This window comes from Archocentrus centrarchus, chromosome 1 (genome assembly GCF_007364275.1).
Source record: "Archocentrus centrarchus isolate MPI-CPG fArcCen1 chromosome 1, fArcCen1, whole genome shotgun sequence".
Lineage (NCBI taxonomy): Eukaryota > Metazoa > Chordata > Actinopteri > Cichliformes > Cichlidae > Archocentrus > Archocentrus centrarchus.
In genome coordinates, this window is record NC_044346.1 from 19,541,072 (window position 1) to 19,655,223 (window position 114,152).

Here is a 114,152-nt window from a genome sequence, read left to right on the forward strand (position 1 = left end):
GCACTACAGGGTGATTTACAGTAAGCATTTTCTTACTCATGAAATATACTAAAAGATGCATTAAATCATATAAGTGATCAACTATGATTACATCCATCTGAGGAGAGTGAATACTTTTCAGAATCTTTAAATGCATTTTAGAGGGTGTGGCTCACAGCTGAAGTGAAAAGTGACTGATTTGGATCAATGAACAGCATAATAATTATTCCAGAATTCCAAACAAGTAATAGCAATAAGAAGAATAAAAATCTATACAGGCTCTCAATCCTCTGCCTTACTTTTTTCTATCCTGTGACAAAGGGCTTCTGGGAATGGTTCTACACAGAAATCACTTTAGTGTGACTCACCACATGCATCGAGCTGTTTTCCTCTGGATTCCTGCGTTTTATGGAGGTGGACAGCAATGCGCAGAAAGAGCTTTCCCATCAATAACTTCTGACCGCTTAGTGGTTTGATTCTTGGCTGTTCAGCACTTGATTGGAGGGGCTGTAATCTATACATCAATGGACTTAGGAGACTAATAAACAGATTTATGACAGGGTAGTCTGCTTCCATGGTGATCAGCGATATTTCTAATCAGCAAAGTTTAAACATTTGAAGCCATTTGAAGTGACTATTCATTTTTTTTTGTTTATCAAGAGATTATACAAAGCTGTTCACATTATATGCATTTTGCATAACTTACATAACTTCTCTGACTTTTTTTTTTTATTTTAAATATAAAACACCATACAAACAGAAAAACAGAAAGAGAGAAATAATAAAATAAATAAGTAAAAAGAAAACAAAAAGAAAATAAATAAAAAAAAAAACAAAAGTAATGGGGGGCTAAAAGTAATGGGTATTTTAACTATCCTTTTAACTTAGTGACATGGTGGGTTAATTACATTATTCTACACATTGAGAAGGTAAAGATTTTAGGTACTCCACAAAGGATGTCCACTTACGAGTGAATTTTGCTGAACTACCCTTCGCTGTTAATAGAATTTTTTTTCATCCTCAGATATGTTCTTACAGTGTTAAGCCTTTGTGATGTAGATGGAGGTATAGGCGATTTCCAGAAAAGTAAAATACAGCTTCTAGCAAGAAGAGAACAGAAAGCCAAAATCTCATTTTGCAAGGTTCAGCGTAGTCACTGGAACTCCAAAAATGGCAATTAGTGGATCACTTTGGATCTGGGTTCTAAAAACCCCTGAGAGTACAGAAAAGAAATGATATGCACTATATTGCCAAAAAATATTCACTCGTCTGCCTTCACGCGCATAAATTTGAGTAACATCCCATTCTTAATCCATAGGGTTTAATATGATGTCGGTCCACCCTTTACAGCTATAATAAGTTCAAATCTTCTGGGAAGGCTTTCCACAAGATTCAGGAGTGTGTTTATGGGAATTTTTGACCATTCTTTCAGAAGTGCCTTTGTGAGGTCAGACACTGATGTTGGATGAGGCCTGGCTCACAGTCTCTGCTCTAATTCATCCCAAAGGTGTTCTGTCAGGTTGAGGTCAGGACTCTGTGCAGACCAGCCAAGTTTTTCCACACCAAACTTGCTCATCCATGTGTTTATGGAACTTGCTTTATGCACTGCTGTGCAGTCATGTTGGAACAGGAAGGGGCCATCAAACTGTTCCCACAAAATTTGGGGCATGAAAGTGTCCAAAATGTCTAGGTATGCTGAAGCATTAAGAGTTCCTTTCACTGGAACTAAGGGGCTGAAAAACTACCCCACTTGGCACAGTTCAGTCAGACAAGTACCGTTCTCCTGGCAACCGCCAAACCCAGACTTGTCGATCAGATTGCTAGATGGAGAAATGTGCTTCATCACTCCAGAGAACACATCTCCACTGCTCTAGAGTCCAGTGGCGGCATGCTTTACACCACTGCATCCTGCACTGTGTATTCCGCTTGGTGACGTAAGGCTCGGATGCAGCTGCTCAGCCATGGAAACCCATTCCATGAAGCTCTCTACGCACTGTTCTTGAGCTAATCTGAAGGCCACATGAAGATTGGAGGTCTGTAGTGATTGATTCTGCAGAAAGTTGTGACCTCTGTGCATTACAGCACTGTAGCTGAGGAGGTAGTGCTGGTCACCTACTACCTACTAGGGTTTAATATTTTTCCCGAAAATGACATGAATCAAATCCCGGGAAATGACGAGCCATTTCCCGGGAATCCCGGGAAAAAGTTTTTTTTTTTTCTTTATTTTAATTAGGCCTTCTGTAGCCTGTGTCGGCCTTAACCTATTGTGATATTGTAGAGGTAGCTTTCCAGCTATGTCCTGTTATGCCCAGTAGGGGGTAACGTCGGCTTGATTAACGCAATAAAACCTACATCTCAGCATTTGAGTGCTCGAGCTATGCGGTGTTGTGTCGTTCCTCAACACTCCCTTAACAAATATAATACGAATATTCCTCCATTGTACATGGAATTATACCAAGCTATTCTACAACTGCTGGTGCAAAACAATACGGTTCATCTCCACAGCATTGATAAAGGCTCAGCCACGCTGTCGTGGCGACATCTGTTGCGCTATATCTCCACCAGTGGAACGCTGTAATAGTCATTGAAAAGTTAACTACTGTACTACACTATAATATGGCATAACACAGGGCCTTGAGTAATGCACTACGACTTGGTCATTGCCATTCTGGCAACAACAAATTTATAACACCGTGTCTGAGGGTTAAAGTAGGTTCGCTGTGAATCGTCTATTGAAAAACTGGCCAATCCTTATAGCCTAAAAAATATACATTTTCCTCAACTCCATTTTAAAAGCGAAATATGTTAAAGCAATCTATTTCATGATAATTTCTTCACACATTAGGCCCGTATCCTAATTCATGATTGTTAGTAAGCGGCTGCAAACGAGGAAAAGAAACACTCGAAGTTAAACAGATATTTCTTTATTGTTCAGGGCAGGCATATTTTATAGGCTATATAATGCAATATAACAATATATAATAATATAGAATTATATAATACAAAATACCTTAGGGTAAACACATTGCCTACGATTTCAACAAATTAAAGAGGAAAAAAGTACAACTGTTTAATACCTCTATTAAAACGCTTGAGATGAAGGCTGAAGCCTTAAACGGAGGCTGAACGTGCCTGAAATGAAGAGTAATGCTTTTCGCATTAAACGAACCCTTCTCTCAATATTTCCTTAAATTTAACTTTCTGAAGCTTTCTAAATCGACGCGCGCGACTTTTTTCCCGGTTTCCCGTCTAACGTTTCCCGGGAAACGGGAAATGGTTCTGATCGCATTTCCCGGGAATCCCGGATCCCGGGATTAAACCCTACTACCTACGGCAGGTTGGTAACTTGATCCCTGGCTGCTCTAGTCTGCATGGCAAAGTATCCGTGGGCAAGATATTGAAAGTTGCGCTCCGATGCGTTTATTGTGAGTGTGAACATGAATGTTAGAATGTTGCATGTTAGATAGAAAGCACTTAGGCGTAGAAAAAAGTGCTTGTATAAATGGGTGTGAATGGGTGAATGAGGCATGTTGTATAAAGTTCTCTGAGCAGAGCAGAAAAGCACTTTATAAGAACCAGTCCATTTACCACTTACTATGCACCTCAGCATCCACTGAGTTGCTGTTGTTCCCAACCACTTCCTCTTTGTTATGATACCACTAACAGTTGACTGTGGAATATTTAGTAGCGAGGAAATTTCACGACTCCATTTGTCGCACAGCTGGCATCCTATCATGGAACCACAGTGGAATTCACTGAGCTCCAGAGAGCGACCCATTCTTTCATAAATGTATGCTTAGGTGCTTGGTTTTATACACCTGTGGCCATGAAAGTGAATGGAACACCTGAATTCAATGATTTGGATGGGTGAGTGAATATTTTTGGCAATATAGTGTAGATACAATATACAGTAGATACCAGCAGGTGATTGATTTATTTCGCTGACTGACCACCAAATTGGTAATGCTGAATGATGTTATAGGCAGCATAATGCTTTCGCCTCTGGTGGACCTGCCAATTCTGGTATTTTATGGAAAATGCCAGTTGCGTTCCATGGTGCCAGGCAGTAAGTACGGGGCCCACTGGAAAATGTCAGGCCCTCATGGAGTCTGTTCCTGATTCTTTGGTCAGAGACATTCACACCAGTGGCCTGCTGGAGGTCATTTTGTATAGTTCTGGGAGTGCTCACCCTGTTCCTCCGTGCACAAAGAAGCCAGCACCTTCTAGGGCCCTGTCCAGCTCTGCTGCCTGTCTCCTGGAGTCTCCTCCATGCTCTTGACACTGTTCTGGGAGACACAGCAAACCTTCTGGCAATGGCACATATTGATGTATCATTCTGGAGGAGCTGGATGAAACTGATTGACAACCTCCTCTGATACTTAACGGACCAGAGCAATATCCCAGAAATTTAACTGACGTGATGCTTTATTCTGTTTAAAGTGTTCCTTTTCTTGAGCACTGTCTCTGCAGCAGACTGACACTGTCTTGGGAGTTACAGCTGAAACGTAATCTATTCTAAGAGATTTGCTGCCCTCTGGTGATCAAAGTTAGACACCACAGGTGATTGCTCAGCACAAATGTACCCTTTTGCTGATGTTTTGCTTGTTTTATTACATCCATCCATCCATTCGGCACCTTTTCGGGGTCACAGGGACACAAGACAAAGGATTAAAACTGTATAATGTGTGTTTACCTTCATAAAACTCTAATAGAAGATTCATGAAGATTAGCACTTGAAGGAATTTGTCATTTTATTTGTACTTTGGGAACAAACTCAATTTTCCTATACACTAAATTCAAGATTTCATACCTAATACCAGGAGACTTTAAGATTTGGGAACATGAACAATTGATAGTGTTAAACCTGTTTGTAGATTACTTCAAACTAATTACTATTCCATAGTACAGAATTTGGACTTAATAATGATAATACCTTTCAGATTATCAGTGGGACATTACCAAATACTGTATCCTAAATATTTCCCATGCTACCAGCTATTGATGGCACCAATTTACAACCACACCCAATCAATGAAAATAAATGAAAAATTTAAAAGTGATCATCTTCATTTGCTGCTTCTGGCTCATTTGAACTGAGTGATTAATTTGACAATCACAGAAATTGTGTGTCTGAATAGTTTAATAACATTTGGCTGAGTCCCATGTTTGTACAGATGGGATTCAAAAACAACACAAAACAATAAATAGAATTTAAAAAAATGATAATAAAATAACACTGTTGTGTTATTTTAGTATAAAATTTATTATGTCACAAACATGATGAACAGTTTTTGTATCATAACATAGTTAGCCACCTGCTTAAAATGTACACTCAGCCACTCGAAATGCAGCTGTAATTTATCACACGTGTTAAACCATTCATGTTAATTAGAGAGCAATAAAAAGGAAAACTAAAATATGTAAGGAAAAAACTGGCAAAGCCATCTTATTAATAACAAAACACAAACCCAAATGAACATATTACATCTATTACGGGCCAAACTTTACATTTTCATACACTCCTTCTAAAAAATAAACATTACGAAACATGTTTTGCACAAACTGTGTAAAATTTCTGTACAAAGTCAGTTGTTATCCTCTTAAATGGATGTCCCTGCAGTGTGATGCTGGAAATGTTTAGAGTTAAGATTGGAGAAGTGGTTTTAGAAATCTGACACTGTCAAGCTGAAGTCCCACGAGTCTGCAAGCAAACAAAGAAACAAATAAAACACTGTGATCATCTGTCATAACCAAAACCGATAACAGTGATTAGCTTATTAACTTGTTTTTTAAGTATATAAATAGATATTTTCAGTTTAAAGTGTATTTCTTTACTCTGTTTCAATAGTCTGTATTTACTTCTTAGCTAGAATGAAACAGGTTACAGAGCATCATTAGATTGTTTTTTTTGGGTTTTTTTTCCTTTCAGGATTACAAGAAATTTTTCAGCTCACCATGGGCTTCATCTCACGCCCATCTCCATCCCCCGGCTTTTTCCAGCCCATTTTCTTACTGTTTTCAACAAATTCCTGGAAAGGGGAACACAGAGTTATACAAAATATATTTAAGTCTTAGTTCAAACTAGTTCAAGTCTTCTTGTGAGGTTAAAAGACAAATGGTAGAAAATTAGAAAACACTGGGACTTCATACCAAAATTATCTATCTATCTATCTATACACACACAGACACACACACACACACACACACACACACACACACACACACACACACACACACACACACACACACACACACACACACACACACACACACACACACACACACACCTGTGGCCAATTTAGAATCACCAAATAAGCTAACATGTCTCTCCAGAGTACCTGGAGAGAACCCTTCCAAGCACAGAGGATGCAATCCAAGAAATAATTTTTCTCAAAAGAAGTCATTTTCATTTTCTCTAATAACATAAAAATGGCCTTAGATAAAGGACAATGTCTTGTCTCACCATCAATGCCTTGTCCATGTAATACTCTCGACCAGGGCTGCCATCATTATACTTTGTGTCCACAGCGAAGCACAGGAAGAGGACGTCAACCACATTTTCAAACACAGAAAGGAAGCAATGGGCCACCAGGAAGGCAAAGAGACAGACGATGAGAAGAGGCAGCACCCACACTGTGTAGTCCCTCTGATAGTTCAGAGCCAGAACGCCAGCAAAAGCTGTACAGGAGACTACAAGAATCTAAGAATGAAGACATGCAGCTGGTTAGAAAACTGAGTCCTCTACAAGTATCAATGTGGACCAAAGAGAATGTTTTAGCAATGTACAAGGAACAAAAGCAAGCTGAAAAAAAAACAAAAACCCAAAAACATTTTGACATATCACAGTGATACTGTCAGCTGTCAAATGCAGTCATTCGAACACGTTTGATACCTTTCCCAAGAAGAGGACAAAGTCGCCAAAAGTGTTAATGGCGGCAACTCTGAGCGCGTTTTCCACCAGGATAAGAAAAGCTTCACGGGCTGAGGTGCAGAAACTAGTGCTGTTGATGGCTGTGGCGGTATAAGCATTCTGAAATTATTGAAAGATACACTGTAAATGCTTCAGATAGTTTATATACTGCACACAGTTCACCAGCATGAGAATACTTACTTGATTCAAGTACGCTAAACACTTCTCAAGGCACCACAAACAGCAGACACAGGCTTTCAACATGCAACGAGCACAGGCGTTTTCCTATTCAAAAACCAAAAGGAAAATAAGAAATGGACAAAAAATTCATAATTCAGCTTACTGGCTCTAGTTAAGTGTTGAAGTTTCTTTCTTTGGAAGCTCACCTTTCCTTTGAGTTGCGTGTGGATGTATGTTAGGATTAGCCGAGGGATCTTAACAAGCGTGATGATAAAGGAGCCTTTGGCCAAAGTCCCCAGATGGTAGCGGATGGTACGTACCATAGAGGAAATGATCGGTGTTGCTGGCATCTGGGACTTATTCCTTAAGTTAAACACATACAGGAAAACTCAAAACCTACAATCCTACAACAGCAAGTATGGCATCAAGCCTCCCGTGAGATAAAATCCAAACTATTGTCTGTTACTTCTTTTGTACCTTGTGAAATAGTAAGTGACCACGGCTCCAGCAATGGTCATCTGCTGGAAGGCAAGAATGAACTCGCTGATCCAGATGAGACCCACAACGTGATACCACACCAGGAACTGAAGAGGTCCTTGCATTTCGTACGCGACCACACCTGTAGAGTTGTTTTTCACTGGCGTTCCTGGGAGGAAAAACCGGCATGATTTTCAGTAAACGCAGCAGCTTTCTGAACCAGATGAATCTGAATGCTTACATTTCATTCGCTTTGACTGCTGGGCCAATCACAACAGTTTATCTAATACTGGGTAGGTTTGATAGGATGATAAAAATGCTAGTCCTTAAAACAGAAAGTGAAGAGACGCAGTGACATCATGAATGCAACAGTCTGCTTTATTGTAAAAGACAGTTGAAGATGTTGGATTTGGATGTGTTTATGCTTTATTATGTTTCCATCTGAAAGTCTCTTGAATTTGTACTCAGGATATACACAGAATGTTTTGTGTTTATTTATTTGTGGTGTTGTTTCCCAAGAATTTATAACAAATTCTAATCTATACTGTACAAAACATTTTGTTTGTTTTCCTTTGTAACACTTTTGACAGGTCAGAATTAAGATATATATATATATATATATATATATATATATATATATACCTAAATTAGAGCCAGCATGCTGGACTTCTCTGAGAAGTCACAAATTAATGAAGCATAACATTCAACTACTAAAACTAATTTTTCATTTCAGAAATGCAAGTAAATAACTATTATTAAATTACTGCTATTTGGCGTCTAATGAAAAAATAATGATGTGCGTTGCTTTTTGTTTCTTCTTTTTTGCAAAACAGTAAATTTGAAAATTCATATATAACAACAATAATTATAGCATTAAACGCATCGTTTTGACTAAAGAGCTTGCAGATACTTTTGGATTAACCAGTGCAGAAATGATTTTGGTGATTACCAGCACTGCTAATGCTGAGCAGCTGTGACATAAGCCTTACACTGGGCGGTGGTCTAATTAATTTGTTAAGCACTTTATTGATGTCCGCTGATATGAAAAAAATTATTGTGATTTTTATCCATATCACCCAACCCTAGTTCAGAGTCACATATCCCATCTGCTCCTTTACACTTTAACACCGGACAGGTGGCTCTTCATGATGCAACCCTTCCAGAGATTTTTGTCTTACTGATCTCAAACTGGGGATCTTTCACATGTGAGGCATGTGTGTTAACCACTACACTTTGGAGCCACTCCACCTGGATCTATGTGTCTTTAAAAGAGCTAATGAAGAAAATATCTCAGAGCAGTTCAAGACTTACTTTAATGTTATCACAGTCTTACTCAACTTGCCAACAAGTTACATCTTTCTTTTCCTAAATTTCTCACTTCCAGAGGTTGATTTTCCATAAAGGTCCTAAATTATGAAGCGGTTTTCCCCGTCTGTTAAAAACATGTTCTGCTATAAAATGTTTCACGAGATGTTTAAAGTACTGTTTACTTACTGCATCGTAACCACTTTTAATACATCAGTCATAAAGACGTGTATCATTTCTACTGCACAGCCATGAACTCAGGCGTACCAGCTAAAATTTGATTTATTTATTAATTTATTTATTATTATTATTAAGTAGGCAGCACGGTGGCGTAGTGGTTAGCACTGCTGCCTCACAGTTAGAATACCATCTGGAAGGCCTGGGTTCGATTCCACCTTGGCCCAGGCCTCTCCCTCTCTCTGTGTGGAGTTTGCATGTTCTCCCCGTGCTTGCATGGGTTTCCTCCGGGTACTCCGGTTTCCTCCCACAGTCCAAAGACATGCACTTACTGGGGTTAGGTTAATTGGCTAATCTAAATTGCCCATAGGTGTGAATGAGAGCATGAATGTGAGTGTGAAAGGTCGTCTGTCCCTCTGAGTTGGCCCTGCAACAGGCTGGCGACTTGTACAGGGTGTACCCTGCCTCTCGCCCTATGACAGCTGGGATAGGCTCGAGCCCCCCCGTGACCCTTAACAGGATGTGCGGAAGCGAATGGATGGATGGATGGATGGATGGATTATTATTAAGTGTACGTTAATTGTTATTAACATACACTTGAATAAAAACACTCACTGTATTTTGTTTGTACTTTGATATGATTATTACTGCTATACATTTTTTTAAAAAGTTTGTATTCCTAGTTTGCCATTACTTTTATAAAACCATATTATTTATTGTATGCTAGTTTTTTTGTATAGGGTTGTGAAATCTTACATAAAAACTAGGGGTGGGACTCGATTAAAAAAAATTCATCGAATTAATTACAAGCTTTGTAATTAATTAATCGAAATTAATCGCATTTTAATCGCATTTCAATATTTAACATGATAAATATTAATTTAAGTTTAGTTGATGAATAAATCAATATACATAAGCTTAAACTTCAAAATTTTGTTTATTTTCCCACCAGTCTACTACACAGACCAACGAAGGGTGGAAGTGCTCCTGTGATAAGCAAACTCCTGAAATTAAAGTTAAGCATCATAACTGGATAGTTTTATTCTACATTAATGTCTCACTTGTTATAGTTGGAAATTAATCATTAGCTCAGCTGTATTCCTTGATGTTGAAATGTGTTATGCTTGTTTTAACAGCTTATTTTGAATTAAAGACTTAAAATTAAACCACAAAAAGGAGAAAAAGTTCGTTCTCCGTTTAACAGCTGCTTTTACACAGCTGGGCTTCGCACTCACGGTTGCTAGGCGACATGAGCTACGCAGAGGTGACGGCAGCTGATATGAAGGCTAGCCGCTCACTTCCGGCCTTTGTGGTGTTCGTGGGCTGCGAAAGACGTGGGCCGAGTCCTTCGCAGGATGCGGCCCCTAATTTGGACATTGTGCGTCGATATAATCTGTATGCCGGGAACTCGTGCACTGAGAAACGTTCCACAGTGCAAAGTGCGATTAAAACGCGTTAAAAATTTTAACGCGTTAATTTCCCTGTAATGAATTAATCGAAATTAACGCGTTAAAGTCCCACCCCTAATAAAAACATTTCATAATATAATCTTATATAATAAATCTTATATAAAATCTTATATAATAATATCTTAATATTAAAAGAGGATGAAGCATCAAGGTAAATCCACTGGATCTTTTGCTTCTGCCAGCACAGCATGTTATTTGTTATCTTTGTCTTCTTTGTGTGTACTCTTAAATTGTGCAAATCAATAAATTGAATTGAACTGAACTGCTGCTCTTATGCTGACTTTTTGTTTAAATACTTTTTAAAAAAAACAACTGTAGAAAAGAGAAGTGGGAGGAGAAGAAAGAAGTGCTTCTTAGACTCCATTCTCCCACGTCACAAGACTGGCACAAGACTGCAGATGTGGGCGTGCAGTCACGCCACAAACCAAAGACAAAAGGTCACAAAGCGACAATATTCTACTCGCGTGAGAACTACAACACATCTGAGAACATAGTTAGTATGTCGCAATGACAGTAAGCAAGCTGAAGTAAATAAAAAACTCAATGAATTAAGCTTGTCTCCTAACCTGTTGTTCCGAGGAAGAGAAGCACGGCAATCCAGTAGACCCAGAAGAGTATGAGGCAGAGGAAGGTCCAGAAGGGCTGCAGGACCAGCAGGGGAAGATGGATAAACACCTTACCCGCCACATTGAACAGGGAGATGGTGAAAGTCACACGCTTCCTCATAAAGAACAACACCAGCAGGAGAACAACCTGGAAGGTTTAACAGTGGAGGTGTTCAGTTTGATGACTGAATAGTTTTTTCTTTAACACCAGCAGAAACTTGTTACAAATGTTACAACAATATATTTTTTCATGTCTCGGAATCACTGCATTTTTTTTTTTTTTAAATAACTTGAGAAACTGTAATTACATAGAACAGAAACTCCTTTCTTGTCTTAAGTTACGCATACATACCGTGAAAACTGTAGCACCAATGGAATACACAAGCAAAGCCTTAACATTGTCCGAGGCCACTTCTTTCCCGAAAACCGATGTGGTGTTACTCTTGAGAGCATTCCTGTGGTCTACATAGAACCACCACAGAACGGCTGTTCCACCTGTAAAACATTATTATTATTATTATTATTATTATTTTTACATATAAACTGAATCCAAAACCGAAACGTTCTGTTATGTTGTTTCACTGTGATGAGATTCGGAGTGTCGGATTAAAACATGTTACCTATGGAGCCGACGATTACCAGAATTGTTAGAATCCACACCAGCACTCTGGAGATGTAACGAATGACAACCATCATGATCAAGGAGAGAACTGCAGCAGAGAAAAGAAAACACACAGGGGATCACGTGAGTATAGAAAACAATGTTAACAAGGGAAATGTCACTTCAAGTTGATTTATGCAATTTTTTTTATGGCTAAATGAAACATTATTCATTAAAGTATCTGCAGCCTAAATAAAACAGAAATGCAACTTGCTTTAACTTTTGACTGTCAGTTGTTTGGGATATTGCCGGCCACTTTTCTGAGACATGACACATCTGAAGGTACTGTTAGGAGGGAGCTTTGTTGCCATGTTATTACCAACTTCCAAAACCAGAACTACATCTCTGCAAAAATCAGTGTAGCACACAAAGAGGATGCTGAAGAGCATCAAAGGGATGAGGGAGAAGTGATATCCACACAACAGAGCAACGGTTATTAGAGTGAAGAGAATAAACTACAGACTAAAACCAAGTGTGAGAAAACATTTTAATTAAGTCAAATAAAAAAGGGCATTTCAAATGTACTGTAGTATTACTACAGTACATTTTAAAGCCCGTGGTGGCAACTAAGTGAAACTAAATTTAAAACTATATAAAGATAAGGTTTCCCTTCCATCATCATGGACAATGAGAGATCACTGGGCAATGAGACGGATGAGCTAAAGGCCACAGTGAGGAATAAAGGAGAATTCTGTGAGAGCGCTTTGTTGTACTAAAGATGATTACAGGGAAATCCTCAACATCACAGGCAAACAGAAACAAATCTAAAAGGAAAGTTGTAGATAGCGTGATGCTTTTATCCATGACTGGTGACACCCTGCTCACACTACCACCAAAACCCCCCCCCCAAAAAACGAGAAACAGTTGCAGCCCATGTACACACTGCGCTAATGTCTTCAGCTACCCCTGATTTCTTTACACCTTGCTAGGAAAATGGGACATAAGTAGAGAGATGAGTTGAAACATAAATGGAAATACAGCCTATAAGGCAAAAACAGAGTTTATACAATTCTAACAAGCTTGAAAGTTAATATTTGGAATGACCACCTTCACTCATTTTTTTATAAATTCAGCTAAAAAATTGGACCAAATTATGTGTTTTTGTGACAGGCTGCTAGGTAGATGTGACTGTGGCTCAGGTGGCAGAGTGGGTCATCCACTAATCACAAGCTCAGTGGGTCTAAACATAGAGTGTATAAGCTGTATTTTACAAGTTTTGAATATTTGTGTAACTGTTACAAAACAATCTCTGTTAAGGAATTATTATCGTTATTATTATTATTATTATTATAGAGAAAGTCGCTCTGAATCACAAGAAGAAGAAGACTGTCCTATAGCGCTGAAAATCAAAACCCCAAAAAACAGGGAGATCAAATAACTGAGATGAAAGACGTCTGAGGCTGACATGGGATCAGCTCTGTCTCCCAGGGATGAGTTAAAGCAGACCTTAAATTAATGCTTGCAGGCAGAACTTGAGTGGATACGACGACTGTAACCACTCAAACATTTCCTGTTTTCTTTGGACAAAAATAGCTCCCGTTCTGATGGTTTCCTTCCTACAGAACCCTCATGAGAAATTCAAGCTGTGCAGAGGGGCAGCAGAAAATATAAAAGCAAATCACTGTTGAAAGCTAGATTTATACCTAGAGCCAGCACGCAAAGTCCCATGATGATCTCTTTGCTGGCCATCACCCCAGAGATGACACGCCGCAGCACAGTGTTGTCGCTCACAAATGCTATAAAAGCTTCTGCAAACTGAGTATAGCAGCTGATATCCACAGGAATACAGCGCCGGAACAACGGGACAGGCTTACTGCAAACATTAGAAAGACACAGAACACAGATTATTACTCATTTCAAGTAAACCAGTCCTTCAAGAAATAAACTACAGAGTGTGGAACACTGTTTATATCTACTGGTCCTGGAATGTGTGTGACTGAGTTGATAAGGGTAAAGTGCAATTTATGTTTAAAACAAATGAACGCATGGCTGAGGAAAGAAATTAAATGTAATATGATGTATAACTAATTAGAGAACAGAAAGAGAACCTTGGTGGAACTGGGAGTTTTGGACACTTGGTGAATCTTTCTGAATGGCTTGTGTATCTTGTAGGAGAAATGTCGTAGGAGCAAAGATCAGAGCCTAGAATAGAAAAATTAGACGACACGTTCAGGTTAGTAAAATGTTTCAGCATGCAACTATAATGACGCTGGTGTAAGCAAAATGAAACGCCCAGTTACATGGTAAGCAATCTTTTCTCTAAAATACTTCCACTTCTGCATTTTTCTCACCATTACTCAGAGCAAACCCCTTTAAATCAGAGTATGTCTTCAGCTCAGTGGATGGACACCGGGAAACACACAAGGCGATGGACTTGAGCTTCCTGTTAATTATGTCAAGTTTACAGGGATCTAGAAAGAAGACGAACCTATAAAGGAAGAAAAAATTGATTTATTACGAATTCAATATAAAATACTGCCTGCCCTTCACGTCAAAATAAGAAACATGTTTGGTTATTACTATGCCGGTTTGGGAGTTTTCCATCTGGTCAGAAAATGAAAGATGGTGACATTTGCAACCCCGTCAGACAGATCCTTCTTTGTAGCAGAAACGCCTTTTATTCAAAGCCTTCATGGGCAATCAGCCCATCAATAAAGCATGACCCATTGTTTCAGTAAAACTTGGCCTACAGGCTGCATGCTGATGCAAAGCTACACCCCAAAAGGAGGAATATCTAATATCTAATATCTAAGACTTCAAAGACAAATGATTAAAAAAAAAAAAATCCCATTCACTTAGACTATCTTTAGACGAATTATATAAAAAGGATATATGCTAATAAATGATGCTATTCATCAAAGAATATCGAGAGCTTAATCAGGAGATTGTTGCAACAATGGATCTACGTTGCTGAAAATGATGAATACGGTATAAACATAAACTAATATGCTGCATTTGTAACAAATCAGACTCACTTGTTTTCCGTCATGTCCCGACCACTGAGGGGCACTCCCTCGATCTTGGTGTTATTCTTCCCACAGGTGTTGCCGTAACTATCATATCCTAAAGCAAGCCTGGAGGCACCTCCTGTGGCAATGGGATAGCCACAAATACAGGCCTGCAGATGACACGCATCAAAGAATATCATAAGATTATCGTAGAATAAAACATATCAATAAGCACGGGGGCACCATGCAGTCAGCTTCTTTGTGGTGAAATACAGAAACATTCAAAAACTGACATGTTTCTAACCTCTGCTTTTCTGGTACCCCTACATTAAATATAACTAATGTAATAGAGATACGTCTTAATGAGAGTTTTTGCCAGTGTTTTGAATTTACAATATAGTTTGTTACACTCTGATCTGAACGTGTCAACAAGGTTTATATCAGTGAGCATTGACCAAATGTTAAAAATCTCTCCTAGGGTGCTTCAGCAGCACCATGGATCTCAGCCTCAAAAGCCACCACCCTCTCACTGAATCTAAAGCTCAAGAGTTTTCACCAAACTGGTTTTACAGCAGGACTGTTACGCAAAGGTTAGCAGCTACTTCATGAAAGATGCCACTTCACAGCTCTTAAACTCAGCAACGGGCAGTATAAGAAAGAAGAGGCAGGAGTTAATGCGCTCAGTCGTTAAATGTATCAGACCTGCAATGAGCCACTGCACTCATGAAGTTTCTTACTGAGGCTGCCTTTAGAGGAGTTTCACTTTGTGCCGCTGACCTGTGTAGCTGGGAGAACACACCTATGTTCTCATTCACCTGAAGACTTACCATGCCGATGCAAAACAGTATAAATATGATGAGCCATGGGATATCCGTGCAGCTGCGCTCCTCCAGCGGTTTCCAGTCACGTTTACTCTGCCAAGGCATAAATAAAAGTTATCTTTAACTCCGGTTCTGTGGAGAGCGCTCTGAAGTAGCTGCCCCGCTGCCCCCAAAAATATCTGCAAACTGGCGACTGCGTTGTGAGACGGTACCAAAAACAAAGAGCTGTTTCTGCTGCCCAAGAAGTGACGCTGGCGCTGCACACGAGCTGTAAATAAGCCTCACTATTCGGCTTTTCAAACTACAAGCAGCCATCGCGGCCGTAGATTTAGCTTCACTTACCTCTGCGCTCCCGCAACATCCCATCGTGAACTTCCAGTATGCAACTTCAACACAAACTTTAAGTGCCTTTGATTTAGGAAACTTTCTAGCTCCTTCGGCTCATCTTCCGTTTTCCTTAATATGCAATTTTGCTCTAATCAGCGCAATTCCACAAATACACACATTTATTTGAATAATTTTCCTTTCTTTGGCTAACGCCCAATTACGCCCTTGCAGTTGCAGGTAAACACGGAAGAAGACAACATTTTTATGCGACTTTCAGGGACAATCGGAAATATCGCGGAAACTTTTGAGCTTTTGCAACTCATTGTAGTTGCCGCTTCAGTAACACTGCATTGCACCTAAACTTGGCCAGTTCCAAATATTTTTCTTTTTGTTTGTCTCAGAGTTCTTACAGTTTTGTCTTTTGTAATCAGCTTTTATTTTTTATCTATTTTTGACTTTTTGTTTTTAAGTCACTTTAGTTTCAGTTAGTTCCTAGACCAAGTTTGCTCCTTACAGTTTAGTTTTCATTGTTTGAAAATGCTTAGTTTTTATTAGTTTCAGTGTTAGTTTTAGTCTTTTTAAATTATTATTGTATGGAGGGCATATGTCAGAGGCAAGATTTAGAAAAATCAGTAAAGGGCAAGTTGTGATATATACATATAATCAAACTAAGAAAAACAAAAATTTCTTCTATGTATTTTTTTTATTATTATTTTTCCGAATTCACAAAATCGTTTCAGTTAATTTAATTTTTCTTCAAGAGTTTAGTTCTTATTTTCATTTTAGTGAATTAGAATGTTTTTTCATATCTAGTTTTAGTTTCTAGTTTAATTTTAGTTGAAGTGTTCCTGGATAACTAGTAAGAGGTGTTCTCTCAAGAAACCGTGCTTGATCATTCATTTTTCACGATTGTGGATGTTTGGCCAAATAAGGTAATTATCGTTAAGGCAGAATAGACCTTCTTAGGTTCCTCACAAAAACATAGGAGTAACATACTGATCAATTTTGAGTATAGTAAAAAAAAAAAATACATGAAAATAGATTCGCTGTAACTCTTGATTTATTTTTGTGATTTTATTTATAAATTATCATGCAGGCATGAGTACAGTTACTCCCATGGTGGAAATGAAAAGGCACATGGTGCCTGAATGCAGCACCTGAAGCTTGCACGCCAGTGGTTTGTGCGGAATTTGGCGTCGCTTGCTGGAGAAAAGACGTAACTGCTGGTTGTGAATAATAGTGGGTGAAAAATACTTAATAGTTGCAATCACGCGTGCCTCTTAGTGGCAGGAAAATATATCTTTGAAATGGCAGCTGAGGCTTAGTGAACGGGGAAAAATGAAGCTTGTGCAGATGGACTGCCGGTCTGATAAGTGTGCCACTGCTACGGTTGGCATTTAGCCTCCAAAGGTGAGCAGCGTTCAGTAGATTGACTGATTAAAGCTGTTCTTTGACTATTCACGTACAAACATTGCGCTTGGAGACAGCCGGCCCGAGGCATAGGCGACATATTCGGCTGCATAGGGCCCCCTGACCACCAGGGGGCCCCCAAGCTCACCCACATTTGTCACGAAACTTTTTTGTTTTGTTTTATTTTTTTATGCCAATGTCCTAAAAGAAAGAAGAGACTATTCTAACTGTCCAGATTTGTACACTTCTAACAACACTAATTTACTGAGTTGGCTACACTCTGATATTTCTGTCTCAGACTAATGCTGTAAAGCTAATTCATGCATTTATTACTTCTAGTCTGGACTATTGTAATTTGTTATTATCAGGCTGTCCTAAAAGCTCTCTTAAAAGCCTTCAGCTGATCCAAAATGCTGCAGCTAGAGTACCGTGTCATCCCAATAGAGCACTTTGCTCTCAGGCTGCTGGCTTACTTGTGGTTCGTAGGATACTTACGAGTAGAATGGGAGGCAGAGCCTTCAGGATGACTGTTGGGTTTTCTCTGTAATTATTGTAGGGTCTTTACCTTACAGTATAAAGTGCCTTGAGGCGACTGTTTGCTATGAGTTGGCGCTGTATAAATAAAATGGAATTGAATTGAAAAATTGAACTGAAAAGGCTGAAACAGTAATGCATCCTAAAAAAATTAATAATCAACCTTAACCCTTCAGTATTAATAGCGATTAGGTTCAGGGGACAATGAAATGGTATGAAGGGGGCCCCAAATCAAATCTTGCTCTGCTTGGAGAGCTTGGGTAACACTTGAAACGTTTACTTATTGCCGGTGTTGCAGGCACAGTTTCACACTGACAGGGAAGGGAGGGAGTGGCTGGCTCTACAGCTCATCTCTTCAGCTCGGTAATTTAGCTCACTTTGTGCTCTGAATCTAACAGCATGTTGAAGTGTAATCTAATAGCATACTGGGAAAATGCAAAGGTCAACACATTAAGCTCATCGAATTGTAATTAACTGGTTAATTACAGGCAAACACCTGCAGCCCTTCTGTTTGAATACTTCAGTGCTTCATCTTACTCTCAGCTCAAAGGTGAGGATGAGGCTTTTGTAGACCATTTAGCTCATGGCTTCTCTGCTCATATTGCATCACTGTACAGCCTAACTCATAGGAGCTGCAGCTATTTCGTGTTCTTTGAACTTGCTGCTTATTAAAAATCTTGCCACTGATGACCAAAGTTTACAATGTTTACAATAACTGATTTTAATGTATGTGTTACCCAAAAGGGTTCTTCTCCTCATGAGATTCAGACTGACATGACTCCCAAGCAACTGAAGAAGTGCCTTGCTTCTTATTTTGCGATAAACACATTGCACATTGACTGTAAGGAAAGGTAATTGTGGGTAGCAGTAGTCATTGTTCCATGACAAATGCAGCATTCCTGCAAACTTAAATCTTGCACGTAAGAAGGACTCTGACCAAAATAACATCACTGATGGACTAGGTCTCCCATCCCATGCATGAAACTGTTGCTGAGCTGGAGAGCTCCTTCAGTGACAGACTGCTGCATCCTAAATGCACAAAGGAGCATTACCGTAGATCCTTCCTCCCAGCAGCTGTAAGACTTTATAACCATCACTGCTCCCAACAAAAACCACAATAACCTACACAATGTAGGATAATATATAATATACTGTAAATAGTCCGGCCTGTTAAGGTTCAACACACAGGCACATCATGTACATTGTATATAGTGTTATTATTATTATTAGTATTAAGGTTAATATTGTTTGTTGATTTTATATATATTCTTTTCTTAATAGTGTGAATTATTATATCTTTATTTATATTTATAATAACTGCGGCTGCTGTTACACCCAAATTTCCCCTCTGTGGGACAATAAAGGCTGTTTCTTCTTCTTCTTCTTCTTAAAGAGATGTTAATAACTCTGTATTCAACATGAACACACAGGTAAAATTTCCTTTTGTACTCGATAATAACTCTCGGTTATAAATCAGCAAAAATAAAAGTAAGTTAATGCAGACCCTTCAGAGCACATGATACGCCGTTTCAAATGTATGTAAGAGCAGCGGCGCAGATGCTGGGAGGTTTCGTTTGGAACCGAACACGGAGCAGAAACTGTTTCAGAGGTCTCGCTCATCATAATGATGAAACGGCTCCTGGCCCTTCAGTTTCTGACTCTTGGTCTCAAGCATTTCCTGCTGATGCTGCTGTGGCAACAGTGACCAACGACAACACGTTTTTCTGGATCTCAGCTGGATGAATTAATGCCAGTGCCGCACATGTTTGACAGAATTCTGGGTGGGAGGATGTAGTATGTCACTAACTTGGCCTGCACAGGGTCTGGTCCAGCCTGTAGAGTAATTCCTCATGAACAACAAGACTACAGGGTAAATATTGAGCTTCTCAGTTCTCAGACTCTGGCGAGCTTTGGATTGTGTGAGGAATCCCACAAGGTGAAAATACTTTGGAGCCTCTACATTATACAAACTGATAAATTGCTTACATGAGCCCCTGAAGTCTAATTCTGTCACATATTTATGTGTTGGTTAAATAAGCACTCCTCACCTATGGTCACGAGCTTTGGGTAGTGACCGAAAGAATAAGATCGCGAATACAAGCGGCAGAAATGAGTTTCCTTCGAAGGGTGGCTGGCCTCTCCCTTAGAGATAAGGTGAGGAGTGCGGCCATCCGGGAGGGGCTCAGAGTAGAGCCGCTGCTCCTCCACATCGAAAGGAGCCAGTTGAGGTGGCTCGGGCATCTGATTAGGATGCCTCCTGGCCGCCTCCTGGGTGAGGTGTTCCGGGCATGTCCCACCGGGAAGAGGCCCCGTGGTAGACCCAGGACACGCTGGAGAGATTATGTATCTCGGCTGGCCTGGGAACGCCTTGGGGTCCCTCCGGATGAGCTGGAGGAGGTGGCTGGGGAGAGGGAAGCTTGGGCTTCTCTGCTTAGGCTTCTGCCCCCGCGACCCGGCCCTGGATAAGCGGAAGAAAATGGATGGATGGATGGATTAAATAAGCACAATTCGAGAACAAATTTGGTAAACTTTAATGATTCTACAACGTGTTTGTAGTACCGTATATGCTTGTGTACATGTAGGGGTTATGCATGTTTGAAGGTATGCCTGTGCACCTTTCTGTACACTATTTTAAGGCTACAGAGGTGTAGATGGTTTTAGGCTTATGGGGTTTGTGTTTGAGCCAGAGTGTACAAATCAAATCCAGCCGTTGTTGCCACCTTACCAGACTTTGAGCCTTACAGTCTGTTTGAGATGTAGTAAAATTTTCAACATAATCAACCCAGGTGGTTCCAAACTTTTTGGGCTTAGTGACTTTATTAAGGCGAGAGAAATTTACATGACCCCTCCCATCCTAACACCAGTTTAGCTGGTCAGTAATCATGTTCAGCCCATGCTTGCGTGGGTAATCTCCGGGCGCTCTGGCTTCCTCCTATAATCCACAGCATGTTATCTTTATCTTTAATTGGCAATTCTAAATTGCATTTAGGTGTGATTGTGAGCATGAGTGGTTGTCTGTTGACCTGTCCAGGTGTCCAGCATATCCAGGGCGTACCCTGCTTCTTGCCCTATGGCAGCTGGGATGGACAGCACCCCAACTACAGAGACACTACTTGCGCAGTGTCTCTGTAGTTCTAAGATATGTCATAAAAAATTGTAGCTTTTTTTTCCTTCCTTAGATGAAAAAGTTATTGCCCAAACACGGCAGCAGAGACAGTAGAGAAAAGCTGTTTTTAGGAGTATCAAGCCAGTCTCATGTCGCCACAATAAGGGCCCATTTACACGAGAACGATCCAGTGGAAAACGGTAGCATTTTTCCATTTATGGGAAACACAAGAGACATTGAATATGCAGTAGTTCCCGTGCTAGGCCACAGGTTGGCGGTTGGCGGTGTGTGTATAGGAGTCGCAAACATAGTGTGCACGTGCCAGTACCCCACCACCACATTTAGCATTTCGCATTTTTGCAGTTTACAAGGTTTTCTAAGCTGGAATGTTTAGAAAACGCTCCACTCTGGAACCCCTTTTCAGGGACTGGAAATGCCATTCTCGTGTAAATAGGAGGCCAAAATGCATCAAAACATAACCGTTTTCACCTGAAAACATTCTCGTGTAAATGGGGCCTAAGAAATAACCATTTCAAAAAGCTGCCGGTAGAGCTTACAACACCTCCCTGAAGTCCTTTATTTGGATAAGAAGGACTTCCACTCATAAAGTTAAAAAATGAAATAACCTTCTTGGTTGCTGTTTTTGTTTACAGCATGCTTGCTTGTCCAGAATGAGGTCACCATTGAAAGTCTGCTGTTTTTTGTCAAAGGGGAGTTAGCTGCATGTCTCACTTTTGTTTGGAATTCTGATGTCAGTGCTCAGGCAGGTGGCTCGAACACAGTATTTCCAGGAAGTTTCGGACTCTCCCTATGCTCTGAATCAATTTCATTTCTCTTCTATTTAGTTAACATACATTTCACTCTGAAACAGCAGCACTTTTGGGTTTAATGAAAAGCTGGAACAAAACCAGTCCTGATAATCCCGGCCCACATGGTGTGAGCTCTACTGTAACATGATCGCAAGCACCAAAAGTGAAATCAGTTTCTGATTTGACTGATGTACCCTGCAAATTGTACCCTGATCATATACTACATCATGTGATGAAACCAGATACTGGTGTACGTGGCATTAATATACAAAATATAGACAAAACAAGCAGTAACAGAAAACGAGTGTCCCTGACCAGTTAATTGTGCTAGAGATTTGACATTATTATATTTGTTGATGTAAAGTTGAGTTGGCCAGAAGCTATTCAGTATAAATCGAGTGACTGTGCATGAGACTTCTGAAATGGCAGTGCAACAGTGTTGACTATCCAAGCCCTTTAACCATGCAGGAGACCAAAAAAACAAAGACCAGATGGTCCTCAGTGAACACTAGTGGGACTTTCTGAGTGTGTGAGAAAGTATTTTCCACTGTCGTCATGAAGATTAAGGCCCAAATGACACAAATCTATCATTTGATTTGAAAAACCAACCATCCAAACCAGTTAGACTAGTACAGTCGATATGTCCACCCTGTATATATAAGCATGCACGCACAATTATAATTGCCCTTCAGTTGTATCATTTACACACATCCACACGGACCCTCTCCCCAGGAAGATTAGATTATTTTAGCCTATTATGGCCTGTATTCTTAATAAGTTGTACTTCCTGTTCCCACGGTTGGAGTCACACTATGACCCATGATCTGGGGGGGTGGGGTTGTTTTCTCCCACAACATTGTCTTTGAGGTTAGACCCACACAAACAAAGCAAGTCAAAATCAACAAATGAATAAAGGCAGTTTTTACTGGCTCTCTTCTGTTGCATCATGTTCACTGATATATTTCATTCAAGAATATTGTGACTGCTCAAGTTCCCACCCAGGCCTCAAACACAGTTATTTAGCATGACTGTAGGCTTTTGAGAAAAAAAAAAAAAAGGTTGTTAACCACAGGGCATAGCAAGTAACAGGAAAGGATTGCAAAGATTTTTGGTGTGGTTTGCAGATGTTATTTTTAGATCATCAGATGAGAAGCTTTGTTTAGTTGTATTTTCAGTGTTAATGGACCTAAGATCCATTTCCACAACTTCTTATAACTACCAGGCAAATACAGTTAAAAAAAAATAAAGCTATTTAAAGAACCCCTAAAAAAGGAGCAAGAAGATCTACTCAAAGCAGTCTTTGTATATGAAAGAACAGAAAATGACTCAGTTATGGGAGGGACAGTATTTTATTTTTTTTCTCTGCAGACGTCACCTACATTTTCCTACATGGGCAAACACTGTGTGTTCTTCAATGCCCATGATTTAGACTGGCTTATTTTTCCAGTAATAAACTATATCAGTGAGGAATGTGAGGTTGTTTCCTCTGGGCTCTCACGGCTCCACTTAAGAATCTGACGGGTTGAACAGTGGGGGATTATAGGGTGAATCATGAATGGTCCTTTCTTAGCCATCTATGTGACTTATCCAAACTTGTGACCCACAATGTTGCACGCCTATAAAAATGGTCATGCTCGTCCTTTCTTGTATGGGACCTGGAGTTTAGCTTCGCATAGAAAAGATGACTTACGGCATGACTTAATGGATGGCAGTGTTACTCAATCCTGTCTAGCTACAGGTATTAGTAAAGCCAGACTGAAATATGTCAGAAACCTTTGGATTGGTAATATTTTCTTCTGCCCATATCAGCAAAGAAAGTCCTAATTAAAAAAAAGATAAAATTTCACATCCTGTGAAACATCTTGGTGGATGTTTTTAATTTCTAATTCTTGCTAAAGATAAATTGAAACAAGGTTGCACAGAAATTATATATGGTTCCAAAATGATGTATCCACAATCCTGTGTCTTTTTCTCTTGAATCAATTAAGGTTTTTTTTTTTTTAGGTTTTTTTTTATTTTAATACTAAATAAGCTTTGTGATTTACTACCAAATATCTACATAATGCCCTTAAAAGTTTGAAGAAACTGGACAAAAGGAGAACAAAATTAGTGGTAGGTCTAACAAACTAACAAACATGGGACCTGAGAGATGCATCTGGCCCTTCAGTTGAGCCATCTGCTGTTCACTGAAGCCTCATGGTCTCAGTGGACTGGTGGCTGTCAAGAAGCCATTCTTAAGGAAGGGAGAAAAGGCTATGGTATGCCAAATTCCACAGGAACTGGACTGAAAATCAGTGGCAACAGGTCTTATGGAGTGATGAATGCAAACTTGAAAATTTTTCTTCGAATTGTGTCAGTATGTATGGAGGAGGTCAGGAAAGAGGTACAACAATGAGTGTCTATAACTATCTATAAAACATGGTGGAGGCTCTGTCATGGTTTTTGATGTTGCATTTCAGTCAAAAGTGTTGGAGATCTTGTCATAACTGACAGATTTATGAATGCAGAAATGCCATTTTTGATCCACTATGTAATACCATCTGGAAAGTCAGAATGACGACAATGATCCCAAACATTCTGCCAATGCAGTAAACGCACATCTGGATAGAGGAACACTATCAGGCCTCCTTGGAGCCCACACATCAACGTTACTGAGGCAGTGTGGGATCATCCTGGCAGAGAACAGAACAAAAGGCAGCCAACATCCAAAGAAGAGCTTTGAATGTCCAAGAAGTCTGGAGAACTAGTCCTGAAAACTTCTTAAAGAAATTACTAATGAGCTCGCCTAACAGAGTTCAGGCTGTATTGAAGAATAAAGGTGGTCATACCAAATATTGACTTTTAAGATGTTAGAATTGTAGAAAACTCATTTCTTTTCTTATATCTGCATTTCCATATGTGTTTTGTGCAGTACTATATTTAAATCAGCCTTACTTGTATTTGAAGTATTAATTGATGGTATCCTATCAAGCATTCTTTCCTAACAGTTTTCCCAGTTAAACATCAGCATATTGTTATATCATGACTGGTGTGTTTACATGCTTTTATTTAGTACTTTGCAGAATTGCTACAGTGCTTGTAGATTTTTATTCCCATTCAAGTTACATTTTACTTTAATTTTCCAAGTTTAGTGCTTCACTGCTCTTGGATTTCACACATAACTGCACGCACAGAAACATTGCTGATGGGCATCTTGTCTCACACATGTTACTGTCTAAATATGTGTGTTTCACAGTGTCACTGGTGTAGCAGATTGTGACGTACACCAGTTGCCCTGTGGCTGAGCAAGATGGTGTGATTGGCAGGGGAAGGCATAGCCTTTTAAATTATAGGGCAGTATTGGATGTCCACAGGAGATAATGAGTGGATAGCCTGAGTCATGCTCTGCGTCGGTCTCTGCACTTCAATCGTCAACCATATCCACATGGAAGCTACTGCAACCAAAAAAAAAATATCTGCATTTCATTACATGGCACTCGGTGTAAGTGCAGAGTGCATCATGTGACATGCAGAGTCTTGTTGTACTTGGATTGCTTGTCCTTGAGTATGACCAGCTGTGTCCCTGGAGAGGCAACATTTATGGCAGTGCACAGTTTCCCAGTGCAGCCCCTAAGAAAAGACTCATCCAAAGCTTCAGCTCACATCTGGATGACCCAGAGGTCAGAGGCTGGGGTTATAGAGATAGTTGAAGGGGGCTTCATTCCAGTTTTCTCTTGTGCTTGGTCTGTCCCTGTTGGTTTGAAATAGTGCTGTTTTTATGCAGGTGATCCAACTGAAAAAACATACAAAAAAGGGTCATTATAAATCTCATCATAGCCTGATTTTTAATGAAATTGTGAAACATTTCATTTCGAGGATGTCCTAAATTCCTAAGGCTCATTTTTTGGTAGTGTAACTTCAGAGACTGGAAACATTGTGGCGTTTTCTTAGGTCCAGGCTCTCTAAATGAAATATTCAGCTTGCTTTATGAGCCCAATTTCAATTTCATGTGTAAAAACAAATAATGTCATTTGGTCTTTGTGAAACGAAGAGCAGTCATTGCCCTTCCTTTCTGCAAAGTGCTTCAGAGGAATTACTATATTAGGAAATGAATTGCTGGTATTTTGGTCCTAAATGTTTTTTCTTCCCCCTTAATCCCCTTTAAAAGAAAGTCATCAGGTTGATAGCACTTTTAAGGCCGCCCCCTTCATTATACATGTTTTAATGCTCAAATATGATTTACCTTTAAAGAGTATTTTTAAATGCGACTTCAGATTATCTAAAAAGAGAATTTTCCTTGTATTTTTTATTTTTTTTGTTCATTAATGCCAGTATGTTTGGTTAAGAATACCTGTAGTTACAAGATGACAAATTTGCCTCAGATATAACTGCCAAAACATTAGCGCAATCTCAGTTGGCTCACCGCCTGAAGTCTTACAAGCCAGCCTGTCTGTTTCTAATCAAAACCAACTGCTCTTACCCAGCTTCATTCTTAAAGAAGAATGAAGAAAATGTCTTGCGAAAAGAGAAACAATGTTTCTGACATAGCGGGAAGCAACTGTACAGTAGAAGAGGGTGGAGTGTATAAATGTGTATAGTGTGCTTCAAGAGTTGTGAGACGGGGGATGGGGCTCCAAAGATGTGACTCAGACTCACTGTCAAAACCAGCGGGGAGGGGATCTGATGAGAAAAAAAGGATAGAACGGAGGAGTGCAGGGAGGGCTGAGGGAAAGAAAACCCAGCCCCTCTTACACCACCCCGACTCTTCAGCATTCAGCGTCAGCAAAAACCTTAATGTGATCAAGATGGAAGTTGTCCATGTACTTTTCACTGCTTCCCGGCTTTCTGACGTCCTCTGGGGGCTTCATCGCCTGCCCAGCAGTTTTACAGCGAAGATTCTGACTCGAGTCTAGAAAATGGCTTGCAGAAGCTTACAGTAAGGACTTCTTGCCTGGAAAGAGTGAATTTATATTTCCCAAACGTGGACAGATTTCTTTATAATGTATGAATGAAAAGTCAGCTTGAGAAACATCTCTGGGCAAACTGTACTACGAGAAAATAATTGATCTGCAGTCTTTGTGTTGGATTATATATTTCATTTGTGGATTTCTACAAAAGCTAACTGTGTCATCACTGGAGTAAACATCAGTGTGCCTCTACCATAAAATGTGGAGTTCAGTTGTCAGCTGTTGGTTCGCGTGCAAGCAAAAGGAGCAACTGCTTTTGGACCTTTCCCTTACTTTACAAATAATCAGGTACAGGTTCATGCCAAAGGGCGCAAATGGCAGTTAGAAACATCATCTGTCTTAAAATGAATTTACAAAAGTGGGAAAAAAAAAACACTCCACAAACAGGTCTTGAATTTTTAATATACTTTACACTCTAAAAAAAATCAGATTTTTTTTTTTTGTCAGAATATTTAATATACAAACAGCAGTACTAAAATTGTTTTGAAACGCTGCGATATTTCTGTTTACGTAGTACAGAAAGCAAAGTACAGAAAGATTCTCTGTCATTGAAATCTTTAATTTTTCTATCTTGAAGCATAGCAGATTCACAGAGTAGTCTCTGTGTTACTTTATATCGATATACTGAGATCAAAAACAAAAAGAGAAAAAATATAGAGCACAGTGTAATATACTACATCTTAGTTTGAATTATCTGATATGACACTCGCCGTGTTCTATGATAGTGTTGGATTCTGTTCCAGTTTCCTTCAGTTGTGCCTCTCTCATTTTTGTAGGTGTATGCATGCAGGATGACTGTTAACCAACACCAAAGATTTTTCAGACTTTTTTTTTTTTTTCTAAGTTAAAATGATGCAAGTCTGACAAACTGCTTTGGTTACAGTTTCCTGTTTGTGATAAGATAAACAATCGGAGAGATGTCCGCGTTAATCATGATGATTTAAAGTTTCTCACTCGTAATGAAAAAAAAAAACCAACTGTTAGAGATCAAAGTAGTTTACTTGTAGTTGCCAAGCTGAAATATGGAAAAACTCAGCTTCAAAAGAAATTGGTTTCCTGGCTGAATTAATACAGCCTGGTTGCTAAATTGAAAGATGGAGCGTTATTTGTACATTCTCAGTTTCTCAAAAGTCACAGTTTTGGAACACTGTCTTTTTCTTATCTCCTTTTCTCCTCTTGTTGCACCAGATCTGGTTCTTTAATTTAACCTGGCATCAAAAGCAGCTCTATGGGATAGCACTGGTTGCCCAACATGCCGGTAGCCATACGTAAACGAAGCTGGGAGGAGCATGTGACTCACCCATCAGGATTACAGTACAGCTATGATGATCTGGATCTAGTTTGCTGTCATGGGGTTGAAGGTGATGGGCTATGGATGGGTTCTGGGTCTTCCAGACAAGGTAGACGGGCAAGGTGTGCCTCCATGCCCGAGGGCTGCCACCAGCTGCCTATGAATGACCTTGCTCGGCTTTGTGAGGGGACAGCTTCTATTATGAATAATGATACTGAACCAGAACACTTAAAACTAATGGAAAACAATGGAAAGGATTTGCAGGAGTTAGTGCATGGGTCTTGTGAGTTGGTGAGTGCTGGCAAACTTCCAAGGACCTCTGATTCAGAGCATCTCCAAGCCACAAACACTGGGAATTTTGGAGAGCTTCATAATTCAAACAGTGGTATGTCTAGTGCAAATATTTCTTGTGCAACTCACAGCAGTGATAAAGCTATCAAAAATAAAAGTGATTTTGGCACAGGAAGTTGCCAGAATCACAGCATGTGCGATGACAGTGTCTTTAAAAGTGCAGATATCGCTCAGCAACAATGCATCTCTATCTCTTCCAACAATGGGGCTCCATTGTCTGAATGTGCTGGTGAGCAACCTGGCAGATGTCCAAACCATCAGGACACAAAAGAGAGCCATACAGAGGGTTACAGCAGACCTCCTGAAATCTCTGGGGCCACAGTAAACTGGTGCTCTGCTGGTGAACTTAAACCTCAAGCTGACCTCCCAGATGTTGAGGAAGGCAAGACTGTCACCTCTGACCAGGCTGGTGTGAGTGTTAGTGTGCTGCAAACCTCAGCTAATATGGAGGGTGGTGAAGCATTCTTGCAGATTAACAAAACTGTGGAATCATTAGTAGCAGATGAAGAATGCGGCAAAGGAATATCTGAGAGCTGGAATGCACGTTCTGCTGACAAGCTGGATGGATTGAATGATCTAGAAACTCTAAATGAAAACACAGGACTTAACCATAAAGAGTCAAGAGTAATTCAAGGAGAAGAGCAGGATCACAAAGATTGTGCTGGACCGTTGGACAAGGATCGTGGTTGGGAAATATCCTACCAGACATCGCTGGAAAAGCACAATGTTGAAATGACGGCACAGAACTGGCTCCTTGGAAAGGAAAGTACACAAGCCGAAAGCAGCAAGGAAGCAGGACGCGTCAGGCCTATTGAATCACCTGATGTCATAAAGCAGGACTGCTCTTCAGTGGTGGAGGGTAATGTGCCATCCGGTAAAATGAATGCTGGACATGCAGGAGATGCCACTGGAGCAAACACTATACAATGTGCAGATGAGGATGTGAAAAGTTCTGCAAGTGATCCAGTTGAAAATACTGATCAAAGTTTATTGCCTGTTAGTGAGGATCTCAGTATTCCTCATCAAGCAGAATATAGTTGTTCAAAACTGGACACTATACCAGAGATTGGCACTGTGGAGGCCAATGACAGCTCTCTATTTGATGCCCAAAAGAATAATAATGTTAATATTACCCCAAATCCAGCTGCTGACCACTGCTGTTTGGATGACAAACATGAGGTTACTGAACAACACATGCCAAACCTGCCACCAGGCTCTACAGAGGTCAACGAGGGACTCCATGGTAACCAAGCCTCAGGTCCTCACTTCAGTGAGTCACCTGCCTCTGAGGTAGCAGATGGTCACAGGGAACACCACCGGCCAGGAGCCACACTTTCCAAAATGGAGGAGTCAAATGAAGACATACGCTCAGTTATCTACAGCGACACACAAGACGCCAGTTCACCTATTGATGGAACATATGAGTGTGCAGATCAGAAAGAGGACAAGGTGGTCAAAGTGCGGCTGAAAAAGGTAAGACTAAGCATGATATAGAAGTGGAAGGGATGTACAATTACTAGTTTATTACAGTTATGCTAATTTAAATCAAATTTGGAATTTCTGTCTTTGTAATTCTGTAACTTGAATACTTGGACACATACTGGTCACACATAATTTTGGTCCCACACTCTGGCAAATGTTTTGGAAAACACTGACTTCACTCTCACATGCTTACAGATCTGTGAGGGGGTTGTGTGGAGGGGGTGGGGGTGTTCTGTGAAATGTTGTACTTTTTCTTAACCACTCATTGCAAAACAAGGTCCTATAAGGGCATGGAGACCATGAATGCAGAGGGGGCTGGAAGCTCAAAGTAATCTCTAGGGTGAACTGCTAGCAACTAGCAAATACTGCATCTTGTGCTATTTTCACACCCTTAGCCAGCATGCTCGTTTTGGACAATAATATAGCAAAAACCTTATATGCAATTAGTGAGATTGGGATCAGTGCAGCAAAGCAATGATCAGAGAACTAAAACTGTATTCACAGTTAGTAGCCATACTGTGTGACATTCTAGTTTAAATCATTCACCCTCTTATAAATGGTGACTCTAGTTTAATATGAAAATTCATGCTTGAGTTTTCTTTAATGTAATAATTATAAAAACTTGTGGTAATTCACCTGTTTTGCATTCATTGGAAGTGTAAACATTTATATATAAATAGCTGATAACGCTAATGATATTGCAAAGAGCTGCATGGACCTGATTGTTTAAGACTGATACCAATATTGCGATTTAAATATCTGATATATCAGCTGATATTTTTTTCGTAAGACATATGAAACATAAACCGATCTCTCTAACACTTGGTATGTGTAGTTACTGATGAGTCCTTACTAAGAGAATATGACAATAATCGTTTTATCATCATGGATTACTCATTTACACTCCTGACTCTGCTCGGATCAGCTGGTTATTATGTTTGTGGTGTTCCAAACACATGTTGCCAACAGTGTAGTTGTGGACTAAGTATGTAACATCATACATGGCTGGCATGGTTTCATCTTTACTTTTTTAATTTGCATTTATTGTCTGCCATAAATTGTGATTCCGATGTATCAGCAAATATCTAATATGGAGCAATAATATCGGTACGGTCAATATGTAGGTTGGGCTCTATTTTCTAATATCCCATGTTATCAGGGATTATAACCTCCCCTATGAAGACACAAGCTATCTTATTACAACCCATTCATTATTTGTTTAAACAAAGGCATCCTTGTACTATCAGAGTTGTAATTGTGTTCCAAAAAGTGTTAAAAACTCGTGACTGTAGAGGGGGACAGAGAAGTCCAAAAAAAAAAATATTAAAATTTATATTTCTTCATACAGCCAATTTAGTATTATTTATGTTAATTATTAACTACTACAATTTTTTTCCACTGTATATGACTGAAAAATGAACAACATTATCAATATGAAGTGTATCATGAACTATGTAGCGTATACTTAACTATAGCTTGTCAATAACTATTTATATAATGTGGCAATACTTTACGATAGTGATTACTTGTTTTGATGTTTGGTTTTATTCAGTTGTATGCTGTTTATTCATGCACCTATTGATGTGAGCTGCAGTGTTCCTAATAATCAACCACAACCCTTTCCTAATAGTAGAAAAAAATGCAGGCATATAATAAAAATATTTGCCTCGTAGTCTTGAATGGAAAACCTAAAATCATCTGGTGCTGATGCTTTATGTGTCATATACTGACGCTTTGGCTGTAGCTGTATTCCTGAAAAACCTATGAGTTGTGTAATCCTAAAGATTATCAAAGCATTATTTCCCCATAAATTTTCTAGAAACTTTGGAGCCACTTTTAGTTATGACTAATGGTGAAGTCAGTCCACCAGTTGCCAAAAACAATAGGTCATACTCCAACAGAGAGACATGGAAAACCAGTGCCACATTTTCCCTTGGCTCTAATTTCAATCTTAGAATGACTTTAAATACCCTCAAAAAAAAGAAAGATTTTGGAGCATGAAAAGAGGAGTTAACCCAGATGAAGGAGCCAAGACAATTCATTTACCACATGGTAATGGCTTGCCTCATCTTTGACAGCAACATGCTTTATGCATTCAGTTTTGTGCAGAAAATGTGCTGTACAGAAGGCCATACTGATAAAATATCAATTAGAAATATGTACCTTCATCACAGGGGAGGTGAAAAATGAGAGAAAAGTCTTTTAAATATTACAGAGCTTTAGAGCGTTAGTTTCTTTTAGTGAATAGTGACAGAAGCGACCTGGAATGATCTCTGACAAGATGTAACTGATGATTGCATTCCCCAGTAGACCCAAGTTTTTCTTACAGATTCAGCTTGTAAAATGAACTCATCTGGTTTGCATAATGGCTTGAGATTAAGCTGATATTGGGCTTTGTTACTGTGTTTATTTGTTTTAGCAACAAGGCCTCATCCTGACCCCAAGGGCATACTGGCTCAACAGTCAGCAGACGACTTGGCAACATCACCCTCAGTGCTCTTTCTCGTTTCCTTTTTGGCCTCTTTGTCTGTATTAATTAAGAGACCCCGCTCAGTGCAGAGGTCTGAGAAATAGGATGCATACTGGCTGTGTGTGTGTGTGTGTGTGTGTGTGTCTGTGTTTGTGTTTGTGTTGGGGGGGGGGCTTGAAAAAAGCGCAAGGAAAGAGGAAGGATGGATCTAAGAGTTCAAACAGTGTGGGAAACATCTCCCATCTCAAAAAACAGGAAGTTGAGTGGAATGTAACAGAAACCTCAAAAATGGGAAAGACAGAAAAGAAACCTTCTGAGAACACCCAAACCACCAGAATGCCCCTTAAAAACTTTGCCTCTGAGACGACTGAAGTTGCACTGCACTTGTTTTTCACTCTGCCGTTTTGTGGTTGCTTTTGCCATCCCGAGCCAGATGCTTTTGTTCATTCAGCGAGGCCTCGTAAAGATGTCATTGTTTTACCACGGTACAATGTTTCATTGTGATACTTTGCCAAGAAGACGAGCCGTAGCAATGTGTGCTGCCACAAGCTAGAAATGCCAGTGAATGCATCAGTGTGAGACGCATTTCCCCGACACACATGGCATCTCTATTTGCGCTCTCTGCAAACCCGATAGGATCTGATTTTGACAGGCAAATTGGGCACTAACTGGAAAATAAATGTAGCAGCAGTCGTAAGACATTATTAGGGTTGGAGCTGGAAGCCAGGCGCAGGGATGAGGCTATAGTATGCTGAATCTATCTAGGATCCATAAGTCTGTCAGCCTCTCATATATTAGCATTCCTTGCATTTCATCACAGTAAGCTGTGCTGACCACTTTGACAGATACAGTTTTAATGTGTAAAAAATGTTTTCTTTATCCCATATAACCTAATAAGCTTTCTCTTCAAAGTATCACACTTAGAAACAGACAACACGTGAGAACCAGCCTCACATCCCCATGTTTTTGAAGCTTTACACAAACATACAATTACAGTGGCTGTGTGTCCCATGAGCTCACCTTCATTAAGAGTTTAACAGCATCTGTTAGCGGGGATTGTAACAAGGTTTGTTTGCAGCTAATGGGCCAGCCGTGAAATTTCTCGGGGTTCTTCTCAAGGGTGAAGCTCAGACAGGGAGCCACACCCGGTGCCAAGATAAGACAGGCAAAGGGAAATGAAAACATACTGACTTAAGCGCTGAAGAAAGGAATATTACACGTTTTACTCCGGCTCAAATTGCATGAAAACAAAATAGGGCTTAAGGTTAACAGAGGACAGAGTGGTAGGTGGAGTGTGATGCGAGGCTGGACTGTTTGTCATTGAGCTTGTCTTACATGAGTCAAACCACCTGAGGTCAGTGTGAGACTGTGTGTTATCACAGCCCTAAGACAGATAAATGAATGCTGCAGATGAAAGGCAAATAAATGAAGTCTGACAAGTAATGACAGAGATGACATGAAAGAGACAGAACTTAAACGGCCACCTTCTACTTTAGGTGCTTAAACAGTAAGGGACACAGAGTGGATGCTTCAGCAGCAGTTGAAAAGAAAGCTGAAAGAGCAGTAAGGATGTTACAATTAGATTTAAAAGTTGGGAGCCTTTTTCATAGAAAGCCATTCACACATTAAATACTTCTCATCTTACAGTGTACTGATTATTGGTAACAGATGACAATGTGTGTGTGTGTGTGTGTGTGTGTGTGTGGGGGGGGGGGGGTTCCTTAGAGGAGAGGGATGTATGTAATACTGCAGTAGTTGGTCTTCATAATTTTGTCAGCTTGTTTTGCAGTGACTGTTTTTCTCCATTGATCTGTCTCAGCGTGGGCATGCTCGTCTGGACTCGATGGTGCTGCTGCTGATGAAGCTGGACCAGCTAGATCAGGAAATTGAAAATGCCCTCATTGCTACTTCCTCTATGGACAGCGCCGCCACCTTCCATCGACGGCATCACACGGTACACACATAACTGTTTTATCTTGCTGGATGTGATTGCAGTATCTTCTATATTTGAAACAGCTATTTATTTAAAATGTGCTGCGATTCAGCGTTCTCAGTGCCTATGTTGTTTGCTTTTTTTTAACCTGTGCAGGAGTTGGATTCAGATGCATCTACAGCAGCGTCACAAGTACCCACACATACACATGCTGCTGCTGGTGCTGCTTTGACCTCAGGATCTGCACAAGCCCTTGGAGCAAAACCTAAGAGTGGGGTAAGTAAGGAGCCTAATGTCAGACCAGTGTATATAAAAATCATAACAGGGCTCCAGAATGCAACTGATTGATAACATTTTGGGACAAAATATATGGTGTTTAGGGAAAAAATGCCATGACTGTTCACTTATAATCATCATCATCACTTATAAGCATCACTTATAATCTACTGTACTTTGCAAATTACTAAAAAGACAAAAATAAATCGACATTAACATGAAAACTTAAAAATCAGGAACAGTAAAACACTGTGTTTTTTAAGGCAAAAGATCAAATAAAAGTCAATGAAATATAAAGAACATGATCTAAAAATCCGCCCTGCAACAGGCTGGCGACCTGTTCAGGGTGTACCCTGCCTCTCGCCCTATGACAGCTGGGATAGGCTCCAGCCCCCCCGCGACCCTTAACAGGATGTGCGGAAGCGAATGGATGGATGGATGGATCTAAAAATCCCCCATATTTCTAGCATAAGATATTTTTTTCTTTTACAGTAATGTCAAAAAAACTGGAACAAGAAAGAGTCTGCACTTTTAACTTTAGTGTTCCAACAAATCACTTTACAATATTCATCACCCTTTCACACGCCAGTTGCAATGGAGCTGCCATGCAAGGCGCTCTGCCTGCGCTTGATAAACTTACAGTCTGGTGACCTGCTTGGCTACATTTGAGGAGCCAGGGGTTGGAGTGCCCACCATTCAGTAAGTGGATAACCTGCTGTGTCTCCACAGCCACCAGTGGTGCCAAATCAGGCAGTGGTCTTCTGAGACACTGGTTAAAATGGTGCCATTGATGGCAAATTTTAGTCATGAGCCCTATTTAGCGAGACATGAGCTGGCACAGGTGTTTTATTCTAAAAGCTCAAGGGCACAAACATACCTACAGTATGAAAAAGTGGTATAGTGGTTAGGTGACTCAGTGGTCCCAGAATAGATGAGACAGCTGCTAAAAATCTTCTCCAGACATGTTTCAGACCACATAAATCAAGACATAAAAATCAGCGTTGATTAACATTCTCCATCGCATCTCTCCACACGTTAATGTGAGGACAGATGCAAGTGTGAAATTGAAACCCAGGCTCATTTAACTAATTCAAAACATCAATTAATGAGCAATATATTCAAAATGATATTTACAATAGAATTTTTTTCTTTTGCTTGCATGGTGGAGAAACACCCTGTTCAAGTATTTGGCAGAGGATGTGGCAAAAGGCAAAAGGGAAAAAAAGAGAAATCTTTGTTTCCCCTTTTGCCTTTTTTTGGGATAAAATAGGAAAACTTGGAAAGAGAGAGCAGGGATAATATGCAGTAAATGGCCCCAGGGCAGATTTGAACTCAGGCCTTTGCAATAGCCTTACAGCATGTGGGTCACCTGCTTAACCTGGTGAACTACTGGCACCCAAGAAGGCACTAAGTTTTAATATTTAGAAAAAAATTAAAGACTACCAAACTGAACACACTCACCATCTTTCCTAATCATCTGGCTTGAGGGTGACTGAGGAATACCTTCCTTACAACCCTACAGACAACACTGTTGCAGCCTAGTTTTTGAGAATCACTGAGTCGGACACTCAGTTCCCAGTTCATGCACACTCCCAGTGTACAGCTTCTTTCTTCTGAGCATATAAATGCCATTTAATATCTATAGACTGTCCGCAAAATCCTTAAGAAAGAACTGCACTGAAACTAGACCTGTACCACAATCTCAATGTTTCACTTCAGAAGTCGTCTTCTAGGATGTTTTTCCATAAACAGTTAAAAACTCGTCTTTTTAGACTTGCGTTTGGTTAACTCTTTTTTCTTTTTCTGTTATGCTCAGCTTTTTTGTTGTGTTGTGCTATAGAAATTTTTTAAAATTACTTTCTTTACTATAAAAATAAATTCAATAGTTTTGTGATGAACAGTGGCAAAAAAAGAATCGTGTTTTCTTTATTCTGGAGCTCTTACCAGCTTTCTTTCACTTGTTTCCTGTTTTTCTGCCACCATAATGATGTAACTGTGATCTCCACACCAAATTGGTCCACAATATGACTGAGTAAACAGATTTAGGTCCCCACAACACTAGTAATATCTGGACCACACACACATGCTGAATCTTCCAATTGTAGGGATGACCCTCAGCTCTTAGGGCTTAGCCAAGCAGACGTTAAAACTCTATAATTAGCTGGTTCCAAAGATCTAGATCCCTTCACCCCATCAAAAAGGTCAGAAGGGGGGGTCTGGGAGGTGAAAAGCCAGGGCAAGGGGGAGCAGTGGGGGACACACTTCAAGTGAGACGTGTGTCTTAAACCCTTGCTTGCTCACGTAATGATATTGTCAGCCTTGCCTAGCCATTGCCTACGTTCAAGCAAGCCTTTCTGTGGCAAAACTGGTTACACTGACATAGAACAAAACATTTCAAAAGCATCTGAATTACTTTAAAAATAATTTCTTACATTTCTGATTTATCTGTTGTAGTGCCACAGTTGACATTGCTGCATCCTGTTGAATGTCATATCTTTTCTGCCGTCAAAAAGCAAACAAAAAAACCCCACAAGAATAGTTCTTGGTTCATTTAAAGGGTACAGATCAACATCCTCTATGACGTGTGATGTATTATGTCTATATCCAAGAGTTTCCACAACCTCCATTCCTGCTGTAACCCAAGGTAACTCACTAGGCTTGGGTAAACACAGCTTTCACTGTGCCTAATAGGAGGCCTTTTACAGTGGTGGCCCCGCAGAGTGATTGATTGAGACCAAAGAGATGATGACTCGGTGAAGGAGATCTCAGTAGTTCATAGCTGAAGGGGTCCTTTCAGACATAAAATGTTGTGACACCCACTTAATCTTTTTACCTACACAATACAAATCCACTGCCCTTTTCTAAGTAACAGGAAAGACAACCTGGGAACCCATTGGCTATTGCTGAATAGTTTAGCATCTGGAGTGGCCAGTATTTTGGCACTTCCAATATAGCCAGTGCATATTTGGACCAAGACTGTTTCATTATTTTAATTTAGTTTGAAAGTTTGAAAGTCAGAACCGCCACTCCTCATCACATCCGTTTTTTTCAACCAAGATGGCGACGGCGGAAACGCTCATCATGAGGCTTCAGAATGGGACTTCACAACCAATGGGTGACATCACGGTAGCTACAGCTGTCTTTTAGACTGTCTATGGTGAGGTCCAACAACAATACAGATACTTAACACATAGTCAGGTAGACATCTCAGGTGAATAAACAGATGCACCAAAGCCCCAAATGCACTTTGACCCCCACCCCTTCTCCCGTCACAAATCCAAAACAGACGAGTGTTGGTATCCACTCAGCGGTGATCTGGTTTTATTTATATTTAAACAAAACTAGTTTTAGTTTTAAGTTTAGCTTTAGTCAAGTATAATAACCTTTGTTATATATACTTATGGTTTTGATGTTGCATTTTAGCAAAATGTTACTTTTTCACTCTTAACCGGGACTATGTACCTACATGAAACCAGTGTCTGCTCCAATGTGAACGGTCAGTCATACTCAGACTGTAAAAAGGCTACAAAACGAAACCACCTTCCAATACCAAAAATCCTGTCATTTGCCTGTAGATATGAAGACGCATGCAACTCTAGAGATTACAGGAAAGGTAGCATGAGGCATCTCCTTTATTAACTTTTATTCTGTGCTGACAGCTTTTATAGATTGTACATGTGTTGACTGATTTGCCAGAACTCCTTACAGTACAACAAATGCACCATCACAAAAGGCATCTAAATTATCAGCTTTAATTACCACCCCTCTGACAGGGTGTCACCAATAGCTAAGCATTACAAGCTCCAGAACGATAGGATTCACTGAAAAGCTTTTGAATTACATAAAATAAGGAGGCAACCTTACTTTAGTCACCCCATACACAGTAAATTGACAGATCCAAATAATCAGGTCATACCCATAACATAAACCGTGAATTGTCTCACTACAAAAACATTTAAACAACCAAAATCGCTGATAACCTGATGTAAAATTAAAAGAATACCTCAGATAGTAAATGTCTTGCTCTTTTCTACATAGCTTTTTCGCCAACATTTGTACGCGTTGCCATGAGCATCTCTTGACATCACTCAAGAAGGCATTTGCAAGTTTACACAGGACAGAGCAAATAACACATCTCTTTAGCAAACCAGGGGTGAGTGCAGCCCATTTGAAGGTAAAATGCTTCCACACACACTTGTGTAATTTATGAGAGAGGAACCAAATTGTGAAGTAATTACAGCACAACCTTGACTGTCTGAGAAAGTAAAATATGGGCACAGTAAATTTAGGATAACTGGATGACTGCAGTTTTATGAATTCTCTATGACTGCCACATGTACATCTAAGCATTAAGAAAGCTGCAAACCACAAAAGCATGCAAAAAGTTGAGGGGGAAAAGTGTGACACTCTCATCACTGATATGCATGTGTGTCTGCGAGCGTATGTTTGTAGAGGACGTACAAAGAGTAAAGTGTTTATCATTTTGCATTAACATTCCTGCCATTTCTTCAGCTGGATTGTGCAAGATGCGTCTGGTGTTTGTGCTGACACCGTCCCCATGACACCTCCTACAACACAGCGCAGCACTTGGGTGTAAATATACGAAGCACGCTCTCATACTGTCCTGACTTTTATGTAACCACGATAAACATGAAGCGGCGATATGTGACTGTATCAGTTTGTGATGAGTGGAAAATAACTTGGCATGGGCTGCATCATTCTCTCACTGCTGCGGATAAGGTGTTGAGATCATGTGAATAAATTCTCGGCTCCTTACACGTGTTGCTGGTGGTTATTGTTAGTCTCCAGCAGGTGGCTGTTATTCTTGCATAGAATGTGAGCCTAACATCTAGCGGATGTTGTGCCACAGCAGGTGTTTTTTTTTTTTCTTATGCTGGAACTGCTATTCTTTACCCCAAGTGTTTTTGTTGGCAGGTTTATATAACTTGCTTAGTGTGGCAGGTGTCTTGCACTGTTGTTTTGGCCTGCATTGTTGTGTTACAACAGGTGGGTTTTATTTGATTTATAGACTTGTACGTATACTGATTTGGGTGTATATAATGATTATTTTTATTTTTGGTTAAATGGTTATGTGTTGATTACATTTCCACTTAGTAGATTCATCATTTGTCAGTTTTCTAATAGTTACAGTAACATCTTCACATTTTTTTTTTGCATTCAGTTTACATTATAAAAAGTATAAAAATGATTCATGCTTGACAGTCTGAAACCACAATGTTTGCAAAAAAAGGACATAGAATGTCTTCTTTGGTGTAATAATTTCAGTATGTAGTAATATAAGCCTGTGTACATGAGCACTCTGCAGTGACATTACTGAGCTATGCACAGTGTATTTGTTATGTGCCTCTATTTTTAGGGCTCTGCCACTGCAGAGGATGTGCCAAGTCACAGAGTCGGGTGGAGAGTGCTGAACCTTATCCACCTTCCTCTAAATGTTACAGTCGGAAACAACATATCAGTCACCTTCAGCATCGGCAGTTCCCATGAGCAAGGCATGTAACAGAGAAGCTGCTGAACAAATCGCATAACTGCTTGTTAAATTTAGCACAGGGGTGTTTTACATGTCATGCGCAAGATGACATGGAAGGTGCTGCCGTGTGCCACCCCTCATCCTCATCCTCACCCTCTTTGGTAAACAGTCCATAACACGGCGACCTTTCACACTATGTTTTGATCTGTTTTCCGTCTCTGCGGCAACAGTACTCAATTTTACCTCTGCTTTCACTGCCAGTGAATTTAGAAAGTACAAGTTTCCATATCTGGGTTCATGGGATTGTTTTTTTTTTTTTCTGGGAGGGATGATTGATTGAAAGATATTTCTATTTCAGAATGACGGAAAGACTTTACTCCCTGTCAGTAGGTTATGTATGAACATAGCTCTTTATCTGTCTGGTGGACAATAGAAGTGCTGTGGTTTGCGTGCTAAGGTCACTAGCAGATCTCTGCTCTGTCCTTCCTCCATATTCCGGTTTGGCAGCCTCACAGTCCCCAAACATCCTACATATAAACCACACCTTCTCAGTGTCCCAGGCACATGAAAGTCTCAGTATTTTGCTACTTTCACTTCCTTTTATTTATCTTTATGTTTACTCCCACTCTCTCCCACTCCTGTTCGCGGTCAATAGTCGACACAGTGTGCAACAGGCGTAATTATGTTTGCCTACATTCCACTCACGTATTTGGCTTAAAGACTGTAGTAGGCCATAATGAGTCAGGGAGCTATGAAACCAACCACCATTCAGTCTTATGAGGACTGCCAGCAGTGGCTCTGGTCATGGCCATGCTAGCCGCTTTGTGTAGTGTCATTGTCCCCAAGGTCATTTCTCTGCTGAGCACAGCTGTAACAAGGAGACAAACACAGACCTGCTGTGGTTTCCAAAAAGGGGGTAAGAAAAAAAAAAAGGCTTATGTTTGGAACAGGATGTGGAAAATGAATTTCTCCTCATCCCTCGTAAGGAAATTCCTGTTGAATCCAGGCTATAGGGAGTGCACAAAGTAATCCAACAGGATAGAGAAATTATATAGAATTAAGTGCTTGACAGATTTTTTTAGACCATCTGTCATAAAAACAAAAATGTGTTTAAAACTAATATTATGTTGCTATTTAATAGGCAAGTAACAAACTGAATTCAAGTTTTTATACTTGAATTTGAGCCGACACACTGGACTTTTCTGAAAAGTCAAAAATTAATCATGGATAACATTCAACCACTAAAAATATTTTTTTTCTGTTCAGGAATGCAAGTGAATAACTGTAATTTGGCATCATAATAAAAAATAATAATAAAGTGCTTTACTATTTCTTTTTTCTTTTTTTTTTTGCATTTTTTTAAAATAAAACAATACATTTAAAAATGGAGCCCAAATCATACCAGCCCAATCATCAGTGTGATTTACTCCCTCCATATGGATATTGGTGCTTTTCCTTTTAATTGGAATGAATCATACTTTTTATTTTAAAACAAAATTGTTTCACTGTTGGTAGTGTGGCATGCAGCGAATCAGTGAATCGAAGCGCGGATCAATTGCATACGGGAGACTGCAGAAAGTGTAGCAAATAGTTGCAGGCTGATGGTACTTGTTGACACTAAATCATAAGGATGACTGTAAAATGCAGGCATCTGGAAACACCCCTACAGCCTCCTGATAATGAAGTGCAATAAATCACAGAACAAATAAACAGGCTCTCGGGAACACAGATGTACACACACACACAAACACACACTCACACAGGCTTGAACTGTAAAACCAGGTGCAATTTAAGCTACGCTGATTCAGGCGTGTGGTTCGAGGTTTTAATTGGGACATTTAGCTCAAGTGTGTGTGTGTGTGTGCATTTTTGTTTTGAATGTGCGTTTCCATCCGTGTTTGCCTTGAAGTTACATTACCTCAGTCTAAAAACACTCGAGTGTCTTGCTCAATTCATCAATTTTCGTCTTAAGGAAGGAATGCGGCCTACTGGTGTTTGTTTTGTGTTTATAGCTAGATGTGTTTGTGGCATTTGAATTTGTACAGGTGGGGAGTTTGCAGTTAGGTCATGCAGCATGCAGGACTCAGAAATGCAGTGCCCTGAAAAGTGCACTACGTAAGTTTGCTTATGTACTAACATCTACATAAGCAAACTTATGTAGATGTTACAAACCGTGACCCAGCCCTACCACAGGGCCACCATAATTGTCTGCAGAGGACAGTCTAATCCCCTTTGTTAACCCACTCTCAGCTTTCTCCTGAAAAATGTCAGCACCTAATCCAGCGGGCAGCATTGTTGTTGCAGTTGGGATCTTAGCTTATCCCTATTAACTCTGGTCCATAACCCACGAATGTGACCTGGTGAGCAGAAGCAGGTGATGCATTTAGTCTCTTAATGAGCGTAGTGATCCTGGAATGATGTGAATAAAAATACTTTTTATCCCACATTTTTTATTGCCCCTCGTGGGCCTACTTGATAGTAAAATCCAAAAAGCAATAACCTGATTACAGAGTGATTAATTGGTTTTAGATGTGACTGTGTGTATCCCTCTATCTGGCATCAACCATTCTCTTTCTAAAGTACCAAGAAAAGGAGGGAAAAGAGCTGCTTCAGTATACTGTCTGCATGTTCAAACATATGCCTAAGGTGTGGATATTTGTTCTACCTGTCAAAACATATACATTAGACTGGCTGCTTTTGTACCACGTAGTCTTATTTTAAAACCCAAACTTTTCAAATGCAGATTTCTCACTTTGCACATTTTCAACTTTGATTCTTTTTGAGAACTGCTTGCATTTCTTTTAATTCAACTCAGTTCCATTGTGTTTATATGGCACCAAATCACATCAAGAGTTACCTCAAGATGCTTTATATTGTAAGGTAAAGACCCTACAAAAATACTGATGAAACTCAGGAATGTTTTCTGTGACTCATTAAACTTGGTCATACAACAAGCATGTAAAGGACTAGGACTGTTTCTTTTACGTTTTGCTCCCAAGCAAAGATCTTTTGGGTGCACAGTCAGATGCACTTTGCATTGTTCATAGTTGTCTTTAGGAAGAAATGTCCTGTATTTAGCCTTGTATTTTATTTATATTTCTGCACATATAGGTGACCTCACCTGTGAGCATGGTTTAAGATGTGGAGTTTGGAAATGTACAGTTATTTTTCCTTTTGGGAGGAAAACTCTCCTGGCTGGACAGGTGAAGAGTTATTGTCTTGTCTGGTGATGGATTCCAGCGGCCATTGAACAGTTCACAGTTTATGCTCCATCACTAAATCCTTCCACAACGCCACCTGAAACCAGAAGCCCGTTGCTTTGGCTTTCTTGTTTGAACAGAGTCAGATGTATGGGGCTGTCTGCGTTTGTGCACATCTCACCCTCTCTTACTTTCTTTCAGTGGACATCAGCACGTAGAGAACATAACTCATGACTCAAGGTTGGGTAAGAGAACAAGGTCTCAGCTGTCAATGTGGTGTGTGTGTGTGTGTGTGTGTGTGTGTGTGTGTGTGTGTGTGTGTGTGTGTGTGTGTGTGTGAGTGAGTGGACAGGTTGCATTTTGAAGTCATTAACCTCCTAATACAAGTAAAGACTGAAAATGCACCCATTTGTGCTATAGGCTTTACTCGGGCTTTTAGCACATCACATTAAACGATCACAATAAACATTGCTGAGACATTTTCAAGCATCGCCTCATTTTGTGACGAGTTGTTTTCTTTTCAAATAGCTGTTAAATCCAACATCTGTACACTAATATACCTTTTCTGCAGGAAATGTTCCAATGGATCATTAAACCAAGTCATCACATCACTTCCTGTTGACACACTTGAAGTGTGACATATGGAGACTATTAAAATGAGGGAGGGGGATGCAGGGGAGAAAAGAGAAAATATGAGGGGTGGATAGAGTTTGGGGGCTAGAGTTTTCTGGAAAGGAGAAGGTTAAATGAAATTGTTTCCCACGTTTCCCTGCACACATGGGCTCTTGGGTTCTGAATAAATTCCTTTGTAAATGCAGGGCAGAAAGAGCACATTCATGCCAGTCAAAATACAGAACTGAGTTCCAGATAACATCTCCAGTGTTCCTAGGCAAGTGTGCGTGTACAGTCACATGCACGTCTCTCCCCTCTGTCAGGCACACACCTTAAGCATCTAGTGCTGGAGACACAAGCTTACCTGGCCATAAGCCATCTGTACCAATTTAGCCATTCGCGTTAAGTGCCTGAGAAAAAGGTTTGGGTTAGCCTGAGCCCCCTAATCCTTGGGCAGCACAAACCATGGGTGGTCACACACACACACACACACTCAAACACACATACACATATTGCAGCTGCAGTGCTGGAGGGGGGGTGGGGATGAGAGGTTGGCGATGGGGTTGGAACAGGCCTTGTGGACTGCTTGGGTTTGTTGTGCAAGAGCCACATGCCAGTGGCTTGCTTAACAACTCTGACTACCTCACTCATACAGAAAAGTATACCACACACAATGAGGCGCCATTACAAAAAGACAAAATAACATTTGTTACCAGGGCTGGGTATTGAAATTCCATACTTGATTCTCTATAAATTGCAATATTTCCATATTACAAGATAAATACACCTCTCAGTTACTAAAACCAGGCTTTGAATGTCTCTTTAGCAAGCAGTTGACCATTGTTGTGGGAGCAGGATTCGTGCTTCAGTTTTTTAGAGATAGCATTCCTTTTTCTCAAATGGTCAGTCTGTTACACAGGTAACACATTATTTGACTTAACTAGCCATTTTTTTTTTCTTGGAGACAGCTTGACAGCTGTCTGATAATGATTAACACGCCCATTACTGCTTGTTTGCTCTAATGTCCTCTTGGAAAAAATATGCCTCTTTTCCACTAGTACCTACTCAGCTCGACTCGACTCAACTCAAATTGGTTTTTAAGGTTTTCTATTAGGTCGTAGTACCTGGTACCAGGTACTTTTTTTGTATGGGGTTCCAAGCCAGGATTTCAAGCAAGCTGAGTCGATCAAATGTGACGTCAGTAGAATGCATGCCACTGATTGGCCAGGGAATGACATCACTAGATGAGTCATGAGAGTGACTCCTTCACAAGGATCATACCTGCCATTTTTGAAACCTGGCAGTGAGGGAAATGACTGCACACTAACCAACACAGACATTTTTGCGCTTGGTGGCTGATGACAGACTCCAGAGGAGGCTAGACAGATTGACTGTTTGTGTTTGTGTCACATACAAATGATGTCACAGGACCTTCGGGCAGCCTTGGTGAGGCGGTACTCGATGGTAATGGAAAATGACAGAAACCGAATAGAATAGAGTTGAGTCGAGTTGAGCCGAGCAGGTATTAGTGGTAAAGAGACAATAGTGTATCTACTGCATGATGAAATGGTTTAGCTGACCAAGCTGTTTGGGCCAAACCAGAAAACAGTGGCTCCCTTCAGTTAGTCCATCTGATCTGTTGCCATCAACAGCTGGCAATGTAACAGCTGTAGAAAGTGGAACGTGTGGTCTACTTACTAAGCTAGTTTGCAACTGGGGCACCTATCCAACAGCTGAGCAACCCAATGGTTATGCTGCTAATTGGCATCTTGCCTTTTCAAGCCTTTTCCCATTCACTTGTTTGATTGTAAACTTTGTCTCTTTGGCTGTTGTGTTATCATCCAAATTCTAACTCTTAAATATCAGACATGTTATATATTACCTTAAAATCTGGGCAAATACGGACCAACATTCAACATGTCACGATACCAGAAATCTAGTAGTCTATACCAATACCATTTACTTAAACATAAACTCCTTTATTAAAAGTCATTTTAAATCACTGACATGGTGGTGGCAGACCATTTAGTTAACATTATAGGGTCGTAGGTAACACACTCACCTAAAATTTCAAAATTCCTTGTTTCGAGAGCACAAGAAGGTGCCATTTCCTAGAAGGGTTGCCTCAGCAAGGGCATCCATCGTAAAATATGCCAAATCAAACCTGCGGGTCCATCCCCTGTAGCATCCCCTTGTGAATAAGGGAGCAGCCGAACAAAGTTTTATCATGTTGGCAGGGCACAGACTGAAAATTTAGGATGCTTATTTTACTATAAGGTACTTTACATTTAGCTTAAGCATTTATATTGTATTAGCCACGGCAAACATTTTAGAATATGGAATATAGCTGATTTCACAGTGGCAATTCCAGCTGTCTCAAAAAAAAAGAAGAAAAAAAGGTAGCATGTTTCAGGATAACAATGCAAAGTACTTCCATACTCACCACTTAGTGCCTTTCTTATCAGTGAGTCAGAGAAGAACTATGGCAGCAGCTGTACAAGTCACCACTTTCCACATGTAGTTTTTGCTGTGGTTGTGGGTATCCTTTTCCTGCAGAATACACATACAAGAATATTTTTTGACATTTTTAGGTGTATGCTGGTGAATGCCACATAGACTATCTATGGAACCAAAGAAAAGCAAGTACTGTCAACTTTTCATCATCTTTTAAGAATTTTGGTATTTAAATGTAAGTATTTGTTCTGGGGCCACCCCTGGTTGGAGTGTCCAAAACTCCTGTAGTGTGAGTCTGATGTGAGGCATCAAAAACATACTAAAGTCCTGTTGCAATTAGCGCAAATTGTGGTAAACGTTTCAAAGAAATGTATTAGTTGTTCTCTTGAAAACAGCACTTATCAAACCATCAAACATTACAACAACTGAACAGCTTTTAGAGTAGACCAGTATCAGTGGTATTCAGTGTCAAAGTTCTGCATTTGATTCCAATCAAAGGAGCCAAAATGCTCAGTAAATGCCAGAGTTTTGTATCAGGATTTTTGAAATGTATTTACAAAAGCAATTTGTGGGGAAAAAAACAAACTATTTCACCAAACTGCTGCCTATAGTAATGACCCTAATTAACAATCGTATAGTGTGTAATCATGCAGGCACGCATGCTTGCAGGCCACTACACACTCATGTGAGACAGACACATACCATACCCCCTGTGCCCCAGCACAAACCACTTCCAGTAAATTAGTGGCAGTAAATGAGGCAGCTGATGCCTGTGTGCTCTGCAGCCTGCAACTCCCCAGTGGACACTTGACACGGCCTGGACAACCCCACACTGGGACAACCTGCACTGTGGCATGCTGGGGGTGCAGGAAAGCATTAAGAAAATATGTGAATGTGGTGCAGTGGTTTGTGGTACTTACTGATATCCATTCATTAACATTCCTGTTCTCACAAATGTATTAACTTATTTATAGGTGTATTTATTATCCGTAATTGCTGTCATAAAGAGAAACACAGAAGTATGTGAAGGTGAGGTTTTACTGTGTGTAAGTGATCTCATGGGTCACTGAAAGGAACCCGTGGTGTCGTGTTTACACAATAAGAAGGGTGCACTGGTGAACTGAAATGTCTTGTTAGAGTTAAACAGAGAAAGCACACAGACCTCCCATGTTCTCATTATTCAAGGCCAGTCCTTCAGAGTTAGATGAAAATACAAAACATTACCCATGTAAAATTTTAAAAGCTTTTTGCTACTTTATAAAGGAATAAATAAGTACAAGACATGAACCGATGCAGTGTTGTTTAAATAGAAAATGCTGTTTAAGGATATATTTAAACATTTTGAATGCAATTGCTTCAATTATTGTGAAAAACAAGAATAATATATACACTGTTTCTAACCTATATCTAGCTGATGAAAAAGGCAAAAAAAACCAATCGGGTGGCTTGAGTTATCGCAGCTGAGTCTCACACCGTTCATAAGGTTTTGCTGCAGCAAACACACAGCTGTGGCTGAAAAGGCACAGCTAATTAATTAGTCGAGTGCGACAGCTGAAACGGCACTAATTATAAATGTATGTCTGATTTCACCTCACTGTTGATGCTGTGTTTGTGCTGAGTAATTTAGTGACAGAGGGGATTGTAGGAGCCTTCAGCTTCTCCCTGGGGTCTTTCTTAGGGCATTAATTTGCAATAAATTATGAAGCCATGATTTACTGCTATTTTAGCACACACACAATATGCACATACTGTTTACACATGTATATACATAAACAACGCATCCCTTTGCCAGATGTAGATCTAGTTCTGGGGTTGTTTTTTTTGTTTTTTGTTTTTTTTTGTGGATTTTAGTTAAAACTGTGTGTGAGCAGACAGCTCACCCACTTAATTCTAAAACCTGGATTTGGGACCGAGATAACACATTTATCCAGCGTTAATCAGCAAACATGTTAGCAAAAACAAACTCGTGTATGAGAGCAGCCATTGTATTCATTCTCGCTAGACCGTACCATACCTGTGGTTTTTCCAACATAAAATATAGGGGCTCCCTTGAGACTGGAGAAGTAAAGCGCCTGTAGGGATATTTTTTTCTCTGTAATAATTAGTCATGTTTCTTTCTTGTATTTGACCGTACAGCAGCCTGATGCTTGTGGAACTAAATGTGAATAATACTGAAAGTAATGCTCACCTATGTTGAAACATTTTTTCTGCTAATACTCACAGAGGACATTAACGTTTACAAGTGCTGCATTTTGTGTTAGATTGGTAACGTTTAGTGTTGAGTCATACTGCACAAATTTCACGAAACAATGGAAATCCACAACATGCTGTTTGGTGTGGCTGTGAGAAATCCCAACTGATTGTCAAAACCATTCCTGAAGCATTTTCCAAAAATTGTATGAGTAATTAAAGATGATAGAGGTGCTATATTCGTTAATTACTCATACAATTTTCCAGCTGAATTTCCAAGTTCCCAGTCGCAATTTTCAATTGCAATGCCCCCCTCAAGTTGGATTCCCAACTCGGGAAGTTGGAACAGCCCCACCAACACGAAGTTAACCATCCAAGATGGCAGCCATGAATACAAACAGTAGTAGAACTGTAAAACTTTTAATCTGTGTTGCCACTGTTGTGTATTTGTGACTCACTAAATAAGCTGTATGTAGAGCACTGACCAGGTTCCATCCATGAACGTGCTGGAGCCATGTTTTAAAAAACATGCATTGTGCTGTATTGCTTGTGATGCTAAGGAGCAAAACAAATTCAGTTTTTTTGCTTTTCTGTCTTTGATACTGAAACATCCTCAACTCCCAGCTACGGCATCCGATTTCCAAGGTCTCAAATATTCTGGGAAGCATTAGCCTGGAATATTTGCAAGGGAAAATGTTTCTCAACCTTAGGTATGATACAGAAAGGATAAAGAACAAGTTACGAGTCAGTCCAGAGAAACATGGGTAGACATATGATGTAAACATTTAAGGAACTGTTTTCTCTCTTGAATGCAGTGTTCTCCTTTATAAGGAAATAGTGACTCTTTAAAAAAGGATCTTTGTCTCTTTGAGTCCGTTACTGCAATCACCAAAGGACTCCTTGTGCCTGTCTCTCTGATGCCAGTACCACTGAGTAAGGGTGCTTCGAAGAACACAGTTTGATCATTCCTCAGCCAAAGTGGGCATGAGGGCAGCTGCCTCAACTGTTAACCCAAACTACGTTATTTCCAGCCAGCTGTCCTGTGGTATCTGTGCTACGGTACGGGTTTAGGCAGTAGTAGGATGGGTCTTTCACTCCAAACTCATTGCGTATGGATGCTTGTAAAGCGCCCCTTGGCATCACATTTAAATGGATTGTGAAAGTGTTATTTTTCAACGTGCTTTTTCCTAAACCTGTCCAAGTACTGTTTGGTGCCTAAACCTAACTAGCAGGTAAAAGCCAAAGTAGAAAGCATGTGATAATGAAACAAATCGATGAGTAAAAATCAAGTTAAACAAAGCTCCCAGACCGGACTGGCAAACATTGTCTGTCTTCTGCTGTTTGGTGTTTTTAATCACTCAGAGGTGAAACAAGGACTTTTCCTTTCTTATGCCTGCACTCAGTGTGATTAATCTTAATTTGGGAATGCCATTTTAGGTATTATCACCCTAAAAGAAGGCTGGAATGAAAGGGGTCAAAGTTGCAACAGCATCATTAAAGCAGTTTTATTATTTCATCCTAATACAAATATCATATCTCATATAATATCATAATTTTTAGACGTCATGCACATTGAGTTCCTTCTCTGGACAATGTGAGTGTATTGTAAGAATGGTCCTGTGTACTCTGTCTGATCTCTTCCAGGGGAGTTTGGATTAAACAGGTCAGGGTGTGGAGATCAGCAAAGGACCCTGGGGTCAAAAGTCACCACCAAGAAAGACCTTTACATTCCAGCTGACTGCTGCAGTCAACGCACATGCAGACACACACACACTTTACCACTGAAACAACACCCAGACTTTTCTATTTTTACTCAAAACTGCTGTTGATCCAGCATTATTTCCTAAAACCTGCAACAAATCCAAAGAAGGCAATATCAAGCAAGCAGAATGATGAGAATCTACTACAGCTACAAAATGTGTTGTGATTTTATCAGTAATGTCTCTCCAGACTACCTACGTGAGCGCTGAATCAACATTAACTCATACTAACGTGTGCCGTGTGCTCTGACTCTTAATGATGTGATGTTTTTTCAGAATTCTCTGGTGGGTTTGTTATCTACTGTGACCATTTATTAAAATGTTTACACATCATAAAACTATGCCTGTTGAATTTTGGCAACCACATTCCTGGTGGTCAAGACCCCGTACGCCTTGCAACAAACTGGTGCAACTATATGCTCCATTTACTTTAATTAAAGGCAAGATTCATAGAAGAATATATGGTGAATGTTGTAGATGAATTATACATGCATTGTTCAAGGTTTACTTAGGAATACCTAAAAGTGCTAAGAAAAATAAAGTGAGTTTCATGTACTAGTGTGAATCACTCCATGGCATCAAGTATCATGAAAATGCAAAGCAAAGCTATCTCGACTATAATCTTTTCTTTCTCCTCTCTTTCCCAGAGCACCCTCGTTGTTCCTGAGAAAGAAAAAGCCGGTGAGTCCTTGCTTTTTTTTTTTTTTTTTTTTTTTTTTTTCATTCTCATTTGTGCCTGGCTAGATGAGAATCTTGACAGTCGTGATAGGTTTAGCATATTCTTTCTTTTTTTTTTTTACCTTCTTCATTTTTGATCCCATAGATGTGAAAATGGTCTTCAGTTGATCTGTTCTGGGCCAACGCTAGTTTTTGTGAGGAGATTCCTGGCAATTTATGATTGATGTGTTGTGTTCACAACAACAGGCCATAAATGACTGAGAGAGAAGCAGGAGTATTTGAGTGGACATGGACAGACGCTGGTGCTATGAGGCTCTGGATGTGAGCGTAGATAAGATCCTAGACTCATCTACAAAATCATCAAGTCTGTCGCCTTTCCCAGATAAGAGCCAGACTGGATGTCGAGTCTGTGCCCAACACTTTGAACCTTTCCCTCATTTACCTTTTGCCCTCACTTTCCTGAGTATTTATAAAAGAAAAAAAGAATGGGGGGAAAAAAAACAGAAAGCAACTAGAAATAATTGAAAATATCCGATAATTACCACAGCACACAAGTTTATCAGAGCAGTATTTATGTAGTATTTTAACAATACAAATGCTATGTCATTACTTTGCAGTTCTTGCAGCGATCTGCTTTATTATCAGTCGATCTAAAGAACAAACTCAATCTGTAGTGAATGCTCCCTCCACTCACAGAGTGGGTCATCAGGAAACTGTGGATGTACAGACCTACTTTCAGACAGGCGGCAGGGGAGCAGTGTTCATTAAACACCCCCCCGTGCCATCAGTATGCTGGTAAACAATAACTGAGATGTGGCTCGCCGTAGGAGACAACGCTTTCATATTGCCCCCTGCTGTCTCAAAGCCTGATGAGATCCCTCACTCAGTCTTGCTCTGTCTCTCGCTGCCTAATTAATGCCACTGTCTGAAAACTTTGAATGGAAAATGTGCAAAACCTAGCCCTATGTTTGTGTTGTGTGTATGTGAGCACTACCTGCACACTAACCTTAAACTTGCAAAAAAGCACTTTGTCAGCTTCAAAAGGGTCAAACTCTCTTGGTCTTTAAAAAAAAAGAGAGAGAGAAAAAAAAAAGTAATCAGTCTGACTCCCTGTAAGCAAGTTATGTAACCTCCATCTTTGCGTCTGTGTGATAGAGCCCAGGACTGTGGACGGGGGTTGGGGGTTGTGATGGGAGTTTTGAGGGAGCACAAAGCCCAGTGTTCATTGTGACACTTCAAAGCCCTCTCTGTATCACCACCATTTAAGGCCTCTTGGAATGACACATTTGTGACAGAGTTACATCACACGCCATGCCCTAAAGGCTCCTGCTGCACGGCCATGAAAGACAGCTTATTCATGGTTAATTTTTACTATGTGTGTGACAACGGAAGCACACCAGTGATCAACAAGACGTTTCCACAGTCTGCACTCTGTAATGGCACGGGTTGATGACCTCCCTGCAGCGCTGGGTGTACCTTACGCAGTGTTGTGGCTTTATTGCGCACAAAGACGTTGTGTCTGGTGCCACAGAGTTACAGCTCCCATGCTGCTGGTTATTGGCTACGTTTACAGGGCATTCAGAGCACCGGTTAGCTGTAATGGCAAGAAAAGACACAAGACATGCCATACTGCATACCATTGGAAGATAAGGACAGTAATGATGAGGTGATATGTATATAATGTTGCTGAAATTAAGAACACACTCAGCTTTACCCATTTGCCCATTTGTCACAACAAAATTTTTATTGTTATTAAAATATTTGGAGGTAATTTGTACTAAACAAAAAAGAAAAGCCTCTAATCGCTCTCTGCTTATCTTCAGAGGCCGCTTACTCCCAGATAAAAGTGAGGAAGTTGACAGACTTGGTTTGTGTGAATAAAAAAACAACAAAGAAAAGAGTGAAAATGGACAATATCAGAAAATTGTGTAATTCAGTATTTTCATTCTCTGAATTAAGTGTTGCATTTGCAGACATTTTTCTTTCTGCTATAGGCCTGAACACTAGAGCGCTCCTTTGTGTGTGTTGCTCCATGTTTGAGCAGCTTAAGATAGCAGAGAGTTGGTAGAACTGAGTGAGCTTTGACGACTAAATTATGAAGATCGTTTAAATTTGTCCACTTTATAACCTAGCAATTGTGTAGTTGCTTCTCTTACAGTACCATTGCATCATATGGGAGGAACCAGACTTAGAAATATTTTCGACGTCTTTGTCCAAGTCATAATTATAACCGGGAACTGGAATTTGAAGGCAAATAAACATGAATGTTTCCTGTAGCACTTGGTTAAATCCACATCCGGTCAACCGGACTCCTTTTTAATAATCTCGTGAAATTTTTACTGTTCTGTTTTATAAGACTGTCTTTGCAAGCTAAAAGTTAGATGATGATTTAATTGCTTTTTGTTGACAGAAAGACACACAGTACAGCAGATACAACCTACAGTGAGCACAGTAACCAATAAAAATGTGAAACTTTAAATTTTAGTCATTGCCATTTTCATTAGTAATGATTCAAACAGCAGCTTTGAACCAGCGGCAGTGGGCTGAAAACATTTGTTTCGCTTGCTCCTTGCCAAAACAGGAAGAGATTTGTTGCCTACAAAATGAAATGAATCCAGGTTCTTTGCTGAATGGGATCCAGATCCACAATGGAACTTGATATCCAGTTCAATAATAAAGGACATTGTTGAGCATAATAATAGGCAAACTTAAACTGAATGTTCACTGATGTAAAAACTTGCAATCTTGTAAACATGTCAAAAGTCCACTTTACAGATTACTGGTACCAAAGATGGTCTGTCGGCTGTATTTTTTCCCCGGCTGTGGTTGAGTTTAGAGGCACCATGATGCGCCTTGCTGATCTAAATTTAAACCAGTGTGAATACAGAACACAATGACGGGAATCCGACCAACAGCAGGGTTAAAGCCTGACCTTTTACTTGGACTCCTAGACCCACGTGTCTTGGCTATTAGTTGGAAATAGGAAAAAAAAATGAGGAAACTGGAGCGTTTGGTACCCTCAGTGAGATTCTCCATGGAAGAAGCTCTCTGTCTGTGAATAACCTGCCTTATTTCTGTCTTGATCTCTCTTCTTTTTTTTTCTTTTTGTTTCCCTGTTAGTCACTATCCTTTCCGATTAGTTAAGTTACTGGTATTTACAGCTGATGGTAAGAATTGTTTTGTTAGAACTGACCTGAGCATTGAGCTCTGGGGCTCCCAGAATTAATCATCATATTACTGCACATTTAGAAAACTCCCTTCTGGAGGCATATCCTTCTGGTAAGAGTTCACCTCTTAACAAGTGAAAACACATCAATGTGTGGTCAAAGGCAACAGTTTATGATCTGTAATGTCAATATGATTGATATGAAGATTTGAACCTGAGGGAAACAGTGAAAAAAAAATAGATTTATTAGCTGAATGTTTTATTGATTTATATATTTTTGTTTAGAAGAAACATAAACATGGCAAGCCTGTGGGTTTGGCTGTCCACTGGCTTTTAGTTGTTTTTTTTTTTTTAGCTTTTCTTTGAGTAAAACTTCATAGAAATGTGGTGTAACTGTGAGGAATATGTGCCAGACTTAGTCATCTGTGTAAACAAATAACTCAGTCCTCTGAGCACAGATGGTGTCTAAGAATCCTGTTTTCTCTGCAGATCTTGTGGCTGATCATTTTGGCTCCAACAGACCACATTTCCAGCCCATCAATTGGGCACATTTCCACACACACAGTCTCACTTAATTCAGAGAACATCACAGTTAGCGCTCCCGCTAAACAACTTGCTTTTCTCATTTGGGATTATCGTGCAGCTGCATGCCCTTGGACAACAGTGCTGTCAACTGAGAAAGCACTTTGACACATGTAAACAAGCTCTTTGTACTTGGAGTCAATAAGAGCTCATAACTGATGTTTGCTTTCTGTCACTTGTTCCTCTTCTTTAATTGAATTTGCCTGATCCCACTTTTTGCCCTCCCCACTTCATACCAAGTACAGGAGTCAATGTGTTTGTGCAAGGTCACATTCCTGGCCTCCCCCATTCTGTCCCTGCCGGCCTCAACTTCCCACCACCCCAAGCAGCCCCTCCTCTCCCCTCCCTTTTGACACCCTCTCCTTTGCTTCCTGTGTGGAGCATACTGCGGCTGAGCCGGTTTATATTTCACACGTTTAAGTGTAAGGTGGAAAGATTTACAAATGCAAATCCTAACTGTTCCCTTTGAATGTACATAGTCCTGTTTCCTCATGCTTGATGTCAAAGGATATATTTGATAGTTTTGAATTGGGAAAAGTTTGGAAGGATTTGATGTTTTGCACAGTGTTTGCTGTGATGTTCTGCTACTTCAGATTTCCTGTTGAATCACATTGAAATACAGTAAGTGTTCCTCTTGTGACTTTTGAGAGCTCTTTCTTCGGGCATCCATCTGCTTAGCTGTACTGTGAACAGGAAACCACAACATGAAGGGGAATTTACAACAGGAACTCAGCCTCCTGAAACTCCCAGAGTTACAACAACGAAAGTCTCCCCTGTCCTATAGAAATAAGCCTGAAGAGATGGAGAGGCTATGCGTCATGAGTCTTAGTTTAGCTGTTCAACAGCTATTGATTCAGTACCCACTGTACATGTGAATTATGTACTATTTGCATTAGAAAAAGGCTATCATGGAAGCTGCTGTGTGAATTAGAAAATGCATATTTGTCACTAAAATATGAAAAAGTGGTTTACACATTTGCCTAACAAGTGAAAGATGCCTGATACGATCCCAGGAGGAGACACATATCCCTTTGAGGTCTGGAAGGGAATCTGGCAGAAAAAAAAAACTGCCAAAGCATATGTAGCTTTTTGCTCAGATAAATGTTTTATTTTCTGCTGCAGCATGGTTTTCAGTTTATTTTTGATACTGGATGGTCTTATCTTATTTTTAATGCAGCCATTTATGGACAGTATTTGCACTTAGCGTCTACAATATGGTATGATCTTGGCAAATAAGCTACAATAAACATCGTCATGACATTATGCCTAAGGTTAAGGTTGAGGTAATAATTGCTGTTGTGCTTTAAAAAGGTGTCTTTGACTTTTACACTGTGGCTAAAAAATTCCAGTTGCCGGGTAAATCTAAGGCTATCCGCCACACAAGTGAGTAAATGGAAGACGGTAACTGAGTAGGAGGATGATAAGCAGCTCACTGGTTCACAAAACGTCAAGGTTACTTTTTGATTTGATTCTTAAGTACATTTTAATGTTTCAGTAGATTTTTGAGGATTTTTTTTTTTTTTTAAGTCATCCAGTATAACTAGCTTCAAATAATACCCTGACCATGTCTTTAAGTTTGTATGCATAACTATTACCTTAATATCCCAAATACACACTGAAACTAATGCAAATGTGACAAAAAAGGGGGAATTTATTATTTTTCGCTCTGCTTAGCCAGTGGATTGGTTTGTCTATCTCTTGCCTGGGAAACCAAAATGTTAGTTTTATACACTTGATGTGAGACTACTATACCTGGAGACTTTCATCACAGAAAACAGACTATTTTTTTTTTCTTCAATTAAGAAAGGATATGTTGGGAAGTAACTAAGTAACCAATTAGTGCCATTCTCCACAGGTCTTTCCCTACTGTCTTGATTAGCATTTTTACAGTGATGCATACCTTCTTAAATATATTCTTTATCTGAAATAATCTTGCAGGTTCCCCATAACCAGGGGGTTGTAAATCTTCCCAGCAATGATGGTGTAGGATGCCAATGCTGTCCCGAGGCTAATGAATCAGTCCTAGCTCAGCAGGCTCTGTCACTCCCTGGCTGGTTTACTCCTCTTGTCTGGTTGTCAGGGAGAGTGCCTGAGGCTGGAGCTGATTCTCAGTCAGTTGGTGGGATATTTTGTCTTTTGATATATTAAGGTGTTAGGATGTTTTACACCTTGCCAGAAACTTCATTAGGGACTGTATGTTTGATAGCAGAGTAAGAAATAAAGCGGATGGTCACATCAAAAGAACTTGCACACAATTTGAGTCACTTTGTGACACAGCCACACAATACACATTTTTGACTTTGCTGTAATGGCCGCATTGTTTTCTACAGATGTTTTGATAGAAGACCATGACATACTATTTCTATACACTGTTTGAAGTCCTAACACAGCACCACACCCCTGTCTCCATATCTGGGTCAGTATGTTGGCAGGTAACCCTCTCCTGCCTGTATTCTGTGGATTTTGATATTGGTGTACACTCCTGGCAGGCTGTACACTTGTTTGACAGAGGAGGCATTTTTCAGTACTTTCCTTCCTGAGGTATGAGACTTCCATTGTTTTCAGCTTCAGGATATTTACCCTCATATCCAGGTTACAGTCTGCGTATTGCCCCCTATCACAGGTATACTGGAGACAGAGAGGGAAAGTACACCGATACACATACTGACCCAGATGGTTTGTGTTTGTGCCCTGGTGTACGCACACAAGCACACTTGCATGAAAACAACAACTCGTGTCATGTGAGTCAAACAGGTATTTGAGGGCAAAAGGGAAAATGTGATACTTCTATAGAATGTTTATTTTTCTTTATCACATTATAATCCTCATTTATTAGGTTGTTCAGGTGCTTATTCCACTGTTGTAGGAGCACAAACTAAAAGGTTGTCAAAAGGTTAAGATGTAGCAATCTAGCTTTATCAGTCTCAGCAAACCGTCGGGGACCATAAAGTCAATTAGCCGTGATGAGCACAATGCTATCAGTGGACTGCAATTAGCCTAAGCTGGGTACATTAACTTCACTTGCTGGAGCAATAAGCATATTTGGCTGAGCTTTCTCAAGTGTGAGCTTAGTGTGAAATGTGACAAAATGCAGTTTAGTGCTGCATGAAAATAGATATATAAAAGACAATCACTTACACTGTTTTTAAGTTCATTAAACTATGAGAAATGTATTTTAATTTTTTTTTTTTTTTTACTGGGTGGGTGACTACTTGGGGGGCAGAACAAACTGAATACAAATGAAATTATCTTCACCCTATAATATATTATTCCGCAGTCTTCTTTCTGGTCAAACAGTCAGTGTAAACCATGCATTCTCACTTTTTGGTACCCCTTGTGTGAAAATATGTCACTCTGCTAAATTCTCCACTGTGACCATTAGTTTGTTGCTCATTTTTGCACTGAAAAAAATGAGCAACAAACTTGTAACTGTCATTTCCTGTTGTAGCAGGAAATGACAGTTACGAGGACAGTGAGATGGAGCCAAAATATAAATAGCATCACATTTAGATATAGTAGTGTGTAAAACCCTTGAGTCACAATTGATTTCTTTGTATTTTGCTTCCAAGGAGACAGACATTATTGTTTATTTACTTATTTCATTTCTTTTTTTTAAGTGGTCTTCAGCAATAGATCTCCAGCCTTTTTGAAGGTTTTCTTTGGACGTCACTCATTTTCAGTCCAGTCCTTGCACATGACCATTTTCTGTGGAATGGGGGTTTTTTTTGTTTGTTTGTTTAAGCCATTTAACACTGACCTATGAATCATTCAAGCATAAATTTGGCTGAGGTGTGCCATATTACAGAAGAACTGGACTACAAATCAATGGCAACTGGTCTTATGAATCCAAATTTGAAAATTTTGGATCAAATCTTCCTCAGTAACTACAGTGGAGTTCAGAAGAGAGGTACAACAGTGAGTTTCTACAGCCATCTGTAAAACATTTTGGAGACAATGTCATGGTTTGGTGTTGCATTTCATTCAGTAGTGTTGGGGATCTTCTCAAAATACAGAAAAGTGTTAACAGATTTTGATCCACCATGCAATACTGTGGCACACCCAAAATGCGTGGCCACTTTTGTGTTAATCTGTTAATTTCATTTATTTAATTTGCTTATCTGTGATTTCCAGCAACAAGGACTCAAAAATATTTTTGGAAACATGACCAATATTTGTGATGATTTATTGTGCAACATGGACTATACAGAAGGACAGTAAAGTTGGAGCAACACCTCAGGTGGAACTGTTGATAACAGGGAAGATGCACCCTGGTTGCTTTAGGGGGTGAATTTCTGCCCACTAAACAGATGCAATCTGGAAGGCAAACCGAGCACACTGTGTCTTCATTGCTCCCGAACATTACCTGTATTTGCAGGGATTTCATTTTTGTTACGGTGGCACCATTCCTGGGGCCCGTAACAATACCATCTGGAATGCATCTGATTGGGAACAGCTTAAATTTTCAGCATGACAGTGATCCCAAACACACTGCCAATGCAGTAGAAGCAAACACACACTATCAGTATGGATTGGCCTCCCCGGAGCCTGGACCTCAACATTACTGAAGCAGTGTGGGATCATCTTGTCCGAGAACAGAACAAAAGGCAGCAAACATCCAAAGAAAAGCTTTGAAAGTCCTTCAAGAATTCTGGAGAACTATTCCTGATGGCTACTCAAAGACAGGAAAGCTTGTCTAAGAGAGTTCAGGCTTCGTTGAAGGATAAATATGGCCACACCAAATATTGACTTTGAAGCTCATTAGAATTGTACAAACTCTGGTTTTGCCTAATAGACTGTATTTCCCCTTTTGTTTGCTCATGCATCAATAAATTGCTGCAACTGTTTCCCATTTTCCTAGCAAAATATAAAGTCACTGGGGCTGGCTCAAAACTATTTCACAGTACAGTACTGCTTTTCATTTTTGACTACTCAAAACACTTTCACGCTATAGTGACCTTCTGTCACACAGACTTACATGCTGATGAACACATAGGAGACAATTTGTGATTTAGTGGTTTGCCCCAGGGCAAATGGACGGTGAAGGAGCCAGGTATCAAACCACCAACCTTCTAATTAGTGAATGGCCCTTCAACTTTTGAGCCACAGCCCTTGGTTTAAGGGAACAGTCTGTAAAACCAAAAACATTAAATTGAAGCAAAAGCTCAAAAGTGTTGCGAACTTTAGAGCTGGCTTTTATGATCAGATCAGCTTTATCACAGTAAGTTACAGATATTGTTACGTACACGTAACAATCTGACGCTTTGTTGATCTAAAAATAAAGGTTACTAGTACAGTGTTAATACAAAAAAAAAAAAAATACAGTGTAGCTCTCATGCAGGTCTGTTTTCTTTGGTCTTTAATCACATTTTGTTAAGCTTGCATGAAATTTTAAATCATTTATTTGATTTCATGGTGCTCTCCTATATTAAATGTGATCTTTTAGAGTCCCCACGCTCATCTTTATTTTAAACAGCACCTTTCATACATGCAGTTAAATGTTTTACATGGCAACACCAAATCAACACCAACAAAAGTAAAAAGTTTTACTACAGCTACTTTTTTAAATTAAGCCAATGCCTAAGCTTCCTCAGGGAACTCAGTACTTGAGTACTTGCTAAATAGAAGCCAAATCAGCATTATCCGATCAACAGAGGTGCGGTACAAGTAATGGATTGCATTGTGCTGTTTTTGACGTCTCAGAAGCTTAAGTTTAGTTATGTAAGAATCAACAGTACATGTGTATTTCTCAGTAAATAATAGAATTTATTTGAACTTGTGTTTATGGATGTGTGTGTTCTTATGCGCGCACTGCATGCTCTCTTCTAACCCTACACTGAGTCATGTCATGAGTTGGACCATTTAACAGGAGTGGCTCAGGAAAGTGATTGTTGTTGGGAATAAGAGGTTTTTGTGGTTCATGAAAAGTGAAAGCAGGTCAAACTCACTCTTTAAATGCATCTAACATGTTTCACTATTCGTCATTAACATCTAGACCACTGTCTGAGTGATTCTAGATGTTATCCTCCGCCTCATCATTGTCATCACTTCCATTTGCTTTTCTTTAGGATGAGGGCAGGTGGGACTTCAGGACAAGCAGGCTGTCTTGGCAATAGATTATATAACTGGCATTGATGCTCCCTGTGTCCAGACAGGGTAGGGCAGGTGTAAATAGACTGGATGTGAAGGAAAGTGAAATAGAAGAGAGTAAAAAAGAAAGAAGAAAGATGAAGGATAAAACGCAAGTCGTGACTGTAACCCACTCAGAAATTCACAGAGAGCGATGAAGCTTATGTCAGAAAGCACTTACTCACCTTAACACACAGTACACACATACACACACACACACGCACACACACACACACTGGCAGAATAGAATATGAGAGCATTGCAGCACTGGCTGGATGTGTCCCAGCAGTTACCGCACTGATGCTTGCTGCAGCAGACGGGAGTGTACAGTCCAGACTCGAACAGAACAGAATGAGAAGAAGGCGGGAGAAAGCAGCCCACTATAGAAGATAGATCAAAGCCAGATAGATGCAGAAGCTAGTCAGATTACGCCTGGATGTTTCAGCATTGATGTGATGCTTGAGCATAGATATTGTCCAATTAATTGACAAGAGGCAATCGCACAAAAACCAACGTAGTCAGGAATAAGTGTTAGGACAGAGTGGGAGTCTGACATTAGCAAGTTCAGGTGGATCGCCATGTCTCGCTCTATGAGGCTGCTGCTACTGCAGAGGTCGTTCAGTGACCACATCAGGTCCTCTACCTCCAAAGCCCTAGATATGCTCAGCAAGCCTGCTCGAGAGGCTCGTCTGACAGGTGAGTGGCAAAAGCATGTTTGCCCCGATGCTTTCTTTTCTTTACTTTATTTGTAACTGTTTGCATATGTAAATGTTTTGATCGAAAACATACAGCTGTAGTTTAGGTTAAGAATCTTTGACATGATGCACAACAACATGACAAAAAGTGCATTGTCATCTTCTCAGAGAGGAAGGAGGCTTCTGTAAAGTCAGCTGTGTTTTCTGACAAACAGATCAATAGATCAACAGATTACTAGGACTTAATGGATGGGTGGGGATGCTGAAGCTCAAAAAAGGAAAGCTTTTGCCAGGTTTGCATCATATTACGAGTTTTCTTGTGCTGTATATGACTTCATTTGTATGTTTTTGGCATTATTCATGCACATGGCTAACTCTTTCTCATTTAAGAGAGCAGTGCTACCATCATCTCTCAGACCTACTCTCACTTGCCTGCGACCTGGTTTGGCCCATGTATAACTAATGAGTTGGTTATGCACACATAGGACTGAGTCCATTAAGAATAGGCTTCCAGCTCTCTGGCAAGCTTACTTTTAAATAATACAAGTAGTCCCTGATCATATAAAAGCAGCAGCAGCAAAGGGAAAGCATTTACACAGATGCTCTTTAGGAATGTTGTCCCCAGATGGCTGATATTCACTACAAGTTCAGGCCTTTCAAAGTGCTTTCAAAAATAGGTATCATCATCATTTAAGGTCACACTGCCCTGGACTTTTCCCTTGCTTCGTGTTCTTTCCAGCTCAGTTCAGTTGCTGATGTGCCTTTTCAAAGGGGGTCACACAAAATCCCCCCATCAATCCAGAGGTTAGTGCCCTGTGGCCTAACCTCTGTTGAAGTAAAGAGAACCAGGTAATAAATATCCGTTGACAAACACTGCCAAATATATCTCAGACTACAGGATAGATCACTGTCCTACATGAAAGAGGGAAGACCAGAGATGTAGGCCAAAGAACTATGACAGGATCTAATTGCAGCTCTCTTGTTGTGACACTAATTTCTCTCTTTTTTTTTTTCATACGTCTTTTTTCCCCTCAAGATTTAGGCAGAATTTCAAGGCTATCAACAACAAATGTGTAGGTAATTAAATCATTTTGACAGTATGATGTAATTCATGGCTATGTTGTGCAGAAACATATTGTTCTGAACAAAAACATTCATAGTTGTGTCTAATTGTGAGTTTGGAACCAAACAAGCTTAACACGCCTTCATTCCTTCAATGGAACTCGATCAAAAGGCTTTACGTGATCTTTTAATCTGTATTTTATACATGAGTTCAACTTTATAATTTCCCATGGGAGACACCACCAATTCAGACTCGGTTTAGCCCCTTGTAAAATTATTCTAATTGACCTCTAGAGGGCAAAAGATGTTTTGCTGCCTTGGAAAAAAAATAGCTGAAACTGTGTAAAATGATGTTTATTTACTTTAACTTCTGACAATGACTTGATTTTGGTATGTGATCCTTGATGACGCATGTGCATTTTCTGAAAAACACTGACGGTATGATCTCAAGGACTTTATGTCAGTTCGGCACAGTATCACACATCCTGAAACTCAATAGCTTTGTTGACATTTCCCACCCTTGTCATCCCTACACTTACATCACATATTTAAGTATGTTTATAGCTGAAGGGGGAAAGATGTACTCAAGAGCAGAGTTTATCCACTGACAAAGCCCAGCTTCTTTTTTAGTCTTTGTGCGCACTGTCTATTGGAGACGTCAGCAGAAAGATCACTGCTTCCACAAGCTATTATTCTTAAGACCACTTTAAATCTGCCTCCTTTGTCATTACAGAGCATCTTTAGGAAGCAGTGAATACAATTTTTAGGCTAAAGGTATGAAATTTAACCACGACAGTAACAGATAGTAAACCACTGAGGTGACAAACAAAAGCCATTCAAGCATTTTCTTCTCAAGTGCGAGAGGCAGGGTATACCCAGGACCCATTCTGTCGCAGGACAAATGGTCTCATCCAGACCTTTTATGACTCCATGATTAATATTTATTAGAATTTCAATTAACCACAAAATAGCCATTTTGTGTTGAATCAAATTTTAGTATAGTACCACTTCTGTGATGTAATCATGTATTGCATCAAGGTGAAAGTTATTTCTGCTCTACATTTGCACCACTTCTGGCTGGCTATCATAGATGTCTAATTACTTCATCTCAACTGTAATGCTCCTAGGCTAATACTAATACCATTTTCCAAAGTCATATGAAGGGAGGAAACAGGTATATTAAGGTGGTTAATTTAGAGAGTTTCAGCATATATCTTTCCAATATAAATTTATTTGTTGTAGCTGTCAGTGACAAAAGCCATTTTACAAAAACCTCATCAAATTTTCATAAATAATTTGTGCTTTACTGCTGTAATATTACTACAAGACAAAGGCACTAGCATTAACACAGCAACCTCTTCAGTCTATCCATATTCACTTAAATTGGAAAAGACTTTTGATTTTCCAGGTTATATCTACATCTTTATCAAAGAAGTCCGTCCTTTCCAAGTTCCAGCCTTGACTTTCTGATGATTCTTCCTAGCGAGCTGTGAGTTCACTTGGCTTATCCTTAGAAGAAGCTGACGTTGTTGTATGGAAGTGGAGAGATTGAGGTTTTTGAATTGTTATGCATTGTGTATCGCCATCCTTGCATGTTCATTGAATATCCTGTCTCAGTGACTGTAGTTTATTTTTCTAAAACTATCCTCACAGTATAATATATTCCTAATTTTTATTTTATATTTGAGTCTATGCAAAAGAGCCCATGTTTTTCAATACGTTTACATATGTTTGGGGTTTCTGCATAGTAAAGAAGTTACTTGGCATGACTGCTGTGTATCCAATTAAAATCTTGCCTGCTAGTGAAATGTTAAAGGAAAATGCAGCTTGGAGTGGTGTGTGTGAAAGTATAGCAGCTGGTATGTGTGTAGCTTCACCAGCTTTATTAATTATTTAAAAAAAAACACAGACTGTGTTTGCTTGTGAGTCTTAGTGGAGCCATAATTTAATGCCAAAATGAACAAACCAAAAATAACTGCACTTCCAAATCTGCATTACCGCTCCCCCAGCTATGCCACTCCATCCATCTTGAAATGCACAAGTGGGTTCATCTTATACCACAAAATAACGACAGGAGCATGAAACTGACAAGGTGTGGACATTTAACCAGCTGGACCAAAGTGGTGTGGACCAAAAATTCGGGAACCACATAACTCTGCAGCACTTGCTTGGAATAATGTGATTTAAAAAGAGGTTCAACCGCTGGTTTAGTCAGGGTTTTTCAACAAATGCTGAAGTTACCACTGCCAAACCCTTTTGCAGCAATGAAAATTTTCTGCAAGGAATAAATGTATTTAAGTGCCAGTGTTTCAATATGACAGCGTCTTTGTGCCCCTGCTTATCCATGTGTGATTGTTAAGTGGCAGCAACGCTTTTGTATGGGTCTGAAGGGTGGGTCAGTGGGAGGTCCATAGACATGTTCTGGTCTGCTCAGACCCTGTCTACTGTTAAACCACACAGATGTTCTGGACCTATTGTGACTCTACAGGGCTCTACAGAGACCCAACAGAGTCATTTCACGCCTGAAGGACGCCCAAAGAGGAAGTCAGAATGGGTGCACCACTGTGGCATCAGCATAGACCTTTTTGAATGAAAACAGACAAGGCAACTGTGTAACAAATTAGCTTCAACAAGCAACATTCACAGCAAGAATGAAACGTTTAGTGACTGCTTTAATTGCAGATAAATGTGTTTTCACAACAAAGCACATTTTAACTGTTGGGACTGAAATAGCCTTGCTGTTGGTCTCATCTTGCTAATCTGAATAATTTGTCTGGCTGCACTTTATACACTTTTTTTGTTGTCTTTGTAACAGTTGTCATGTAGCACATGCTTCAGTTGGCAAATGGTACCCTTTGGACAGGGGTTAAAGTGTGGGAGAACAATCCAGAACAGCCTTCTGGCACCTTCAGTTAATGAGCAGTTAAATCTGATAGGCAGACTATTGTCAGATGACTTAATTTTTCATGTGCTGCAGCTTTGTGTTGCTTCCAGTAATGGCCTGGAGTTACTTACTCAGTAATAAGAAAATAATGAGATCCCATGACCTGTGTACACCCTCAGCACATCCCCTATTTCTTCTCATCTCTGTGATGCGTTCATGGTGAATATGTAAATGGTCGCAGTACTCAGCATCTTGATGAAGATGTGCAAGCATGAACAGAATAATGTTTTTGGTTTTTTTTTTGTTTTGTTTTTAAGAGGCATCTGCTTATATCTTGAATACAGTTGGTTAAATCCACAAAGAGTAGTGAATATCAGAGTAGCAGCACAGGTCAGCTGATCACAGCCTGTACACAAAGAAAAACATACTAAGTTATTATGTGACTTTTCTAAGTTATTCTTTTTCCCACGCTGCACTGCTACACCTGAGCTTAGGCTTCCCCCCACTTGCTAATTTTCACTTCAGCCTCTGCCTCCTGTTCTAAAAAATGAAGCCAAAGCACATGCTTGAACTGCAGTTTCTCAAATGGCCACTTGAGGCTCAGTCTTAAAGCCATAGACACCCTGATCAGCTGTGAGTACTCAAATAGAGTACAAATTTGCTTTGTAAGTACCAGCCCAAACAAGCATGTTTACTTCCTCGTACAAGAAAGGTTTTAGTTTCTTTAGCTTATTCCCCTTTGCGTCAAATGGAGCATGGTCTCTTTATATAACTTACTCAGTTATATGTTCATGAGTATTTTTGTAAAACAGGGATTTTCCACTTTCATTTTGAAAAATATCTCCATCCACGTGAAAATGCAACAAAAATTATCTCAAGTGCTGTTAACAGCCAAAGCAACAGGTGGGTAATATATTCCTAACTGTAGAAATATCAACCAATCAGAAGCCTACAAACAATCACAGAGTGCACAGTCTGACATCAAAGAGAGCGAAATTAATTTGCACAGTTTTGACATTGCAAGACAAAATCTCCATTTTCCTCATCCACATGTAAAAAACAGAAATGGATTTTCTGAAAATCTTCACCCTGGAAGGAATTTTTCAGAAGCTCCATTTTCACTGATCTAAAACACCTTTTTCATGGACAGGGCCTTGCCTGTTCCATTTGTATTAAGGCTTAGGATTGTGTTTTGTCAGGCATGTGCCTGCTTTGAGGTGGTTTCCAACAAGGCTTAACCTTCTAGGTTTCACTTCAGCGAGTTGGAATCACTGAAGTGGATCGCTCGACCCGGTTTGAGAATATGATCACTTTGATTCCAAAAGAAAACAAAATGGTGAGCCTAATCTTAAGGCTTTAAAATGGATGTCAACAAATCGATGGTTGACGTCATGGTCGCGTGCATCTTCTATGGTTTTAAGCCTGCTTAGATCTCTAAATGGCTCTCTTTGTTTTAAAAACTGACCTTTTCTACCCACATCAATGGCTTCAGGACAAAACACTCCAGTAAGGTTTTCTTTGTGTCTTTAATTTGCTGCAACAGATGCACCTCTGGTGATTTGTCTTGTGGCCGTCCACTGGCTCATTCTGCACAACGGATTGTGATGTTCCTTCTGGGCACCCACCCCTTCCCGACGTCACATTTGAGTATGACATTTAGGTCACAGCATCATCAGTGTCTATAAATAGCACAGCTTTATTATTTTATCAAGTACTCCACTGTCTACCTCCGTGCGTGCTTTGCATCCTTCATGAAGATGAAGAAAAGTAGGCCAAGACTACTGTTCTCCTGTCATCTCTGTGCAAGAGCTGACAGCCCATGTGTGTCTCTTGAGGGATATGTGCCACATTTGAACCTACTGAAAGAGCCATAAAAACACAGCTTGTCTTTGTGGGTGTGTAAGCGTGTGAGTAATTCAGAGAATACGCAAAAGCATGCACAGACCCTTTTACCGTGTTAGCATAAGTATGTTTGCCCTATAAGATTACAGTCATTCCTGACTAGACACGACTATGGGACTCATGCCAGGGACACACTGTATTTTCCTTCAGCCTCGTGATCCACTTTTTTTCTCCCATTGCTGCATGTCATTTGTTTTTCATGTTAAACCCCTCACTTTAGTTCAGTAACACACTGCAGGCCACATTAAAGGCGATAGGCCACATGAGCTCTGGTCTTTTTCTAGAGCTTATGTGTTTGGGTTGTGACATTTTTAAGTTTTCACCTTGCAACTAGCAGTTTGACAAAAAAAAAAGACTCACAAGCTTTCTGTGGACTTTAACATGTTATCCATTTAATACAGACATTGTGTTTTTAACAGTCTTATGCTAGGTATTTCCAAATATTTTGCCCCTTCTAGAAAAGTGCAGCTTGTCTGAGTTTCATGGAAGAGATTTCAGATTTTCATGCAATGTCAACCAAAACTCTATGACCACCTGCCCAATATTGTGTTGGTCCTAACCTATTGAGGCATGGGCTCCACTAGACTCCTGAAGGTGTGCTGTGGTATCTGGCACCAAGATGTTAGCAACTGATCCTTTAAGTTGTGAGGTGGGGCCTCCATGGATCAGACTTGGTTGCCCAGCACATCCCACGGATGCTCTATTGGAGTGAGATCTTGGAAATTCGGAGGGCTGAGTCAATACCTCAAACTCATTGTTGTGTTCCTCAAACCGTTCCTGAACCATTTTTCTTTGTGGCAGGGAGCATTATCCTGCTGAAAGAGGCCACAGCCATAAGGGAATATCATTTCCATGAATGGGTGTACATGATCTGCATCAGTGCTTAGATAGATGATACGTGTCAAAGTAACATCCACCTGGATGGCAGGACCCAAGGTTACCGGCAGAATATTCCACGAAGCATCACACTGCCTGCACTGGCTTGCCTTCTTCCCATAGTGCATCCCGGTGCCAGGTGTTCCCCAGGTAAGTGACACACACACAATCGGCCATCCACGTGATGTAAAAGGAAATGTGATTCATCAGACCAGGCCACCATCTTCCATTGCTCCATGGTTCACTTTTGATGCTCATATGTGCGTTGTTGGCACTTTTTTGCTCCAGCCTGGAGCCTCCACCTTCAACATCCCTTATCCAGTATCTCCGCTATCCCTTCCTTGCACATGTCCGAACCTTCACAGCCTTGCCTCGCTGGCTTTGTTTCCAAGTGTCATAAATAAATGTAATAAATTATTACTTTATTTTTACATCGGTGTATTTTAATGAAAAATCCTGTGTGCCTTCATGTCAGTAAATCATTTTGTCCTCTCCCAGTTAGATTTGGCTGAGCCATTGTGATCAATTGTCCTGCTGTTCTATACATTAGTTGACTGGTAGTTACTTAACTGTCGTTGCTGGTGTGTGAGAGTGAACACTCTTGGTATTATGATTGAATTAGAGGTCATGAACACTGTTCCTGTTCAGTGATTTAAAGCCCACTTGTTTCTGCCTCACAAGGCTGCCTGTTCGAAGACTTTGGAATGTTTTGCTAAACCCAGTAACTCCAGTAGGCTCACGCCAAACTTGTTTACTTTGCTTGTTCTGCCGTGCTCGCTCTCCTTCCTTCAGCCTTTTTCACTTTGCTTTTTAAAAACCCATAAAATTAGAACCTCTTTTGACTCTACTATTATGTTTCATTGATCAGTTCTGACTTTAGTTAAATTCTGAAGGCAAATGCGCCATCAGGGGAGCAGCTCTTGAGCTTGCAACTTAGAAGGTATTTAATATCACACATGCAAGCATCAGGTATTTTTTTCATAATAATAATTTTTGATGCATTTATTAGGGCCAGTAGCCAAAATGGGGAGCATCTAGCAGAGTAGGTCCTAAACTAGGTCTGAGCCTTCGGTGTTATGAGCTGCACTTTCAGTCTGCTATTTTGTGAGCAGAATCCTAATCACTATTTTCTTTGATTTCTGTTTCTCTAGCCCTAGCCATGACACAAGTGGGATGTCTACCACTTTTCAGCAGGATCACAAGTGGCCCACTTGATGCATGCTCTTGACTTCTCATTGTCCCATTCACTGGCAGTGCTTCCCTCCTTGAGTCTCCCACACTTGTCTCCCTCACAGACTCAAACGGCTAGACACAACCGAGCTGGAACAACGAGCTTGCCATTTCAAGTATCTTCTGACATTGTGCGCTGAATAGATTCTTGTAGAGCTGGCCCTCACAGAATGCCTGATGTGGCAAAATTTGGGAATCTCAAAGCAGCGTGTGCAAATATTTGCACACATTATGGAATTCACTCCTGCTTCGGTACTTGAGAATGCCTGATTTCACACCGCAGTCTTTTCAGGCCAGTCTGCTCCTACGCATTTACTCCCTGCATTCGCAGAAATGGGTGAGTGCTATTTGGAGCAGTGCTGCTTTGTCAGCACAGATGGAGCTTTTGACATTAGTTTGTGTCACGGTGTACAGTGCTCCTTCCCAGCTTTAATCAATATAGCAGGTTCTGTGGTCCTGAGGGCAGTCATGTGCTGTCAATTAGAAAAACACAGAGAGAGACCAAGCATATAGAGCATTCAAGATATTTCAAGAGGTTAACTTGATCTTATATGAATCAGAGTGAAACATGTATTCTGTGTCTGCAGACAAACAGTGGAGATTTTTTGCAGAAGAACACATAATCACAATTATGTCTTCAGTCCATAATTTCACAGGTAGAAGGAGTATGATTAATTGGGCTTGATAAATACTCAAGATTGGAATAATTGTGTTTGCACGACAAAAATACAATAAAGGACTGGAGGACAAAGTGAACCACCTGTGATTTTGTGCTAGAATAAATGTAGGTGTTTATATAATGGACATATTAATAATATTGACCGCCTAGTGAGCTGATTAAGACCAGAGGGAACACAATGAGCATAGTTTGATGTGCCTCATGGAGCATTGCAGTGAGACATTGCCACACTCAAACTTCCCAAAAAACAGTGTGACCGTACCTGGCGTCAGGACTTTTCACGTGTACAGGATCATTAAACTGAGGGGGGAAAGATGAAGTGCAGAGGAACTGCACGGATTGAACATAGTGTAATTTTGGACATGCCTACTGCAAAGCAACATTTCCGTGGGCTGAATATTGAACTTGCTTGCCATTTGGAATGCGTTCCTATTACTCACCGGTGCTGTTGCTGTTTGAATCCAGTTTGAATCCGCACACTGTTTGGATTCCTTCATCAGCTGACTCAGAGGTCATCCAAATGGCTGTGGCTGTGGTGAATGAATGTGGATAATTAATGTATCCAGACCATCCTCTGCACCCCTTACTGGAGATTGCCGCTGGACACTTTCTCTGACAGCTCTTTCATCTCAACTGCTTCAAGGACAGATACTGAAAATTTAGATTTAAATTAAGCGCCTTCTTTAAGTGTAATTTTTTTTTACCTTTCTGAGTATGTTGTTCTGTGATATTAAATTATTTTTGAGCTTTTTGCTGCTGTAACACAGCAGCAAAAACACAAATATCTCAGGGATTTTCTTATCTCACCTTCTTGTGTTCGTGTTCGTGTCACTATAAATAAAAGCCATAAGAATACTGTGGATTTAAAATGCTTTAAGCATCTTTTAAATGCACAGTGAGTATACAGTATGAACTAAATTGCACTTGCAATACTGGCATTCATACTAGAAGAATGTTTTTAATACTTTGTGTCGAAGGTGCTCTGTATCACGCAAACTCTGAGTTTTAGTGCCCTGCCTTCTTAACTGTTCATAGTTGGAAATGACTTGTGAGATGTGAGGAAGATGATGGCGTGACGATCGTCACTGATCATTAGCTGTAAACAGTCACTTTCTGGAAGAATCTACTCCAGATGTGTACTTGAAACAAGTTTTAGTGCCCCATTAAAACAGTCTCATCTCTGATGACTTAACTACCTCTTGGGGTGCCTGATCTCATGGTATGTTGTTTGTTTGCTCTCCAGTGGGCCTTCATTTCCTGTGTGTCTGCTGCTTTTGACCCTCTCAGTTCTCAGTGTTCTCAGTGGATTCCCTATCTTTCATTTACTGAGCTGGTCACAGGAGATTTTCGGCTAATCCTGCTACTCTTATTTGTCTTTTTGCCCCTTCAAATACCATTAATTGGTAACTTTCTCTCATAGTTTTGTAGCTTTGTTTTGGGGAGTAGGAACAGTACAATTTAAATGACTTTACAGTACAGGAGGAGATTACATAGTCCACACCTATAGCTATAATAGTGTGATTAATTCATTTACAATGTGTGTCTGTTGGTTACGAGACACTGAGCTCAATAATCCAAAAATCTGAATCTCAGGGACCAAACAAAGATGGCTAATTATATTAATTGAATGATGTAATAAACCAATTTCACAGCTGATCTCTAATATTTAGATTTTTTTTTCTATGCACAGATTAGGATTCATTCTGTTCACACATGTCACTGGACTGAATGAATCAAAGAAACTGTAGGAATCTAAAACTGAGACATTTGGAATTTATCAAAGCATCCTCACCAGTCAATACAGTTGACTGTATGCCTGCAACTTAAACTGCATATACACAGGTTGCTACATCAGTAAAATGTATCTGTGCAGTCAGACTTGAGAAACTTTATTGCAGGTGTATGTATGTAGGTGTCAAAAATTAAATATTTTTAGCAGTATTTCATTTATTCTGTACATGAAAATGTCAAGCATCCTTTGACCTTCTTCCCACATTTTGTTCCAGTACTGTACCAGTATTGTGATTTGAATTCTGTGTATTATCCAAATAAAACACTGCCTTTAACCAAAAGGAAAATGGGGTGAAGATCTCTGATATATGAAGAGCCAGAGAATGTACCAAAAATGTGAAGGGAATCAATAAGAGATGGACTGCCACAATCCAGACTGGCCTTCAAGGAGCCTCTTCTTTATTTGCCGCCTCTGTCAGACCTGGTTCCTGACTCATTTTCATGAAGCCAGAAATTGACTGCTGTTGTCTGTTTATGAGATGCTTACAGACACTCTGGGTCCACGGGCAAGGAGGTTCTTTATTTTCCATGTTGTGGTACCTAATTAGTTTTCTTCATATTTACTTGGACAGAAATATCACCTAAATGCCATTCTGATCATTCTGATAACAGTCTGGTCATCAGTCAGGAGGAAATTGGTTAGAATTCTGTACCCATGAACAGCACCAATAAAAATGCATCAGCTGTTTAGATAAGCTTCTGAGGCAGAATGCCTTCAGGCTCCTGCTGATCTTTTAAAGTTTTTTTCTAAGAATCTCGAAGGAAAAGGTTTGTCAGGGCAACAGTGTGATCTATCACAAGTTGTGTTTGATGGTTAAAGGTTTCTACAGTGCTTTTTAAAGCAAGTGCTTGCTTTTTATTCACTGTTTTTAAAAAATCGCAAGGAACTATCTAGTCTTCAGATGGTCTCTCCAACTTCTTTTTCTGTCCTGTTGCTTTCTTTTCCCAAATGGAGACCTATGTGGAGCATGAAAATAATCTTTTTGAATATTCCTTCCTCCTTCTTCATCAAGAGGTGTTACCAGCGACCTTTTACCTTGTAGTCACTCAGGGATCCTAACCGCTTTGCTACCCTGAATAGTTGAACTCAAACCTACTCGCTAAGTGTTGTCACTCCCCACGTCCAAGCCAAACTTCATTTAACTCTTTACAACTGGTAATAATAGAAGCACTGGGACACTTAGTGTTAGTGTGTTAGCTAAGTGACATTTTGACACCTGAATGACTTTGGTTCTTGTGCGGTAGAGGTCAGGGTCAGTGAGCATTGTGTATTCAGCATTTCTTGGGCTAACTGCCCTGACAGTTCACACAATAGCCCCGTGCTTCCAAGAACACATTCATTTTTATTCGGTGGTTATAAAAACAAAGCAGCAGGTCTGAAAGGATCTGCACAAACCTCTCTGAGAATATAATAAAAATAAGGGTTTGTTTGATGCATGACATTTGGGCCTGCAGTTTTTTTCCCCAAACACATCCATCTGTCCCTTTCTCAGATGCCTTTCACTTGAAATTTAATGAATGGTAAACATGTTGGCTCTTTTATTGTCTTCTTCTGTCTTTCCTCAGGGTCAGTATAGCTGTCATGTGAACCACTTGAGTGGCTCTAACTATGTGCATGCACTGAAACATGACTCGTGCCTCCCGAGCATGACATTTTTGAAGATCAAATTTAAAACTATGGGTGAATAAACCAAGGCCACAGTAACCCTGAAACCTTCTCTATTTACTTGCCTCATGCCGTGAAGCTGTTAACACTAAATGTGAAGAAGCAAAGAGGAATTTGTTTTTTGTTTCTCGAGGCTGAAGGTTTGATCATTGCCCTGACACAAAGATGTCATTGTTTGCTAAAAGAAAATGACAGTTGTTTGTGTCTTGCGCTAACATCATGTGGTTTTCTTTGGATGAATTCTTGAAATATTTGCAGTTTAAAAGCAGGAAAGCCAGACTTCTCCTTCAGAGGTTTCTCAAGTTGTGTGACGTCAGAGACACATTGCTGCAGAGTTGTTTGCCACATTGGACGTGATACAATCACCACTCGTGAACGAAAAATGTATATTCCCCAACTTATTTGGCGAGTGGTTGATGGAAGTTGCTGGTAGTCATCAGGTGAAATCAGTTGCAAAGAGGGTTCTGCACCAAAAACCTCGTTGTGATTGCTTTGGTCACTTGAAGATTGCTGGGGTTGCTTATAGTTTGAATTGAAGTGACCAGAGGTTGCCAGGGGGTTGCAGAACAGTTTCTAGGTCTGCGTGTCCGAGGCCTAACATACATACATTATCATTGTGAGCATATTGCTAGTTTGTTCAGCCAATATGAAACTTTTTGGCTGATATAAGCTTCTAAGTAAAAAGCTCATTGTTATTGTGTCAGTGGATCGCTGATTACAAAATTTCTGATGAAAAACTACCATTTAATAGAACCACTAGCATGGCTGTAGACTGTTTCATCAGGCATTAAAATGACAATTAAACTGATTCCTTTGTCAAAGCAGTGATCCATTTTTAGTCATTTTCCAACTATCATAGTTGCCATTAGTGCATTTCAGTATGTTGGTCTCGCCCACAGTTTCTTATCATATCTCTCATTCAGTTTGTAACTGTTACGTCTATGTTGATACAGTCATTCAGAGCATTTCTCCACTATCTGTGTTTTAATCTTCCTGTCCTCTCATGTTTCTTCCTTCACGTTGGAGGAACTGGGTGAATGGGAGAAGGTCAGCGATGAGAGCCATAACCCAATCTGCTGGACATATGGAGGGCTCTGGCCCTCCTGCCAACCTCCAGCTGGATGGTATTAGTCCCCCTCCATGCTCAGGAGTTGAGCTGTCATCCTCCAGGGACCAATGAGGAGCAGAGGGATGAGGGTGGAGTCATAGTAGACCTATAGGCTCCTGTTCATCACCCAAATTTCCCACCCTCAAACATATCAGTGCCTTCCATTAGCTCCCAGAGTAAATAAACCAACTTTGTGCAGGGCAGAAAGACGGTCTGGGTGAATGTGGGTGTTAGTGTTAATTGCATAACGTGTTTTAGAATATTTAGAGAAACCAGGGACTTATGTATTAGACATTGATATTTTATGTCTAATGTAAGTAGGTGCTTAAAAAGAAAATACAAAGATAACTCTTATGTTTAAAACTGAATGAATTCATAGAATTATTAGCCACATCAATGGGTGATCCTGTTTGCATCTATTTAAGATGAAGAAACAGATCACAGTGCATTTACAACATGTTTCCATCCACTGCCTAACTACAGAGCTGCCACCTTCTCCTTATACACTTACTTCTTTCAGTTTATCTGTATTTAGCATACCAGATTCCTTAGATTCCTGTGCTCTGGATTCAGGTCAGCTATGCATAAAGACAAACATTTAGACTCCCCAGTTGAACTCCAGCCCTTCATAAATATATCAAAAACCTTCTTTTTTTTTGGTCAGTGCTTACACAAGGCTACCTGAAAAATATGCCAAGCATGCAAATGTAGCATGTACATGTAGGCTTGCACAGGCGCACACGTGCCAGGCATTTGCTTTGTGAATTTCATGTCCATCTCTAGTTTAGTAGGTCAGGCAGTCACATGAGGAATGAATTAATATCCACAGGCTGACCTTCCTGCTGGGATTTTACAGGTGATATCCACAGGCTGACCTTCCTGCTGGGATTTTACAGGCCAGAGCTGAAGAGAAGAAAATTACTCGCACAGAAATTGAGCAATGAGCAATGTGAGGTTTAAACAAAGTATTTTAATCTCAGGGTTTTACCTAGAGAAGAAGGGTTGTTATTTTTGTTAAATTTTACCAACTCAAACGAGACGCACAGCATAGCGAGATGAAGTCTTGCTCTAGCACACCTGCTGAGTAAATGCTAACTGTATTGATGTGCAGATGATGTAAATGCAGCTTGATGGATCAGTTGATACCCATCTATGCATCTAACTGGCAGATCTTATATAGGACTCTGACGACCATTATCATGCCTGCTTTCTGTGCACGCTGTTTTGCAACCCACTATATTCTCATCCTTGTGACCGATCTGGTCACTCCTGTGTTCATTATCATTGATTTCTTCTCTGTTCTGTGCCAGGGGGTGAAGTATTACAACTTTTCTCCTGCCTGGGGCTTTCTGTGTGTCTGGGTTTTCTCCAGGTACTCTGGTTTCCTCTCACGTTTCAGAGACATGCAGTTACTGGGGTTAGGTTAATTGGTGATTCTAAATTGCCCATAGGTGTGAATGTGAGTGTGAATGGTTGTCTGTCTCTCTGTGTTGGCCCTGCAACAGGCTGGCGACCTGTACAGGGTGTACCCTGCCTCTCACCCTGTGTCAGCTGGGACAGGCTCCAGCCTCCCTGCAACCCCGAACAGGATAAGTGGAAGAGGATGGATGGATGGATGGATGGATGGATGGATGGATGGATGGATGGATGGATTAAGAAATCATGTTTTAAGTGATCACAAGTAGATTTCAAGTGAGACCAAAATTTTCAAAGTTTTAAACTCTGTCAGTTTAACAAAGTAATGTTTTCAACAATAAAGAAAAAAGACTGCTTTCATGCACTTCCTTCCTTTTTCTGGTATATTATTTGTCATGGGATGTTTGTCCTTTATCCTAGCTCTCTTTGATCTGCAGTAGCGTTTTCTCTCATCTTCTGAAAAATGTCACATGAAACAGGAGCAGCAGGATGGCAGGAGCTGGCAGAAAGCATTCTGAAATTGAAACCTGCTTGGTGTACTTTGGTTGAAGAAGCTCCTGGATCAGTGATAATCTCCCAGCTGAACCTGGTTTGTGTTTGTCATGACAGCCTTCAAGTCTGCATGCTTTGTCACGTGGCTCATTCTAGGTCAGGGTTCAAAGGAGGTCATAGGTCAGGGCATGGAAGACTAAAGCATGAACTTCCTGTGTTACTCACTGGCAGGTTATGCACAGAGAGACACAGAGAATGGATATATGGTACTTTGGAATTCGGTCTTTGCACGACACAATTAGAACTCCAAGACAAAAGTCAAAAACAGGAAAGAAAATAGAAAGCGGACGAGGGGAGTTTCTGTTGTCAGACTTTCTTTTGGACTCCTCAACAAGAACATGTGCATGCAGGACGCAGTGAAACATTTAAAAAATAGTATGCCACTCACACAAATGTAAAAAAAAAAAAAAAAAAAGGCACACAAACATATTCAGGCATGCACCCATTTTTTTCCCCTGATGTCATATTTCTTCATCTTCCTGGCATATCAAACATCCATCTGTTCTCACCTTGTTCTTCACTCAGTTACACTTCAACTTCCACAATAGCTGCTGGGCTTATTTCAGTCTCACTGCAACTTAAACCTTGCACCCAAGGCCTTACAATTCATTGCTGCTGAAAGGTAGTTGGCGTACAACTCTTCCAAGTACTGTATATATACCAACCCCACCTTCATCCAGAACAATTCATCTTGATGTCAGACGCTATCAGCAGGCCTTACATTCTTGTGGACGTGTGTCACTACATTTCTGTAGTGCACTAGAAGGATTATTATAAGCCTCTCTTTGCTTTTGTGAGTCCAAAAAACCCATCAAAACACCAGACAATCTCACAATGAAAAGTCTGTCTGAATGTCCATTTAGTCGCTGTTCTGAAAGACTGATGGTAATGTGATCTTATGGAGTGGAGTTGGAGATGTTTATTTTTTATTAACATTGAATTCAATTCAAGTTTATTTTATTTTTTTTATAATAATACAGTAATACCATAATAATACAGCGTGGTTCTGCCAGAGGGAGGGGTAGTTATCTGCTGCGACCGGTTGGGGGTGAGGGGAGGGAGACGGGACAATGCTGTAGAAGAGAGCCAGAGATTAATAATAACTAATGATTAAATGCAGAGTGGTGTATAAACAGAGAGAGTGAAAAGAGGTGAAGGAAAAAGAAATACCCCCCACCCCTCCCCAGCAGCCTAGGCCTATTGCAGCATAACTAGGGGGAGTTAAGGGTCACCTGATCCAGCCCTAACTATAAACTTTATCAAAAAGAAAAGGTTTAAGCCTAATCTTAAATGATTATAATCTTAAGTGATATGGAATGAAAGACTTGAGCTCACTTGAATTGATTTGCTCTAGCTGAGCCAGTGTTTCTAGTTTGGAAAGCTGGGCCATGTAAGAGAGCACATTAATCCATAGAGTAATTATTGTACGTCACTTGGTTGAAATAGGAATTCTGGTGATTTCCAGGGGTTACGAAAGAGCTCCGGATATGTGTTCATTTCACAGCCATATGGTTGGCATCAATAACCACTCCCTAAGTATTCATCTCAGTTTCTGAGGCAGACCTCCACCTCCTGTAATTCTTAGAAACAGTGATTCCGCACACAGTAAGTCTTTATGTGATTAAGTGCCATTTTACCAGTCCCACAGCCTGTAGAAATAAATCAAGCCAGATTGCTTATATCATTTTTAGGCCAGTAACAACTACACTTTGTCATAAAACATTGTTTTTCAGTCTTTGCAGTGAGATTAGTGGCATTAATCAATCAGTGTTTGGAGAAAGCCCACCACAGTTTTTTACCAAAATTGGAAGTTGGCATAAAGGCTTCTTCTTATTTAAAATGTTATACTGCAGAATAAGACTCAGTGGTAACAGATTTTATTATTTGTTTTATATCCTCTCACTCTTTTCCTCCTATTTTGACTCACGAGCATTGGACGTGCATAACACTGACCTCCAGCCCGTGTACTGTGTTTTCACGTGCCCTTCAAATTTCGGCCTCAGCTTCTTGTTTCCATGAGATTTCTGTCTTTTTCAAAACATCTTTCAATTTCTCTTTGGCTCTGCTCTTCCTCTGGCACCCACCTCTCACCCTAAACCATCACTAATCTGCTTTCTCCAAGCATGACTAATATGAAAAATATGAGCAGTAATCTGGAGCTCTGTGCATGTGTGTGTTCCTCCTTTGTTAATCGGGACATTATAGCGGGTTGCTAATCACTGAAATTGTTAAATGACTGTGTTGTTGTACGTGACTGTTTTGGTGTAGAGTCTAGAGTTTTTACTCTCTGTACAAAGTGGCTGTTTTTGTGGGTGAAATAAATACAGCATTATCTGGGAGAGAGTACAATAGTGTGCAGGCTAAAGGATCTACACATGAATATTTTTCTTCTTATGTGCATGTGTTGTGTATGAATGTACAAGTGTGTGTATGTGAAACATTACACACTGTTTGCTTTTGCATTTACACATCAGTGTTGGCCAATAATTCCCTCTGCCACTGTCCAAAAACCAAGCCTCAGTAGAAACCACATATGGTAGCACTTAACAAGAAAGCAGTGATTTAATTCCTTTAAGACGTCAGCGGTGACTGAAGAACAAGATTTGCCGAAAGCTGATTTAAAAAGATGAACTGAAAAACATCTCAAAACAGGGCGCTGATGGTTCTAGTCACACAGAGACTCTCAGGCTTTATAAAAATAAAGCTAATCTGAAAAGATCTGGGCTGATATAAAGGTTAACAATGCATTTTGTATAGTTTTAAATGCCCACTTATTTAGCCATCATCATTCAGCCTCTTTGGTATTTGATCTGTTTTTGAGCACAAGCACCTGACACTTGGCTCATTACCATGACACACAAATTAAAATCAAATCAGGCTGGAAATAATTTGGACTGGAGATGCACTGACTGCAATTTTTGTGGCCGATTCTGATTCTTTTTTTTTTTTTTTCTAAGTCTGACCTGACCTGATACTGATTTTTTTTCCCAGTTCTCCTTCTAAGAACTACAACTGGCAGCACAGAAAAATCAGCTTCTCTTAAATACAAAATATTATTTTCATAATAAAATTAATTATTAAACTTTACAATTTCGCACAAGCTGCAGTCAGTTACAGAACCTTTTCTCGAACAATATAAAACTAAAATGTTCTGCTACTGTAAAAAGGTGCAAATGATTAACTGTAGATGAGCTGCTGTATGCCCACCTTTACCCAACATCTGTTACCTTACCAAACAAAAGGAGGCGCAGCAGATTTATATCACAAAACAAATATCAGTTACTTACAGCATTTTTCAGTATGTTATAAATTCAACAGATAACAGGACATTGACCCTTTTCTCTTTTTCACTGATCTCCATAATTTTCCTCATAACTGCTTTGATCTTTTGCTCATACCGAGGCTCCCGGTTTGTGGTTGGCTCTGAGCCCTGGATAATACCAGCTTTACCCACTTTGCCTTTGTTAGCCTCTTTAAAAAAAAAAACTGGAACCTATCCCAGCTTTTACAGCAGTACTCTGTACTGTAAATTTGTTATGGAGGATCGTTACAATTAATCCTGTTTAAAAAGGAGGATAGTGTTCAAGTAAATTTCACTCGTTTTGCTTTAATAAATATGACAGCTGATGTGTTTGTTCTCATTTTCATCCATTTTGGTTACAAGTTATCTGAAGTACGCTTCAATATATAAAAATATGGTGGATTAATAGTATGTATATGTTTCTTTGCTTTTGATATATCTACATGCATTCAAGTGGACGTGCAGAACAAACCACATACAAGACTGTGTGGCTTTAAAGCCCATTATCCCTGCACAGTACGGATCTTAAGCGGCCCTCCCTCAATAGTTCATTCTTCCTGCTTTAGTTTTTTGTACTGTGATAATCTAAATACACGCCTTCTGCTGTGATGTACAAGTAAAACTTAAAGGATAACTGATCCACCATAGTATGTATATTTTTTTTAAACACACCCTATGGATGAAAATACATAGTATCACTTGGCTATACACTGATCCATTGTTTGTGTAAGTGTGTGTGTGTGTGTGTGTGTATGACTAGCTCCTGCCTCTATTGTGATCATGGTCAGTCCATCAAAGCCCGGAGAAGGTATTGGCAAGGCATTTGGTCCACTGTCTGCCTCGCACTTCCTTTGTTTGTGTGTGTGTTTGTGTGAGTGCTGGTCCAAGCCTCTGTCTCCTCAAGCTTCCTCTCAGCCATTGTGTGTATGGAAACATATGCTTGCTCTCCCTTTCTCTCTCTTATTCTTTCTCTTTCTGTAATCAGTGTCTTATTGGATTGATCTCCAAGACTATGGATGAGCTATTTCTGGAGATTCCTGTTATGAAAAGATGATCCACCCCAACTACACCCTATGACTCTTCTACTGTATATACAGTGCCATGAAAAAGTATTTGCCCCCTTCCTGACTTCTATGTTTTTTACATATTTGTCACACATCTTTCAGATAATCAAACAAATTTTAATACTAGACAAAGATAACCCAAAGATAACCCGAGTAAATGTTTTTAAAATTATGGCTTCATTTATTAAGGGAAAAAATGCTACCTACCTTAAATCCAAACCTACCTGGCTCTATGTGGAAAAGTGGCTGCTCCCCTTGTTAAGTCATGATTTAACTGTGATTTTGGAAAGCTGAGTTTGATTTCACCACACTCAGACCTGATTACTGCCAAACCTGTTAAATAGACCCTGTCTGACAAAGTGAAGTAGGCTAAAAGTTCTCAAAAAGTAACACATCATGCCACGATCTAAAGCAACAACTGAGAAACAAAGTAATTGATAACTATTAGTCTGGAAAGGGTTACAAAGCAATTTCCAAATCTTTGGGTGGCACGGCCTACCAAAATTACTCCAAGAGCGAATCGATAACTCATCCAGGAGGTCAACTAAAGAACCCAGAACAACATCTAAATAACTGTAGGCCTTACTTGCCTCGGTTAAGGACAGAGTTCAAGATTCAACAATAAGAAAGAAAAAACTAATACAGCATTTCATAAAAACACCAGCAGTCAAACATGGTGGTGGTAGTGTGATGGTCTGGGGCTGTTTTGCTGCTTCAGCACCTGGATGACTTACCGTAATCAATTTAACCATGAATTCTGATCTCTACCAGAGAATCCTGAAGGAGAATGCTCAGGTTCAGTTGGGTTATGCAGCAGGACACAATGATCAGAAAACACCAGCAAGTCCACCTCTGAATGGCTCAAAAATAAAAATTAAATTAAGGTTTTGGAGTGGCCTAGTCAAAGTCCAGACTTCAATTAGATTGAGATTCTTTGGCATGACCTTAAACAGGTCACTCATGCTGAAAGTCCTCAAATGTGGCTGAATTAAAGCAATTCTGCAAAGAAGAGTGGGCCAAAATTCCTCCGCAGTGCTGTGAAAGACTCACTGCCAGCTATTGCAAAAGCTCAATTTTCACAGAGGGTCAGGTGGGTTTGGATAGCTTTTATCCCTTAATAAAGGAAGTCACAATTAAAAACTGCAATTTATATTTACTTGAGTTATCTTTTCAAAATTTGTTTGATGATCTGAAACATGTAAGTGTGACAAATACACACAAAAAAACTTAGAAATCTGGAAGGGGGCAAATGCGTTTTCATGGCACTGTATCTCTCTTTCTCTCTGAGTTAAACTATCTCATTCGTTGGAGGATTCAACTTTTCAGAGTTGTGTAGATCCAATTTGGCAGCATATGCAGTATATCTACTTTGCTTGAATATGAATATATCAAATCACATGCACACAGTAAATTGACAAAGTGGTACTGTCAAAAATACAGACGTTTAGTCTTTTGCCTGTTCTAGGTGGACCTCAGTGACCTTTGCAAACCCACAGATTAGTTATCTGTTATGTGAGTCTTTGTTGACATGGCCTTGGGTGTTTGTGTATGTGCGAGTTGGACTGACACCTCAATGCACTGACCCTCACTTGGCCTCGCTGTTCGGGGTTAGGAATGGCAAAAGACTGAGTGTAAACCCCAAGGCTAGCCCACAGGAAGAGTCTCTACAGCAGGAAAACCTTTTTATTCATTTTGTCTTTTTTTTTGCTGTTTGATGTATTTGGCGTTCACTTAATTCATTTTGTATATTTTTAACCTCCCTTTTCCCTCTTTCAACCCCTCCCTCTGTGTCTCAAGGTCAGAGGTGACACTGTAAAGTTTACAACCTACAACAGTAGCATCACCTAAGAAAACCAGCTACAACTGTTTGATGAGAGCATACAAGAGCACGTTCATTCAAATCAAATGTCTGCTTTGTTTTTACACCTGAGCTTTTTTTTTTTTTTTTCTTCAGCATAGAAGTGATCATTTTGAACCACTAGGGGACATGAGTAAAATTTACTACGTTACACAAGATAATCCACTAAAACTGCCCCGCCTTAAATGCAATGTTTATATTTTTTATTCCTTTTCTAAAGGGTAGTTACACATAATGCTGGCTCTAATCCGCCGTGTCTGTCTGCTGCAACACTGATGCATCTCCCCATTTCCTTTCTTTTGTCCAAAGCCCTCATTATACTTATGTGTATTTGATCTGTATCTGAATCATAAGCCAAACAAGCGCCTGACTCTGACGAGCTTTGATGAACGAAAATTGTAGACACTCTAAAGAGACACACTCATTTGCCCCTGAGCAACTGGCAGCAGCAGCAGTCTGCTTGTCTGATCTCTGACAATTTACCACACACATACATCAACAATTGCTGGCATTATTGTGTATTTATCGCCACAAAACAACTTGTGACTGTGAACCCCACCCCACCCCACCACCCCAACCCCCCCACCCCCGTCTCTTTGCAGGGTTGTTGACCCATCTCAAGCCAAGTGTAGCTTGGGTTTGGGTTTTTGGTGCAGCCTCTGGGTGGTCGGGTATTGTGGCTCGGGGATTTGGCCTTGTTTGGTAATCTCTCTCATCTTTTGTCCCTCCCTTTGCTCTCTCTCTCTCTGTCTATCTTGTGCATAGACTAACAGATCCTAATTAGCTTTCTTCCTCACTTCAGGTAACAGACTTAGAATAGACATCACAAGAGATTTTCCTTCAGTTTATGGGCTCACAACATTGTATATTTTGATGTTCATGCACCAGTGATGGCATTGATCTTTTTGCATAATTTGCATGCTTGCGCTTTTAGCCCCTAAACTGGACTGAGTGGTTTCCTGCAGTGAGGGTGCTCGCTGATGCAAACTGTCTCTTGCTATGTGATACATTTGCAAAAGGGCAACTGCAAACAGTGTCCTGACCTGATTCTCCTGACATTGTCCGGACTTTGTGCTTGAGAACAGCTTCAGCATTTGATCAGATATTTCCTGATCACAATCAGGAATCATTATAAGAGTGCATTATATGTTGTATGACTGCCTGTACCATCCCGTTTGTTTTGTTTGTGTTGTTTGGGTTTGTACAGATTTGATGGGAATGTTTAAAATAGTAATTGCTAACCATTTTCTTACACAGACAACATACACAGACAGTGAATTTTATGATTATGGTAAATGGGCATTGCATGACAAACATAATACAGAAAGACACGGGATACTTTGTTAGGTTACACCTGCTAGTACACCCTTTTCTCCTTCAGAACTGCCTGAATTCTTCACGGGCACAATCAACAAGTTGCTGGAAAGATTCCTTTGAGATTTTGGTCTATATTGACATGATAGCATCACACAGTTGCTGCAGATTTGTCGGGCTGCACATCCATGATGAAAATCTCCTGTTCCACCACATCCACTCTATTGGATTGAGACTGGTGATTGTGGAGGTGAGGTGTGACATGGTGCATAATCCATCAGGAGATGGGTACACTGTGGTCATGTCAAGTAGGCTGTGTGTTTAAATGATGCTCAATGATGAAAGGGTCCCAAAGTGTGCCAAGAAAATATCCCTCGCACCATTACAGCACCACCACCAGGACCCTGAACAGCTGATATGAGGCAGAATGGATACTTTTTTTAAAATTTTGTTTGCACCAATTCTAACCCTAACATCCAAAATGTTGCAGAGACTCACCAGACCAGGTAACTTTTTTTCGATTCTCTACTGTACGATTTTGGTGAGCCGTTGCGAATCTGTAGTCTTAGTTTCCTGTTCTTAGCTGACAGGAGTGGCATCCACTGTGGTCTCATGCTGCTGAGGACATCTGCTTCAAGGTTCGAGGGTTATACATTCAGAAATGCTCTTTTTTTTTCAGAGGTTGCTCTTCTGCATACCTTAGTTTGCAGCGAGTGGGTTATTTGAGTTACTGTTGCCTTCCTATCAGCTCAAAGAACTCTAGCTATTCTCCTCTGACCTCTGACATCAACCAAAGCGTTTTCACCCAGACAGCTGCGCTCACTGCATATTTTCTCATTTTTTGAACTATTTTCTGTAAACCCTAGAAATGGTTGTGTGGGAAACTCCCATCAGATCAGCAGTTTCTGAAATAGACCAGCCTGTCTGGCACCAACAATCATGCCACACTCAAAGCCACTTAATCACCTTTCTTTTTCATTCTGATGCTCAATTTTAACTTCAGCTGGTTGTCTTGACCGTGTCTACATGCCTAACTGCACTGAGTTGCTGCAATGTGATTGGCACATTAGATTTTTGCATTAATGAGCAGTTGAACAGGTGAACCTAATAAAGTGAGGTCTATACTGTAGTCATTCATGAAGGTACTAATGTTTGACGTCCATCAATTATGAAAGAGGTGTAACTCTCTCTCTCAAACCTTTTGAACAAGTACTTACAGGAGTGTTTGGAGGATAGTGCTGTATAAACAGCATCAATCACACCCATGTGGCATATGAAAAAATCCATTGTATTCTTTAATACTTCTGCCAAGGTGGTTACGTTTGGTTTGTGTATTTATTACAGGGTGATGCAAAGACCTTAAGAACAGTTTAAAAAAAAAGGTGGAGCTTGATTCAATGCACTGAGCTGGATCTGGATCCAGGAATTTTACATACAAAAAAAGAAAAATTGTGAGAGATATCTTAATGTTTTCAAGATAAATATCACAAACTGATATGAGTTCATTTATAATTTCAATCATGGAGGGAATTGTCAGTCTTGGTTGATGCATACAGTAAAGGACTGCTCTTGTTTTATTATATATTTGTATAAGTACAAGACGGGTCTTTAAAGTACATGGCCTCAACAATAAAGAGACAATGTGTAGTACAGAACACAAGCAATAAAAGCTATCTGAGTTTTACAGGTAAGGTTGCAAAGACCAAATGTAATGAAATAATAATATTTTCTGTCTTGTGGCCTTTCAGACATATAACGAGTTTAAAATGTGTGATAGACAGTCTTTGCATAGACTGTTTGGCAGAAGTCATAAGTTTCGTATTTAAAAATATTCTGAGGTCCATAAAAACAAAACAAACAAATGGAAGAATACTGCATTTTGTTGTAAAGGAAAACTCAAGGCAAAAATTTCAATTATTCTCACCCCCCTCATGAATGCAAATGACATTAGACATAGGCTTGCCTCTGACATGCTTGCTTCAGTAGTTGGCAGGGCTCTCTCTGCCTGAATCACTTGTGACTCCAACGTCAGCTGGTTCTGGTATGGATGCCAGCAACAGACTGCTCATAGAGCCAGGATTTTCTGCATCATCCTTTCCTCCTTCTGGCAGTCGATCTCTGGATTACACATATTTCCCTTCCACATACTGACTCGTTTGGCTTTCCTTTTTTTTTTTTTTTTTTTTTTTTTGCGCCACTCGGCGATCCAAATTACCATGGCAATAACAGAGTTGACGAGATCTTGGAAAAGATGAGTAGTCCACACACAGGAGCATGTGGCAGAATCTGGAATACTGGACGGGCTGTTTCTGACTATGCCCAACATAAATAAGTGAACTGTAATACTTGTTATCTTCGTATTTCATCGTGCCCGCGGTCAGAATTTAAATGCTGTTGTCATTGCAGTCAGTCTGAGCGTGGTGTACGTGCGCCCGGCGCGTCGGGACACAGCCATTACCATACCTGCAGCAGTTCTTTTTACCGGCACCACTTGCGCTTTTCAGACTAATCCCGTCTTACAAAAGAGCGTCTCACAGTTGTCTCCATTAGTTTCTAATGATATGCAAACTGGGTGCCAACCTACAAGTTGAATGCTTCTTGTGGAGTGGTAGAAGCGGGAGAGACCCAACAGCTGAAATAAACGCGCAGTCGTAAAACATTAACTCAGTTAATCACTTGCAATTTATACAGGTAGCATTTGTAAAACATAGTTCGCGCTTAAAGTCAATAATTTGCAAAGACTTAGAAACCTATCAAATGAAGCCACCATTTTGAGCAAAGAACTCGCAGGAGTTTGTCATTGTTTTTGCGCTTGGACACAAAGTTATCATACAACTCCAAGTCCCTGCACTTTATGAACTTCTGGGGTTGTTTCTGTGTATCTGCATGTCTCCAGCTCCTTATCAGGTGTGGAGCAGCGGAGTGGGTGGGGGTGGAGCCACGGCAGAGTTGCCCATTCCTAAAGCTTGAATCACACTTTACTCTCCATTCACATTCCTGCTGGGAACCGCTTCATTCAGAGAGCGGGTGGCGCTGGGACGATTTGAAGATTGTGGAATTTTGTCTGTCGCAGCAAAATCAGTTAGGACATGGAGTTACCATTTTGCCCAACAGTCGGAGAATATTGCATCCAATCTATAGTTTGAGTTTTATCTGCAGTGGATTTATCATGCGGACTTCGTTCCTAACAGTAGATCTGACCAGACCGTGTAGTCTGCCAGAGCGCAAGCCGGGAGTTTGGTTTATGGTGGAGCCGGGACCTTAAAAAATGATACTGACACGTAAGTCCGTTTCATTCATCCTATTCAGACTACTGTGTTTAAATAAGTGTTTGGAAATGTGGGTATTTTGGATGGTTTTCAGTTTATAGTAAAAACGTGTCCATGCCCTTAAGCGGTTTCCTAACCCTAACCCTCACAGAGTAAATAGTCGCCAACAGTGCACTTTTAAAAGGTTTATTTCTGGTATTTAAGGTTATAAACTTTCGCTATAATTTTCCTTTGAGTATTCAATAAATAGTCTTTAGGGCGCAGCGCAGCGGACTGTCAGAAAATCTCACAGCCTGGCGCGTACAGAGTCCCGACTTCTGTTCACTGTTCACCGAATAGCTCCGGGTTTGTTTGTTTGCTTGTTTCTTTTAAAATCGGTGACCTCTCCAAATTTGCGAACATCTATTACGGGATGCTTTCTCAAATAACTAAAAATCCACTGTAGGAACTCCAATTTTACGCACGCAGCCAGGAGAAGTTTCTAGCAGACCAGCGCACACTTGGTGGTTAGAACTTTTAGGAATCAAACTTTCCTCAAAGAGTGTCGTGAACTGGAATATTTAGCAACAATAATATTTTAATTGTTCTGAGATTATCGTAGATATAGTACCAGTCCGCGACACTGGTGCCATCCAATCGCCTCCAGTTTGTTTAACTGCCTGCCTTTTGCCGGACTGACGACCTTTTGCTAAGGGGGGGAATTTGAGGGGGTGCTTTGTTGCTGTTTAAAATCCTGTTTTCAGTTTAGTTTTGGCAGGCTTAACTTGATTTGTGTGCTTCGCCTTTGTCCCAGCCTTTTTAAACGTTTGTTCCAACACATGGTTCCTTATCAGCTGCCTGGGGTTTGGAGCAGATATGAGCACAGTGAGGCTCAGTTGAGCCATAAAGCCATTAAGAACGTTCTCAAAGGCGCGCACACACATACAGTACGTACTCATTTCCAGCTATCACGATGCAAGGTGAATGAACCTTACATAGAGTAACTACAAATCTAGAGATAGTATGACACTGATGTCATACTACTACAAACTAGCAATAGAAGGACTGTCCAATCAAAGACATAATAGCAAACACATTTTCTTTTCTTTTTTTTTAAAGCTTTGTTCAAACCTAGGTGGGATGAGGTAAACCAGTTTAGGTTGGGGTTTTTCTAAATGAAGGAAGCATGCATCTGGATTCTTTGTGAAACAGGAAGAAGCTGCAACCTTATCTGGAAGATTTACATCCAGCTTTTTCTTCATGTCCTGTGAGAAAAGTCATATGTTCATTCCTGCTCTCACCTTTCTTGGCTGAAGGTACTGGGTTGTCCTGGCATCTGTATGTTAATGGATTGCTATCAAGGGAGGGGGGGTGCTGGCAGGTAGGCTGTCATCTGGCTGCTGAAGCTTCTCAGAGGCTTTGAATATGCCTGGTCACCTGATCAGGGCTAGGGCCCTCGTGTGAGCATAAATCTGTCGTCAGGGGGTCTTTGGGGTTAGCGATCCATCTGGACCAGCCGTGTGTTTGCGTGTGTATGTGTTGGTGGATCCGTGCCTGCATGCCTGCGCCAGCTGGTGGTTGATAACTGGAATGGACCATGGTAGTAACTTGATTATTTTTTGTGTGTACATATATGTGTGTGTGTGCGTGTGTGTGTGTCACTGGGGGCCATAGCTTGAGAACTGCCAGATGGTGATATTCCTGGCACCATATCACTTAGCTAACAGCCAGGCCTTCTCTGTGAACACCAGCTGTCTCCATCATGGAATCACAAACATGATACCCATCAGGGGGAGAAAAAAATCATCCATCCTTACATTCCAACAGTGGAGCGCAGGAGGGATTTTACATTTGTCACACTAAATAAGCTGCTTCTCCAGTTTTTCTTGGATTCTCTCACATGTACGTGAGTTGAGATTTTAAAATTTGTTGGAACGACCCACTCAGAAATGGACTTCAAAAGGACCTGATGACTGCATTTTGGGTTGATACACAGTGGCACTTCAAGAAACAGCAATGATCGGGTAACTCTAGATAAGCCAACAGTGGTTAGTCAAGCATTCTTGTCAGTCCTGCCAGCTTCAAAGACCCAACATCACTGTTACTGTATAGAGACTCTTGACCTCCAGTTTGCTGTTGGTGGGGGAGCAGCATCCTTTGTTTGCTTGCTGCTGACAAACTCCCACTGGAGCTGAGCATTCAGACTCAGCCAGCCAGACCCCACTGCCTCCTGTATTGGGGGGTGGGGGGTGGGGGGTGATTGAGGTGGGGTGGGACTGTGGCCGGCAATTGTGAGAATTTCCTGCTACCGGAAGGGAGAGAAAAGTAGTGGCGAGCGCAGTTTAAATAAGTAGAGACAGCGCAGGAGATGGGGGTGAGAGCAGGGAAAAGGAAAGCAAAGAAAAGAAGTTGTGGATAATTTTAGAAGTTGATACTCCTGGCAGTGGGTAAAGCTGGACTGGCTGCTCACCAGATGAGCTTTGTAAATGTCCAGATGAGGCCACCTTTTCTTCAATTGTTTCACATGTCTTAAGAGCCAGAAGAGCCTGTTCTGAACTTGTGATTATCTAAGTTCTCCTATCGGCCTGTCACTACACCAGTGGTTCTCAAACTTTTCTTAATATGTCCAACTTTAGAAGCTGAAAAAAAAAAAATCACATATACCACAGTTTAAAATGGAGCAAAGCATCATAACAGCAAAGTCTTGTTTATTTTTCAAACAAAAAATTATAACTTAGCTTCAGGCCTCTTTTTTTTTTCCCCACAAATCATCAGTGTCCCACCTGCAGCGGCTCTATGTGTCACAAATGTGGCCACAGTTTGAGAACCGCTGTGCCAAACCAACCATGCAGCCACTGGCTGAAAAAGAAACAGCCAAGCAAGGGAGAGGTTTGGCATAAGGTTATCTTTCCCAATCAAGAATTCCATCCTGAATTCCAAATGGCACAAGGTGACAGAATTCCCATAGATTGGTATGCAGCTGCATTTATTGGCTCTTGCATTTCGAGTGCAGATAAACCAAATAAAAGCATAAAAATGAATTCTGCAGGAATTAAGACTGAACATAGTGCAATGTGAAGCCAGCTGTAGCTGTAAATAGCCTGCCAGGACATGTAGTGTTTTCAGTAGTCCTTGGCTTTGAACCTTTGACTCACTCTATATGTGTTATCCATTCTTGAGTCGACTTGGCACAAACATGCTGCATCATTATCAGAGTGATAAAACTCACTTTTCTGCTTTCTTGCCATCATACTGAAGTTCTAAGTGGGTGCTGCAAGACATTTGTTTAGGGTGGCTTTGTAGCTGTCTTTAACCACGAGGACATTTGGTAAGTACACACAATCGCCGGGGCCCATGTTTGTCTTGGCTGCCTCTCTGTCTATTATCTGGCCTGGAACAAATGAAGGCAGGGCTGCGCAGCCAAGTGGTCGGTGGTCACTCCAGCGCCCCTAAGCTCTCTTCCTGTGAGGGAAGCAGGAAGAGGAAGTGAGGTAGTTCCCAGTCGAGGCCTAGGGAACCAGGGTGGACAGCAAGTCAAGAAAAAATCTAAAATACACCCTTGAATTATTTTATCGAAGCAAAACCAAAATGTTAAGGGTTGGGGGGCTGTTGAAGGATGCCGTTTTTATGATCCGAGTGCCTGGGATATTCTTGTAAATTCCTTTTGTTGCTTTGTTGATCCGACTTTTTATTCTTCCAGATGCGAGTGCAAGTGGGTGCTGCTCTATTGTTAGGATTGTTTGTGCCAGATACCCCATGCCCCTGTCCACTTCCTGTGACCAAACAAAAGACAAAAATATTCTTGCTTTACTCTGTGAATGAATAGACACAATGTAGCTCACTGACAAATATTATTCACTCTGATCCATCTGCACGGTGAATGCTATTGTCATTATTTTGTTTCCTAGGCACACTAAGTTCACATTATGTCACTGTAAAATAGATTTGACACACATTCTAGCCGAATAGGGTGTGTCACTGGATAGCATCCCAGCAAAGGCACTTATTGGCTCGCCTAGCTCCTTTTCTGGGGATTGTTTGGGGGGGCATGTGTTTGTATGTGTAATTTGCATTTCAATAGCTTTACTGTCTTTTGAGTGGGTTGTCTTTAAACATGAGGTTAGTCAATGCAAACACTCACAGACTTACTTGTGCACACACACACACACACACACACACACACACACACACACACACACACACACACACACACACACACACACCACACACACACACACACACACACACCACCACTCACATTTATACACAAGCGAGCATGAGAATTTGTGGCCCTATGCAGTGCTTGCTTTCAAGGATGCTGGTATAATTACTGCTTGGTTTGTACTTTCCTCTGGGTTCACTATGCTCCAAAAATACTTGGCGGAAACACACACACACTAACACACTTTTTCTCAGGCATACAATTTCACATCCACAAGGAAAATAGAGCACATTTGACAAATAACGCTGAAAACATAGTTGTTAATGTGCCATTTGACACTGCGGTCCGCGCTGGTCTCTTGCTGGTTGCTTAAGGACGTTCGAGCCTCTGCAGTGGCAGAGGGAGTCTTGGTCGTGTCACACCTTGTTGTTAGTGGGTTTGTCTGCCGTCTAGGCTTGTTGTTGGTATGTAAATGCTGGTATATTGCTTAGTCCAGACCCTTTGCAGCAGGAGTCTTCCTTTGACCGCTCTGTTGCTGGTTACGTTTCTTACCTTTTGTTCTCTTGTTGTGTTATTGTGGAATAATATATTTAAAATTGTGATTAATCCAGTTTCTTTATGGGTGGTTATAATTAGCTAATTACAGTCAGCCAGATGCAGCAAACCAACTGAACCTGCCATTATATTATGTCTGAAAGCAAAAATGAGCTTGAAATTGAAACATCTGACTGTCCTCCCAGAATTTAAGATTTTGCATCCAGATCTTGTGTTGGCAGGCATTTCACCTTCATGATTTGCAATCACTCTGCATGTTGTCACTTTCATCCATAGTTTGTCAGTGTCTTTTACTGCCTTTGGCACTCAGGATTTATTTACAAGTTTTTCTCAAGGTTGAGCTGCATATGCACTTGCTGTCGTTCTAGTAACTGGGGCATTGTAACACTTTTTTGTTTCTTTGTTTCCAGTCTACAAACATGTAGCTGCAGGGATAATGAAGCATTTAAGGAGACTGGGGTTGGGCAGCCATTTGGCACATGTCATCTAAAGAGCTTTCACAGATAACCGGGAGGCATCCTTGTGGCACCAGTGACACAACATGGACCTCAGCATTCAGTTACAGTACTTTGCATAACAAGCCCAAATGTCACAGCATATGTTTAAAGACAGCTATGGGAGAATTTGGCTAGCAGCCTTTAAGATGTATGGAATAATATCTGCATTTTAAACTCCCTTTAGGCATGTTCATCGTCAGAATTTCCTTATGTTTTCAGTAATGTATCAGGAGGAATAGATACTGGTGGGCAACACAAGCAAAAAATAAATAAATTAATTAATTAATTAAGAAAATAACACCGGGACATATGCACATCCATTGTTAGTGTCAGGTGAGGAAAAGCTCAGCCAGCAACATTTCCTGTTGGAGACATCCAGCTCCACTGCCTTACCTTGCCAAGGAGCTTAAGTGGAACACATTTGGAGTGTGATGGCGTGAACACAGTTTGCACATATGTTGCTCTAAGCTCTAGCATTAGAAACGTGAGAGGAGAGTGACAGAGTGTGAGATCACTAATAAGGTCAAGGAGTTCACATTTGATAAGCTGCTAACATGCTGGAAGGTTCCAGAGTCTTTTCTTTGATCTGTGTTTTGACTTGATAACTTTATTAAGCTTCGTGATTTTTCATGTTATCGTGCTTTTTGATGTGATGTGCTTTGTTGTTTGGTGGTGTAAAGATAACCCTCTAACATGTTTCACCCGTTCTTCTCTGTAGAGATTGAAGCCAAAGAGGCCTGTACCTGGCTCCGAGCTGCAGGGTTCCCACAGTATGCCCAGCTTTACGAAGGTAAGGAGCACTCAGAGACACCGCAGCCACTCAAAACTGGCACTTGACTGATGGGTTTTGGTTTTATTACATTACAATCAAAATGACTTTTCAATTTAGAATTTTTTTAGTTTTAAGGTTTTTATTTATTCACCAACTTCTGAAATAAACCAAATGAAATCAATAAGGCACTAACATAATGATAACACCAATGCTATTAAAATAAAATTTTCATTTAAAAAAGATACTAAACTGTACCCTACACATGCAAACACATAGCCTAACCTTGCAGAGGAGTAAATGGGGTGTATTTTTTTTCAGATCACCAGCACTTTGCTCTACTTCCGTAAAGAAAGCCATATAAGCCTCAGCACACTGTACTGTATTCTAAACATTAACTATGCTTCAATTACAGTGTAACCTATATAATTATAGTTTTCTGCCCCATCTAAAGTTACTTCTACAGTGACAGCTGATTGACAAAGAGTACTTTGCTTGACCCTTGAAATATAAATACACACCAAAATACATCAAACATTCTTCACTCCTTGTAGGTACTCTTAACTATACTATGGCATGCCATGGGCATACCGGTTGCCTTTATGTAATTACACAATGATGACAGCAGGACAAGCTGCCATTGTCAGCAGGTCATTGCTTATTTCCACTTAACCGTGAAAGGTTTCCTATTTGAGTTTCTGCACAGGTGATGAGACATTTCAGACAAAAACAGCGGCACAGAAGTGCTGCAAAGCACATTTCAGTCTATTTCTCGCAGCCGTCTCCACATAAGTAGGAATTGCTGTGTTGATACATGACACATTTTCCCCTCCCTTATTTCCATAGGAGATTCTTTATTGTCTATGCTGTCAAGACTATTGCCCCCACTAAAGATAGGCAGACTGATAGGCCTGCTTCAGTACAGTCCAGGTTAAGGTACTGGCTCCGTGAATGGCGTTTTCTTATCAACATTGCCCCCGAGGGTTTGGATACAAGAGTCCCATTTTGGGTTGGGCTGACATTCCAGAAAACATCTTAACATCCAGTTGTTCATTCTTCGCATTCAAGCCAGAATAAGGGTTTTAAGGCAAAGTCGCTCTGTGCTTTTACCAGCCCAGTGCCTGGGTGAACAAGTGACCTTGTTATTGAGGTAGACCAGAGAGATGGAGAAAGAGCGAGTAGCAGAAAAGGAAGTGGGACCTCTGAGCCATACTGGAGTACCTATTGTCATTCTTCAATCAGTCCCCTGTTCGCTCCCTCTGTGCTGCATATCCCCCCTGCCTGCTGGGTCTGAAAGCTGCAGCTGTGTTTGTTTGGTCGACTAAGACGCTACTTCCTCTTTTAGCTTTTAATCAGGGCTGTATGGGTGGGTGTTGGGGGGATGTGGGTGTTTGAGTAGGTGGGTGTCTCTGGAGCTGAGGGTGGTATCTTTAGTTTTATCTGAACATACTGATCCAATCAGTGGCAGGGAGATGCCCTCACGTAATCTGACTCACTCTCTCTTTAGATGCCCAGTTTCCCATTGACATTTCTTCAGTCACCAGAGACCATGACTTCCTCGATCGGGATGCTATTGAGGCTCTCTGCAGGTGAGATTACAAGTCATGCTTAAACTCTTCATACATCGTTTATCTTTCTTTTGATGGTATATGCCTTTCTTCTTGTTCCTTGGCTTCTTTCTCTTTTTTTTTATACTATCACTACCTTTTCCTGTAATGAAAACATGAGGGCATGACTTCAAAAAGAGCCATGCTTTAGAAAGTTGTAGATGAGATAAAAGCAACCGTGTACTGTGCGCTTCCCCTCCCCATTTGGTTTCACTGTATTTCTTACCCCTTTTCTTTATTTTCTTCTTCGTTCGGGGTTGATAGGGTTTATCTTAGTCATTACAGTCTTTTGTATCATACTCCCAGGCACATATCTTTCTCCTACACTTCCCAGGTCGAGGTCACCCAGTGCTCCTTTCATTGCACCTTTTTTTTCATTTTGTACTACATAAAATAAAAGTTTAAAAGTCTCTAAGCTTTGTGTGCCTAAAGTTTCCGACATCTCCTTTGTTTTATATGTTAAAAGATCTAAATGGTTGCAATTATCATTGAAGAGAAAGGAGTTTGCATCCTAGTTGGTCCCCCCCCGCCATCCTTTTTAGCATATGAGGAGGAGACTAATGGTTCTTTAATGGACTCAGCTCCTTCAGCAGAATCTGACTTAAGTAATAAACCACAGTAGGTGTTCCTCCATACATCTGGAAGCTATCATCTCAGTGTCTTCTCTTTTGGCACCATTTTATCCCTTTTACACATCACCAGCTATCCTTCAGTTCCCATCACTTCATCTCTCCATTGTTATACGATCCGCTCTAAGAGCTCTTCAGAGGCTGGACCCCACCACCACCAGCACCACCCTTGCTCTCCTTCTCCAGGTGGCTGAAGGGATAAGCTTTCTGTCCCCTCCCTGAGGTTGCATCACCACTCCAACAGATTTCCTTCTCTTTTCTCTCTCCTTCTCTTCCTGTTCATGTAGGGATTATCCTTCAGCAGCTCATTAGCCAGACTGGATGCACCCCAGCTACTTTGCGTTGTTTCATCTTTCTTTCCACTATACATCCTCTTGGTGATTCTTGCATTCTAGTGAACGTTAGTGAGGTTGTATAACACAGAATTCAAATGTAACCAGTTGAACATGTGTTTGTGTTTGCAGGAGACTGAACACCCTCAATAAGTGCGCTCTAATGAGACTGGAGATCTCACCACAAAGAAAAAGAGTAAGTCTACATGCAAGCACTTGAACTACTCACCTTTGTGAAAATCCACTTTGCACATCTCCTTATCCACATTTGCACAGCATAACCTCAGCCCACAGTTCACACTTTGCCACAGGGCAAAGCTGCATTTTCTCTCATCTTGTTTAATGAGAAGGCACCTGTTGGGTTCATTTCTATACCAAGTGGGCTGTGGGATTGTAGGGGAAGGGAGGAGAGCTTTAATGTCTAAATGAAGGGCTTTCTTTGACCAAGACTTTCCCCCACTTAAGGCATGTGCACCTTCTTTCTCCTAAAATACTTCCCCATACTTCTACATCTTTTGAGTAATTTCAGAGGTACTTTAAAGTTGCGTTTCAAACTGTTTTTTTCAGAGAAATTAAACTCCCATCAATGCCACTACTTAATTTTCTCTTTCAGGGAAGCTGGCCTAGAAAGTGTTTTTCCTCTAGAGGATAATTCTGTTAAAATCCCAGTTTTAGACCATGTAGCGAGTCTAGACTGACAGACATTGTTACTTTGTGACAAGAATTTCTCTGTTTTCTACAAATCAACCTAATCTAATGGCCTTAAGGGCTACATAGGAAGATCCTTGTTCTATGCGTGGTGGTATTCATTAGGATGACCCTTTCTGTGTCACCTTTCATTTCAGGAGTCAACAGAAAAGAGCAGAGGAGTCAAAGAGGTTATTTGCCTCTTCGACTCCTCCGCTCTTGTGGGACAACAACCTCCCACCCCCACACCCAGACAGCTTAGGAATGCATTGATCTACTCACGTCTTTACATTCCCTCTCTTAAATCTTCATCTCCTCGTCTCCCGTACTTCATGGTTTGCTCCTGCTGTGTCTTCTCATAATGATAAGAATAGTTTTCATTCTGCAGCCTTGTTGATGTGACATTCAGAGTGTCCTCTGTTGCAATGAATGATTTGCTGGTTTGATGGTAAAAATGTCTCCAGAATGTGGACGAATTGTTCCAGCTATGTTGACCAGTGACCGCTGTTATCTCCCATGACGACCAGAATAACTGGAGAAACAAGCTACCGTCACATCGAAAAATGTCACCAAAATTAGTAAATCATTCTTTTTCAGTAGGATAAATCACACTCTTTGTTCACTTTTATTTGATATTACAGTCTCCAATCCATAGCATATAATAAGGCCTGCATACCCTTTGTGAACTAAAAATTATCAATTTTTTATTTATCTCTGTAAAGAAATATAGTTCATACACAGGTTCTTTGTTAAGAAAAGTCAATTTGAAAGTTAAAATAAGTTAATAATAATAATAATAATAAGTTTCTGGTGTTCTGATGAGTTCTGATTACAGAGAAGGCCTTAAAAAGTGATTAAAAGGTTTAAAAATGAAAACTGTGGCCTGTGTTTGGCTTCAGTTGTCTACTATAAACGACAGGTGGGTTGATGGGTTGAGTAAGAAATAAAAAAAAAGAGAGAGTTTATCAGTGATTATTTACTATGCACAGAGTTAACGACTCTGTGCACCCACCCATCTTGGGGATGGGTGGGTGACCCTAGTCTGGCCGGCTACATTGAGAGCTATGGGGTCAAAATGGAATTTCCTTTACTCCCTTCGGGGTTTGAGACAGATTAACCAAATTGGGGGAGTTTGTGCATTTTTGTTAAAAAAAAAAAAAAAAAAAAAAGTACATTTAACTCCATAATGGCCACTTTATTCATATTATTCCTCTGAGGTTTACTGGCTGACCATGAATATTATTACTTCATGCTATGAGACCTCAGTTTAAGAAACAGTTATACACAATGATTATATTATTGTGTCTATAGCATGTTAGATCATCTAAGGAGATCGTATGAGAGGTGTGCTGTGTTATGGAAGTGTTTGACAGCCATTGTATGTCATCATATTTCATGTAGGTTAAAATTAGAGCTATTCTAAAATAAGTTCCATAAACTGCAGAAAGTTTCCTGGATCAAGGTGAGGAATGTTGGAAAAGAAGTGGAAAATGTGGCAGTGAATAATGTCACTAACTGTTTCTCTCCCTCCCTCTTTTTTCCTTCTCTTCTTGCTGTTTCTTTCTTTCCCCTTTCCCTTGCTTGGCCCCCCCTATTCATTCAGAGTGAGGACTCCGATGAGGATGAGCCTTGTGCCATCAGTGGCCGCTGGACCTTCCAGAGGGACAGCAAGCGTTGGTCTCGGATGGAGGAGCTGGAGGTTTTCTCCGCATTGCCCACAGATGCCTCCCAGCCCCCATTTCCCAAGGACCAAGCATCCCAGAAAGGCAAACTCACCCTCCGTGAAGGCACTAGTTCGGAGAGTGTGCTGACTGACCTCAGTGAGCAGCCTGAAGTTGGCTCTATACACAGCAGTGGGAGTGGAGGAAGAGGAGAAGAGAAGACCCATAGTGCTGCTCTGGTAAATGAAGCTGTGCCTGCTAATGCCACTCGTGCCAGCTCGGTAGCTAGCATGTGCTCATCGTCAGGCACAGGTGGGTCAGGATGTGCTAATGAGGACTCTCTGTCTGATGGATTGCCTCCATCGCCCTTAGATACCTTCAGACAGTTCACCTTTGATGTAAAGACAGGGGTGTCAGGACGAGGAGGAAGTCTGGATCGAGGAGGTGGCAGTGGCAAAAGTACACGTTCAAGAGCAAAGAGCTTCCTCAAGAGGATGGAGAGTCTGCGGCTTCGCAGTGGCAGCTCCTCTAAGAGAAAGAAAAAGGGGACCACCAGTGGAGGCAAAATAGAAATCAGCGGCCCTGTTGTCAAAGAGGGTCTCGATGATGACAAACTGCGGAGGCTTAACTGTGTGGATATTTCCAGTCTCAACCTCAACCAGAATCTCAATCACCTCCGCAATCCTACTCAGACTATGACGCTTAATCGCAATCGCTCTGTATCCTACTCCACTCAGACCAGCAACGGAAGCACTGGAAGTACTGGGAGCAGCCAGTCTGAAGCAAGCAGTGGTAGTGCGGTGAGCACACCGAGCCCAGTGACTCGAGCTCGCAGCCACAGCGCAGCAGCGAGCTCGGGTAAGCGAGGGGGGATGTATTTGGAGGGTTTTGATCCTTTCAGCATTCTCCAGCAAGCTTCAGATCAACAGCCAACACCCAAGTCTGCCCCACCCATCCCCTGCCACGCTAGTAATGGGATGATAATTGATGAGCAGAACCACAGAAACAACTACAGTGTCCAAGACAATAGCAGACAAGTGGAAGAAGAAGAAGAGGAAGAGGAGGGCATGATCTTTTTCTATTTACCAGAAGGCCACAAGCCTGGAACCTTTCCCAAAGCCCTCCAGGATGGGAGTTCACGCAGTAATGATAATGGAAACTCTGTGATCCTCCGGGGACGGCACAGCAGACGCCAGCGTCGTGGCTCATCGGGCTCAGTCGACAGCCGTCTGAGCGTTTATGACAATGTCCCTTACACTGAGCGAGAGGAGGGAGAGGAGGAAGAGGGGGATGAACGCAAATTAGATGAAGTGCTTCAACATGTCAGCGGCCTGCCGCGTTTTGTTAATGCCTGGTCTGAGGATGCAGCCGGTGAAGAGGAGGAAGAGGAGGAAGATGAAGAGGAAGAAGGAGACTCTGATTCAGCTCTGGACTCAGCCTCCCCGTGCCCGTCCTCTCCTCTGCAGAACCGACTGGAGGAGGCCGAGAACGGAAGCGACCAAGACAGCACTGGAAACCCCTTGGGTGAGGGAGAGGACGGAATGAGGGAGAGAAGAGACTCTGGCGTTGGAGCATCTCTAACCCGAACCAGCAGGTGAGTGAAGAAAATCTAAACCGTCTTTTTACTAATGCAGGTAATCACTGAAGGGCCACTTCATGCAGATTTGAAAAAAATTATCATAGGTTTGAGATTTAGACTGTTAGCCATTCCCAAAATATATAGTTCCAACTTCTTTTATTTAAAAAAAAAACTAGTATAGTCTACTTTTACTTACATAAGATTGAAACTCTTGTGCCACCGGCAGTTCTGTAAAACTCAATGCATAAAAGAACTGTTAACATAGCAAACCTGAATCCAACACTGAGGCACCAACAAAAGAAGAGTTTTACATAGAAAGTGACAGCACAGGATAAACAGGGGGACACGCTGAGACTTCTCTCCTTATGTAATGCTACCAAGGACTCTGGAATGCTGCTTGGTCTCCATGGGGACTGTTCCTGTGCTTTCAGGAATTCACAGGCAGACTTACGTTCAGTGGGCTTTTAGTCTCTAAGACAATCTCTTGATTGATGTATACATAAGTCCTTGTAATCTCTAAACTGATCACTTGGCACGTAACAACTACAAATACTGTGTGTGGCCATGGGTTATTGTCTACATTTATGTCTACACAAAAGCATGACGCAGATCCCAGGGGTTAAACTGCTCTTTCTCAATCATCATTCTTCTCCTCACATCTCAATTTGTGCTCTACTCTTCTCCTCCACTGTGCTTCAGACCACAGAAACTACGCTGGCCCAGCTTCCAGAACTCCCATCGGCCCAGCTTGGCCTCTGCCCAGCTCCAGATTAGCTGCCAGTCTGTACTACAGATGAATCTGCTGCAGAAGCTCTCCCTTCTGCAACTCACTGCTCTGCTGGAGAAACACACCCCTACAAACAAACACGGCTTCAGTTGGTGAGTGGACTGAAGGAAAGGATTATTTAAGGGGAATGGTATTAAGGCGAAGTGATTTTTTTTTTTTTAAGCTTCATGTCAAATAGCTTCTGCAACTGGCATATATTCCTTTAAGTAATGCCCTTTAATATATCCATTCAGCAAGCTATTAACCCTCCATCCGACCCATCTCCAAATCCTCTCCATCTGCAGGTTGTTGTATAGCGTGGTGATGGCTCTCCACAGAGGTTGGGTTTCACATTCTTTTCCCAGGCCCATAATTGCTGGGAAGGGGCGTATACAGTCTTTTTCTCAACAGGGCAATCATGGCAGTTCACACGCGAGGTGTTGAGCTCGAGGCTGGAAAGAGCTGCACGCAATCACTGTCCACTTCTAGGCTTTAGGTCTGGGCTAATATTCTATGGTGCTCAGAAAGATCATACAACACCCAACATCCTACTTGTTTACTTCCTCATTCATTTGTCTTTTTTTGTCTCAAGTTGGATACTGGGAAAGAAATCCTGTGAAGTGGACAATTTCATGATATTACCTGAAATACAAGCAGCTGCTGACCAGAAAATCCATCACTGAGCATTGTTCACATTGCAGTACGCTGAAATGTCGTTGTGCTAAATCGCTCTAAAACAAACTGTTACTTAGAATTGGCTGTTTTGATGAAGTCTTTGCAAGCTGAAGAAAAAAAATCACTAGAAGTGAAAAATCACATTGCTTGTTATTTTTCTGCTCAAGGCCTTCCTCGGACAGAAATAGAAGGCGACATGACAGTCTTATGACAGGTTGGGGCTCACTGAAAGACAGAGTCCAATTGTTGGCCACTGGAGGCCCACACATATTCAGAATTCCGCCCGGGATCATAATATGCTCTTTTTTTTTCTTCATTTTTTTCTAAACCATGGTTCTGAGAAGCACTCCGAGTCTTGTGAACACCAGCACTTACAAAGACGTGCTTGTCCTGAGTCACGCATAACATCTCTCTGCAAAACACACTCACACCCATGCAGACAGATACACAGCCATAAATCTGTTGCATTCTTGTGAAACGGTCAGGGTTGCATGTTTCAACTCTGGGTTTGTGGCTGGAGACTTGCTATTCGCTGGCACCCAAGTGCTTGTATACAAGCTCGCCCAGAGTGATGAATCAGGAGACGGAAGCCGCCCGGAGAGGTATAAAGCAGTGGGTTCCTCCCATCTTGTTGCCCGCCCCTCCCGTAAACTTGGAGACGGACTTCCGCAGCTCCTCACTTTCGCGCTCGCCTTGCACACACATAAAAGATCCAAGCAGGCAAATTCTGTATAATTGGATTTGTTTAACTGTTTTACGTTGAATCGGAGCTAAAAATAAACCGTTTGACGCATTTCTGACGCAGTGGTGATTCAATTTTCTGTGTATGAACACTTTTTCTTTTTCTTTCCTTTTTGGAACGTCTGTGTTACGCCTGATTACTGTGATGTGTTTTTATTGATTGCGGAGGAGGCTGTTAGTTAGTAAAGTGAGAATGAAAGCATGCCATTATATTGCTGACCCATTTAAAGATTCAAATTTGTGTATGTTGCAGGGCTGTGCCAAAGTTTATAAAGCGGATCAAGGTGCGCGACTACAAAGACAGGAATGTGTTTGGTGTGCCACTGCAAGTCATCGTCCAGCGGACAGGCCAGCCCCTGCCTCAAGGAATTCAGCAGGCCATGCGCTACTTACGTAATCAATGCCTCGACCAGGTAACAGAAACATACACATGTTCAGCATGTAGATGTATGCAAAAACCTTTGCATGCACTGTAATGTCAAGTGTGCATATAACAGCCACCTTGTAACTTCTTATCTTTAATATACTCAAATTGTGTAACATCTCAATTTAAGGCAATCAGATATTTTTTTCTTTCGATGTTAAATAGGATGAGGCAGTGAACTGCTCTTATTGTCACACATATGCTGAGGGTAAGAGGCATGGGGACCTGTGTCTCTTTAATCCAGAACCAGTTTGAAACAGTGTGCCTGTGCATTCATAAAGGAAGGAAAGGTGAAATGAGTAGTCAAAATGACTTCTAAATGACTTCTAATCGATGGTAAAAATGTGAAAGAGAATGATGGCTTTCATTTCAAGGACAGACAAAGTGCCTCTGTTTGGAAGTGACCGCTCATGGAAAATATTCAGAGTGGACAAGCCAAGAGTCTTCTTCTTTTCTCCTCCCCAACGTTGCCATTTCATACAGCCTTAAAAGGCCATTGATGAGGTTCTACACAGCATTCAGTACATGAATGCCTGCTGGCTGTAATGGGAGCTTCTTGTAAATACAGTCAACAGGATCTGTTGTGATGTAACCATATTAACTGTAAGCTGTGGATTTGTGGATAAGTCAAGAATGTTATTTTCCTAACGTAACAGCCTGTCGCAGTAAAAGGCGTGTGTACGTCTGTGTGTGTGTTTGAGAGAATCATTTTGATACTTTTTGATCGAGGACTTTATAGCTCAAAGGTTTCTGTGCAGTATGCAAGATGTAACTCTTTTCTTTGTTTCCCTGCCCAGGTGGGTCTTTTCAGGAAATCGGGCGTAAAATCTCGCATCCAAGCCCTCCGTCAGATGAATGAGGCGAGTGGTGCAGACGGGGGAGGAGTCAACTACGAGGGCCAGTCAGCTTACGACGTTGCCGACATGCTGAAGCAATACTTCAGAGATTTACCTGAGCCCCTGCTTACTAGCAAACTTTCAGAGACCTTCCTCCAGATCTATCAGTGTAAGAAGACACCAAACATAAAATATTTTGTAGGCTCGTCTACGTCAATCCTTGCGCAGCTTCACACATGCAGCTGCACACATGCAGCTGCACATCTGCAGGAGCATTAAAAAGCATAAAAAGCACATACGAGACAGATGAGTGCAGAAAATACCTGTGGATCATTGTGATGTACGAGCTGTGATACTGTTAATCCTAACTGCTACAGCATCAGTTCATCCTTTGGCTGCTTACTCTTTGCATGGGCATTAGACACTGTTTATATAAAGTGAAGAATGAGCGGTCAACCATAGTGTACCCATACATATAAGGTTATATAACAAAGCTTATATAACAGATCAACACAGATCCCATCATAGCTCATTTTTGGCATGTAATAGAAGGGCCGATACAGTCTACCTCCTGAATTAACCAACAGCTGGAAAAAAAAAAAAGATGGCAGGATGTAGTATAACAGTCATTATTAGTACTGATTGCAACATATGGCAGCAATCCCTGAGCCTTTTTTTTAAAAGGGAGTTTTTCTCCCTGTTTTAAGTGCTCATATATGGGGGGGTCATTGGATTGTTGGGTTCCTCTAAAATCTCTTAGCGTCTCTGTCTTACAATATAAAGTGGTATTAATGATAATGACGGTATTGTTGTGGAGCTAAATGAACTGAAACTCAACCGAACTGAAAAGGAACCGTGACAGAGTCCATCTTCTTCTTCAGACATGCCTAAAGAGCTCCGCCTTCAGGCAGCCCGTGCTGCTGTGCTGCTCCTACCGGATGAGAACCGAGAGGCGCTCCGGACGCTGCTGTGTCTGCTAAGCGATGTGACGGCCAGCGTGGCTGAGAATCAGATGACTCCCACCAATCTGGCAGTTTGTCTGGCCCCGTCCGTTTTCCACCTTAACACTCTTCGACGCAAGGAGAGCTCCTCGCCAAGGTGTGTGTCTGAGTGTGTGCCCTTGTAATCAGTTCAGTTTCATGAGGTCATTCATGAGGTCACAGGCATACTGACTGTTAGCATCTCGCATAACAGTCAGTATGCCTGTACAATTTGGAAAACAGAGAAGCGCAAGGGTAGAATATTGTAGAAGAGAGGTGAAAAGGAAGAGAGCAAAGCTGGTGAGAAGAGGAAGGGAGAGAGGGAGACAGAGGAAATACAAAGGTTACATAAACATACAAACCTAATTAAAAACACATACATATTTGGCACTTCTAGGTGAGGGTTTATCAGCTAAACCATTTCCTCCCGTTTTTCTTTGCACTGCCTGCATGATAGTTGCTGTTATTAACCTCATCGTGTCCTCTTATTTTTCCTTCTTCTTCAAAGGGTGATGAACCGGAAGCAGACACTCGGAAAGCCGGATCAGAGGGACCTGAACGAAAACCTTGCTGCCACTCATGGCCTGGCACACATGATCCAGGAGTGCAGGAAACTCTTTAGGGTCAGTGTTTAAAAATAATGAAGATGAAATGTGTGCATCAAACTCCTCACTTTGAAATTTAGCTTATAAAACCAAAGCAGAATGAGTTACCTGCTAATATTGTCATGGTAAACTAAGGTGGTAAAGGTGAGTTTGCTGACAGAATAAATGTCACCTCCAGCTTGCTGCCACATAACTCGTCTCCCTTTGTTTGTCCTTTCAACAAACATAGGCCCAGTTATGTAAGTCCTTCATCCAATTCATGCAGTTATTTGTTCAAGCAATGTTAGGATTATGCAAGGTAAATGTGCTAGCTGGACTGGCCCGCTGTGTCAATGTCTCTGTTGTACAGAGCTTGCCTTTACTCAGTGTTCCCGGTCATGTAAACCCCTCTCAAACATTTGGTAAACCCATCATAGTAAAACAAAGGTCAGAAATCCATGAATTCATGTCAGTGAGATTTGGCATCTCCACGAGGATAGCACAACAGGAAATAATCAGCAAACTGCAGCATCACAAATCCAATTAAAAATGACATTAGGGCTGAAATGTGTTTTGCCTTGTGGCATCTTCTCTGACATGTCAGAGTAAATGCTAAAAGGTTGCATAATGTTAGTCATTAAGATAATTTAAAAATCTATTAGACTGTGGAAAAGCTTCCTGTCTCGCTGTCATGGTCACATCGCACAAGTAAACCCAATTACTGCCCCTTCCTCAGTTATTTATTAATTACATTTGTATTTGCTTATGGAGGTTTGTAAAAGGAAGATGGACCATAATATTGTCAGGATGTAATTGAAGGTGGGACATATGAAGGCGATCATATTGAGAATAAGCTGGGCAGAGGTGAAAACAGGACATGCTGCTTCCATTTTTAGCTGCTCCTTATCCAGTTTCCCATTTGTTTAATGGAATTAATCTAATAAAGATGACAAAGTCTAACTGGGAAAACATGACTTACACAGAGTGAGCGCTCGTCACTCATTCATTCATTCATTGTTTTGAGATCTTTAAATTGGACCTGCTTTACAAAAGAAGCCCCACCCACCCACAGTAAGCTCATGATGCATGTGTTCAAATGAAATAAAAACAAGCTCATCATAGTTTTGAATGGAGGGGATCTTAATTTATTACATTTTCATTTTCACTGCGGTTTTCTCTCCAGTGTCTCCAGGTATTGCACAGAACATAGATTTTTCTAACATTGGAGGAAGCTGTACAAATCTGTCAAAGTTATTTGTTCTACAGCTTAGCAGACCAGGTAGGTGAACAAGTCTTCTAACTATCCTTCTCCTCTTCTCTCACAGATCCCAGAAGAAATGAATCGCTGCAGGAACTCGTACATGGAGCAGGCTTTGCTGCCTCAACGCTTGGAGGAGCTTGCAGGTGAAGAGGCTGCGCATGGAGGCTACAGGGCCTACCTACAAGACAGCCTAGACACTCTCCTCAAAGAGGCTAAAGACAAGTTCAAAGGATATGACAGCTGCTCCACGCCCGAGCACGCTGACCTGGCCTGTAGGAAGGTAGGTCCACTTTTATTTTTACTTCTCAAGGTTCCCTCACACATCGTCTGCTCAGCCTTTGCAGCTGCTCTCATTGTGTCTGTTTGTCGCAAAGGGTGGAAACGGTGATAAAATTGCCACAAAGCGAAAGTAGCAGCATGTAGGAAAGATTTACTATGGTTCTATAGTGTGTAAACAAGCTGTCATTCATGAAACATGCACACCATCTCTGTTTCCTGTCTTCTCTTTTCCTCTTAGTCTTTGCCCTGCCTCTCTCCTGATTCTCTAAATATCAAGTGGAAAACCTGCAGTTAGGGTTTCCTGTGTAAAAACAAATCCGTGTGAAAGTGGCCTGGCCCCTTGGCGTCTCATTCCCATCCCAGTACTGGACTCCATCCCAGAATGACATCAGCTTGACATAGAGACACACAAACACAAACACAAAACCATACAGAGCCTCTGCATTATCCCAGGCTTACGTTTCCTGTGTCCAATTTGCAAGGGCCTGGATGAGGTTATCTTTTCTCCAGTTTAAAGTCACAAGGCATAGAGTGTGTGTGCTTTTTTATCATATGAGGGCAGAAAGAAGCAGCTGACTTGGCTAAAGTGCAGTGAAATATGTTGAAACACAGTCTGACCATTGTGCATACATTTATGGCTAAATTACTACATCTGATTTTTGTAATTTCCCTAATATGACTGATACAATTAGATATCCTGCCAGTTAGCCTCCAAACAGTTGCATAAGTCACTAAAAGTTTATATTTACCACATTTTAGTCAGGAGCACAACAGTGAAAGAAGATGAATCCCATCTGCAGTAATTTATATTTGGCAGTGTAGCTCTGTTCTGGGGCCTTCCAAGCACATATGCAACAACAAGAACAGAGCAGGCTTTGATACAAATAGACAAGATATCAAGTCAGATACAGCATGAACTGAGGGATTGGGGGGGGGGGCTTGCAGATGTGCTGCAACTGCAGGGACTGAGCTTGACATCATGACTCACCTTAACTAAAGCTATGCTTGATTAACCCTTCCTTGCCTACTTTAAAAAATATACAGTGTCAGGTCTCGAAAAAGTTACAGGCCCAACTGTAGAATCTGTGTGCACGACATTACCTCACCCCTATAATTTCCTATCTTTGTTCTGTGATTTAATGAATGCTCTAAAATCTTAATATCTTTAAATCAGAGGACTGTATGTGAAGTAACTGGGTCTCTGTGCCTGTTTCTCAAGGTGCATGATGGGTTTCCACTGCGGCTGTGGAAAGTAACGGTGGAGGTTCCCGCAGCTCCTGAAGAGGTCCTGACACGGGTGCTGCGAGAGCAGGGACACTGGGATGAGGACCTGCTCGAGAGCCGTGTAGTGGAGACCCTCGATGACAGGACAGAGGTCTACCAGTATGTGAGGAACTCCATGGCTCCACATCCTATCAGAGACCACGTCATACTCAGGTAGATCTCTGTCTTTCTTGCGTTGTTTTTTTTTCTCTTCATCTTTTCTGATGCTCTGATTTAATGCGGTTCTTAATCTTAAACTGTCTTTATGGTTTCTACCAGAACATGGGTAACGGACCTGCCGAAGGGAGCGTGTGCACTCGTGTGTACCTCTGTGGACCATGAAGGGGCGCCTGTGGTGGGCGTCCGAGCCAATGTTCTCACTTCACGCTACTTCATAGAGCCCTGTGGAGCCAACAAATCCAGACTCACGCACATTTCCAGAAACGACTGCAGGTGAGCGGATTAATTTCAGGGCCGTAAGTAAATTGGGGACTGAGCTGAACACAGTAAAGCTAACGGCCTCCTTTCTGTTTTCTTTATTCAGGGGTCGTTTCCCAGAGTGGTACAATAAACTGTATGGACACTTGTGCGCTGCCGAGGTGGCACGAATACGAGATTCATTCACCGTGTCCATGGACAAATGAGAAAGTGCCCTGCTATTTGAAAGGCAGCAGTTTTTTTGGATTGAAGTGATCCATTCCCCCAGAGAGTCCAAGCCTCCTTATCTTCACATTTAAAGGACAAACCCCAAACCCTGGGTTGAAGGCCTTTTTTTTTTTTTTTTTTTTGTCCAGATTGATTTTAAGTTTTTTTTTTTTGTTTTTTTTTTTAACTGAACTTTTGGGCCTCTTAGTGTGCTGCCAGGAGGACTCATGTCTGACAAACATTTATCTGGGCCAGAGGAGATGATGTTGCTACAGGATGTATGGTTTGTCCAAAAGGGTGCTATTGCTTCTGAGAAGCAAAAGGGGATTAAATGTGTGCATGAGAGAGCGTGTGTGCAAAACGGCAGTTAACACAGATTTGGCATACTGGTTTCCAGTAGCAGAATAACGTGTACATGGTATTCTGTTCAGATTAAAGGTTGGTGTATGTCTCGCGTTACCGCTGCTCCTTTTTCTGTTACAGCAAAGCACAGCAGACATTATTATGGCCAGCTGATTGATGAATCCGCAGGTGAAGAAAGATGTGAATGTGCCGGTAATACGCAGACTGAGTGGAGACAATAGATAGGATATTGTGAGATGACAGGTGGCCGGTAGCACAAAGGGTTTTAGTCTTTCAGGGTAGAGACAGATGAGTACTGGTGGCTGGCTCACCAAAAAGAGAGGAACGATCAAAGGAAGGGCCTCATTTACTAACATACAGACAGATGTCTCCTAATTCCCTCAAGAAGAATTTAATTCAAGCAATCACCAGTGCCACATCACGCCATTGTTTATGTTTTTGGCGATGCACAGGCACAGTCTATTTCTATAAAGTGACAAATAAGAAAAGTAAGATGTTGTTAGGAGCTGAAATTGAAGACCAAACATATTTAATGGACCAACTTTTAAAAAAAAAAGAAAGAAAAAGGAGCTTCCCCATAGTGAGCTTTTCCTCACTGTAACAAGTGTTAGTGGTGGACTTGTTTAAAGCACAGTACAGTTTTTGAAATTTTAGGATGGACATCACTTGTATTGTATCAACATTTTAAAAAAAAACATATAATGCTTTTACTGTTTTGATGTAGATGAGAACAGAAAGTAAGTTGAGGAGAAAAAAAGGAAGAAAAAAAAGAATGGTCCTTTTATAAAGGTGGTGATTTTACAGGTTTTACTGTAAAGAGGAGGGCAGACTGAATGTGTGAATTTAAAGGAAGGAAAATATCTTTGCGTAAGCTTTTTTCTCGACTGTCTCGTCTGTGTTTAAAAAAAAAAAAAAAAAGACATTCAGGTCCTTGTAACAGCTGACCTTTGTTCGTAACACTCACGCTTAAATCTGAGGTTGTGCATTGTTCGTGCTGATGTGTCTGATTAATTCACTAAGCCATCGTTCATACCGTAAATGTTTTAACTGTGTCTCTGCCAAATAATAATGCATGACAATGACAGTTAATTTAAAGCCAATATATTTATACCTCAGATATATGTTTGTTTTGTATCATACCATTTTATTTTATTGTACATGTTAAGCTTTGTGTTACAGAAATGAAAATGTTTTATCTTTTTTAATAATATTATTTCTGTACAGGTTAATCAAAGTGCACTATTAAATGGATTAAAAATAATAATCCTTGTGTCCTGAGAGTTTTAAAAATGTAAAGAAACAGGGAGACCGCAGCGCAGCCAACTTTCAGACCAAAATATTGTGGCTTTGTTCTGGCTTTGCTCTTCAGATTCCTCATAATCTCTTCAGTCGCCTGTTTACACAACAGTTAGTACCGAGTAATTACACCTTCTTGGCTCCAGACTGATTCTGGACTTCTATTTTCACTTCCTCTCACCACCATATCTCTCCCCGTGTCCCGCATTTACTCCACACTAATGAACACATGCACCACAGAGGCTTGGTAGATGGTGATCTCACTCCTTGTCCTGTTTGTTACATAATAGTTTCATATAGCAGAAGACAATAGAGCCCGTTGTACCACAGCTGGCCTGGCTTGGACACAGCAGACTCGACAGTGAGGGCGGCAAAGAAGTCATGCAGCAAAGAAGGGAGGGCGGTGGGCTCCAGGGGTTAGAACGGGGGGCTAATGTACCCATTTGTGTTTTTATCCACTTGGCGAAGTGAGAAATGTCCATGTACGGCAGGAAAACATCCTTCCCCACGTGCTGTACTTGTTTTGTTCATGATCTGCTCTAAGCCAAACAGAAGAATTATTATGATCCTTAAACCTGTGTTTTCATAGCTCAAGGCCCAGTCCTTTCCATGCACGTACAGAGCGACAGCATAAACAAGTGTAAACTTGACTGCAAAAGCCAATATCTAAGACGGGACATTTACATTTTATGCTGGCATCCGCACTCACAATGTTTTGCTGTTGAACCAAGAACGCTTCCAACACTCAAGTTCAACACAGAACCGGAGATAAACCAGAGGCTCTAAAACGATCATACACGCAGCCAAAGGAGTGCACGTGCTTGGCTTTGAATTTGTCATGTAACATTTAACAGAATCAGCTTTTTTCAAATAACATAAACCTCCCAGTGACATCTTTGTGTCTCTTGCCCTTGCGTGTGTGTGTTTGCTTGCATACTCTAAATGCCGGTGTGTTTTTTGTATGTTCTTTGGCTACGTGTTTCTCCTGAGAACCCAAACACCTCTGGGAGATTACGCAGGGCCAGATAAGGCTGACCAAGAGTCACCACCAGGGCTGCATTCCTACACAGCTGTTTGAGAATCAGGCACAGAAGGTTTCCCACATTGATAAATGAGCATGTGCATTCTTCAGTGTGCGTTCTCCCTCGAATTTCTCAGATTTTTAGCAGAAAGCGCTACACTCAGTGTGCATTTTGTTGCTCTACCTAGTTTTTTTTTCCTTTAATTTGTTATATAATTTAATTCTTAAATGAATAATGCACTTTTATTTCACTCTAAAACAGACTGACCAGCACGGACAGTTCTTGTATACCTGGGCACATTATGTAACTATAAAATATGCACAAAACACTCAGCACTGTGGATGCTAACTTGCTTGTTTTAACAACACACTGTGATGCAAATATTGCATATCAGACTATTTTTTCTGACTGCTTCCAAATCAACGTTATCAGTGAGCAGAAGTCCCACAGACATATCAAACTGTGAGGAAGTGTGTGTGTCACAAAGCTCCGCGTGGACTGGAATGTTCTGAGGGACCAGCTCTTGCACTGTTTTGTCAACGGAAATGATATGTCATCGTGATAAGACCATATTTTAGGAGTCAACATGGAAAACAATGAGTTTAGTCACACAGTGTTTCTGCGGTTTAGGTAATCATTACTTAACATATCTTAATATTTCAGAATTTCATTTGTTAGCAGACACAACCAGGTCTTGGTTGTCCTGCAAGAAATAATAATAATAATAAAACAGCATGTGAACATAATTCATACATAGAGTGCACACACTCGTATGTAGGTTTGAGTGTGCTGCCCTATATTAACACAATTTTTTTCTAGATGCAAGGTCACAATAACTCAGAACATTTCTTATATTAAAAGTAATTTTATGAACTACTGACAACCAATTAGACTTTAAAGCTAAATGTGACTCTGGTTTGTGTATCGATCCCTCAAAGGAGATTGTAAACAAATAAAAAGTAAGAAACTCGTCCCTTTTTATGTGTGTTATTGACACTTCAAAAGTTTTTGATCTTGCAAATCACAAAGGTTTTTTATTAAGATGCATCAAAGACGGGTGCCCAAACACACTGTGAGACTTTCAGCCCCATTTGTGAAGAAGTAGAATCAGAGAAGAGGAATTTTATCCCCAGTTCTTAATTTTGCGCTCTTTTTTTTTTGGCCTTTATTGGATAGTTGAGCAGTGAAGATAAACTGGAAAGTGGGGAGAGAGAGAGAGAGAAGGGGAGCACGCAGCAAAGGGCCACAAGTCGGACTCAAACCCAGGTTGCTGCACTCCAATCAGGTAGCATGTGCCACCTGCTAACCCACTGAGCCAGACTGGTGTCCCAACCTTGTTCTTTTTAATTCTGATGATTTGTCCAAGAAGTTGAAAACTTGCCAAACTGGATATGATTTCGTTACAGTAGCACTGATCTCCAGCAGCTCCTTTCTATATTCACTGAGCTCTTTTATTTTGTTTCACTATTTTCTATTTTTGTCCTCCCGTGCAAAATAAAGCAGGAGGATATTCTCATCATAACGTCCGTCTGTCCATCTGTCCAGCTGTGAGGTTTTACCTTTCCAATCCATAGGCTCCAAAACCACAAGGAGTTGAGCCATGAAATTTGGCATATGTGTTCTTTACTCTTCAAAAATGTGCTATATGAACTGGAATATATATTATATCTTTACTAACCCAGGGGTGAGTAAGGGTATTTCAATAAACGTTTAGGGCAAGATCTCCAAATTAGAGCAAAGAAAGTTTTGCCTGTAGGTGTGAATGTGAGCGTAAACGGTTGTCTGACTCTCTGTGTTAGCCCTGCGACAGACTGGTAACCTCCATCTCACCCTGTGGCAGCTGGGATAGGCTCCAGCTCCCCCACAACCTTGAAGTGGGTAAGTGGAAGTAAGTGGATGAATGGAATCTTAGTGTCTGTAATCGGGGTCAGTTATATTAGACTTGTTAAATAGATCAGATTGACATAGCTGTCTTACTGCATGACAATAATTTTGCTTGCTTATTTTTTTATTTAGCTTGCTTGTTTATTCAGTTTTAATAAAGAAAACTGAATAATGTCAATGCCTTTTTTTTTTTTAAAGAAACTCTATTATTCCCTTTGTGCAAGCACCTGGTGGGGAGGAGGAATGAAAAAAACACTTCCCTTAACAGGAAGAAACCTCCAAATGAATGTTCCCAAGGACGACAGATCTCTGCCTTGACTGGCTAGTGAAGCCAAACAGACATCAGCAACTACTGACCAGAATTATGCAGCTTCAGAGCCAGGGTCACGTGCAGACAGATGCAAGGAGAGAGGTAACAGAGAAGAAAAAGCACAAAGTTACTGACATGGAGAGTGGTATATAAATGCATGGATACTGAGTGAGCGGAGAATGGAGGAATGCACAATTGTAGGTCCCCCAGCAGCCCAGGCCTAAAACAGCACTAACTATACATTTCATCATCACAGAGGGTGTCTGCTGACTAAATGCTCGCTGGTTCCCCAGGAGGTGAACCTGATGCCTGCCTCCAGCTCTTCTTTTGGAAGCCCTCCATAAGTAAGCCAGCACTTTGAGAGCGCAGTGCTGTGAGGTCATTTCAGGCTTTGTGTATGAGGAGAATAAATTTTCTAATTAAATTGTGACTCTACTAGCATGGGCGAAATACTATCTTTCTTCTCTCTTGCTAGTTCCCGTCATTATCCTCACTGCAGCATTTTGAATAAGCTGGAAGCTTTTCAGAGAGCTATATGGACATCCGGATGATGAGGAATTACAATAATCCAGGCTTGAACTGACAAATGCAGGACATATCACTGTGCGAAAAGATATTCCTAACTTGCACAATATTGCACAGGTGGAAGAATTCTAGAGATCTGTTTAATGCGTCACCTAAAGAACATATCTTGGCCAGCGTATCTGCATACTGATGGAAAAGTCTCAGTTGTAGCACAGAGACGTGAAAGCTCTCTAACTAACCGTTTTTTGTGAGGAAGACTCGTAGTTTGCATAAACAAATGGGAAACTATCAGATAATGTTACACAAAGCAGCAGTTACTATAGTAAAATGTTGTGATATTACTGACTTTCACCAGTGCTGTTTCTGTGCTCTAAGTCCTCACTGAAACACTTCAGACAAGCCATACCTGTGCATATGATCTAATAACTAATTCACAACGCTTTTCTTT

General features: G+C 40.7%; 2 protein-coding genes across 4 annotated transcripts; one reads left to right on the forward strand and one right to left on the reverse strand.

Moving 5' to 3' along the window:
• Positions 1–5,227: 5,227 nt before the first annotated feature.
• Positions 5,228–16,109, reverse strand: LOC115781700 (choline transporter-like protein 1). The gene is made up of 16 exons (XM_030731514.1): positions 15,875–16,109; positions 15,539–15,625; positions 14,739–14,881; positions 14,055–14,191; positions 13,812–13,905; positions 13,407–13,576; positions 11,723–11,812; positions 11,455–11,597; positions 11,064–11,250; positions 7,547–7,715; positions 7,276–7,432; positions 7,091–7,174; positions 6,872–7,009; positions 6,443–6,679; positions 5,934–6,008; positions 5,228–5,680 (listed from the first exon to the last, which is right to left on the reverse strand). Exons 1-16 carry the CDS (start codon positions 15,896–15,898, stop codon positions 5,660–5,662), a joined length of 1,956 nt encoding a protein of 651 aa, XP_030587374.1. The 5' UTR covers positions 15,899–16,109; the 3' UTR covers positions 5,228–5,659.
• A 10,395-nt stretch (positions 16,110–26,504) lies between these two features.
• On the forward strand, positions 26,505–109,424 carry dlc1 (DLC1 Rho GTPase activating protein). Of its 3 annotated transcripts, none has more exons than XM_030728857.1 (18): positions 26,505–26,633; positions 27,853–29,779; positions 34,078–34,212; positions 34,348–34,467; positions 50,822–50,855; positions 93,305–93,376; positions 94,863–94,944; positions 96,056–96,119; positions 98,214–99,865; positions 100,550–100,729; positions 102,286–102,445; positions 103,254–103,461; positions 104,174–104,390; positions 104,781–104,895; positions 106,182–106,397; positions 107,616–107,833; positions 107,939–108,112; positions 108,204–109,424. In XM_030728857.1, exons 2-18 carry the CDS (start codon positions 27,917–27,919, stop codon positions 108,301–108,303), a joined length of 5,610 nt encoding a protein of 1,869 aa, XP_030584717.1. In that variant the 5' UTR covers positions 26,505–26,633; positions 27,853–27,916; the 3' UTR covers positions 108,304–109,424. The 3 variants fall into 3 exon arrangements, with proteins under 3 accessions (XP_030584717.1, XP_030584709.1, XP_030584721.1); XM_030728849.1 differs by having other exon boundaries at positions 26,573–26,952; XM_030728861.1 differs by lacking the exons at positions 26,505–26,633; positions 27,853–29,779; positions 34,078–34,212; positions 34,348–34,467; positions 50,822–50,855 and adding an exon at positions 87,129–87,405.
• Positions 109,425–114,152: the final 4,728 nt, after the last annotated feature.

What these genes read in the sequence shown, in the direction of transcription:
- dlc1 (XM_030728857.1), top strand. Translation starts at nt 27,917, where the DNA reads ATGCCGGTAGCCATACGTAAACGAAGCTGGGAGGAGCATGTGACTCAC. An exon ending in GTATGCCCAGCTTTACGAAG is followed by an intron (nt 93,377 to 94,862) that starts GTAAGGAGCACT and finishes CTCTCTCTTTAG; the next exon opens with ATGCCCAGTTTCCCATTGAC. An exon ending in TCTCTAACCCGAACCAGCAG is followed by an intron (nt 99,866 to 100,549) that starts GTGAGTGAAGAA and finishes ACTGTGCTTCAG; the next exon opens with ACCACAGAAACTACGCTGGC.
- LOC115781700 (XM_030731514.1), bottom strand. Translation starts at nt 15,898, where the DNA reads ATGGGATGTTGCGGGAGCGCAGAG. An exon ending in TTGGTGCTACAGTTTTCACG is followed by an intron (nt 11,251 to 11,454) that starts GTATGTATGCGT and finishes TAAACCTTCCAG; the next exon opens with GTTGTTCTCCTGCTGGTGTT. An exon ending in GTTTAGCGTACTTGAATCAA is followed by an intron (nt 7,010 to 7,090) that starts GTAAGTATTCTC and finishes CAATAATTTCAG; the next exon opens with AATGCTTATACCGCCACAGC.